The sequence below is a fragment of the Anolis sagrei genome, chromosome 1, assembly GCF_037176765.1.
Source record: "Anolis sagrei isolate rAnoSag1 chromosome 1, rAnoSag1.mat, whole genome shotgun sequence".
In the NCBI taxonomy this organism is placed as follows: Eukaryota; Metazoa; Chordata; class Lepidosauria; order Squamata; family Dactyloidae; genus Anolis; species Anolis sagrei.
Window position 1 is genome coordinate 242,354,099 of NC_090021.1, and position 139,728 is coordinate 242,493,826.

General features: G+C 42.8%; 1 protein-coding gene across 2 annotated transcripts; it reads left to right on the plus strand.

Annotated features, from left to right (window-relative positions):
• The first annotated feature begins 2,654 nt into the window (after nt 1-2,654).
• AP2A2 (adaptor related protein complex 2 subunit alpha 2) lies at nt 2,655-85,366 on the plus strand. 2 transcript variants are annotated; one of them, XM_060769023.2, is made up of 23 exons: nt 2,655-2,902; nt 24,761-24,829; nt 44,058-44,200; nt 46,325-46,518; nt 47,663-47,792; nt 52,556-52,657; nt 56,499-56,607; nt 57,795-57,942; nt 59,224-59,392; nt 60,867-61,004; nt 61,801-61,983; nt 67,131-67,228; nt 67,710-67,941; nt 68,180-68,353; nt 69,607-69,770; nt 71,456-71,536; nt 74,846-74,928; nt 77,482-77,571; nt 78,659-78,782; nt 79,003-79,119; nt 79,800-79,869; nt 81,470-81,604; nt 82,628-85,366. In XM_060769023.2, the coding sequence occupies exons 1-23, from the start codon at nt 2,836-2,838 to the stop codon at nt 82,703-82,705; spliced, it is 2,898 nt and encodes a 965-aa protein (XP_060625006.1). In that variant the 5' UTR covers nt 2,655-2,835; the 3' UTR covers nt 82,706-85,366. The 2 variants fall into 2 exon arrangements, with proteins under 2 accessions (XP_060625006.1, XP_060625015.1); XM_060769032.2 differs by lacking the exon at nt 71,456-71,536.
• The last annotated feature ends 54,362 nt before the right edge of the window (nt 85,367-139,728 follow it).

A 139,728-nucleotide genomic window follows, 5' to 3' on the forward strand; every position in this document is an offset into this window, starting at 1 on the left:
AGTTCTGAAGGGGGCTTGTTTAATTTTTGCTTCTCATAGACTTAGCAGGGGGATTTGGTTAATTTTCATTTTAATTTGGTTAAAATTCATGAGTAAAACAGTTTAAAAAAAACCTGAAAAAATGGGTGTGTGTGAATTCCTCCCCCTCCCCCCCCCCCCCCCCCCCAGCCCTGGAGTGGCATGTCTCAACTCCAAGGCTATGTACATAGGCCGGTTTTTCTCAATCTGGGGATTGTGAGGAGGTGTTAGAGGGGTCTCCAAAGACAATCTGAAAACACACTATTTTCTGTGGTCATGGGGGTTCTGTGTGGGAAGTTTGGCCCAATTCTATCATTGGTGAGGTTCAGAATGCTCTTTGATTGTAGGTGAACTATAAATCACAGCAACTACAACCACCAAATATCAAGGTATATTTCCCCCAAACTCCACTGGTGTTCACATTTGGGCATATTGAGTATTCGTTTCATGTTTGTTCCAGAGGCATCATTGTTTGAGTCCACAGTGCTCTCTGGATGTTGGAGAATAACTGTACAACTCCAAAACTCAAGGTCAGTGCCCATCAAACCCTTCCAGTATTTTCTGTTGGTCATGGGAATTCTGTGTGCCAAGTTTGGTTCAATTCCATCGTTGGTGAAGTTCAGAATGCTCTTTGATTGTAAGTGAACTCTAAATCCCAAGGATTACTTTTACCAAAAAACCCCCACTTTGGATCAACTTGAAGCTGACCAAAGAAGAGAATCTGGTGGAGAATCATGGCCCCCTTACAAAGAAGTCCTAAAGAGACAAAATGGGAACTTTATGATAAAGACGCAAGAGGAATTAAAGGAAAAGTTTAAGCACATTTCATGGTTCCGATATAGACAAATCAGAGAACATTATAATGTGGACAAGAAAAGAGGCTTTATGGCAAAGGAGACGGTCTGGGATAAAATAATGCTCTCTCAAAGCAAAATCATCTCCAAAATTTACAAGAAACTCTCAGAATGGGCACAGGAAAAAAAGACAGACAAAGACTGCATGGCAAAGTGGGCCTCAAACGTTGGACGCACAATAGGACTCAGTGAATGGGAATTAATATGGAATACTAAAATAAAATTCACTTATTCATATGAACTACAGGAAAACTGATATAAAATACAATACCAGTGGTATCACACACCTGAAAATTTACCAAAATGTTATAAGAACTTAGGTGCAAAATGTTGGAAATGCAAAGATGAGATGGGCTCATTCCTACACATGTGGTGGAGCTGTAACAAAGTAAGGAAATATTGGAAAATAATTCACGGTGCAATCCAAAAAATAATTCAAGAACAAATAAATTTTAGTCCAGAACTCTTCTTGTTGGGTATCATGGATTAAAAATTGGAAAAGAATAAAGACATCCTCCTCACCTATTTAACAACTGCTGCAAGAATAGTACTCGCAAGGCGCTATAAAACAGAAGAAATCCCAACAAGACAAGAATGGTTGATAAAAATGATAGAGATCATGAAAATGAATCTACTCACTCAACAACTAGCTCACAACCAAAACAGAACTAGAAAAGCGACAGACTGGTCACAACTAATTTATTTATTTATTTTATTTAAAACATTTATATTCCACCCTTCTCACCCTGAAGGGGACTCAGGGAGGAGCACAGCATATATATGGCAAACATTCAATGCCGGGACATAAATTCATATACACATACATAAACATTAAAAACATTAATCTCAATATTAAAAGGCACCATCTAAAACCATCCTAGTCATCAGTGGCAAATCTAATCGGCCTGGTAATCTTTCCTATTTCCGATTTATTGCCCTGTCCTGAAAGCTTGGTCCCACAGCCAGGTTTTTACCATCCTTCTGTAGGACAGGAGGGAGTGGGCTGACCTGATCTCACCAGGAAGGGAGTTCCATAGCCAGGGAGCAATCACTGAGAAGGCCCTGTCTCTCGTCCCCACCAATCGCGCCCGTGACCACAACTAACCAGCTTTCTGAAACAGGAGAAGATGAAGGTTATGCTATGAACGGAAAAACAAAGAACAGCTTAAGCACTTGAAGCAGATAATCAACCTAGGAAAGAACCAGTAAAGAAGAACCCCCAACAAACTGGCCCACGGTCAAGAGTAAATATCCTGTAACCCCCTTCAATTTTTTTTCTTTTTCTCCCCTTCCTATTCATTTTTTTAACCTGCAAAATAAAATCAATAAAGATATATTTAAAAACAAAACAAAACAAAACAAAACGATAAATCCCAGCAACTACAACTCCGAAATGATCAAATCAACCCCCACCCCACCAGTATTCAAATTTGGGCGTATCCAGTCTGTGTGCCAAATTTGTTGCAGTGAATAAAAATACATCCTGCATGCCAGAGATTTACATGACGATTCAGAACAGTAGCAAAATTACAGTTATGAAGTAGCAACGAAAATAATATTATGGTTGGGGGTCAGCACAACATGAGGAACTGTAGTATTAGGGAGGTTGAGAAACACTGACGTAGGCGGCCTCCCATCCAAGCGCTAACCAGCGCTGACCCTGCAGAGCTGACCGGGTGCCTTGGCTTCTGCCTGTCTCTCCCTCCTTAACTTCCCGGCCGCCTTCTCGCCTCCGCCCGGCAGGGGGCGCGTGTCCCGGGCATCTCTAGCGGGGTCTTGGCGAGGCGAGCGTGGGCAGGAGGAGGAGGAGGAGAGGCGCGCGTGCGTGGCGTGGGCGGCTGCAGGGCTAAAGGTCCTCCTCCTCCTCCTCCTCCTGCTTCTGCTGAGACTGAAACCGAGCGGCGGCCGTGGCTGCTCCGCTGCTGCCGATTGCGGAAAGCTCGGCCAAGGCTTCGCCGCCAAAATGCCGGCTGTGTCCAAAGGCGATGGGATGCGCGGCTTGGCCGTCTTCATCTCCGACATCCGGAACTGTGAGTGGCCCCCCTGGGGGGGGGGATGGGGGCGCCTCCTTTTGCGCGTGGGCAGAGGGGAGAGGAGGCTCGGAGCTGGCTTCCCATCATGGCGTGGGGAGAAAGAAGGCGAAGCTTGGCCGCCTCCTTCCCTCTTGCCTGCTCGGTCTGTCGGGCGGGGCTTTTGCTTCTCTCATGCCTTCCTTAAGGACTGAAGTAACGGGAATGAGCTCACCGTTCCTGGCCTTAGGAAGAAGCTCCGTTGGAAAGAGAGCCTTTCCAACGGAGTGTGTTTGTTCTGCATTCCTAGGGCCTTTTCCCCCTCCTTGAAATGACATGCCCTTCTCTTGCCTCCCCATAAAAGCCTTCCGTCATCTACACTATGGAATGAATGCGTTTGACACCACTTTTAATTGCCCTGGCTCAATGCTATGGGATCCTGGGAGTTGCAGTCTTACAAGACCTTTAGCTGGCTCTTCCAGAGAGGGCTGGGGCCTCACCAAACTACCCATCCCAGGATTGCATAGCACTGAGCCGTGGAAGTCAAGCTGCATTCATTCTACAGTGTAGACCAGGTATGGGCAAACTTGGGCCCTCCAGGTGTTTTGGACTTTAACTCCCACCATTCGGAATGGTGGGAGTTGAAGTCCAAAACACCCGGAAGGCCCAAGTTTGCCCATACCTGGTGTAGATCCATCCATAGATGGAGAAAGCCAAAGATCTTGGGAAACTACAACTTCCAGGATTTAGAAGTTTGCCCATACCTTCTGTAGATACATCTGTAGGTAAAGAAAACCAAAGATCTTGGGAAACTACAACTCCCAGGATTCAGAAGTTTGCTCATACCTCTGTAGATACATCTGGAGGTAAAGAAAGCCAAAGATCTTGAGAAACGACAACTGCCAGGATTCAGAAGTTTGCCCATCCCTGGTGTCGATACATCCGTAGGTAGAGAAAGCCGAACACCTTGGGAAACGACAACTCCCAGGATTAATTACCATTGCGCCATGGCAAAATGGTGTCAAAGTGCATTAATTTTGCAGGTAGATGCACCTTGCAAGTCTTTAGGGACGTATCCTCCTTGATTCACTTCTGTTCCTAAACCATCCTGACTGAGTGGCTTGCAATGTGTGAAGCCCAGGTGATCTGCCCATTCAAAGCCTGACAACTCATCCCAGTGAAACCACTGGGTCTGTTCTGTGAGGAAAACAGATAAATCTGGAAATCCTCTAGGAAAGAAATGCTTTAGTTAGTAGGGAGGAGGAAGAGGGAGAATGTAGCTCCTTTTGAAGAAAGTGACATTTCCCTTTTTCTATGGCCGTGTGAATCAGGACATTTCATGCAATGCTCCAAGTGCATTTATTGTTTATAAGAGGTACAGTATATGTGTGCGATGCTACCACCATAAACACCTCTACAATCCCTTGTTTTCAATTGAAAGAGTAATATGTTGAAAATCTATTACACACAACAGCCGCCCAATGAAATCAACCCCAATTTAGAATAATCCCAATCTCGCAGTTTTGAGCTGTGCTCTCCCTACACATTTGTCCCCTGAATTCAGTTCAGTTTGGAGATACCAACCGTTGGAATGGCTCAGGCTTTGTTGTCTCTATTTAGCAGGCAAGTTAGTCAAATTGGTGCAGGGCTTGTGTGTGAGTGTGTCGATAAGCCTGCAAGTCATCTGAGGTTTTACCATTTCCATGCTGCGTAGCTGACAAAATACTCCTAATCTTCTTTTGGCAGCAGGGCTGCTGCCTCCAGGAGACCTTTTAAAGCTGATCTAGAGATGTCTGTCTGTGTAAAGAGCCATTAGCCAGTGGTCAGTATTAATCTTTGGAATTGGTTGAAGGAGGCCAAGGACTGGATTGGTAGTTATTTCAGCACACACTTTCTCACCACAAATGGACTATCAAAAATCCTCATATTGTGTGGACCTAGAGTTGGAAGAGACCTCGTGGACCATCCAGTCCAACCCCCTTCCAAGAAACAGGAAAATTGCATTCAAAGCATCTCTGACAGATGGCCATCCAGCTTCTACTTAAAAGCCTCCAAAGAAGGAGCCTCCACCACAGTGCAGGGCAGAGAGTTCCATTGCTGAACAGCTCTCACAGTTCTTCCTAATGTTCACGTGGAATCTCCTTTCCTGTAGTTTGAAGCCATAGTCTCTAGGGCAGCAGAAAACCAGCTCCCTGTGACTTTTCCTCATATATTTATATATGACTATCATGTCTCCTCTCAGCCTTCTGTTCTGCAGGCTAAACATGCCCAGCTCTATAAGCCTCTCTTCATAGGTCTTGTTCTCCAGACCCTTGATCATTTTAGTTGCCCTCCTCTGGACACATTCCAGCTTGCCTGGCATGAATAAAAAATCTTCTTGCTGAAAAGAGATATTCTCACCCACCAGATACCATATATGGTTGGTGCATCACATTTGTGAACTTGAATATTTACGGTTTTTATTATAATGTTCTTCCCAGGAATCTCAAGGTCCTCCAGTGCAACTCTGTGGTCAATTTCCACCAGAAGTGGAGGACCTCGAGGTTACTAGAAAGAACACCTCTCTTGGAATCTCTTGGCCTCCAATGTGATTCAGGCAGAAATTAACAATAGAATGGTGCTGGACAACCCAGAAATTCCTAGAGGGGTGTTCTCTTAGGTAAAATAAAGGTTGTTTTTTTAAAAAATGTGGTTGTTCACTTTTGCAGGGATCATGTGCCCCTAAATGAAGATTGAGGGTTGACTAGGCTTCAGAAAAATGAATGACAAGTAGATTTGTTTCTGGAGTGCTCCAGAAATAACCTCTTCTCCACCATCTCATAGTGAAGAAACATAATAGGAAATATCTCCCAGTAGCCATACTATAGGAGTTTGGCACAAAATAACTGGTTAGATATTACCATAGTGATCACTGTGCTTTCTGTGCTGATTCTTGTCTTTCATGTATTCTACCGGAATCAGGTTATGCCCATTGGGGCAGAGATTGACATAACCTCAATTTGATTTAGTATCAAGTAGGTGTTATTTATTTATTTATTTACCATATTTATATCCCACCTTTCTCAAGCCCAGAGGGGACTCAAGGCAGCTTACAACTGGCAGCAATTCCATACCCCTCATTTAAAAAAAATCTCTAGTTGGTGAAGCAAACCATTATTTGGAAGTGGCCTCTCAGAGAGGACTGTTCAGGGATGGATATGCTTAAATCCCTTTGTGCAATAGAAGGCTTTTTAGCTCTTTTTGCCATTTGTAGGGTACGATATGTGTGTGCCTTCAAGTCATCTGTCGACTTACAGCAACCACATGAATTTCATAGGATTTTAAAAGCAAGGAATACACAGAGAAGGCTTTGCAGTTCCTTCCTCAAAAATATAGCCAATGGCATTTAGTGTTCTCTGGCAGTGTCTCATCTATATGTTAACCTGGGCTGACCCTGATTTGCTTCCAGGATCTGATAGGATCTGGTACCTTTAGGGGATTTAAGCCAATGGACTCGGGGAGTCTGGGGTCCAATTCCCCACTAAATCATGAAAACCACTAGATGACCTTGGGAAAGTCACTTTACCTCAGGCGTAAAGGAAGGCCTCCTTTGAATAAGTCCTCGCCCCCGCACCAGAAAAAATAGGGTCACAGTATGTCCAAGTTAACAGCAAACATCACATTTATTATTACAGTTTTTATTCTATAACTGCTTGCATCCATTGTATTTATTCCAGTAATAGGCTAATCAACAGAATGACAGAAATCACAAACAATGTGATACACTGCGGTATATACAAAGCTAAATCCAGCTATTCATGGTTAAAACAATTAAAATGAGCCACGTTTGCAATAACTCATCTTTTGTAATTGTTTCAGTAACAGAGGGAACTGTATTTGTGAAGTACTGTACATAAGTTTTGTGTTTTCCACTGGAAAATCTCAAAAGAAAGAAAGAGGGTAATTAATTTCTTCTCAGATAGTGATAACATTTACAAAGCAGGAGGACATATAGAAGTGTCCCCAAGTCTCCAGACTTCCAGGAAAGAGATCGACAAGAGAACGTAACTTTCCCTTAGGTGGCCAAACAATGTGATAGAAACATCTGTGTGGGAATGTGCTTGGGACTGAGCTATTTAATAAAATTTCTTTTATTTGTATATGTGTCGAGAGAATTGTTGTTCATGTTGCATACCATGTGGTTATCTGGGGGTATCTAATAAAATGATCAGAATGTTTGTGTTCCCTGAGCTAATTTTCCACAGATAGTTCTCTCAGAGGTGGATTAGTTGAAGAAAAAATGTTTCATAATCCTAGAGTAAAGCTAATCTTCTTGGTGTGCTGTATTTTGACAGGCAGAGAGGAGAGGCAGTGTTGAGTCAGACCCCTGAAGAATCTACATAAAACAGAGTGTTATGCAGATCTGGTGGACTGACTAAACACTTCCTCTTCCCCTTTCCCTGTTAAAATACCATACATAAGATATGGATACAGGAAGATTAGCTTTAATATAGTATACATGTAAGCACTTTAGGAATGAGTGAGGATTTCAGTTCATTTTTAATAAGAATTTACCCAAATTGTCAGAATTCAAATAGGAGAATGTGATAGATATGTCCACCTACTAGAGATATGTGAGAGTTTTGTTTCAGTTTTCAATTAGAGCATGACTTAATTAGCAAAATTGAGACATGGAAGAACAGATAGCCCTAATACAACGTACACATATTTAAAACTCACCATCAATTTTTGATGTCACCTGTTAACCAAAATCTTTTAATTAGAGAGAGATGCACCCATGACTTAACAGCAATGAATCCAGGAACTGTGAAAAAAACAAGCACATGCCTTGTTGTCAAATCTGTTTTCATCTTCTGCATTGCTTTAAGATACATTTATGTTTCAAGTGATAAACAAAAGCAGAAGCAGTGTTAAGAGCTTGGAAGCAATGCATGAAAACACCTTCAAAATATAGTAAAAGTAAAGGTAAAGGTTTTCCCCTTGTGTCAGTCTTGTCTGACTCTGGGGGTTGGTGCTCATCTCCATTTCTAAGCTGTAGAAACCTCCAAGGTCATATGGCCGGCATGACTGCATGAAATGTCGTTACCTTCCTGCTGAAGCGGTACCTATTGATCTACTCACATTTGCATGTTTCGAATTGCTAGGTTGGCAGAAGCTGGGGTTGACAGTGGAAGCTCATGCCGCTCCCCGGATTTGAACCTGCGACCTTTTGTTTAGGAACTCATCAGTTTAACCCACTGTGCCACTGGTGTTCAATATTGTAAAGTACAGTATGATCTCTGTATCTGTGGGGAGTGCATTCAAGTCCTTGTGGATAATAGCAAACCCTATATCAACCCTCACTACCTCTGAGGATGCTTGCCATAGATGCAGGCGAAACGTCAGGAGAAAATGCCTCTAGAACATGGCCATATAGCCCAGAAAAACCTACAACAACCTATATCAATGGTTCTCAACCTGGGGGTGGTGATGGCTGACAGGGAGCTCTGGTGTGGGCTGATCCATGAGATCATAAAGAGTCAGAAACTCTTCATGACCAATGACAACCTGTGGGTCATAAACAATGACAACCTGTGGGTCTCCAGATGTTTCGTCCTTCAACTTCCAGAAATCCTAACAGCTGATAAGCTGGCTGAGATTTCTGGGAATTGTAGGCCAAAACACCTGGGTACCCACAGGTTGAGAACCATTACCCTATATTTTGACAGTATTTGGGCTGGAAGTATATGATAGAATTGTACTGAAGGATCTGAGGTCCAAAAATACTTTCAGGCCCCTTCTATACTGCTTTATAATGCAGTTTCATAATGCGGTTTAACTGCATTGAACTGCATTATATTAGTTTAGAATAAAGTTAAACTGCATTATAAAAATTGGCATTATATGGCATCATACATGGGGCCTGAGACTGGAGAGGAATTTCTTTTGAACTGTAGATAAGAGGAACCATGAATATTGAAACCATGCATAAGGGGCCCATACTCTATTAGCATATACTTGTTGAGCCCTGTTGTTCTGCCTTCCCCTTATTACTGACTTGACCTGAACAGTTTTCCTTCTTTGGAAAATCATTTTCTCACCAGCAACTTCAATGTCTTGCTTCCATAGTTTTCTGGAACACTTACCTGTGAGCTAAACATCCTAGCTACAGAGAAAAAGGAAGCAACACATTCTGAATAAAACAATACCAGCTCTCCTTCTAGATTTCATGGGTAGTGTTAAATATGTAGTATGTTGAGATGTGCGGCAACATTTAATCCGGTGGAATAACTACTGGAATTACTAGTTGGATAAAAACTGAGTCTTAAACTGAAAACTCCTGTGGATCAATAGTTAGTTTATTTTGGTTCAGGTAATTTCCTAAAGAAGAGCACATTTTGCTAGTGGAGCAGTGTTAGCTCTCCATGTTCTTGGTGATGTTTGTTTACTTAATCAAAACTTTCACACTACACAATTGTAATGCTGTGTTCCACTTTATAATGGTTGCATCCTGAGATTTGTAGTTTCTTGGAGAAAATTCTAAATCTTTATTTCTAAACTAGAAATCCTGGGACTCAGTGGGATGAAACCATGGCACTTAAAGTGAAAGGGAGCCCCCAGTGGCGCAGTGGATTAAACCCCCGTGCTGGCAGGACTGAAGACCGACAGGTCGCAGGTTCAAATCCGGGGAGAGGCGGATGAGCTCCCTCTATCAGCTCCAGCTCCTCATGGAGGGACATGAGAGAAGCCTCCCACAAGGATGATAAAAACATCAAATCATCCGGGCAACGCCCTGGGCAACATCCTTACAGACGGCCAATTCTCTCACACCAAAAGCGACTTGCAGTTTCTCAACTCCTGACACAACAAAAAAAAAACTTAACGTGAAATCATAGCACTGTAATTATGTAGTATGGGAGGAACTCAGGAGAAAGAATTCCAGAGTGTTTCATATGTACCAATTTGTTCATTTCATAATGAAGCACTTCCAACTGATTTTAGAAAAGGCTAGTTTTGTTTGTTTGTAATATCGGAAGCCTTCCTTTGTGTTTGGTGAACTCTGGACTCTTTTTTGAACTTTACACCGGACAACGCACTATTACTACTGTTTATGGCCAACTTCCACAGGATGCAGAAGATAGAGCCTGGAGTATGGGAAGCTCTTTGGATTACTCTCATGAACAAATAATCAGGTTGTGTCCTTTCTGTAAAAATTATGGCCTTGGAATACTCCTAAAAGGGAAATAACCTAGTTGTTCTAATTTGAAGTTGCTTCTTTATTTGATAAGGCTATTATTAAGGAGGAGGATAGTGACTACCCATAGTAGGAAGTCTGGAAGTCTTGTTTCAGGAAGAAATAATTCTAAACTCAGCCGCTGAAATAAAATTCACAAACCTGATTCATTATTACTATTTTTGTTATGTTTCTCTAGCATCTCCTAGTAAAGATTCCCATAAAATATTCAGCTGATCGTTTTGGGAACCATTTCAGTATATTTGAGAACAATTGCCTCTTCCTGTTACCCTGTGGTATTCTGTATTGGAAAAAAACAGGAGGCAACAGTGCAATGTAGTGATTTTAGTGCTGGTCCAAGGAAACCCACTGGGTGACCTTGGGCAAGGTACACACTCTTAGCCTTAGAGGAATGCAGCAACAGCAATGACATATGGTGCTGATGTGCCTGGTTTTTGCTTTGAAGCAAAGACTACGGTGGTTTATAGAATGACCCAAATTCTGGGCTAAGAATATATGTTATGTCCCTGAATTAACAAATTGACTTTGAATCCATAAATGATTTTAATACCACTTTTCAAGTGCGATTGCTGTGGGTTTAGAGATAGCATTAGCCCACATGGAGACTTGGGAGGCCTGTATCCACTGCTGTAGTCTCTCCCCCCCCCCCCCCCCAGTGAATGTTTCTAATTACAGTAAAGATGGGTTCTCCAATAGATTGCTTGTTCTCATAGGTTTGCCATAAGATGATTTGACAGCACTTAACAACCCTCCTCCCATTGTGAAGTGTGGTTCCTCACCACTTATAAATTGTGGTTTATTTAATTATACAGTATTGAAAATTTTACTTCTTTGTTCTTCAACAGCTGTAGTTATTACGATTAATTATTTATGCTATTATTTGTGAGTCTTAAGAAGGGAAAATGTACAGTTGGCATCCACTGAACTTTGGTACAAGGACCCTGTGTGGAAGCCAAATCTGTAGCATAGTAAAATTGTGTTCCTTTTGGCAGAATCAAAATTTGCTTTTTGGATTTTTTTTCTGAAATAATTTCAGATTGTGAATTGTTGAATTGCAGAATCTGTGGGTGTGAATGACCAATTGTATGTGCTGTCAGTGTCCAGCTAGCCACCTTACCTTCTTAAAGTATGTCTGCTTATGCATTCACCTGATTATATCTGATTATAACATATTTACTCGATTCCAATGCTCACCTTTTTTGACTAAACTACCTTCTCAAAATTAGAGTGTGCATTAGATTAGCGTAATATGCTAAATACTTTTTTGGGTTTCAGGGTGTTGAAAATTGAGGTGCACATTAGATTTGATACCACATTAGACTCGAGTAAATATGGAGTATATCTGTTCTATAATCTCCATAAGAATGTAAAATTACGAACTCTCATTAAAGCATTTTATGTGTGCCTTTAAATCAGACAATCAGATTGATTGGCAGTTGTGTGACATGTTTTTAATAATAAGAGCGGTTGGGTTCTTCAAATATTTCAATAACAGCACACTTAAATAGTCCAGAATGGTGCTTGCTTCTACTCTTTGAAGTTGCCAGAGCCATACGGTTCAATATTTCTGTGGTTTGAATAGTTCCTTTCCCATTGCTAAAAATCGAAAATACCCACTTCATTAAAAGCGGTTTTAATACTCGATTCATTCATTAATCTCCTCCCTCCCCACTCTCTCTATATATAGTGGCTACACACATGAAAAAATAGATCTAAACACTGTTGCTAATCCTAGGGAATGGTATGTATATATGTGCAGGCATGCCCCACTTAACAAAGCAGACAAAGAAGATACCTTTTTCAAAGTTTTTTTGTCTTCTGTCTACCTTAAGGTTTCTCTCTCTCTTTTAGCATTGACACTGGGTGGATGGTGAAGTAAGATTGGAGAAAAATAGATCTTCGGTGTTGGGTCTTTGCAGCATGTCTGCAGTAAACAATGCAATAAAGCTTGACCTGGGAGAGAAGGGGATTCTACCCTGGTGATCCTACTGTAGACCCATTTATTGAGTGGATCTAGCTATAGGATTTATGCCATAGTTATAGCATGAGTGTACTACCATTGACATCTTTATAACAGTATAACAACTAATGAAAGTTTGGTTATACGATTCCAGTTGGTTTTCCAGGGGAAACACTCAGAGACACCATGTGTAACACCTCAAATTCTTAGCATAAATGTGTATAGTTGAACATTCCATATCAAAATAATTGGAAAAAGACATGTTTTGGGTTTAGGACTTTTTGGAATTTGGAATACCTGTATTTGTTCTGTCGCCACTGGACCTGAAATGAAATGCCTTTAAGAGAGGATGTATGGCTTGGATCCAGCGGGAAGCCAGGGCCCCCGAAAAGAAGCCTTTAGAGAAATTTCCCTTATTAAACAGTCTTTATGAGGCTTGAGCTTAAATATAACAGTCTTTTATTGATGAACAAACAGGTATTGTAAAGCTTTTTTAACCGTCTCTTGGCTCTTGCAATCTTGTTCACAGGGAACAGGCACTATCTTTAAAAAAAAACCTTGTTTAAAGGAAAATTCCCCTTTCTAGCTCCTCCCAGGCTGCTGTGAACCTAAACCTTATTGATGTGGATTCACTACCGGGTTGAACTGCATCTCAACGCCGAGCGAACCTATCAAAAGCCTTGTAATCATTTAACTGCTTTGATGATTAGAGCTGTTATTCCCTTCGGAATTCCTCAGGGCTGTAAGGCTGTTTCCTCGGAACCTTTGGGAATCTTTAGAGGCTCTCAAGACTCTTCTCCCCCGGAAAGTCTTAAGGGACGAAGCCTTTGTACAGGAGGACGTCTGTATACATCTTCTTCATTGACTTCCTTTTCTGAGACTAAGTGAAAAATGGCCCCTTCCCTCCAAAAAACCCAGAGAGGGGCGGGACCAGGGATCCGAACTATAAGAGACAGGTGGCTTGCCCTATGATTGCAAACTATAATAGGAAGCTACACTGCTGCAAAATCCCAAGCCTGGGATTGCAAACCAACATTTAATTCAAAGCAAATAAAATTTGAGCTCCTGGAACAGCTGTTCCAGAACAGTATTTGCATATATGTACAGCTTGGAGATGGTCACCAAGTTTAAAAAGAAATTCATTTATGTTTCATATAGACCTTACACTATGTTTGATAGTAATTTTATACACTATTTTTAATATTTTTGTGCATTAAATAACATTTATGTATATTTGACCGTTCAGAAATCAAAGCTGCCACTACTCACCCAGCCATGTGAACAATTTTGGAGTATTTTGGAATTCCAGATAATGAATGCTCAGGCTGTACCAGGTACTATAGGCTCTATTTTGGAGGAAGGTGCTGGCAAAAGTATCACTTGAATATTTATTCATAGAATCAAAGAGTTGGAAGAGACCTCATGGGCCATCCAGTCCAACCCCCTGCCAAGAAGCAGGAATATTGCATTCAAATCACCCCTGACAGATGGCCATCCAGCCTCTGTTTAAAAACTTCCAAAGAAGGAGCCTCCAACACACCCCGGGGCAGTGAGTTCCACTGCTGAACGGCTCTCACAGTCAGGAAGTTCTTCCTCATGTTCAGATGGAATCTCCTCTCTTGTAGTTTGAAGCCATAGTTCCGCGTCCTAGTCTCCAAGGAAGCAGAAAACAAGCTTGCTCCCTCCTCCCTGTGGCTTCCTCTCACATATTTATACATGGCTATCATATCTCCTCTCAGCCTTCTCTTCTTCAGGCTAAACATGCCCAGCTCCTTAAGCCACTCCTCATAGGGCTTGGTCTCCATACCCTTGATCATTTTAGTCGCCCTCCTCTGGACACATTCCAGCTTGTCAATATCTCTCTTGAATTGTGGTGGCCAGAATTGGACACAATATTCCAGATGTGGTCTAACCAAAGCAGAATAGAGGGGTAGCATGACTTCCCTAGATCTAGACACTATGCTCCTATTGATGCAGGCCAAAATCCCATTGGCTTTTTTTGCCGCCACATCACATTGTTGGCTCATGTTTAACTTGTTGTCCACGAGGACTCCAAGATCTTTTTCATACGTACTGCTCTCGAGCCAGGCGTCGCCCATTCTGTATCTTTGCATTTCATTTTTCCTGCCAAAGTGGAGTATCTTGCATTTGTCACTGTTGAACTTCATTTTGTTAGTTTTGGCCCATCTCTCTAATCTGTCAAGATCGTTTTGAATCCTGCTCCTGTCCTCTGGAGTATTGGCTATCCCTCCCAATTTGGTGGGATATTGTCTGAGTAAACCCTATGAAATTTATGAGTCACCATAAATTGGATTTTGGAATATCTCAGATTTTGGAGATCTAGATAAGGGATGCTTAACCTATAATATAAATGGAATTAAAGTACTAGTTCATGAAGGCATTATAATATTTAGCAATTACAGCTCTGGCAGCATTATGGAAGGAGAAAAAACCCTTGTATAAATATATATAAATAAGTGAAATGACACTTACTTAAAATGAAAAATGGAAATTTAAAAACATTGTATAGAATTGTGTATTTTAAATCGGTTATTAGACACAGTGGATTCAAAATAAATATTTCATGTAGAGAAGCCGATTCTGTCTCACCACGTATTGTGTTTTTTCCTTTGATCTTGTTTGGATGGCCCCCTTGACCTGGTACATAGGACAGCAAAAGCAAACATTTCTGTTGGGAAACCATATGCTGGCTCCTTCTTCTCCTACTAGGCTAAAGTTGCTTAACGTGGCTGCTTTACCGCCTAGATTTTGTCAATTCTCCTGTTGCCTTTTGATATTGAATTAGAGGCCAGGGAATGTTGGCACTGGTTTGTGACAAACAAGATGTGCTTTAGCTTAGGTCTGCATACAAGTTAGAATGTGTTTTTATGTTTCTTTGCTATAATTCAGTGGTCCCCAACCTTTTTTAGACCTGGGACCACTTTGACCAGGGACCACTCTCCAACATTAGTACCAAAAGTGTTACCAAATGTGGCGTGGCTGGTCAGCTCTGCGGAAAGGAGCAGAAATAAAATCTATATAAATAAAAATGTAATGTTTGTTTGTGGGATTAACAGAACTCAAAAACCACTGGACGAATTGACACCAAATTTGGACACAAGACACCTAACAACCCAATGCATGTCCTTCACTCAAAAAATTGATTTTGTCATTTGGGAGTTGTAGTTGCTGGGATTTATAGTTAACCTAGAATCAAAGTGCATTCTGAACTCCACCAATGATGGAATTGAATCAAACTTTGCACACAGAACCTCCATGACCAACAGAAAATACTGGAAGAGTTTGGTGGGCAGTGTCCTTTGGTTTTAGAGTTGTAGTTCACCTACATTCAGAGATCACTGTGGACTAAAACAATGATGGATCTGGACCAAACTCTACACGAATACTCAATATGCCCAAATGTGAACACTGGTGGAGTTTGGGGAAAATAGAATCTTGACATTTGGGAGTTGTAGTTGCTGGGATTTATAGTTCACCTACAATCACAGAGCATTCCGAACCCCACCAACGATAGAATTGAGCCAAACTTCCCACACAGAACCCCCATGTGGGCCACAGCAAGGCGTGGCAGGGGATGGCTAGTGAATAAAATAAAAAATAAAAAGGAAGGAGGTTTGCGGACCACATTTTCGTTCTTGGGGCCAGGCCACAGCTGCTGGTTGAGAACCACTGCTATAATTGAAGCTGACAAAGGGAGCAGTAAAAATTGTACATATAAAATCCCCAAAAAGGTAGGACTTTCTGTTGCATTAATTTCATTGTGTTCCAGGTTAGTATTCTGAACCAATGTGGCATTTCATTAACCCAGAACTTAAAGAGAAACCAGTGTGTGATGCCTGTGAATAGCCTTTGCCTCCTCGTGTTGTTTAAAAAAATACATGGCTGAAAATATTATTTGAAGTTAATTGTGCAAAAAGGGAGAAGGAAAAACAAGTGAACAGAGACAGAGAGAAAAGCTGGTTATTGTTGCAAACTGACTAGCTTCTATCCAGCAGCTTGGCTGAGATAGCATTGAACATTGCCTTTCAACTGGTTATGAATTTCTCCACACTTATTAGCTTGTTGTTCAAAGGGGATTGGCCATCTGTAACAAACAGAGGAAGCTCTGTGGTGCACTAATCTGCAGGGAGCACTTGCAAAGATAATTCTCTGCTGTTCAAAACAAATACTGCAGAATGAACCAAAAGGGCATGAAGGAATGAATTATTATTCTGACTCTGAAGGTACAGTTTTGAAAATTTACAAACGAGGTGTGAATAACAAAGTCAGTTATCCCTTGGATGCTTCTTTATGCCTTTGAAAGAAGCAACATACTTAATAGCCTTATTATTTCAAATACTGTATCATGAGTTCATATTGATGGCATGTTACATAGTACATAGTACGCAGTATAAGACTTAGGATATATTAGAGTACATGGCAAATTTTCTCTGAACATCTTTGTTATTAGAAGAAGATGGTCCTCAAGATTATTGTGTGTCTTCAAGTTGTTACCAACTTACGGCAACCCTAAGATTTATTTGGGGGGGGGGGGTGCTTGGGCCTTCTTCTGAGATTTAGAGAATGCACCTTGCCGAAGTTCAGTGCTTTTTCATGACTGAGTGGGAATTCGGACCCAGGTTTCCAGAATTGCAGTCCAGCACTCAAATCACTACAACAATCTTTCCAGCACAAGGGTTTAACCCATTGCACCACTGGGCGTATGTTTAGCCTTCAGAAGAGCGGTCTAAGCAGGCACATGCACATTTGAAATATTTCAATATTTCAAAGGATGTCACACTGAGGAGAGAGTAAGCTTGTTTTTTGCAGCTCCAGAAAATAGAACAGTACAGGGGATTCAAACTATAGGGATAGAGATCCCAGCCAAACATTAGGAAGAACTTTCTGATAATAGCTATTTGACAGTGGAATATGTTTCCTTGGCATGTGGTGGAGTCTCTTTCTCTTGGAGGTTTTTAAACAGAGACTGGGTGTCTATCAGTCAGGAGTGTTTTGATTGTATAGGGTTGGACGGGATGGCTCTTGTAGTGTCTTCCAACTCTTAAGATTTTATAAAGGGAAGCAGTAGCTAATAATAATAATCATCATCATTATCATCTTTATTTGTACCCCGCCACCATCTCCCCAGCAGGGACTCAGGGTGGCTTACATGGGGCCAAGCCCAACAACACAGGAACAAAATAAAATCAGAATATAAGCAACAACATAATCAATTACATAAAACATACACTATAAGAATATTACAACCAATATACAGTAAAATAAAACCATTCAAGACACAGAACAGTGAGCGGGCTGAATGCACAAATTAAAATACTAGGGCTAAAAACAAGGGGTGAGATAGCAGTGGAGTAACTTATTTGTGAGGGGGGAACTCTTCCGAGATGGAGTCAAGAAAAAGGACCTTCGTATAAAGGGTGCACTGAAGACAAAATTGAGGGTAAATGGTAAAACGCGATTAGATAGTTAATCTCCGAAATCTACTGGCTTGTTACTCTTCCCAGGCACCAAACTGGTAGTGTACTGGTAGTGGCCTACTTGAGGCTGTATCACAGTATGCAGGATATCTCTTGGCAGATGTTCAAAAAAGCCCAGAGGTCCATAGAAGCTGCATGTAGGATTATCATTCATTGGGGCTATATCTGCTGTGAGAACCCAACACCAGAACGGATTAATGGGGAAATGTCCTCTCATGCCACTGAATAAAAACATTTTGGATTCTGTATTAAAGGCAGGCAGAGGAGAGAAGAAATTTCTGCTGCTGCACCAATTGTTGGATTTAGACCTTAAAAAACATATTACAAATGCACATACAAAAGCCCCTGGCTTGCACATTCAGATACTTCATATGTTGGAATTACATAAGCTGTGACATAACAAGTAGTTCTTGTTTCGGTACCATTGACACCCCCATTATGTGACAGTGAATACAATGCTTTCTCTCACACATCTGGCTTGGCTAATTCTGGTAACATTGTAGAAAGAGTGTTGCTGGATGTTCCTGTCTATCTGAGTGACCTTTCCAAGGAAGTACAAATGCCTTCTGCTAATCGCAAATATTCAGGGTTTGAAGGTCAGTGTTCTAGTCTATAGAGTTATGGGTGTTAGCATTTTTGTTTGCCTTTTCCTGGTAATGTGGGGAAATGGGGATGGGATGACTCAAATGTTTGAGGAATATGGCACAGAAAGTATGAATCACTTTTTGCATTTAAAAGTGGAAGTATTTAGAGCAATGTCTTGACTAGGGTTGTTAAAGAACCCCCAGTTCTGACGGGTGTGACTTCTTACTGATGACAGAGTAAACTTATATCTTAAAACTATCATTCTAAGGATAGTAATATCTTGAATTGTACCAAATGATCTCATTGTATTAGTATAAAATGCTTATAACCACACAAAGCAGGACACACCAACAAAAGAACTGATTGTGGGGATGCTGCAATGAGATATAATGGGATGAGGGATGGGTACAAAATAGTTTACCCAATCCTCACTCTCAGTAATGCGATCGTCTAGTAGGTGTTCTGTGTCCCTCTTGTTGTTTTGGGCAACAATTCCCATAATTCCTTGACATGAGCCATGATGGTTGGGACTTTTTGGAGTTAAAGTCCAAAACAGTTGGAGGACTAAATGTTCCTTAACATTGCAGTACTACAGATCTACTATTAGAATTTATTGTGTCGTCGTCGTCGTCCGCCCCCCCCCCCCCCCCGCTTTTTTTTAAACCGCACACACCCCTTGGGAAGAAACATCTTGGAAATGGTATACAGTTTGGCCCTTATCTCCATTGATATATCCATGGATTCCATCAGTGATAGCTTGAAATTCCAAAAGGCAAGACTTGATTTTGTCATTTTTATAAAGGACACCATTTTCCACTCCATTGTATATAACAGAACTTCAACATCCATAGATTTTGCTTTTAAAACACACATAATATTTATTTCTTGTTCTTAACATCTCAAAGGGCTCTATGTATGTTTTTGTTCAGCTTTCCAATAGTTTGGTAAAGGAAGCCATTCACTGATGAAGAGGGACTCCAATATTTATTTATTATTTATTTCAGACATTTATATCCCATCCTTCTCACCCCTGGAGGGGAATTCAGGGCGGCTTACAATAGATTGTCTCTGACTGTTATTCAGCCCTAGTTTCTGGACCTCTTAAAGCCTAGCAGGATAACTTGTTTTAAGAGATCCATATTTTCCCCTTCAACAGCACATCCAGATGAGCTTATAAAAACAATGTGATGTAAATAAAATAGAACATGATAAAAGAAAACACATTTCAAAAAGACTGGATTTTTTTTAAAGAAGCACAAGAGAAAAATAGTGAGAAAATTATTTACAGAAATGTTTGCCAATGACAACATTAGTTAGTATACAGATATGGCATCAAGGGTAAGAAACAGAATTTAGCAATGTAATTGGAGAAAAACTAGAAACCATATACTGCTTTCAATGACAACAAGACGCATATCCTACTCATACTACAGCTGTCAAACCAAATAGTTTTCCAAGGCAACTTAATATCCATCACAGCAGTCAAAATACACACCTAATATAAGCCACACCAATTCAACAGGTGGTGGTTGTCATATTTATGTATTTCTCACTTTTTGCCCCACTTTGGGAGTCAAAGATCCCCTCTACACTGCCATATAATGCAGTTTCAGAATGCAGTTTAACTCTCTAAAATACGATAAATCTATATATATAATTTCAAATATGTGAGTCTATACCTCTTCAGCTCTCACTCTCAACACTGGGATGCCACAGGGCTGTGTGTTAAGTCCTCTGTTTTACACTTTGCACACATAAGATTGCATTCCTGTCCACCATAACAATATAATTACCAAATTTGCAGATGATACAACTGTGGTGGGGCTTATCTCTGAAGGGGATAGGGCTGCCTATTGGGATGAGGTAGATTGTCTGCACCTGTGATTCATCTGGTTCTTAATATCATTAAGACAAAGGAGCTTATAATGGACTACAGAAAGAATAGAACAGAAATTCAGCCCTTGGTCATAAATGGGGACCAAGGGGAGTGGGTGGCTAGTTTTAAGTTCCTGGGTGTCACTGTTAAGGAGGATCTGACCTTGGACACCAATGCTGCAGCATTGGTTAAGAGGGCCCAGAAGATGTTGTAATATCTGAGACTTCTAAAGTGCCAACAACTGAATGAAAAACTTGGCGACTTTCTACCGTTTTGCTATAGAGTGTTCTAATCTACTGCATCTGGGCATGGTTTAGTGACTGCACAGTGGCAGATAGGAAGGCGCTCCAAAGGGTCACCACTTCTGCACAGAGAATCATTGGTTGCCCTCTCCCCTCATTGGAAGAACGTTATAGGTCCCACAGCTTTAAGACAGCTCAGAGCATTCTTGGGAATCTATCTCACCCAGCATATGCTTTTTAAAAATTCTTACAATCTAGCAGATAGTACAGGGTGACAAAAGTCCCTTCCACTCTGCTCCTATATCCCAGGATCTGATTCCAGATTATCTGTTTATCCCAGGTTATCTAGCAGCGGGGACTCATATAATGCAGTTTAAATCAGATAATCTGGGATCAGATCCTGGAAGACAAAGCCATGTGGAAGGGGCCAAAGGCAAGGACAAACAGGCTGAGAGACTGCTTTTATCCTAGAGCTGTAACTATATTGAACTCCATGACTTCGCATTGATGTGGCATTGGAGGCTGTGCTGTGGTGGTGTTAGTGTGGAGGGGTAAGCGTGCCTTCTGGTGTGTGCTGGGGAAAACATTCAATTTTATTGTACAACTAGCTTGGGGACCCGGCGTTGCCTGGGTTATTAGAGAAAGTGGGTAATGGCGGTTCTGTATGCCAAGTTTGGTCTTGATCAGTCATTGGATGAGGATCACAGCAGTCTCAGAACATGAGTTAAGGTACTGCAAGTCCCCTCATCCATTGTCCGTCCTCCTCCAAACAGCACCAGGATGTAGAGTCGCTCATGGGGGCTCTGTGTGCCAAGTTTGGTCTTGATTGGTCATTAGATGAGGATTGCACCAGTCTTGGGAAGTGAGTGGAGGTACTTGAAGTCTCATCATCCATAGTCTGTTCTCTCCCAAACCTCACCAGAATGTTGAGTTGGCCATGGGGGCTCTGTGTGCCAAGTTTGGTTTTCATCAGTCATTGGATGAGGGTCTCAGTGGTTTCACTGAGTGAAGGTACTCTTAAGTCCCATCGTCCATGGTGCATCATCCTCCAAACCGTACCAGGATGTAGAGTGCATCATGGAGACCCGGTGTGCCAAGTTTGGTCCTTATCGGAAATTGGATGATGTTTTGCAGTGGTCTCAGGAATTGAGCGAAGGTACTGCAAGTCCCAAAATCCATGCACGATCCACAGTCAAACCTCACCAGGGCATAAAGTGGGTCATGAGAGGTCTATGTGCCAAGTTTGGTGTTGTTCAGTCATTGTTGAGGGTCGCAGCAGTCTCAGAAAGCGAGTAGAGGTACTTCAAGTCCCATCATCCATGGCATGCCCTACTCCAAACCGTATTAGGATGTAGAGTGGGTCATGGGGGCTCTGTGTGCCAAGTTTGGTTTTGTTTGGATATTAGATGAGGGTTGCAGCAGTCTTGGGGAGGGAGTGGAGGTACTTCAAGTCCCATCATCCATGGTCTGTCCTCCTTGAAAGTGCACCAGGATGTAGAATGGGTCATGGGGACTCTGTTTGCCAAGTTTGGTCTTGATCAGTCATTGGCGAGGGTCGCAGTGATCTCAGGAAGTGAGTGAAAAGATTGCAAGTCCCATCATCCATTGCCAAATTCTTCCAAACCGCACCAGGATGTAGAGTGGGTCATGCAGGCTCTCTGTGTAAATTGTGGTCCTGATCCATCATTGTTGGCAGTTGTAATGGTGTTAGGAAGGGAGTGCAGGTATTGCAAGTCCCATCGTCCATGGTGCATCCTCCTTCAAACTGCACCAGGATGTAGAGTGCATCATGGAGACTCAGTGTGCCAAGTTTGGTCTTTATTGGTAATTGGATGAGGGTTGCAGTGGTCTCAGGAATTGAGCAATGGTACTGCAAGTCCCATAATCCACGGTCCATCCCCGGCCAAACCACACCAGGACGTAAAGTGGGTCATGAGAGGTCTCTGTGCGAAGTTTGGTCCTGATCAGTCATTGGATGAGGTTAACAGCGGTCTCAGAATGTGAGTGGTGGTACTGCAAGTCCCATCATCCATGGTTCATCCTCCTCCAAACTGCAGTAGGATGTCGAGTGGGTCTTGCAGGCTCTGTGTGCCAAGTGTAGTCTGTATTGGTAATTGTCTGACCCATCCCCCGGCCTTTCCTTTCCTCTCTTTCTCATCTCGGAATGTTGGAAATGAGGCTGGCCAATCAGAGACCATATGCAAATTTCCTTCTGTCATGCCCCGTTTCTGCCATGAACCCTCTTCTCCACCAGGGGCTCCTATTGAAGCTGGCCAATCAGAGACCATATGCAAATAGCACCACAGCGGCAGCCAATCAGAACGCTGGGACATACACTTCCGCCCTCCCTCCACAATTCCTCTGTCCTATACAAACAAACACTCTTCTTTATTATATACTAGCTTGGGGACCCGGCGTTGCCCGGGTTATTAGAGAAAGTGGGTAATGGTGGTTCTGTATGCCAAGTTTGGTCTTTATTGGTCATTGGATAACGGCTGCATTATTTTAAGGAAGTGAGTGAAGGTACTTGAAGTCCCATCATCCATGGGCCATCCTCCTACAAACAGCAGCAGGATATAGAGTGGGTCATGGGGGCTCTGTATGCCAAGTTTGCTCTTTATCAGTCATTAGATGAGGGTGGCAGTGGTGTCAGTAAGTGAGTGAAGGTATTGCAAGTCCCATCATCCAAAGTCCATCCCCTTTCAAATTGGAGCAGGATGTAGAGTGGATCATGGGGGCTCTGTGTGCCAAGTGTGGTATTGATTGGTCATTAGAAGAGGGTTGCAGCAATCTTTGGAAGGGAGTGGAGGTACTCGAAGTCCCATCATCCATGGTCTGTCCTCCTCCAAACTGCACCAGGATGTAGAGTGGGTCATTGGAGCTCCATGTGTCAAGTTTAGTCTTGATTAGTCATTGGCGAGGGTCTCAGTGGTCTCAGGAAGTGAGCAAAGGTACTGCAAGTCCCATCATCCATCTCCAAAGTTTTCCAAATAACACCAGGACGTAAAGTGGGTCATGAGAGGTCTATGTGCCAAGTTCGGTGTTGATCCGTCATTGGATGAGGTTTGCAGAGGTCTCAGAAAGTGAGTGAAGGTACTGGAAGTTCCATCATCCATGGTCCACCCTTCTCCAAAACTGCAGCAGGATGTAGAGTGGGTCATGGGGGCTCTGTGTGCCAACTTTGGTCTTGATTGGTCATTAGATGAGTTTTGCAGCAGTCTTGGGTAGTGTAGGTACTTGAAGTCCCATCATCTACTCTCTGTCGTCCTCCAAACTGCTCCAGGATGTAGAGTGGGTCATTGAAGCTCCATGTGCCAAGTTTAGTCTTGATGAGTCATTGGCGTGGGTCTCAGTGGTCTCAGGAAGTGAGTGAAGTGACTGCAAGTCCCATCATCCACTGTCAAATTCTTCCAAACCGCACCAGGATGTAGAGTGAGTTATGCAGACTCTCTGTGTAAATTGTGGTCCTGATCCATCATTGTTGGCAGTTATAATGGTCTTAGGAAGGGAGTGCAGGTATTGCAAGTCCCATCGTCCATGGTGCATCCTCCTTCAAACTGCACCTGGATGTAGAGTGCGTCATGGAGACTCAGTGTGCCAAGTTTGGTATTTTTTGGTAATTGGATGAGGGTTGCAGTGGTCTGAAGAATTGAGCAATGGTACTGCAAGTCCCATAATCCACGGTCCATCCCCTGCCAAACCACACCAGTACGTAAAGTGGGTCATGAGAGGTCTCTGTGCGAAGTTTGGTCCTGATCAGTCATTGGATAAGGTTAACAGCGGTTTCAGAATGTGAGTGGTGGTACTGCAAGTCCCATCATCCATGGTTCATAGTCCTCCAAACTGCAGTAGGATGTAGAGTGGGTCATGGGGGCTCTGTGTGCCTATTTCGGTCTGTATTGGGAGTGTTCTGACTCAGCCCCCGGCCTTTCCTTTCCTCTCTTTCTCATCTCGGAATGTTGGATTTGAGGCTGGCCATATGCAAATTTCCTTCTGTCATGCCCCGTTTCTACCATGAACCCTCTTCTCCTCCAGGGGCTCCTATTGAAGCTGGCCAATCAGAGACCATATGCAAATAGCACCACAGCGGCAGCCAATCAGAACGCTGCCACATAAAAATATGATACAACTTGTATCATTTCAAAAATGTAGTTATAATATTAAAATAAAAGCTAGTTAAAGTATAACTGTTAGAGAAAGGAACAACAAGCAGTAGAGCACAATATAATGACTTTTTTCTATCAAATACTATCTCCTACAGTCTTTTTTTCTGCTGTATTTCTTTCCAGAAATGTTTGGGGCACTTGATGAGCAAGAACTGAAATGTTTATGTACTGACTTGGATTCCTTTGTTGTTTCTTTGGTGAATTCCATTGAGATTTGATTTTAGGGTTCATTTAATGACTTGTGCTCAATTTTTATTGGCAAAAATGGAAGCTATGTAAAATACTGTGTTCTGAACTTGATTCCTTCTGTGCTTTCAGGTAAAAGCAAAGAAGCAGAGATAAAACGAATAAATAAAGAACTGGCAAACATTCGATCTAAATTTAAAGGTAAGTAACTAGGATGTTGTTGCAGTGATTACCTCTCTGATGAAGAGAATGTATGTTTCATGAATAAAGTTACTCGGAAGCTAAGAATAGATAACTAGGACACCAAATATAATCAAAAGCACATTTGATGCTTGTTTATGGATCTCATACATCATATCAATTCAGCATTAATCTAATTAACCACAAAGAAGTATCTATTTCAATTAGATGTTAAAGTCTAGTGTATTAGGAATGTGGAAATGCTTCCTATAATCTCAAATAGTTCAAAGAATGCCTACAAAAACAAGCACACAAGTAGAGCAGATGGCAGATTTCCTTCCTTCCTCTTTCGAGGTATACTTGGAGTTATGTGGCATCTGACTATGAGGAAACAGCTAACAGGGTGTATCCATACTCCATGTTTATAGCAGTCAATATCACTTTAATGTTCAAGACTATATTACAATGAATCCTGGGATATGTAGCCTGATGAGGTCCTTTGAATGATCTGCTAAAGACTTCTAGTTCATGCTGCTAAATTACAACACTAGAATTCCCTATCAAAGAATCCCAAATCCCTCCTCAGACTACAAATCCCAGGATTCCAGGCAGTTAGAACAGCATGAGCATGCTACAACTATGTAATATGGGTACTCCCAAGTCCATTCAATATTGTAAGTCTTACATATTAAGTTTAATGCATGACTAATCACTTGTATTTTAAAAGCCAGCAGATTGCTAGATTATGAGTACTGAAAGTGTAGCAGACTGTAGGTGACTCTGGTTTAATGCTCAATTACTGAATTACTGGATTTTCTGGAGCCCCTGGTTGTGCAATGGGTTAAACTCTTGTGACGGTAGGACTGCTGATCGACAGGTCAGTGGTTTGAATCTAGGGGGAGAGCTCCAGCTACCCATGCGGAGACATGACAGAAGCCTCCCACAAGGATGCTAAAATATCAAAATATCCGTGTGTCCCCTGGGCAATGTCCTTGCAGATGGCCAGTTATCTCACACCAGTAGCTACTTGCAGTTTCTCAAGTAGCTCCTGACACGTAAAAAATCCTGAATCTTCTGAATCAATTGCTTTGTGGGGGGATAGGGGCAATAATCTAAGTGCTTCCCAAACCTCCTATTCTGTACTTTGTTAATCACTATTGGAATAGGATAGGATGAGATAGCAAGCATCAAAACATGGGATTTCAGACCTTGGATTATTATTCCAAAAACAAATTGCATACTGTAGGAGCATATACTAAAGAATATGGCTGAAAAACTGTATTCTCATTTGTCTACATTTCCAGTTATGTTATATGAGGTGATTCTAGATGGGTTTCATAGTACATATATGTGAAAGCAGGGCTGTGTATTTTTAAAAACCGAAATAAGCAAGAGACTTCTCTTTTTGTGGTCACACAAAGCAATGTGGATACCATCTTTGGTTTGTTCTTCTGTACAGATCCAGACACCTCTAAGAGCTAATTCAGAATTGAAGGGCAAGGTCATTTCAGTTTAGAACAAGAGGTCTTTGGTTTTCATGTCTGTTTTGAGAGTGAAACTGTCGTGCATCACATTTTCAGAGATTTGAAGGGAATATAAACAGCTCTGTGTGGGATGCTCTCATCACAACATATTCTGTAGGGCCTCTAGTCAAATAGTTTCTTGAACTGGGAGCAGAGTGCAGACTACCTTCTGGCATTTTCCAATGTGTGGACATCTGTCATGTTCAAAAAAAAAAAGATGTGCACTACATTTAAAAGATAAGTGTGGCTTTGCTACTAAAGAACAAGCAACTGCATGTATGGTAAGTAGTTGATTATACCCTTGAAAATTAAAGAAGAGATGTGTTGGAGCAGCTGAATTCACCAAGAGTTTCTTTTACGTACATAATCTGAATATTTAAAAATCATGCAGGAGCACTTCCTAGTACTGAATTTAGATACTTAATAGGCTTTCTTAAAGTTAAATGGAGATGTGACTGCATCCCCCCCCCCCCAATGAATGGGTGTGGGCTTTAAGATCTACCAGGGAGGCCCTCCTCTCGATCCTGTCACCGTCACAAGCGCAGTTGGTGGGGACGAGGGAGAAGGCCTTCTTGGTGGTGCCCCCTGGCTTTGGAACGCCCTCCCCAGGGATATTAGGCAAGCCCCCATACTCTCTTCCTTCCATAGGGACCTGAAGATTTGGCTGTTCAAATAAGCTTTTGAGAATGCCTAGTCCTTAGTTGTTCTACATAATAGTTATGCAGCCTTAGACTTTATCCCATGCCCTCTTTCCATGGTTACAACCCTGCACTTATCCTATTCCTTTGTCCTATTGTTTACAGCCTGGCCATGCTTACAGTACCTTACTGTCATTGGTTGAGGAGTGCAGTTTTAATTTGAGTCTTGAGTTGTTTGTTTTTATGTCTATTTGTTTTATTGCATTGTATTTTATATTGTGTTTTATTTTATGTCCCATTTTTTGACACCTTGTGCCATGTGTAAGCCGCCCTGAGTCCCTTCAGGGAGATGGAGGCAGGATACAAGAATAAAGTTGTTGTTGTTATATGTGTAGGTATAGATGTTTGGATTGACAAGATGCAGTTGTGCCTATCCCATTTGCTACTGTGATACCTGGTAAGGATCAAAATAAACAATTTTCAGTAACTGGAAGCACTACAAAATCTAAGTTAAATGTAGTAAAAAAATTGTATTATCAAAGTATGAGATTATTGCTTGATTCCTGCTGAGATCTCAGCTTGTCTCCCTTTTCAGCGTGTTCATATGTTTTCTCTTCTGACATCAAAAAATGCATTTATTTAGATTACATCATAAAACAAGGAAAGTAAAACATCAGCTTCTATTGCCTTAATTGATCATTTCTGTAGAATAATTTTTCTACCTTGGATAGATAATAGAAGTAAAGGGACTGTGTGACTACAGTAATTTCCTATAATTCTGTGCCATTTTTTTTAAAAAAGAGGGGAGGGGAGAATGGGTTTTGCATCTTCTTACATTTTCCTTGCTTTTTCCAGGTAAAGTTGCTGAAAGTGTTTCTTATTCAAGCAAGAAAAATAATAAGCATTGGTAAAAATAAAGAAAACGTTAGCAGTAATGCTAACGGGTCTTGTTCTCTGCATTCTGTAAAACACGGGGAGATGGAGGCAGTATAGCATATTTCTGTAGTAACATTGTTTAGCAGAGATAGTGGTTTGTCTCCTGATATCATTGGCAACTGAATGTGACATTCTTGGAAAAGTAGGCTGACTTAGGCGGGAACAAGACATGTTATTGCAGACTAGAGTTTGAACAAGTATAGGTGATACTTATCTCTGGCCTTTTTACTTGTGGGATAGTTGTTTTAAACTATCAGCCAACTTGGGTAGGGAATAAAGATCCAGTTGTTTAGAACCGTAACCCCCCCCCCCCACTTTGCACACATGCCATTTTAAATTGTTTTAACCAGTTTTAAATCATATAGTGTTAAGCATTATAAAGATTTAATATATTTTCAGTCTAATATGAGTGATATTGTTATTTGTTACTTATTATCCTAGATTGGATTGTATTCCACTCTGACATGGGCAGGAGATAAATATTGATTTTTTATTTGATTGGCATTTTTTTTCACGTCAGGAGTGACTTGAGAAACTGCCAGTTGCCTCTCGTGTGAAAGAATTGGCTGTCTGCAAGGACGTTACCCAGGGGATGCCCAGATGTTTTACCAAACTATGGGAGGCTTCTCTCATAGATAGCTAGAGCTGACAGACGGGAGCTCACCCCACTCCTCAGATTCGAACCACCTACCTTTCGGTTAGCAGTCCTGCTGGTACAAGGGTTTAACCCATTGCGCCATCGGGGGGGGGGGGGCTGCATTGTGACATTGAATGCTTGCTTTTTTGTAGGTAAATCGCCCTGAATCCCCTCGGGGACAGAGGGCTGTCTATAAATAAAGCTTTATTGTTATTATTGTTATTGTTGTTATTATTATTATTATCTATTTTAATAATTCAAGAAGTACATCCAACAGGAACAATAAACTACTTAAATGAACTTATTACTATTAGTACTGCTCTTTATTCATCCATTCTCACCTTTCTCCCAACACTAGGATTCAGTGCAGCTTACAAGAATGAAAATAAACTGTTTTGTGACACCTATTTCCCCCATTATTCCACAGGAAAGCTCTTGGGGTGGGGGGAGGAATATCTTTCTTAGGGGTTTTCAGAAGTGATGACTCGCCTTTTAAATAGGCTGCACCCAACCTGCACTATACAACTCAAAAATATTGTATTGTTGAAGGCTTTCACGGCTGGAATCACTGGAATGTTGTGTGGTTTCCAGACTGTGTGGTTGTGTTCTAGTGGCATTTTCTCCCGTTTTGCCTGCATTTGTGGGTGGCATCTTCAGAGGATCTGATGGTGGTGAAAGCAAGTAGAGTGTATATATACCTGTGAAATGTCCAGGGTTCTTTCTCCCAAATAAATAACCTATTTGGGTTAGAACAGATGTGATCAAGTTCCTCGCTAAGGCAACGTTTCTGAATATAAGTTTAACCCAATGTAATACTTAAAATGGCCTTGTTGTGGCCTTGATGTATTGAACAAATTACAACCAAGCAACATATTAAAAAGAGTTGAATGGATTCACCAATTATGGAGTTTGATTTCAGCTGTGTTCCTCTATCCCATCTCCAATTTATCCATATAGGTAGGAATAACAAAGAGTAAGGTGAGTCAGATATATTTCTATACTAGCTTGGGGACCCGGCGCTGCCCGGGTTATTAGAGAAAGGAATTGTATATCAAGGTTGGTGTTTATCAGTTATTTATATGGCTCACAGTGGTCTCAGGAGGTTAGTGAAGGTACTGTGAGTCCCATCATCTGTGGTCCATCGTCTTCCAAACTGCACCAGGATGGAGAGAGGGTCATGGGGGCTCTGTGTGCTAAGTTTGGTCTTGATCAGTCATTGGATGAAAGTCACAGCAGTCTCAGAAAGTGAGTTAAGGTACTGCAAGTCCCATCATCCATAGTCTCCCTCAAACATCACCAGAATGTTGAGTTGGCCATGGGGGCTCTCTGTGCCAAGTTTGGTCTTTATTGGTATTTGGATGAATGTCACTGTGGTTTCAGGAAGTGAGTGAAGGTACTGCAAGTCCCATCATCCATGGTGCATCATCCTCCAAACCGCACCAGGATGTAGAGTGCATCATGGAGACCCGGTGTGCCAAGTTTGGTCCTTACCAGAAATTGGATGATGGTTGCAGTGGTCTCGGGAATTGAGCGAAGATACTGCAAGTCCCATAATCCATCCTCGATCCACAGTCAAACCACACCATGGCGTAAAGTGGGTCATGAGAGGTCTATGTGCCAGGTTTGGTGTTGTTCAGTCATTGTTGAGGGTCGCAGCAGTCTCGGAAAGCGAGTAGAGGTACTTCAAGTCCCATCATCCATGGTATGCCCTACTTCAAACCGCAGTAGGATGTAGAGTGGGTCATGGGGGCTCTGTGTGCCAAGTTTGGTTTTGTTCGGACATTAGATGAGGGTTGCAGCAGTCTTGGGAAGAGAGTGGAGTTACTTGAAGTCCTATCATCCATGGTCTGTCCTCCTCGAAAGTACACCAAGATGTAGAGTGGGTCATGGGGACTCTGTGTGCCAGGTTTGGTCTTGATCAGTCATTGGCAAGGGTCTCAGTGGTCTCAGGAAGTGAGTGAAGTGACTGCAAGTCCCATTATCCATTGTCAAATTCTTCCAAACCGCACCAGGATGTAGAGTGGGTTATGCGGGTTCTCTGTGTAAATTGTGTTCCTGATCCATTATTGTTGGCAGTTATAATGGTTTTAGGAAGGGAGTGCAGGTATTGCAAGTCCCATCATCCATGGTGCACCCTCCTCCAAGCCGCACCAGGATGTAGAGTGGGTCATGGAGACTCAGTGTGCCAAGTTTGGTCTTTATCGGTAATTGGATGAGGGTTGCAGTGGTCTCAAGAATTGAGCAAAGGTACTGCAAGTCCCATAATCCATGGTCCATCCCCCGCCAAACCACACCAGGCGTAAAGTGGGTTATGAGAGGCCTATGTGCCAAGTTTGGTCCTGATCAGTCATTGGAAGAGGTTAACAGCGGTCTGAATGTGAGTGATGGTACTGCAAGTCCCATCATCCATGGTTGCAGTAGGATGTCAAGTCGGTCTTGCAGGCTCTGTGTGCCAAGTGTAGTCTGTATTGGTAATTGTCTGACCCAGCCCCTGGCCTTTTCCTTTCCTCTCTTAGTCATCTCAGAATCTTGGAATTGAGGCTGGCCAATCAGAGACCATATGCAAATTTCCTTCTCATGTCCCCGTTTCTGCCATGAACTCTTTTCTCCACCAGGGGCTCCTATTGAAGCTGGCCAATCAGAGACCATATGCAAATAGCACCACTGCGGCAGCCAATCCGAATGTTGGAACTTTCAGGCTGGCCAATCATAATGCTGGCACATACACCGCCACACCGCCACACTTTTGTCCTCCACATACAAACTTTCACCTTTATTATATGTATAGATAGGGTGATGGAACGACAACATTGAATGTTAACTGTATGTTATTGAAAAGCAACACCCTTCTGCCCATATCAATATACAACAGATTTTATTTCCATTCTAGAGAATTCAGTAATTGATATTTACAAAAGATAATTTCAAAACTCAGCTAAAGATAGTTTCCAAAACATCAAGTATGCAAGGTTTGTTTTGATTACAGGAGGCTCTTCACAGTTGTTAAATGGATCAGTTTAAGTAGATGGAATGCTTTAAAGGTTAAATCAAGATAGTAATAAGAAAGCTACTTGTTCTATGGCAGGTAGGTTACCAGAATCTCCTTAAATAAAATTTAAGTTGAAAAGATGCATTTGAAAACAAGAATCCAGTTAATTACAAGTTAGTGCTCTGGATTTTAAGCCAGCAACACTTGTAGCTTCTAAATCTGTGCCTAGGAAAGCAATTTCAGATGCTTGCATTTTGAGATCAACAGTTCTTTAACTTTTATAAGTATTTTTTTAATATTGCAAAATAAGTTCTATTGATATAAAATTATGTTTTGGCGTCTTCCATGTTGATGCAAATAAACTCCAGTAAAATATGCAAAGTAATGGTGGCTTCCCTGCTTATGGGACATTGCAAGTGGCCATATTTGCTAAATAAATTTCCCAAGCTTCATTCAAATGGGATTGTTCCTAATAAATGGTGCTTGAGGTTTATTAAAGTGAATTAAGCTTAGATGAGAGTAAATAATGGGGCAAAGCATCCATATTCTATAATAAATGGATCAAAAAAGAAATTTAGACTGAGAGATGGGATGGATGGTATTAGAGTTCTGTTGTCGGGGAAAATTGGTAAGGAACTACAGAAACTGAATGTCCTTTTTATTTTCGCTAGAAGAATGTGTGTCTTAGAAAGGTATGTCAGCATTTTCTATGCAGTAAATGTTGATGACCTATGGAGTTGAATGTGCAATTTTTGCCATCCTTCAGTAAGTCATAGAAGAGCATAGAAGAGTTTTGTGCAGTTTTCTCCCTTGATACCCCAATACCATTTTGGAAACTAGTGCATTGGAGTTATTTATATATCTGTGTCTCTGGAAACCTATGGTTTGTGGGATAATATTCACAAGATAAAAATTAAATGTGTGTAGGAAATCTGTAGTCATATACCGTGAATAATTGGATTTCTCCCATTGTGCTATGTAATTTGTTTATACAGAACTAACTTGTTAGGCTATGTCATCTTAACTCCCCATACCACACAGGCAGATGAAGTGCAGTGTGTTGGCAGACCTGAATAAGTAAACAGCCTATAGGATTAAGTATAGAAACTTGATGAGTTTACTCTTTAAAACAGAGAGACTAGATGCTATCTTGCAAGTTTAAAAGGTAAAGGTTTCTCCTTGACATTAAGTCTAGTTGTGTCCAACTCTGGGGATTGGTGATCATCTCCATTTCTAAGTCATAGAGCTGGCGTTGTCCGTAGACGCTTTCAAGGTCATGTGGCCTGCATGACTTCATGAAGTACCATTACCTTCCTGCTGGAGTGGTACCTATTGATCTACTCACATTTGCATGTTTTTGAACTGCTAGGTTGGCAGCAGCTGGGGCTAACAGTGGGAGCTCACCCTGCTTCCTGGATTTGAACTGATGACCTTTTGATCAGCAAGTTCAGCAGCGGTTTAACCCACTGTGCCACTGAGGGCAAGTTTAGATAACGACAAAGACCTGATACCTACCAATATACATAATGATTATGAAATGAAATGCTCTAAAATTCGTGATGTACAGAAAGCTTGAAAACGTTCAAACATATTGTCCAGTTTCTGCAAAGAAAATAGCCCTGTTAGAAAACTACATTCATATTCCTGTGTCAGCCTGCCACTTTAATGGGTGTTGTGGGTGCAGGACCCACATGAAAGTGATTTTTTTTTTTAAAAAAAAACCACTAATTGTTTTACATGAGAGAACACTTTTTAGGAATCTTTAGGACTCTGGCAAGAGTCCAATGCCCCATCTCTCTTCACTCTTTTAGTGTGCACAATTCTGAACTTTTGAATAAGGATAATATTCAACTGGTTTGAAGCAACGGTGTGTTGACATGCCTAAATGCTGGAACTTAGCAAAATGTCTGGATTGAAAATGGAGAGTATTACTTTTCTAAAGTCAGATGAAAGGTATTGTAAGTATCCTGACTAGGCATCTTAAATATTTGTATTGTTCATTTATTGGGCCCTCTGCTTCAGCTACCATGGTTATACTCATCTGGATGTGATTTTTCACTTACGCTGACACAGACAAAAAAGAAGTCTTCAAAGACATAGTCAAATAATCTATTTCTGTCCTCATAGAAAGACATCATTTTCATGTTGTAATGATACCCTGTGTAGTACTGCAGCTGTGACATTTGGGGAGATTGCTGTATTGAACAGCTTGCAAGGTCACGCTAGAGTTGCCTACAGTTAAGGATTAGATTCAGCATCTTCAATCATGCAAGCAGATGTTGGCTTTACATATTTGATTCAAAATGTTAATAATGCCCTAAATGCAATTATACTTAAACAACAAATCTAAGACTTGGAAAATAGAGCAATCACTTCCCAAGCCCCTGTTGGCTTTGTAGGCTGACAACGGAACCATTTCACACACTGTTCAGGATCAACCCTGTTTTGTTCAAGTAATACACTCACAGCAGCCAATCATGGAACCCTTTCGCATTTTATAATTATAGTACTCTCTCTGATCCTACTTTAATTGCCCTTCTACCATCCTATGGAACCTTGGAAGTTGCACTTTAAAGAATTCTTCTCTGGAGAACTCTTGTGCCTCATCAAACTAGAAAGTCCAGCATTCTAGAAGTTTAAAGTGGAATCATACTGTTAGAATCATGAGTGGTGAAAGGACCCTTAATCAGTTCTAGGAAATCTGTTTAAACCTTTGTTTGCCACAGGCACAGTGCACAGTTTTTAGTTGTAGACCTAAAATTACAGTGGGTTGCTGTGAGTTTTCCGGGCTGCATGGCCATGTTCCAGAAGCATTCTCTCCTGACGTTTCACCCACATCTATGGCAGCCATCTTCAGAGATTATGAGGTCTGTTGGAAACTAGGCAAGTGAGGTTTATATATTTGTGGAATGTCCAGGGTAGGAGAAGGAACTCTTTGTCTGTTGGAGGTAAGTGTGAATGTTGCAATTGGCCAGCTTGATTAGCATTGAATAGCATGGCAGCTTCAAAGCTTGGCTTCTTCCTGCTCGGGGGAATCCTTTGTTGGGATGTGTTAGCTTGCCCTGATTGTTTCGTGTCTGGAATTCCCCTATTTTCTGAATGTTGTTCTTTATTTACTGTTCTGATTTTAGAGGGTTTTTTTTTAAAAAAAATAGTGATACAATGTTTGGAAAGTCTATGTTGGCTTTTCCTCGTACCTTGTCAACAAAACTCCATCCCTTAAATAAAATAAAAAAACCATTGATCTACCGTTAACTTGGAGAACCTAAGAAGATTTTGAATGAGGATCCCTGAACTAGATTGGGAAGCTGCTTCATATGGGGTTAGACAATTGATTTATTTATAGAGCCAGTGTAGCTGGTATTTATTGAAATGCAGAATACCTTTCTGCCTAAGTGGGTTTCTGAAGCAATGTGGAGTTATTTGGGTATATTGAAGGGGCTTGATTTAAAATGGAACAAACCATTTTCAAATCATCCAGAGAATAAAGTAAAATACTAAAAGCCAATAAAAATAAAAACCCGTTTCAATAAATAACTCCATGGGGACAAATTTAACTTTGCCACATATTAGAATTGACAGCTGGGCTGGGTTTCCAAAAATTGTTGTTGCATTAGGACTTTGTAAAAACGCTGAACAAGTCCACAAGAGAGGCAAACCATACCATGCAACAAGATCATTACATCACATTGTAACTTTGTGCCATCTATTTTGGGTGAATATATCTCAATATAATCTTCAGTTTTTGCTTGTATGATCTGTTTCTTGATGGTTTTGAGTCATTTTATATCCTGTATGCTTTCATTTGAATCTTAAAAGCATGTGGTTTGTCAGTTTTTTGTTATTTGGGGGGTATGTGTCTTTGTTTGTGTGTGTATTAATCTTAAAAAAATGTTGTTGGTTTCCATGTCTCCCTCTCTTATACATGAGAAAAAAATGTTTATTACTGGGTACCTCTAAATATACTTCATAATATTTAAGATCAGGCAAACATATATATGCAAGATTTGTCCTCTTTTGAGTTAAAAGGCATGATTAGTTCAGCTCAGCAAAAGTGTTTCTAAGAAAAGGAAGTCTCTCTGACCCACTCATTGTATCTGGAAAATGCTGAATTGCATTCTTTCTTCCTGTTTCTTTTGAATTGGTCTCTGGCTTCAGAACTAGCAGTATAGAAAAAGATACACTGCTAAATCAAGACAGTGTTTCTTTCTAGTTGTTTTCTGAATGGCAAAGCTCTGACTTCATGAAAAAAGATGGTGATTTTGTACAGTGAGATTTCCTGAATGCATATATCAAGTTTTTCATGTATCAGAAAGACTATTGGAAACTTTGCTTAAAACACTGATGCTTGAGTAGCGAAGTTAAAGCACCTGGGGACAGTAAAGTGGGATTTTGCAAAAGAGCAACTAAAAATCAGGGAATATATAATCATGAAATATATGCAAAATATATAACAATTGAATATATATATATAAATCATTTTATAACTTACACATTGTGGAAAGACTTTACATCCTTCTGTTTTGCCATGTGTTTTCCCTTGATGGATGAGCTTGAAAATAAACTATGTGTTGAGAAGTTGAAGAATATAGTATATACATAGGTATGCATAGGCCCCCTAAGAAATTTAGTACCCTTGAACATGACTTAATGAAAGCAGTAATAGAGAAATATTTTTGGCCCACTGGCCCGTTTGTCTAGGATGTTTTCCAACAGTGATTGGAGCCAAAGGAACAGGGACATTAGCAGTGTGGCTATACTTCTTGCCTGCTTGGATGTTTCCCTGCCATGCAGAAAGAAGTGCAGAACTTGTGAAGTGCACAGCTGTGTTTCATGCAACAGCTTGCAGTAGGTGCACAGCTTCTCTGAAAGATTATTTTACCTTTAAATATCATTTTAAATATCCCGTTGAGTCCAGTTGCTGATCACAGACCAGCTAAAAAAGCTGTGGACTGACAAGGGCCTCCATAGGCCAAATTGAATGTTGAGGGCCAGGAGGGTTCTTTATTTTGCTCCAAAGGATTTCCAAGGTGGGGTTACAACCAAATTTTCAGTTCAGTTAATTAAAAACAGCAGTCAGAGCCAACATGGAAACATAAAGCCACAACGACAACAGGATAAATAGAATCTTAATGGTAACCCCAAATCATTATGGTGACTTTACACCAAGCATTAGAAACAATCTATAAATACCCAAGGTATGTGTTCAGCAGCTTCTAGTCACATTTATGTGCAGGTTTGTGTTTACATGGAGCCCCCGGTGGCGCAGTGGGTTAAAGCACTGAGCTGCTGAGCTTGTTGATCGCAAGGTCGCAGGTTCAATTTCGGGGAGCGGCGTGAGCTTCCGCTGTCAGCCCTAGCTTCTGCCAACCTAGCAGTTCGAAAACATGCAAATACGAGTAGATCAATAGGTACCGCTCCGGCGGGAAGGTAACGGCGCTCCATGCAGTCATGCCGGCCACATGACCTTGGAGGTGTCTACGGACAACGCTGGCTCTTTGGTTTAGAAATGGAGATGAGCACCACACCCCAGAGTCAGACATGACTGGACTTAATGTCGGGGGACTACCTTTACCTTTTGTGTTTACATATACCTATCCTTGTTCAATCCTGCAATCAAAAACAGACATAAGGCTTCTATAGTCACAGTAAGTGTATTTACAATGTAAAATATAATGCTATTGTAAGCTGCTATCTGTGTTGAAAAAAATCATTTTTTCAACATTGATGACAGCTTACCATAATGAGAAGAAATGACCAGGTATCTTAAATGTGGTGCCATAGATGTTAACCAACCTTCTTAAATCATTTACAACTAGATTGTTTACTTTGTAGAATTGCAAATGAGTAATTGCTCTTGTCAAAGTACCTTCCCACGGTCCCTGGACACTTGTTTTTTGGAAGCAGTGTGGGTGCACAAATTAGAAGTTCTAATGATTCATTTGGATCTATGGTATTATCCCATTTGAGCTTTCATTTAAGGATTTAACAACCCAAAGGCATTAGAAGCTGTCTGATCTTGAAAGCTAAGCAGAACATGCATGGGTTAGACCACCAACGAATACCAGGTGCTGTGAGTTATATTGCAGAGGAAGGAACTGCTAAAACCACCTCTGAGCATTCCTCATCTAAGAAAACCCAATAAAATTAATGGAGCTTGGTATAAGTCAACAGACAATGTGAAATCAGAGTGCAGTGATTCTCCATTTGGAAATTTTAGTTGTCAGTGAAGCAGGGTTCTACAAACATCAATTACAGGTGATAAAATTAATAATATTGTATCCTCTTATTACAATTGGTGTCCAGCAGTGCAGCTACAGCAAAATTGGTGGTAGTGCTGAAATCCATCACCTGTGGATAACCAATTTGAATTTTACATGGAAAACGTAAGTACTAGTATTAATTGTAATGCACTTCGGCTGTGAATACTAAACCCCAAAAGCCTTGTCAAGCCAACATCTCCTTAAAAAGGAATGCACAATGCTGTAGAGCAGTGGTTCCCAACCTGTGAGTCTCCAGGTGTTTTGGCCTACAACTCCCAGAAATCCCAGCTGTTAGGATTTCTGGGAGTTGAAGGCCAAAACACCTGGAGAACCACTACTATAGAGGTCAACTGTTAATAGAACAATTGAACAAAGATATTCTTCAGCCTAATGCAGCAGATTCAACCCAGGGAGAACAAGCCTCAAAGTTTCAGTGCTTGAGCCAAACAGCTATTGGCGCAATGGGGCATGAACGGACAGCAGAAGAGAAGTATCACTTAATCACCCATAATTTGCAGGACGTTTTTGGTGAGAATAAATTGAAGAGCAGAAAGACAACAATAATAGCAGCTGGCATTGTGCTTTGAAGACTTCAGTGGTGGTTTTTATCGGACTTTTGTCAGCAGTGTAGATTCTCCTTTCAAAATGTAGCCTTACTCTTATAGTAATGCTCTGAAGAAGTAACTTGTAATAGCTACTCAATGAACACGACTTTCTGGCCATTTGAAGTTCCTGCTCAGTTTATATAACATTTAAATGTTCATGAGATTGCTAAATGCAAAATTGTACAGAAATCCTCTATACCAGTGGTTCTTAACCTGCGGGTCCCTTGGTGTTTTGGCCTACAGCTCCCAGAAATCTCAGCCAATTTAGTAGCTGTTAGAATCTCTGGGAGTTGAAGGCCAAAACATCTGAAGACCCACAGGTTGAGAACCACTGCTCTATACTCTGGATAATGAAGAAGTATTTCACTTAGTTTGTTCCCTATGTATCTTTGTCAGGAGCTGCACTTAACCAATTCTGTGACCATTTTCATTCATAACAATGAAAGACCCAGGAACTTTGCTTTCTTTTACATCTCCTCACATTAGTTATTTTGCTTTGTTTCTCTGTAGTCTTTTAGTTTAGAAAGAAGAACTGTCTTTATTGTTGTCCCTCATAGCCTTAGATGGATTTCAATACTTCAATATTCACAGATTGCAACAGATTGCAAAGGCAGTAATTCTTCTGGAAGGTAGCACCAAGTTAAATGATTTTACATTATAGGAGGGTAGACTTTTACTAAAGATTGACAATAAGGGTGCTGTGACAGTTGAACCAATTACCAGGAGATCCTGTGAGGTCTCTTTTCTCTGGACACCTTCAAAAAGAGTCTGGATAGGTTCCTCCTCGGAAGCTACTAGCTGGAGTTCTTGCAGTGAGCAAGGAGTAGAACTTGATGGACCTTAAGACCTATTCCAAATCTCTGATTTTATGATATGAATATTTAATCATATATGTTTTGTATACATCATATATATGTCTTGTTTTCATACTGAACCCTCAATTTCTGTGAGTTATCTTTTCACCTTCACATCGGCACTTTGTTTTATGTTGCAGAGCTGATATCTCAGATTTTTGTCCTGTTTTCATTGTGTAGTTTTTCCTAGGCAATTAAATTAGGAGGGCTTTATATAAATGTGTGTGTTTATGTGTGCCGCTGTCAGTTAGTGCCAAGTACTGGGTTATTATTATTATATTTATTTATACCCTGCTTTATCTCACCTGAAGGGGACTCAAAGTGGCTTAACATAAAAACATTAGCAAAGTATTTAAAATATATGAGTAGTTTGTTTGTAACTCAGGGACTGCCTGTACTCTGTTTAAAAAAACTAAAAGCTGTATTCTTGTTGAATTGTACTGTAATTAGACTTTATCTTGCTCCTGCATCCAAGATCTTAAATTGACCCTACTCTGAGCCTTTCCTGAAGGCTAGGCATATATGTATTTTTTTCATGCAGAGCCTTCTATTCTGGTCTTTCCTGTGGTCTTGTAAACACAGAGGCATTTGTTAATGGATTATCTATTCTTAGAACTTGGGTTTACTTATCTGAGTTTGAGTTAGATACCTAACTCAACTATGGTTTTACTACTAGAGCACATCAGCTACGACTACACATTTTTACAGAATTATTTTTCTGGAATTTAGCACCCTTGTTTTAATTTCTCTTTGCTTCCTTGCTTGTGTTTAACTACTTGTTATCTACTCAGTTTACTACTTTGAAACGTTGTAGCAGGGGCTGAGATGCTTTGCCAGCATGGATTCCCTCTTTTAAAATATGACTGAAGGGTGGGATTGTTAGCACCATGAGTCCCTACAGGGGAAAGGCAGGGTATAAATAAAATGATAATAATAATTATAGGTATTATAGATATTATTGGATTACAACTCCCAGAAGTCCTATATATTTTGCCCTTCTCCTTGGGGTACTTTTATAGATAGAGTTTCAGATCATAATTCTGGTCAGTTCTAAGTAGCTAGGCAAATGCATCAGTCTATTAATTTTGCCTAATTTAGTATATGTCTTTGGAAGTAATTATCAGCTGTCAATGGCAGAGTCAATGGTGAGGAATACTAGTAGTTACATTGGGAATAATTTTAGCGACACATTGATATTTTGGTCATAAGAATCCTTTGCTATTTCCCTACAACTTCATTTATCTTCTATATGTGCAAGAGGATGGTCTGTATGAAGCCAGCTCCATCTAGAAGGGCTTTTGAATGCATTTTCCAATAAGAAGAAAAATCCCCAAGAGGCAAACATGTTCCTGTTTCTTTACAGTTGAATTAGTGACCTTGTTCTTACATAACATGTTGCTTTTTTGTTGCCATTTTGTACTGGAGACTAGTTTCTGCAGCTGTGTCACCAAGCTATCATTATTGTGCAGCAGAATTATACAATTAGGGAGAAATCTAAGACAGCAGGCTGTGTTGTTGGTCATATTTTACCCTTCTCCCTGGGGTATTTTCACAGATACAGTTTCAAATCATAACTCTGGTCTGTTCTAAGTAACTAGAGGTCTATTAAATTTAATAGCACGGGTCTATTAAATTAGCCTAATATAGTGCATGTCTTGGGAAGTAATTAGGAGCTGTTGCCCCCTATTGATCTGGTTAGGAGTTCTTTGGTATGTTTAGAAGAGCATTGTCTTTGCTTCCATAGTGCTGCAATATTTAATGTTCAAGGGCAGCGACAGCATCGTCAGACATCACTGAGGGAAATAGGAAACACTTTTTCTTGATATCTGGCTAATCCAGTGCAGTGTTTACTTTTGATGCTGTAACATTTGAGATGATGTGTCAGTAGACAACACAAGGAAATATAGTCTAGAGTGGATTAACCAAAATGCATTTTTGAATTGTAATAAAGTTCTAATTATTATAAAATTACTTTGCAAACATTACTGCTCTCAGTCAGATAGATACCAGTATTAAACTCTAAAATCAGGACAGTAAATAAAGAGCAACACTAAAAAAAGCAGGGGAATTCCAGACAAGAATCAATGAGGGCCAGCTAATGCCTCCCAACAAAGGATCCCTGCAGGCAGCAACTAGCTAGCCTTTGAAGCTACAAGGCCATTCAATGCTAATCAAGGTGGCCAATTGCAACATTAACACTTGCCTCAAGCAGAGAAGAGTTCTTTCTCCCACCCTGGACATTCCACAGATATATAAACCTCACTTGCCAAGTTTCCAACTGTGACCTCACAATCTCTGAGGATGACTGCCATAGGTATGAGTGAAACATCAGGAGAGATTGCTTCTGGAACATAGCCATACAGCCTGGAAAACTCACAGCAACCCAGACAGATAGTAGGTTGTAATGACTACTTCCATAATTCAATATCACAGGCCAGGATCACACTGCTCAACGTGGAATTATGAGGTGGCTGGGCCCCTGGACCAGTTCCAAAAACAGAACTTTCTTGGCATGCATATGTGAACTATTGTCAGAGTGGCAGAACAGAAAGTGGATGAATAAACAATGAAGCAGAAGTGTAACAGACACAGCAACCCTTGTATCAGTCCTGCAACTTGAGTGATACTTAGCCTGATCCTATGTGTTATTATTGTTACTCAAGTAACACATAAAGTATTGATTATAGTACAACAGCAACCCATTGCAAAAGATTGCAGTAGAAAACACAACAGCTGGGGGTGGGTATGTTCTCAGTGATGCAGAAAAACTTTTTCTTTCTTTCTTTCTTTTTTTTTTTTTTCGTGGAACAGCAGCAAATTCTGTAACAATCTAAAATTTCATCTTTTTCAAGTTAAGTAGGTTCAACCCACCCATTTCTTTAAAAAAAAATGAAGCAGCACATAGTACAAAAAGCCCTGTTTGTGCTTGTCTGTTTGGAAGTAAGCAAGTCTGTGAGAAGGCATATCAGGAGAAAGCATGGAAAATACAGTAAGTTTGAAAACCTCCACAATCCGGAGATTCAAGATATGAGCAGAGAAGAAGAAAAATGACACTTTCCCAGCCAAATAATTTGATCCGTTTTTTAAAAAGTGACCCAATGAAGGACAAGTGATATTTGCAAAGATGTGCTTATATCAGGAGTTTCATCCTGAGTTTGGGATAGGAACTGGGTGAACCTAGTTCAGATATGAACAGTTCACATGTGAGTCAAAGAGATGGATCAATTTTGAAATCGCTACATCTCTGTGAATGAAACCCTTGCCACTTGAAAGGTATAGAGTTTAACTGATCTCTGCTAGATGTCTCTCCCAAAACACAAACACCCCCTAGCTGCATTCATTCAGAAGGTGGCGACCCCGCAATGTAAAGCCTAAGGAGATTGTCTCCTTTTTTGGAGTTATTTATTAGATTTGTTTCTGCCTCAAAATGGTTAGTAAATATAAAACTTGATAACTCATTAAACCGTTTGTAATTTTGTGTGTAATTGCAACATATTGCCATTGTGAAACATACTACTTTGAAATTGGGTCCATCGTTGTGAAACACCATGTACTTCTAACAGTGGGGCATTTCAGTTTGTGTTAAACAGTGTAGCATAAAATGTACCTTATAACAGAAAAATTCCTTTTCTGATCAGATTTCCTACCTATATAGCCACCTTTAAGGGTAACAAATATTCATATTGCTACTTCACTGAATTATAAAATCCTGAAACAAGCTGTGTAGGTCAATAATTAAGGTCTCCAGAGCTGTCCTCCCATAATCAAATTACTCTTGATGTGAGTCTAGATTCCATATAGGTAGGAGTGTATCTAAAAGGTGCAGCTTAGTTTGTCTTGTCCTTCTATTTCAAGGGATAGGGCAGATTCAGCTATAATGTCTGCAGGCTCTGCACATTTATTTATTTATTTATTTATTATACCTTCTTTCTTCTGATACAGGCTGATTAGATGAAATTTACATGTAGTTGCAGGATCTACTGTTTGTCAGAAGAGGTGGGCTCTGAAATGACATGCCAAAGATTCAAGTCTTGGAAATATTTTGGAGTGTTGTTGGGGAAAATGGTGGGAATCACTGGGTTGTTGTGAGTTTTCCGGGCTGTACGGCCACGTTCCAGAAGTAAGTGAAACATCAGGAGAGCATGCTTCTGGAACATGGCCATACAGCCCGGAAAACTCACAGCAACCCAGTGATTCCAGCCATGAAAGCCTTCGACAATGCTTGTGTTTTGCTTCAACAGGGAGATGCAGAAAATACAAGACCATAAAATACCTATTTTCCGTGTGCTAATATGTGATAAGACAAGTGCCTTATGTGTAGGCTATCTGCTCCAATCTAATTATATCCTTACCTCTGCACACAAGTTTAGATAATTTCTGGGTAACATGTTTTACTTTGAAACATTGGCCTTGTAAAAAACTAATCTTATTATTTTTAGTTTCTTCTCCCTGATTTTGAATCTGAAGGGATTTCCTCCCATCTTGTGCTGTGATCAAAGTGAGGGCAATCACTATTGGAATCCCAAGTACTTCCCTACCTAGATACTGATCAGGGGCAAACCTATTTAGCATTTGCTTTTGTTATCTCCATAACATGTTCTCGAGCAGATTCCATGTAGACGTTAGTAAAGACAGTAACACCTACCTTGTACCTAGCAGTATTTCAGTGATGTTTTATACCAATATGATAATGTGCATAAGCATGGGATTCATATGATAATGTGATTAATAAGCATGGGATAATGATGTTTCTGTTTCAGTTGTGTTAATGCTTTTTGAAATTTTGCTTTTAATTACTTATTAGGCGATAAAGCCCTTGATGGCTACAGTAAGAAAAAATATGTCTGCAAGCTGCTTTTCATCTTCCTCCTGGGACATGATATTGATTTTGGCCACATGGAAGCTGTGAATCTGCTGAGTTCAAACAAATACACAGAGAAACAAATTGTAAGTAATGTCTTACCACTTCATCACATTCATTAAATACTATTGGGCCACTCACTTAAGAAACGGCAACCAACTGTGTTCATCACATGACGTAGGCTTCAAGTGTAGGGTAGAGATATCTTGGTGTTTAAAATGGGTTGCAAAGGGTCATTTCAGATACTGTTTAAGCTAGTTGGCAAGTGATTTTTTTTTTACAATTTTCCAGATAGAGTTGGGCAAAGTGGCCAATTCTGTCATGTGATGGTATTTGTCGTTCTCAGCTTTAAAATGATAGTTATTCGATTTGTGGTAGGAACTGAAATGCCTCTTTGAGAAAAAGCTCCACCATTACCTTTTGCTCATGGAGGAGGGAAGATCGGTAGTACGTCATGTTCCTTTCTATCAATCATTTTCTCCTTTCCTCCCTCCCTCCCTCCCTCCCTCCCTCCTTCCTTCCGTCCGTTGTGTGTTATATATGTTACCTCCTTCCTTTCTTTCCCTCATACATATACTCATGTATACATTTAGACATTATAGTTAAAATTGACCCCAAAAACTGGGTTGATTTATCGGTATTGTATCTTAACTCCTCTTGAAAAAGGAACCTTTCTCTTCTCTGAGTAGCGCAGGTCCATAGCTTGGGGGTCCTCCTGGATTCAACGCTGTCACTTGATGCTCAGGTGTCGGCAGTGGCCGGGAGGACCTTTGCACAACTCAAACTTGTGCATCAGCTGCGACCATACCTCGTGAAGTCTGACTTGGCCAGGGTGGTCCATGCCTTGATTGCATCCAGACTGGACTACTGCAATGCGCTTTATGTGGGGCTGCCCTTGAAGACAGCCCAGAAGTTTCAATTGGTACAACGGGCAGCAGCCAGGCTCCTTACTGGAGCAAACTATAGGGAGCATACAACGCCCCTATTAAAACAGGTTCATTGGCTGCTGATAAGTTGCTGAGCCAAATTCAAGGTGCAGGTCATGACCTATAAAGCCCTAAACGGTTCTGGCCCCGCCTATCTCCATGATCGTATCTCTTTCTGTGAACCGGCGCGAACTCTAAGATCTTCCGGGGAGGCCTTCCTTTCACTCCCAACTCTGGCACAAGTACAGTTGGTGGGGATGAGAGAGAGGGCCTTCTCGGTGGTGCCCCCCCCTCCTCTGGAACGCCCTCCTCAGGGAAATAAGACAGGCGCCATCCCTCCCCTCCTTTCGTAAGAGCTTGAAGACCTGGCGGTTTCAACAAGCCTTTGAGAATGACCAGTTCTAGTCCAGCCCAAACATTGCTGAATGTGGCCTTGCACTCTTACCTATTACCCCGGTCATCCCTCTAATAGGCCCTGGAAATGAGCAGCCACAGACCCATACCTGTTATTACTGTTAGCCTATTATAGCACTGTACTTAATTCCTGGCCCCTCATATCTTGAGCTTGCACTAGCCTTGGCCTGGCTTTTTAATTGCTCTGAATAAGCAGGATCATTTTTAATATACATATTTTATTGTGATAATTTTATGCTTATGTTGTTTTGTTAATTTTATATTCTGCTGTTTACTTTGTATGTTTCTGTTATGTTACTTGGAAATTGTCCTGAGTCCCCCTCGGGGAGATAGAGCGGTATATAAATAAAGTATTATTATTATTATTATTATTATTATTATTATTATTATATTTGTGAAATGTGAGAGCTTAATCCATCTCATGAGAAACTAAATGAAACATCGACCCCTTTTTACTCTTTGTCATGACTCTGCTTCTGGCATTTTTGAATGCTTGGGCAGAAAAATGGCCGTGGTTGCCAGGGGCTAAGGATCCCCTGAGGTGTCACTGGCACTTCCTGTCCCTGCAGAATGGCCCTCAGCTTTGGGCCCCAACCAGTTAAGATTTCCTTAAACTGTATTTTGATTTGCCTATGTCTGAACATGAGGTCATCAATATTCCACCTGTCTCAAATCATTTGATAGTTGGCTTTATTTATACCTAGAGTGAAAACTGGTTTCGTTGGGCATGTGTCCTTTGAAATAAGAATTTAACTATAAATCTTGAGAGATATGATTAAGCTAGCTGAGTTTAAAAAAAACAAACAAGTTGAGTGTTGTTTATCAACCCTTCCCTCTTCTATACACTAATAATTCTTCTCTTAATTCCAGGGCTATCTGTTCATCTCTGTACTTGTGAATTCCAACAGTGAACTGATACGACTGATAAACAATGCAATAAAGAATGACTTAGCCAGCCGCAACCCCACTTTCATGGGACTAGCATTACACTGCATTGCCAATGTGGGTAGCAGAGAGATGGCAGAAGCATTTGCTGGTGAAATTCCAAAGATACTTGTGGCTGGGTAGGTAATGCCTGTAGATTTCTGCTTGGTTCTAGCTGTATTATGGAGCCACTTCTATAGAAGGCACTTCAGTTTGTGTTTTGGATTTTTGAAAGAGTGAAGATGCATCTGTTTCTGAAAGCAATCCTTCTGTGATTAGAATAGGTTGTATTATTGAGTCTCATGATTGGCTTTTGTTTCCTTTGCTATGAATTGCTTGCTTACTTTCAGTGTTTGGGGGTTCACAAGGCTTTGATATTGCTGTGTTTCCTAAATTGCCTGTGCATTTTTATATACAGAAATATATTGATTTATTTAGTCTGGTAGGCAACAACAACATCCATATAATTTGAGCCTTCCAAACAAGTGAGAATGCTAGCTTAAGTGGATATGAAGGCCCTGAACCCTTAGTTTGATTTTGCATTAGGGCATGGACAAGTCATTTTGGACTACAACTCCTATAAATCCCTAGGCATTCAAACCATGTGTATTGGGGTTTCCCTTAAGCTGTAGTCCTTAAAAGTAACTTCTTCTAATTTTTATACAGAACAAGGCTACTAGCACATATGAAATCTAGCCATCTTGCCCTGTAGATTTGAGGAATTGGTCCCCCAAATGATTTCTATCCTGCTACATTTAAATGGTGATACAAATAGTGTTCAGGCCCTAAAATGCCTCGTGTTATAAACAATCTTCAATGAAATTATTCTATGAAATCGAACTTAAATCCTAGTATTCTCAGATACTGAGCGCTAAGATGTCTGAAGCAACAATAATAACCTTTAACAGAAGCTGGTTTCTTTCAGCTTCAGCCTGTGTATTAAGCACCTTATAGATAAAACAAAACTCTCCAGATATGAGTCCACTGCTTAGAGTAACCTAAGGCATGTTTCCCAATCTGATGCCTTCCAGATATGCTAGGTCACAAATCTTACTAGTGTGGAGCACATCTGTCTTCCCCACTCATCTTGCCTATTGGCCATACTGGTTGATGATAGAGAAGCTGTAGTCAAAGATACCTGCAGGGTGATAAGTTTTAGAAAGTTGACTTGAGGAAGGTTTGTACATGTTTATTCATCCTGCTATCATCTGAGTTATACTCACTGGCTAGTTCAGACTAATTCTGGGCATTTGAAATCTACTGACACTGTCACTTGTCTTCCAGAGACACCATGGATAGTGTGAAGCAGAGTGCAGCACTGTGCTTGCTACGATTATATAGAACATCTCCTGACCTAGTTCCCATGGGAGACTGGACATCAAGAGTTGTGCACCTTCTCAATGACCAGCATCTGGTAAGTTGTCTGATTTTTTTCCCCTAACTGAATCTCTCTCTTAAAAGTGTTAATAATTAACCATGTTCAATTAGCATGTAATTATATATTACCATGGTAGGCAATGTTTTGTCAAGTTAGCTAAAAACAACAAAACAGAAATAAAACCTAACTCCAAGAGTCACTTCACTTTATTTCTTCACAAGGAAAGCAAAGAAAGTCAGTAAGATAATTTAAAATTCTGTGTTCATTTTAATAAAGAACACAAAGACCATATAAATAACAAACAGTAGCAAATATTTTAGACATGGCTTTATTACTCTTAATGTTGTGATCTATGCAAAGCTGCTTTTGACTTTGGAGACATTTTTATGCTTCTTGTGTTAACATTCATTTATACACAACATCTGAATCCCCAGCAGTTTATGGTTAGTCTGATTTAATTTACAAAATGTTTCTCTCTCTCCTAGCAGTAAGTGTACAGCAGGGGTTCTCAAACTAAGGCCCGGGGGCCAGATATGGCCCTCCAAGGTCATTTACCCAGCCCTCGCTCAGGGTCAACCTAACTAAGTCTGAATCAACTTGAAAGCACACAACAACAACAATCCTTTCTCATCAGCCAAAAGCAGGCCCACACTTCCCATTGAAATACTAATAAGTTTATATTTGTTAAAATTGATCTTCATTTTAATTATTGTATTGTTTTAAAGTGGGGTTTTTTTTTGCACTACAAATAAGATATGTGCAGTGCGCATTGGAATTCATTCATGTTTTTTTCAAATTATAATCTGGCCCTCCACAACAGTTTGAGGGACTGTGACCTGGCCCTCTGCTTAAAATGTTTGAGGACCCCTGGTGTACAGTATAACTTTAGGCACTCTGACTTACATTGATTTATGTGAAATGATATTTTATTCTTTCTTGACTTATACATAGCATGTAATATTGCTTTCTAGTTAATGTTTTTTGTTGAACGTTTTGTCACAAGTCATGTCCAGTGGAGTGTGCAATGTGCTACTCTTGCCTTGAGGTGAGGATTCAGTCAGAGGGAAAAGAGAGATAGAGAAATGCCTCAAAATGTTCTCATTCAGTAAATTTAGAATTCACCAAGTTTTTTTAAAAAAGCTAAAGAGTTAGAGAAATTGGAGCAATTGGTCCTAGCCAATCCGAGGGTATATCTCATGAACTAGATGGAAAAGAAAAGCTGGTAGAAATAGAGTGCCTTTGAGCAAATCTCTGTTTATAACCTGAAGTGGGCTAGATTTTAGGATCCAATCCATATATCTTGTTGAGTTGAGCAACTGATTTTTGTGGGAGCATAAGGAAAGAAATTATGAGTGAAATTAGGCATTTGAGGTGGAAATAACTATCCACTGTAGGAGGGATAGCCCCCAAATGTTGCTGAAAAGCACATTCAGATAGTAGGAGTAATTATAATAATAACAATAACAATAATTATATCCTTCTTTCCTTTTCTAAAGGAGGTAGGTTAGTGAAACAGAGCCACCCTGTTACCTTGCTTTGAATATTGAGAAAAAACACATCAGGACTTCTCTGTGCTCATATTAGAGAAAGAACGCTCATGCTTGTTCCAGATTTGATTCATTTGAATGCTTAGGCTAGTTCTTCTACTATGTTTATCCTTAGACTTCTAATTCTCAATATTTGGACCTCCATCCATTTTGTCCTACAACCCACCAGGAGTCCAGCAATAATGGCAAAGGGTCAGGGGAAGATTGAGAACCACTGCTCCAGACTGCTCACATGGGAGAAGCTGTCCCATAACAGTTTACTGTACATGTAGGAGCCAGTGCCTTAATATTTTCCTATGATATTTAGCTTTCTAAACACAGTATTGTATCATCTCGCCAGCTGTTTTTACAATTGCCTACACAAGAATACACAGTGGGGTGCCAGAGTTGAAGTTTTGTCATAGTTGGTTTCTTTTGTTCAGAGGAAATGGTTGCTTACACTCATTGCACATTAAGTGTTTTAGACTTAAGGTGTTTAACAAACCTGCATGATGAATAACTACAGTTGGCCCTTCACTTTCACAAAGCTTAGAGGTGTAAGACCCCTGCAAAAATTAAAAACTGTGAACATTTTTTTTAACCTGAGAAAAATCTCTATGAACTTTTAGGTTCTCCAGCATTGTTCTGTGGTCAACGTCTAGTGCACATTGACCATAGAATTACAATAGAGAACCTACAGCATAGAGAAATGTTCTCTTTAAGAATCTTAATCAAATACACAAATAATCAAATCTGCAAATGTTAAACTACAAATGTGAGGTCCGACTCTAGCCTCAGTTTTACTGATCATACTGGACAAGAGTAATTAAGACTGACAGAGGATTCATCCAAGGTCTCCAGTTTTTGAGGAAATTTATTCATTTCCGCCATTAAAATATTATGGGATGAGACTGATGGTTGACTGTCCTAATCAATTTTGAAGACAAATACTTTCCAAACTGTTTCCTTTGTGCCTTTGCATAAGATACATTTAATAATTATTTTAAGGAGGTAATGGCTTTGATTAATACATGTCTGTATACAAGACAGGACATGACCATGTATATATTGCAGTGATCCCTAAATTACTAGAAACATGAGCATAGATTTTTTTTAAACCCTATACTTTTTCATTATTCTCACACCCACAAACATTACCAGAACCAAATAATTAGAGTACTTTGGGTGCAGGAATTATCCAGTCCTTTAGAGGTTTACGTCTGATCATTTGCCCAGAGCTCCCCCATCCTACCACACCCCAAAATTATGGGAAATATGTTTAAAAGGTACTGTTTTTCTGTTATAAAGTGGCTGAAGAGGACTCATTTCAACCCTAAAATATCGACCCCGGCAAAATCCTTTGCCAAAAAGTGTCAGTGACCTGATGTGACTTTTGGTCATCTGAAATATCAGGTCCCCTTAGGCATGCTGTTGCAGCCTGGCAAGGGTTCAGAGAAGCCAAAAGTGGCCCTTTGTCCCTTGGAGGGTTCTCACCCTTGGTGTACACAATCAGCAAAAGAGAGTTGTAGGGGGGGGGGGGGGGACACATGAAATGAAAAGAAATCTTGTATATGGACATCTAGAGAACTAAAAGAAGATTGGACCTTATGAAGCAAACCACACAATAATTTATAGAAGAGTCATTTCACAGTTCTGTGTCCATTAACAATATAGTGTCTCAGTATATTATTATAATTTCTGGAGCCACTGTCAGTTAGCATGTCTGTAACTGGAAAGAGCAGAAAACTTCATTTTGTGCTCTTGACTTGTATAAGACTAATAACGAAACCTGATGTGAAGTGGGAAATCTATGATCATGATCTGGAACAGTTTGCATTTTGTTTCAGTGGAGTAAGACCATGCCACTACGGGTGGAGATAAGCCTTTTCCACTCGCACATTCCTTCACTCTCTTCCTCTGAGCTGCTCTTTGTCCTTTCTGTCATATCAGTACAAACAGTAGCCCTGACCCAAGTCCTCTGCGAGTGCATTGAGGTTTGGGGGGGAAAAGAGCAAATTTGAAGGAGAACCAGTTTCTGGCTCTCCTGTCTAGTGTCTACTTAAGTATCCCGGGAAATGGTTGTTAGGGACTAAGTCTGTTTCTCAGGTTTGCAAATGGAAGGATCCCCAACCCAATGAAAACTTGTATGCTCCACATCCAAAAATATTTCGTTTCAAATTTTGGTTTCTCATAAATGGCTGGCAGAAATTCTTTATGAGCAACTCAGAAGACCTATGGACTGTCAACCTTAGTATACTGGGTTTGCCCAGTATTCTGTCTTTGATACTGTGATCTAGACCCCCTCCACCCGTTAATGATAATTTTAATTGCCATGCTCTTGCCATATTTGGAGAGAGGCACATTTCTGCTTTGTTCAAGCTTTTATTTTATTTCTTAAATATTTAAAACTGTCTTTGTCCTTGTGGATGAAAAAATGGTGTAAAAATTAGTGCAATGAAAAGACAGCATATAAAAGCAAAAACTGCATCAATGACAAGGAAAATTCTTAGGTAAACAATGAAGGTATTGAAGTTACAATGAAACAATTGCATTGTAGGCAATTGTTTCGCCTCCCTAGGCCAGGAGTTCCATTGTTCACTCTGACATGACATACTCCATCTAGTAGGTGAACTAGTAGGCTCTTGGAATTATTATTTCCATCTTCTATATTAGAGTTTCTCAAACTGTGATCCTCCAGATGTTTTGGACTTCAGCTCCCACAATTCCTAACAGCTGCTGACTGGGACACCTGGAGGAGCAGAGTTTGAGAAACACTGATTTAGAGGCTGACATTGGAAGTAACAGTGGTATTGGATATTTTTGAGAAAGGAGACTACACTACAGGCATCTCCCACTTTTTGACAACCTACTCTTTTGACCATTCGGAATCATTCCCCAGACTTGTATAATCAATGCATGGCCAGCTCTTTTATCATTTATTAAAATAAAACCAGATTAAAATTCAACTGATTTAAAATACATCCAAAGTAAAATAATCCAAATTAAGATAAAGCGAAACTACAATGAAAATACAATGTAGGGCTTCACATTTCAACAAGTTCCAGTTGTACGCCCTAATCTGTTGAATAAATGGGTGGGTGACTGTACAGTATTCTCTGAGATATGGCCCTTTTTTGTATCATGAAATGCAAAAAGAAACTTGAACCCCATGACCTAAAAATTGTGATGAATGTGATTATGCTCTTTATGTATATCAAATATGCTTAGTGAATGGAAGGGATTTCAGGGAATTTTCATCTTGTATTCTTCCAGGGCGTGGTTACTGCTGCTACCAGTTTGATCACTACTCTGGCGCAGAAGAATCCAGATGAATTTAAAACCTCAGTATCTTTGGCTGTCTCCAGGCTCAGCAGGGTAAGTCATCTTGCTGTTTGAATACAAACACTGGAGTAAAACTAGTCTAAACTAAGATGGCTGGTTTTGTATTATGGAGAGCTGTGAGTCAATTGCCAGTAAAGTTCTTCTGATGGGTTGGCCTGCAATGTAGCCAAATGGTTACAAAATCTTCTTGTCAGTCAAGATCTGATACATGGTGTAACAATACTGGACTTTTGCCATTCTCTTGTTGACTTTTTGCTTTGTGGGTGAAGGCTGACAGACACACTTACATACAAAACCCAAGCATTGTTTTGTGGGCTAGTACAAGCATGTAACATAGACCCTGTCATTTATACATTCCACAATGCTAGCCTAAATATGCAGTCTTATAAGTCATGGAAGAAAGGGGAAACCTCCTATTTTATTCTGATAACAACACTTTCTACACTTCTGAAGTGATATTTGCCCACATTTTTCTACCATGCCCAGAATACACCCCCCCCCCTTTTTTTTCCTGTACAGAACAACTTTCAAGATGTACATTTCAGTTTATAGCATTGGTGTTCATGTTGTAATATTTTGCATACTCTTAATTTTAGATAAAGATGTTATCCTGCTGATGTTTTGGTTTCGTTTATTCTAATAATCCAGTATTGAAGCATTTTACAAATATTCCAATTCCCTTTACAGTTTTAATTGGGGGGGGGGGCTCTTTCATTGCAAAATCAGGAATTATCTCACTCCCCAGCTCAATTTCTCTTATTAGTTCACACATAATAGACAAGATAGCCAAGTGGCTTTATCACTCGTACCTCATAGTTTCACTGCAGCTTTTGAATGCTAGCTTTCAGTCTCTGCTTCAGGAAGATAGATCTGCAGCCATTGTGCACACTGACTCACTCATGCTGTAGGTGTGTCCTGGGGAAAGTAGCTGGGCAGAATGAGTAGCCTTCTGCTGTCTCTTGTTATTGTGCCAGGGTAGACCTCTTCTTCACCAGAGTGATATACTGTAGGGTCTAGGCTTGGATATCTAAGCCTCAGTAAAGTGTACTCCCCCCCCCCCCAAAGCTACACCCTTTAGGAGTTGTGGTGTGCATTTAAGCATTGCTTACATTGCAATTTTTATTCAGATGTCTCCTAAGAGCATATTAGCAGTGCTGAGGCTTTGCGGATGAAACTACTAGCTTCTTTATTATAAGCTTTACTGTACAGTACAATCCCAGTATCCATAGGATATATGTTCCAAGACTGCCTATAGATACCTGAAACCACAGATAATAGCAAACCTTAAATTTCAGTTGTACTTGGGCTGGAAGCATACTATAGAATCACCCTGGAGGACCTACCAGGCTTAAAACACTTCCAGGGAAAATATATTTTGGAGCATGGATAAGTGAAATCATAGATATTTAATAAGGTGAGTCATATGTGAATAAGGGTGTCATATTGCAGTTTAAAAAGCCATAAATGTGTTTCAGTAGACTACAGTAGCAGGAAGAAGAAAATATAATCTATGGATAGATCTCCATTCTTTTCATTTTAGTACACTTTGCCATTTTTTTTCTTTTGCGTATTGTGGCTCTTCTTGTACTTTTCATCTAAGTTTTAAATCCATTGAACACTTTAATAACTGTTAGATTGTTAATAATTTCTAGTCTCTTAAAATCTTGGAAGGTTTCCTCTTAATAATTACCCCTGTAGGCAGGCACAGAAACATTTCTCAGTGTATTCTGTATTTAGAATAATATTATATTGCCTTTCTGGGCAAAGCTTCCATATCTGTCTGGATGTTATCTCTTTATCTGCTTGAATTGAGCAGATCAGGTTGAATTGACCAGTAAGGCCTTCAAGTTATATGTTTAAGGAATTGTTGCTCACCATGTTTCCAGTTCTGGGGCTGTTAATATTGCAGTTCTTTTAAGATGACATCTGATACTCCATTATCTGTGTAGAAATGTTTTCACACAAGAATTTGATAGTACTCTTGAAAGTCGTGGCTTCTAGTTTTATTTTTCCTAGTTTGGGTAGTGTGGAATCTGATAATGTACAGTTGGTTGTGCTTTATTTGCCAAGAGGGTTTACTGCTAGAAGAGCAGGACTAGAAGTTGCAAACTGGAAGATGAATCTGACTTCAGTGCTGGCTGTAGGACATCCCCCGCTGTGCCAGTGCAAGATTGCTTAGAAGCTGAAGGATGGTACTCAGAGCTCTGTGCTCTATATTGTGTGCCCTAAGCAGAGCACTGTATCAGTATGGGCTATACCTGCTCAAGGGTTTTGTCCTAGGCTGGCTGCCTTTCTGTCTGCTCAGTCAGGATCTTTTTTTTTACTGTTTATGGGACAAAGCGGCCAGATGAGAAAGCCAACCAACTAGGTTACTATCAGATAGATATTGTCATTGCTAAGGCATTAGGGCAGGAGGATAGTAGCAACTACCTACTGTATCCTCCACTTCTCCAATATCTGCCAAATGAGATAGCCAGCTCATACAGTCTACCGGTAGGGTCAGCCTTCTATTTCTGACATAAGAACATGTTCTAGGATAGCTAGTGGTCAGTCTTGAACTTAGTTCAGTACCGTCAGGCTAGATTTAATGATGCAGAACTCCTGAGATAGTAGGAAAAAATGTAAATTAAAACATTTTTAGTTGAGAGAACACCTCTCTATGAATATCTAGGTCCTCCAGCACAATTCTGTGGTTAGCCTCTGGCACATGTTGCCCATTGAGTCTCACTGAAAGACCTAGAAATTTGTAGAGGGGCCATAAATCATCAAGTCTGTAAAGTTAAACCTGCAAATGCAGAGGGCCAACTGCACTGCTAGGCTGTTGTAGGCTGTGTGCTCTTTGTTTTCGCTTCCTAGCCCATTTCTTGTTTCCTCATTTAACACAAAATACTTTAAAAACTAGTCCATTTTGTGCACCATAATTCCATTCTTTTTCCCAGCCTAATCTCAAGGAAAGATTTTTCTACCTCCTGAGCCAGCCACTAGAAAAACATGACGTAATCAAGAAGAATCCACTGTCTCCAAGCAGAAAGTACAAAGGGCACATTGAAATGTTGCACACTGGTTTGATACAGCTGACTTTGCAAATATGTCATGTTGGCTTGTGAACTAAAAAGATGTCATCCTACATTCTTCCTTCCCTTCCCCCGATACTGTGAACAGTTGTATCTGCCTCTGTTAAACTTCCCCCCTCTTATGTTCTCTGTGGTGCTGCTCCCATTCTGGCGGGTAAATTTTCATATTCATGAGAATGATAGAACAGCCTTCCTAAAGGATCCCAGTCAATCGTTCTTCTTACTACAGCCTTTTATAGGCATCACCTAACTATGGGGGTGCAGTGAAAATTTCAAGTCTAGTCTTTTAATTCCTGTTAAAATGCTTGGAAATCATAGTTATTATGTATTCCCCGAATCTATTAGGCTCTTTTCCAGTTCAAATTTTCAGTCTTTTATCAAGAATTTATGGTATATGTGGAGGATAATCTCTGTATTTATGTGCTAATTCCAGTCTGTTTCTTGGTTTCAGTATTGTGTATGAACTAGTAACTAGGAATTTCATGTTCATTTTCTTTGCGTTAACTCATTCTTTTACATGCCTGCAACATAGTCTCCTTGTGTCGTCCCCCCCCCCCCTCCCCTTGTACATCTCTGAAGGCCTGGCAAACCTATTTCACCCAACATATTCAAGCATTTCCCAGGCAAATATTCGCAGGTCAAGTCACCAAATGTACACATTTTACAATAGTCTCCTTTCTATCCTCGGAGTTTTCTTTTTGTCTGCTCTAAGACTTCTTCAGGTTTCATAATCCACACTCTGTGTATCCTAACCTTGATGAATACCACGGGCAAATAAAATAAAAAATCTTCTCTTCCAGATTGTGACATCAGCATCAACTGATCTCCAGGATTATACCTATTACTTTGTGCCTGCTCCTTGGCTGTCTGTGAAACTGCTTAGACTGCTGCAGTGCTATCCACCCCCAGGTGAAGTAACAAAGGATCATGGTGATGTTTATAATTTGCTTATACAGCACAGAGAAATGCCTCTTTGATTAAGGAGTTTGGTGTGTTGGGAGTCAAAACAGTCATTACTGCTCTGTTGGTATCAAACGTTTGTAAAGCTTCCCATGAAGCAATGGCTGAACATAATATGCAGTCATTGCTCTTATCCTAACAGACTCATATCCTAATAGCAGCATTAATAATTTTAAAGCAGGTTTTATCTGAGATATGTATAAAAATTGGAAAGAACACTTGTATATATAATAAACCTAATGGACTGCTTTGTTAAACACAATGGGCTGCCCATGAGTCTGTAATCTTTGCCTACTTTTTGCACAGTCCCAGAAAGCAGAAGTGTGTCACCTTTTGATTTTTAGTGACCCCATGAGTTTCGTGCAGTTTTCTTAGGCAGGGAATGCTCAGACATGGTGTGCCATTTCTATGCTTTGATATATAGCTTACAGCACCTAATGTTTATTAGTGGTCTCCCACCCAGGTACTAAACTGAGCTGACTCTGCATAGCTTCCAAGATCAGACAGAATTATTGAAATATGGGAAGGTTTGGCCCTTTCTCTAGATTGCTTTACTCTGACCATGCCTCCTTGAGGAATATGCTGTCGTAACATTCTCAGCCTATTGACCAGGAGATGAGAACCCCCATCTAGCTTATTTCTGTCCAATTCTACTTTTACATCTTTCTGCAATTGCCACTCTGAAATTCATATTTTCAAAGCTATGTTATACTGATAATTTGAATAGGTCCAATGTTGAGCATATCTTAATATGAGCATATCTACATATGCTCAACTATGCTTAGCATGTAGTCCTCTCATTCCTAGAAAGCATCTCCCATCATTCTTTACTCCTTAGCTCTTCTTGCTAAAGTAGGTGGAGTTCTACTTCAAGAACATATAGAGATTCAAAGTTTCCCTCTGCTTACCCTGTTTTTAGAAAAAAAATGTTGATATTGGTTCTTCCATAGCAAGGGTTCTGCAGTCGCTGTTTTAAGATGATTGAAGGACAAACTGCTAGGGCTGGAGAACTGGCATGCTAATATGACATTGTTTTTTAAAACTGGAAAAGCAATGCCATTTAATATGAACCTTGTGTATAGGTAAGAGGCACTCACAGTTGCCCAGTAACTGTCTCAACCTTCTTTTTCTCCTAGACCCCTCAGCACGAGGCCGTCTCACAGAGTGTCTGGAAACTATTCTTAACAAAGCTCAAGAACCTCCAAAATCCAAGAAAGTACAGCATTCAAATGCAAAGAATGCCGTACTCTTTGAAGCCATTAGTTTAATTATCCATCATGATAGGTAAGTTCATAATACATGACTTTTGGGCTGTGGTGACTCAACATGGTGAATTTTGAATCCTCTCTGCTTGGTAATGGCACAGACCTGTCACATGCTTCTTCTTTTTTAGTTTTATTCTTGTCTTTTGTTGAAACCTGAATTATCTGCTTAAATTATAATATCAGTCATTTATCCTTACTGAGCATAGCCACCATTATATTAAATGCATATTGTACAGAATCCTGTTAGTAAAAAAATTACAATTTTACTGATACTAGTATATCTGACGTGAATAGAATGCAACACATGCACAAGTCAGCCACTGGTCTTACTTGCCTGGAATATCACATTTTAGTACTTTTCTGTTCAGAGTTGTATGTTGTGCATCTTGACACTTTTTACTTTCTATTTCCATTCTTTAAGCAAACAGCAAATGCACTTGACTACTGATAAAAAATTGTTCAGTAATGTTTAATAAGATATGTTCCGTGGTGTAAGGTTGTAGTAGACCAAAATATACTTTGCCTTTTTTAAAAAAAAATCCTGTTTTTTTTAAAAAAAGAACACGGTATTTTATAGTTCACATTTCATTTAACATCTTTCATTTGAGAGGATATAACTTGGAATTTGGTCAAGAATTATCTCTTCTGCTTTTAATCATCTGCTTAACATGCTTAAAATTTCTATCATTGGAATGGCACAGCTAAGAACAATTTTTAATTTAATGAGAAGTTACCAGAATTGATTAAACTCATTTTTCTTGCTTTTAAAAGTGTTGATAAGACTATACAGCTGATTCTAACTGGCAGATTGTTATTTGGATAGCTCTATTCTAGTTGTTATATAATTGGAATGACTCAGTGGTTACTTCATATACTGGTGTAGGAAGTGTGATCATATAGGTGGGACCTACACACTTCTTTTGCCATAGTAATAGTGTTAACACTTTCCACACTGCTGCAATGTTATGTATTACTGGAACAACGTGAAAGATAAACATGTATTTCACACAACACACGAGAACTATATCTCTGGAAAACATCAGTAGCACATGCAGACCTTATGAGATGTTCTGTTGCAAAGCAAATTATTAAGCTTTTGGCTTCTGATGTGGAATTTTAATTACTTTCTGCAATATACAGCTGTATCGTTACTAACTCCCCAGAAGATATTAGCTGCCATTTTAAAACTCCTGTATTAAAAGGTACTTCTCAATTCTCACTCTAATTAATGGTCTTCCAAACACTTTCCCCACAAATAGTTTTTGCCTTTTTACCTTTTCACGCTCTCTCTTCTGCCTAGTGAGCCAAACCTGCTTGTTCGTGCCTGTAATCAGTTAGGCCAGTTCTTGCAGCACCGGGAAACTAATCTTCGTTACCTAGCATTGGAAAGCATGTGCACGCTTGCCAGCTCTGAGTTTTCACACGAGGCCGTGAAAACACACATAGAAACTGTTATCAATGCACTGAAGGTAACTATTGATTCTGGTTATTGCCTAAGATCCAAATTCCTACATGCATTCAGCTATATTTACTGTTCCTTGAAAGTAATGCAGCTTGGTAATTCTTGGTTGTAGTCAAACAATAAAAGGCTTCAGATGGTCTTTGCCTTGGAAAATCTTCAAAATGTCAAAACAGGGTTCACAGTTCACCAGGGTGTGTGTTCTTGTAATGCAGCCTGGATCGGGGATGAAAGATTATCAAATTGAAGGACAAGTTGGTAGAACTAGAAAGGACTCCTACAGATGAAGTGGCTAATTCACCATGTCCTTCCTTCCTTATTTCACATGCTATTGATTGCACAGTGTATTCTTGTCTAATCTAGGATGCTCTATAGCTGGTTTATGAAGGCACCTTAGATTAAGTTAGCATATTAGTCATTCATCTCTAGGTTTTATGTCCCCATTATGAAGGTTTTGTATGTGAATTCTAAAACTGTCTTGGCTTTATGTAATAACGGTTTGCCCATCATAATACAAGGGCATTCGATTTCAACTCCACTTATTTATTTATTTATTTATTTATTTATTTATTTGCTGCATTTGTTAACCGCCGCTCTCAGCCCTAGGGCGACTCGCGGCGGTGTACAACATATAAAAAACACATTTTACAATAACTACAACGACAAAAAAACAACATATCACTAATACACTATCATCTAATTACACTAAAATAATCCGCTTCGTCTTATCATAGAATCATAATCAATCTCGTAGTCTATATTCCGTTCCAGTTGTCATTTCCAGTTACTGTAGCATTTAGTTAAATGCCTTCTCGAATAGCCATGTCTTCAGGCTCTTCCGGAAGGACATAAGGGAGGGCGCCTGTCTGATGTCAACAGGGAGGGTGTTCCACAGCCGGGGGGGCAGTTAAATTGTGTGGGCATGCATGACCAGAGCCTCCCACCCGCAAACCCAATTATGAGACAAACACTGTGTTGTGATAACAAAGGCCACTGCTTGTTTATTGCTTACAGAAGAGACCCAGAGTTTGCAACCATGCATGTGCCCTGGATCTCTGGATTGGGCAGTCTGCTGCTGTCCGATACCATTTAACCACTCCAGGGGTTGCTGCTGTTATTGATCAGCACAATACTGGGATCCCAACACCGTGTACCCCTGGAGAACCTTTCCCTCCCCTGCCCTGCTCCAATGGGGGGATAAGCTGACGTGAGGGTGCCCCGCGACCACAACATCTCTGCCCAATAAATCTGATGGAGTATTTCCTGCTTCTGACCCAGTTTGTGATACTAAAGTGATACTTTTACCATTAGCCAGAGTTTTTAAATGTTTTATTTCAAAACTAATCTGTCTTATATTCTCTCTGATGTGATTCAAACTCTAGTCCTTGACAACTTAATGTGGTCATTGACAAATACACTTTAAACATTGGGAATTGTTTCTATCTTATGCTGGCCCTTATAATGTGTGATGTCATTATTCATAGACAGAGCGAGATGTAAGCGTGAGACAGAGGGCAGTCGATCTTTTGTATGCTATGTGTGACCGAAGCAATGCCCAGCAAATCGTGGCTGAAATGCTGAATTATCTGGAAACTGCTGATTATTCAATTAGAGAAGAAATAGTAAGTTTTAAAAAACCAAAATGAGTGAAATGAGCAATTTTGTATTACTGTGAATTTGTAGCTACAAAGGCCTTCATGATTTTTGCAGGCTAAATAAGTGTGACTTTAATGTGACTGCTGCTTACAAACAGCTAGCTTGAATGTCTTGTCATGTCTCAACTTCTTTGGCTGTTAAGATTATATGAAGAGGGGTACCTGATAAGAGGATAAAGCTAATGAAGATGAGAATAGAGGATTTTTCTGCCTTTGAAAAACTTTAAAACAGCATGCTCTGGCTTGTAACTGAAACTGTTCAAAGGAGCAGATGAATTGTGTATGCTCTTCACAAATGACTATAGAAGAAAAGATCTGAATGTAATTGTAGTAGAGGATAAAATGTGAAGTTATACCAGCCATTCTTTTCTCTTAAAGTGGCTACCATTTCTATTATTAATGTTTATTAAATTGCATGTTAATAGTAATATAATAAAACTTTTTTTTCTCACCCTATCTCCCCAAGGGGACTCATTGAAAATGAGCAATGTAAAATATGGTTTATTTTTATTTTAGAAGTTTTTAAACTTGTGTTTACCCCTCTTTTATTACTGAAGACTACTAAAGATCAGATTGAAATGATTGAAAGAGGATACCTCTCTTATATTAGCTAGCAGTAATGAAGGAAAATATTTAAGCATTTCGTTGTATTTTAACATTTAATTTAACTGTTCTTTTTCTGGCTGGATGTTAGATGTTTTGGAAGCCCATTGTCTAAATCAGAATATCTGCTAATTAATCCTACTTTTTTTTTTTTGGTCAGGTACTGAAAGTTGCAATTCTAGCTGAGAAATATGCTGTGGATTACACATGGTATGTGGATACCATCTTAAATTTAATTCGCATTGCTGGAGACTATGTCAGTGAAGAAGTGTGGTACAGAGTTATTCAGATTGTAATTAACAGAGATGATGTTCAAGGATATGCAGCAAAGACTGTTTTTGAGGTAAGAATTCTGATATATATATATATTGATATATCAGAATGTGGAAGTTGAGCCACCATGTTTTCTTTCCTGTTAAAGAAGCCCAACATCAGAGCAAGTTGTATCAAAATAGTGTTCTAACTGGCTTGGGGGAGTTTTCTGTTACCTTTGTCACAATTCTGCACAACAGAGAATAACCCAGCTAACTGACTCAAATGCTCCCAAGCATCCTCACCCTACTGATAGTCAAGCTCTGGCTTTCAAGAGACAGCTTGTGAACAGTGCAGCAACAGGAGCAAGAAGTAAAATGATGTTAGAGAAAGGTTCAAATTGAGTCTCAATAGACACACGTTGGGGCCCCACATTCTTCCCTGGCTTTTACATTGAACACAGGCAATACATTGTATGTTTCTACCACCGCTGCATTAGTTGATGGCATTTCAACTCTTGGATGATACACTTTGTCTATACCCATTTCAGCTGTTCTGTTTTGAGACAACAATCTTTTTAGACCATCCATACCACTAGCTAGGAAGAAGGAGAGCGTTGTTAGTGACTTTGCTGGTGAGTACTTATGAAAGATGCAGTACATCATTTTGAGGGCTGTACTTGCCAATACCTGCTCTATGGAGTCCAAGATAATTGAGGGATTGTCTCCCATTCTACCAGCCTGCCCACATATAAAGATTGAGTGAAGAGTCCCTTTTATGTTCCAGCTGTAGTGGAAGCACAGCTGTTTTTAATATGGAGAGGGCCTTCCTGGAACCAGATCATAGCACAGCTTGCTCCATGATGTTTGGGTGACCCATCACTGGTTATTTTCCAGTGATTCATTCTTTCTGTAGTTCAACAGGCTTTCTGCTTGCTGAATGGGTTTTTCTGCTGTGCCTACTTTTGTTGCTTGCTTGATGCTACTGTTCTTTTGTGACATTGTTCTAATTTTTCAGTGTTTCTTTGAGGAATGCATGTTTATTAGAAAGATGGGGGTTAACATTTTAATATAAACATGTTTGTATTTTATAAATGTGCATGACAGTACAGACGGCAACAGTTGGTATCAGGGACAACAGTTGCCTAGGGAAAATATGGTTTCAATTAGTGGTGCCAACTGGCTGTTTCTTGTGCCTTATCAGCCAGCAGTAGATCTGCAGTGTTGCACCAGAAAGTCTATTTTTATACTGCCTAAAGATGCTAAGCATGAAGTCATGTTATTAAAACTTGAGTATAGAAGAAGGACGGAAGGACTTCTATACTCCAAGAAATCATTACTGTGCTTTGGGAAACAACTCACATAATCTGAAAGAGTACTTGGGTAAAAATAAAGTGGACTCTGTTGAATGAATGAAATTGCCATATAATACCAGGAGAAGTGTTATAGAGTTGGCCCTCTGTAGCCATGTATTTTGCATCCATGTTTTCAACCATTAATGGCTTGAACATTATCTATCTATTTCCTAAAAGCAAACCTTGATGTTGCCATTTTATATAAGGGGCATTATTGTAGTATGCCATTGTATGCATCCATAGATAGGACATTAGCATCCATAGATTTTGGTATCTATAGAGAAGGCTGCAGCCAAACCTCAGCAAATACCAAAGGTCAATTGTAACTAGAAATTCATGCAATTAAGAGTGGAGGATGCGTTATCTGTCCTTGGAGGATGCGTTATCTGTAATAGCTGATGATCATTTCAGGTTTTTTGCCTAGCCCTTAGCATTCTCCCAGGAAGTCATCAGCCCTTCTTTTTTAGTACCCAGGTTTCTATGACAGGACTCTGCAGTCTTTCTTGCAAACTGGCCTCATTGGATCCCAGTATCGCCTCCAAACACCTCTTCCCCAATCGCAACTCAGATGAAACTTCCCTTTGCTTTTAAGTCAAGATTAACTAGCCATGTCTCTAGAGTCATGTGTTTGGAACTGATCCTCATTCTGTAGGTGCATGATAAGACTTCTGTTTCTGAGGAAGCTTTCTAGAATGCACTGTGCTACTCCTAACACAATGAGATAAGCCGGTTTTGCTGCTAACAACTAATCTTCCATCTGTCCCTCTTAATCCACTGTGCTGTGATCAAGTAAGCAGAAGGATGTTTTTAAGGCTGAAGACTCTTTCCCAACCCCTTATTTTTCGCTTTCTTAAGGATAAGGGAGGAGTGAAGTGGCAGTTTTTGCTCAGGAATAGGTGGTGAATGTGATCTCCTCAAAATGTTAATTTATGCTCATCAGAATATGCATATTTGAGAGTTTTTGTGAACTAGTTTTGAGAGTTTTGGCCGAGGAATGACTAATAAGCATCTTAATGTGTGTGTTTTTTAAAACTTGAAGGTTGTTGTGTACCTTCAAGTCATTATGGTGATCTTAAGGCAAACCTATTGTGGGGTTTTCTTGGCAAGATTTGTTCAGAAGAGTTTTGTCTTTGACTTCCTCTGAGCTTGAGAGAATATGGTTTGTCCAAAGTCATTGAGTAGGTCATCTAAGTGGGGATTTGAACCCTAATCACCAGAATTGTGGACCAGTTCTGAAGATATTACACCACACTGGCACTTGACAATTAGCTTCTGTTAACTTCTGGATTTTTTCCTTGAAAGATGTTTTTCCTTCTCATCACTCCTCCCAAAAATTCTACTTATGGATCTATTTCCTTTTTATTAATGTTGATGGCTTATGTTTTTTCAATATTGTTATTTATGATAGTCAAAAAACAAAATAGAAGGGTAAAATAAATAATAAATAAGAAACACGTTGTGTGACAAAAGCACTAAGTGGCCTTTTTTGTGTTTTGCAATGTTTGTTCTGGTATCTTTGCAGAATGCAAGCAGTTCATTCTACAGAATTAGCCATATGTTTCCTGCCAGAGTGTCAATGTTATTTTTATAATTCTCTATGTGAAAACATGGTGATGATGTAGCAGTTCCTGTACTCTTTTCAGTTCCAAGAATATCTTGCCAGATGTAGTTTAAGATCCTCTGAATTATACCAATGATTAGAGAAATGCTGGCTTGTAAGAAACCTAAACATGAATACTCAGATGCACATCTTGCACTTTTGCACTGTGAATCTTTGTGTGTGTGTGTGTTACATATGCATACACACACACACACACACACAGAGTCATAAGCAGAGAGGAACAACATAGTTTAGTGACAGGAAATTGTGAAATACTAAAATGAATGTGCTAAAATGCATGATTCTAAAAGAATCAAAAGCCAAGATCCAAACTATAGATCACTATTCAGTCCTATTGATAAGAAAACCAATAGTTAACAATAATAAATAAACTTAAACTATCAATAAATAAAACTTTATTTCTGTTCTGCCCTGTCTCCCCAGTGGAGACTCAGGGTGGTTAAGAATGTGTACTAGCAAACGTTCAATGCCATAAAATGTAAACAACAAACAGATAAATGACCATAAAACAAATAATAACACAGTAAACATTGACACTGAGCAATAATAGAACATAGCAACAAATTAGACATCACACAACTAAAAATTACATTTTAACTAATAAACTATTTAAAAAAGAGACTTAAAATTGACATTAATAAAAGTTTTAAAAAGCATTAAAATTTAAAAGCCAGAGTAACAGCCATTTCCATATTTCATTCCATTTTGTTTTTGCCAAATGTTTTATAAAATTCCAGCCAATTCCAGATATGGAGTTCAACCACACTAAATTCCTACACTGGCATTCTCATTTTAGGGGTCCTAAAGGTACAAGATCTTGTTTGATCTTGGAAACTAAGCAAGGTAAGTTGTGGTTAGTACTTGGATGAGGGGTTGCCGGTGAACACCAGGTGCTGTTGGCTGTATTTCAGAGGAAGGACCTGGTGAATATCTCTTGCGTAAGAGAACCCTGTGAAATGCACCAGAAGTCAACAAATGACTTTAAGATACACACACACACACACACACACATACACATATAGTTTAGATATCCACAGTTTTATTTTTCTATACTCCAACCCATGCCACCCAAGAAGTGTTTGTAGTCCTCTCTACTTCTTTTGATTGTAATTCAGTGAAATTGGCAGGTCCAAGCATAGACAAAATATAGGGTTTGCTATTATCCACAGGTTCATGTATCTATGGAGGGGTCTTGGAACATATCACCTTTTGTAAAGTATGATCTTCCTAAGAAGAATTAAATACTCATTTGAGTGAATCTTCTCCTTAGTGGTAAATATCCATCAGTATTCATGCAAGGCAAATTATGTTTCTCAGTTATTTATTTATTTATTTATTTATCTTTCTGAACTGTTAGGAACAAAGATATGCCAATGCACAAAATATATAGCAGATCTTCAGAAGTGTTATTGCAGTTGCCCAAAATCATCTACTCTCCCATAAAATATATTTGGTCTCTCAAGAGACCAAAAATAGGTAGTCTTCATTGATTTACTTACAAACTTCATGTATTCAGCACACAGGTACTTTTCTTATTGGTTGAGAGTTTAAACAGTAAGTTCCCTAAAACATCATGTTTTAGTCTCTTGTTTGTTGCATACAAACTAACACTCTCTTCAGCCTAATACATTACAGAAATTGACTCAATAAAGACTGACTATACACTACAGCATACTGACACTACCAACTGCATACTAACACTGCTGACTTCATAAACTGTGCTACTAAAATGGAGTCTCAGTCTGAATAGTCCCAGATCTGATCACATGATCTACAGTGCCTCACACAACCTCAAACAACATAGAGTTAAGAGAAAATTGCATATCAATATATAAATACAATATAATAAGCAATCACAATTATATACATAGTGAATAACTTGTAGAAGGTTGCTATTTCCAACATCAATTGTTGATACAGTGGCTGTACAGTACACCAATGGTCTCATTTTACACACAATCTCATTTCTAAGTGTTGTTCTGATGCTCTAGACCACTGCTACTTAAATTCTGGGTCTTGACTTCAAATGGGGTCTCCTTAGCTCAATGTTGGGGTTTGAGAAAATTTGGCAACAGTATATACATTTTCTTAACTAGTGGCTCTGAATTGTAAACATATTGATGATAGTAAAACACTTTCCTGAGTCTGAGGAGAGAATACAGTTAGAAATAAAATATCACGTTGTTTCAATAATACTACTTTTTTTGTTCACACTTTGGATCTTGCCACTCTTTTGATGGATTCTAAACGGTTCTTTCAACAGGCCCTTCAAGCACCAGCCTGTCATGAGAACTTAGTAAAAGTAGGTGGCTATATCTTGGGAGAATTTGGAAATCTGATTGCCGGGGATCCAAGATCAAGGTAAAAGCATACTCTTTAAGGAGGGATAAATAAGGGACTGGTCACAATAGGGTCATTTACAGTAACAATATGTACACATTCACACACATTTGCCAGCATGCACATTTACAAATAGTTCAAAAGCATTCATTCCACGTAATGTACATCCAAGTCCTTCACACATATATACAATTTTTGATTTTCAGAAATACTCATTGGTAGCATTAGTTCTCTTCCTCTGCAATGGAGTGGAAATTTGGAGTGAAAGTTACATGGAAAGAAGAGACCTTGATCAAGCAGGTGGGCCTTCAGTTGCCCTTCCCTGTATTAAAATTAATACTGCTGAACCCTTCCGAATACAGAATCCTAAAGCAGCAGAAAAATAATTTTGTCAATATTTAAGCTTGGGGTTTTAATACTGAACTCATGATTTGATTTCTCCCTCATCACATCATTGAGTAATAATACTTGCGTTGTGCTGTTTTTTCCTGTTGCTCCCCAGTCCTCTGATCCAATTCAACCTGCTGCACTCAAAGTTTCACCTGTGTAGTGTTCCAACAAGAGCACTGCTTCTATCAACCTACATCAAATTTGTAAATCTGTTTCCTGAGATAAAAACTACAATTCAAGATGTACTACGAAGTGACAGTCAGCTAAAAAATGCTGATGTAGAGCTACAGCAGAGGGCTGTTGAATACTTGAGGCTCAGTACAATTGCAAGTACTGATATCCTGGTATGTATGCATGACAGAACATGAAAACAGTACTTTGTAGTTATAAATCTTGCAGCCAAGAAATAACATAAAATTTAACTCTTAAAAATAGCCATAATTTGTTTGAGTGGTGGTTCAGAGAGTGCCGCATTCTTGACTGCAGCACATAAATGAATTAATTTAAACCATACTTTAATGTTCCTCTTTTCTTTCTCAAGTGGACGTGCCTTGGTTTTATATAGATTGTTTCTCTTATAAGGCAACAGTACTAGAAGAGATGCCTCCATTTCCAGAGAGAGAGTCATCCATTCTGGCCAAGCTCAAGAAGAAGAAAGGTCCCAACACAGTTACTGATTTGGAAGAGACAAAAAAGGAGAGAAACTCTGATATGAATGGCAGCACGGAAGCTACACTTGTAAATGCCAGCACTGCGGTATGTATCTTTGAGCAGCAGACCAATATTTCTTCTGCAGTCTAAATATCTAGTAAAAGGAAGAATTGAACAGCATCCAGTTAATGGCATAAGCAGGCAGAATACAGTCTGTGTGTGTTTTATTTTGATCATTGAAGATATTGAGGGTGCTGTGGTTTTAACTAAGTATAGGTTTTTAATCGCTTTTAAGGGTTTTACTGTGTATTTTTTAATATTGTTAATGTTTAATTCTATTTTAGTGTTTGTATATTTTTAGGTTTTAGATTGTGTATTGTATTTGTTTTATTGTAAGCTGCTTTGAGCCTTTTTTAGAGAGAAAAGGTGAGTTACAAAGTTGTGTTCCTTTGTATATATTTCAAAAGATCTTTTGTTTTAAAAATCCTAGCTGCCCTGCAATCTTGAAAATAATCTGATTATTTTATTCGACTTTTAAATGTTTTGTGATGGGGTGTCTTCTTCTGTTTTTAAATATCCTCCCTTCCCTCTATGTTTTTTCCCCATTTTTTTCTAAATGTCTTGTGATATCCTGTCTATGCCTGATATATGGGGTGTGTGTGTGTGTGTGTTTGTTTGTTTGTTTGTGTGTGTGTGTGTGTAAAAAGTTAAGAATAAGTATCAAATGTTTTTGAAACTATTTTGCATTGGATCCTGTTGTGCGGAAGACATTTTTGTAATAACTTTGCTTGGTGGGTCTTATATTGACAAAATATTGAACAGGTTTATATTAAAGAAAAAGCAAGATTGAGCAGACTTTTTTCAGCATGCTTGATTTGTATTATATCAATTCAGTTTTATTTAAGGGAATTCCTTATTTTAGATTTAAAGTTAATTTTAGTGGATGTTTGTTGTTTTTATTTAAATATAGAGGATGCAGGTAGGTGTGCATGCATATAGATACACACTGTCCAGAGGAGATCTGTTAATAGACACCGCAGTCCATAGTCTTCCACATTGTAATTTAAATGGCATTGGACTGACATAAACTCAACCATCTCAGTAGAATTTTCTTCCCCAGGCTACTCTCTTCAAATAACTGCTTTTCTTTGATTTTAGTTTTCTGTTGCTGTTTGTGTTTGTTGTGATATCTTGCACTAGAGTTTGTTGGAACTGGCTGCCAAGAAGCCAACTTGTTGGGTGGGTTGTTAGCACTTAATTCAAAAATGAAAGTGCCAGATCAATGCTACTCTACTTAATGAACATCATTTTGAACCTCTTAATAGTACTGTAAAATATTTATTTATTGTGTTTTACAGTCAACACCATCTCCTTCCGCAGACCTTCTAGGCCTGGGTGCAGCCCCAGTTACAAATTCAGTTCCAGCCCCATCGTCTAGTGGCAGCTTGTTGGTCGACGTGTTTTCAGATACTTCTGCTAATCCTGCATCTCTCGCTCCCGGTTCTGAAGACAACTTTGCAAGGTGCGTAGGAAGTCTTTCAGTTATATTTGAGGTAATTTTTCTCCTCACCCCATCCACCTTCCCCTTTTTCTTAGCCACTTCCTGATGTAATCCTTGCACATTTCACTGAATCTGTCATTTGAAATACTATCTACTTGATGGTTCCCTGTAATAGGACTGGTTGCTTGCTGTTGTCTTGGTAGCCTGAGTACTGGAATGATATGATATGGGAGAGTCCAGTTCCACAATAAAGGCAGCACCATCTGCCTATAGCTGTAACTTCCCCATTAAAGAGTATGCGCATTTGGCCAGGACTATATATACATAGTTGTGCTTCCTATATTGCATTCATGTCATATATGAAATTCCACATCAAAGATTTGGCATATTGTTTTTATGTGTAAAAAGCCTTCTATCTGTGTATGAAACTGGGTGACTAAGTCTCTATGTCATATCTTGGTGCTTAAGATTTATAGGGTTATAAAGCAGATAAAAATGCCTGGAGGGTTCAGGCTGACTCACCAGGCATTAGTTGACTACCTTGTCCTAGGATAACTTTATGTACAAAAATGAAGCTAACTCACTGTTTAATCAGAATTCGAGTTAATGAAAACTTCAAAATTGCAAATGTGAGGATAATCAAAACAGCAGTATTTTTTCTTGTCATTTTATTATTTCAATTTTTGGGTGGATGGGGGAACACTCTTTACACTCATACAGCAAAAGTAACAAAGAGTTTTGTGGCATCTTAAATGCTACTCAAAATAATTTGGTTAAGATTGCCACTCAATTTATCAGATACATGGTTTGACACTTGAGTAGGCAGATACTCAAGCAAATGGTTTGGGATGTGTAAATAGAAATACAAAAGGAGCAACTATTGGTGATGATTGTAACAGTGGTTATTTAAGAAACAGTCGTATAGGGAGGTGAGATGGGCATTCTAACACAGATAAGTGGATAATGGTAATGAAAGGCCACAAGATTCTTGGCTTTTAATATGTTACATTTCTTTTAGGTTTCAATGTAGTTTTTAAGATATTAGTATTATCTTGAGTAGGGATGTCGTTGTTCGAAAGTTCTAGGTTTATGAGATAACTTTGGAAGCTAGATTTGGAAGTCTTAGTCAGGCACATGTTTTCTTCGGAGAATAGCCCAAGGAAATCCTGTTTAACTTCTCTTATTAGACACAGCATGGCATCACCTTCTTTTCTTTCTATTATGGTACCTGAGTAACTGGAAGGGTTTGTAAAATATTCTTTAATTTACTTGTATTCTAGATGGTTGTAATTTTTTAGGATTACAGCACTCCTTTGAATTGTATCTTCAAAGCAAGGGTACATTAAAATTATAGCCATAATTAAATTGAATACCATAGTGTTGAAACACAATGAATAGGCAAACCGTAAAGAAAAAGCCTGTTCAATACATGTATGAAACACTTATACATAATATCCACCAAAGAGGATTTGGGGTCAAGAAAACAGATCACTTGTAAATGTCTTTTCAGCGTCTTTGTGCTACAACATTTTGGAGGATATTGTGAATGGTGATAGATGAAAGCTAAATGCTGCATATAGGTTCTTATAATTTACATCTGAAAATGCTTTAATTGAGTAGGCATAGGGTTAACCCTAAATTTTCTGCTAACACCTCCCAACTCTTTCTCTCTTTCTGTGCCGCTTTCTTCTGCTGCTTGCATTTAGTCCTGACCTGACTTCCAGTGAGCAGGTAGTTTCTGAGGAACCAGCTGATGCTGTGCATGATGCTGATGAGCATTTTCACAAGTAAGCAATACTAAAACCTTGCAGGAGTCAGCAGTTGCTTACAGCATTTACTTTTTTAACAAAACCCACAGGATCTCAAATGAGTAAACAGTATCTGTATCAGAGCAGGTATGATGAAGTAGTATATACCAAGCAACTGACCCATATATAAGGTGTTGATGCAGTTCTTTAATTCAATCAGAAAAATGTACGCTGCTTAAAGATGGGAAAATATTGAAGGAACAACCCAGTTTTATAAGATTGTTGAAAATTATGGAAATTGTTTTTAAGATAATACGTATTTATAAGGACTACATGGAAGTTCCTGCAAGAGGAATATGTTACTGGGATTAGTTGGACACTCGGACTTCAAGGAACAGATACTTAGATTACTGGGAAACTGTTGGGTCTCCTGAAATGCATTCTGATTTCAGTCATCATAGAATCAAAGTTGTTTATATTTATATGTAGCTGCTCTCAAAACGCACTGCAATATCCAGCATCAGCTTACAAATATGAATGAGCCATCACAGCTCAAATATTATAGAAGACACCCACATGCAGTTATTTTGAACTTTCCTGGAAAGGTTCTTTCAGTTCACATAACCATCTCAAAATGAATCAGGTGTAATATTATGGTCATAGAATCATAGAGTTGGAAGAGACCTCCTGGGCCATCCAGTTAACCATGCAGTATTTTGGAGATGTGGTCTGCCTCTTTGAAAAACTTTGCACTGTTGAAGTGATTTTGGTTTTTACAAGGCGAAGGTATTCTGTTGAACACTTTCTTCAAAGAAAGGTAGTAACTAAATAACTTAAGAAGTATTAATGATCACTTACCAATTCTCCCTAACATACTGATTTTACCAACTATTGTTTATATCTATAAAAATAAAAATGTAATGTTCGTTTGTGGGATTAACATTACACAAAAACCACTGGATGAATTGATATCAAATTTGGACACAATACACATATTAGGCCAACAAGTGTCCTTTACTTATAAAAAAACACTGAAAAACACAGTGGAAGGGACTTTAAAAGCCAAAAAATAAAACATACATTACAACGCATGTGCAAAACCACACACATATATACATATACACACATATACACACACAAAGCACATATACACAGACTGGGCCACAGTAACGCATGGCAAGGGATGGCTAGTAACAAATGAAAAAAAAGTAGTGTATGCTGTCTGCCCTTAGAAGAGTCATGGGAGCTAGGCCACCACATTTCCCATGCTCCAGTCACCTAGGAACGAGAAGCTGAGGCTGTTTGCCTTGTCCAAGGACATATCATTAGTCTTCCAGATCCACAGACTATATTCTATCTACTAATTCATATTGCTTATATCATTTTGTATTCCCTGTTGTCAGAACCCAGATGCCTTAAAGAGCCAGACACAGGAGTATATTCAAAACAACAGTTTATTAAATCAAAGTAAACAGGACTCAGAGACACTTGCTTCAGTGCCTCTGGTCAAAACTCAAAGTTTGCAGCAATTTGCAGCTTGAAAAATTAACTTGGAAAATAAACCAGATTAAACGGGCAAAAAATCCGGATTAAACAAGAGTTCCTTCAAAACACACCAAAATCACACAGTTCAAAGATAATGGTCAAACAAAGAGCTGTGAAGAGAAACCGTCGTCCAAAAGCAGTCCAAAGTCGAAGAAGTCCCACATGAAGATTCCAAAGTCCAAAAGGCAGTGTCGTCGTCAGAAGGTCAAGGAGAGGGGAAATCCACACTTACGAGAATCCAAGCTGGTTGGTACACGAAGAAAACAGCAACCTTCAGTTCCAGGACCCAAGCCCAACAAGAGAAGCGGCAGTGACAAGACCCAAGGCAAGAATCCAACACTTTGCCTACTGCAAAGTTCTATCACAACAGTGCCTTCATTTATCTTACAACTCATCATCCGTTGATGAGTTCCCCTCCACCCCATCCTCATCGCTGTCAGCTGGCTTAGCCTCTACAGCTGAACGCCAACGCCCATCCCTCCAACTCTTCCACCTTTTGTCAAGACTTAGATCTCCCCACGATTCCATGGTATCACCAGATTGCCAATCCCCACCAGAAAATCCCTCAAAGGTGTCACTGGACGTGGGTTGCGTACACACATTCCTGATCTCCTGAACTTGTGTCAAATCCAATGGTTCCTCTTCATCCCCACTACTCCCAAACCCATTTCTTCCAGTAAAGCCCATGAAATCCTCTTCCTCAGTGGGAGCAGTAAGTATATCCCGGATCCTCTTTCTCTGACGCTCCTCGTCTGACTCTTGCTCCCGAGTAACCCTTTTAATACCTCTACTCCCATCTCCTTCCTCCTCCTCACTCATTTCACTCTCAGAGAAACCTTTGAAGGATTCTTCATCTGTGGGTGACATAAGTATCTCCCAGATTCTCTTCCTTTGCTGCTCTTCATCTAACACCTGGGCACCTCGTTTCCCTCCTCTATTACTCCTACTATCAGTTGTAATGTTGCCAGCAGACTCTACTACAATACCTGTATTCAACTTACCTAGTATATTTGGATGTACAAATTTTCTGCCTTTTGCGTTGTTCAATCACAATATGAAATGCATTGGACTCCTGTCTTCTAATCAAGTGTGTCTTTTGATTAGTAATGCTTTTGAACTAGTGTGAAATAGTTCTTTAGGACAGTAAAACACACTGTGCCAATAAGATAGATATTTAGGAAGACAATATTTAATCGCAGACAAGTGACATGTTACTCAGATGTGGTTAATAAATATTGCAGAACACTTTATCATGTCCTATATATTTAATAGAACTATTGGGATTTAGTGGGATGGGTATTTATTTATGTTTGCTGTATGGCATTGAATGTTTGCTGATTTTGTTGTTCACTGCCCTGAGTCCCTTTGAGGAGATAGGACAGTATATAAATCAAGTGTTGTTGTTATTGTTAAAGTGTATTATTATTATTATTATTATTATTATTACAATACCATTTTTTCTGTTATCAGTTGCTTCTTTGAAGATCTAACCAGCTGCCTGATCATTATAAGATACATATAAAATGTATTGTGTGGTTTCTTAAAGTGCTTTTGAAGCATCGCATTACTAAAACAGCTTGAATAGTTCAAAAAGAAGGCTTATATTTGAAAGAACATTTGAACTACAGCTAAAACATTTGTTTTGATTTGTTCTGCAGTCTCTCTTTGTTCTTTTTTCATATATTCTAATATTCCTGGATGTATGTCTGTTATTTCACCCTAAGGCAGTAATGACAAGTTTACTCACAAAACATAGTATGTCCAAACATAATTCTTATAGTGTAATTACTCTTTTCTCTCTAGGTTCGTCTGCAAAAATAATGGAGTCTTGTTTGAGAATCAATTGCTACAAATAGGTCTGAAATCTGAGTTTCGACAGAACTTGGGTAAGAATAGCACCAGGAATAAACTGTGTTCTATTTGTTTCTTTAGGCCTGTTTTTAAGAAGAGTGTTATTAGGATCTCCAAGGATGTATATCCAGTAATTTCTCATTCCAAAATAAAGCTTCATGGATTCCTAATATTTTCCTTTATCCTTCTTCTGAAGATTCAAAAAGCTTTAGAGATTTCAGAAGGGCCATTGGGTTATTAAATGGAAATGTAAGCTCTTCCCTTTTGTACTCCTCTCTTCCTCCTTCCACTTGTTGCTTAAGATGTTTGGTGCTGGAGTACACCTTCTTCTCTCCTCAGCATGCTTCATATGCAGCCAGGATGTCTTGGGCAACTTCCATACATAATATATGTTTAACTGGGCTTCTAAAGAATGTTTTCCATATTTGATAATGATGGGTTCTGCTCTTGGCAGTAGATTTGAGGGGGAGGCACTGTTCTTTGAGTTGTGGATCCTGCTGGAACCCTGCTACAATTGTCCTCTTTCTCCTACTAATACTTTCAAGCCAGTATTATGCCTTTAGCTCTCTTACTGGTTTGCAACTCTACAGGAGCTGCAAACCAGTGATTTGCTAATGCCCATTTGTCACATTGTATGCGAATGATATACTAAGGTGCACATGACTATACTTTCAAAGAACCAGGAGGGACAATTATTCCACTTTCTCCTTTAAATAAACAACACTGACAGGTATAAAGAGGCAGAATGTACACAAAATGTTTTTTACCAAACTAGAAAAATGTTTTCCCAAACTTAATTTTGTCTCTTCTCCTTTTTGCAAAAACAAGATATAATCTAGCAAAATTGTTTACTTTCATTCAATTTTATCAGGAAAATTCACAAATCAGTGGCTTTCAGCCCTTTCATCCCTGAAGGCTTGCTTAAACAGGAAGGTTCTGACTTGTTTTTTAAAGGATGACAAGGAAGGGGCTGTTTTCATCTCCTTGGGGAGGGAGTTCCAACGGGTCGGGTGGCCACCGAGAAGGCCCTCTCTCTTGCCACCGCCAACTGCATTTGAGATAGTGGCAGTAGTGAGAGTAGGGCTTCTCCAGATGATCTTAGCGATCGGGCAGGTAGGTATGAGGAGATGCGGTCAGATAGATAATTTAGACCTGAACCGTTTAGGGCATTAAAGGTAAAAACCAGCACCTTGAATCGGGTTCAGAAACATATTGGCAGCCAGTGCTGTAGCAGGGGGTGGTATGCTCTCTGGGTCCAGCACCTGTGAGTAGCCTGGCTGCAGCTCTTTGAACTAATTTAAGTTTCCAGGCACTCTTCAGGAGCAGCCCCACGTAGAGCCCGTTATAGTAGTCTAGGTGGGATGTAACTAATGTGTGGACCACCATGGCCAAGTCTGACTTCTCAAGGTACAGTCGCAGTTTTAATTGTGCAGAGGCCCACTTGACCACTGCCGACACGTGGGCCTCCAGGCTTAATAATGAGTCCAGGTAGATCCCCAAGCTGTGGACCTGTGTTTTCAGGGGGAGTGTAACCCCATCTAACACAGGTTGCCACCCCATACCCTGATCTGCCTCACGACAAACCTGGCGGGCCTCTTTCTGCCAGAGCTTCAAGCAAATCACCTTTCATAGTGGCAGAAAAATCCCCACAAGCCATCAGGAATCCATCTGGATCCATAAGCCTCCTGAGGGAACCATTTTAATTGGTCCCCCACGCCTGTGGAGGTTCAGAGCTGCAGTTAGTCTATACCTGATCAGATAATGGTCGGTCCATGACATGGAACTATAGATAATTTGTCCACTCCACCACCAACATCATTCCCTCCCATACAGAAGATCAAGTCCAATGTGTGTCCAGCCACATGGGTGAGGCCAGATATGACCTGGTACAGCCCCATGGTTATCATGGCAGCCATGAAATCCTGAGCCACTCCCGACAAGTTGATCTTGGCATGGACATTGAAATCCCCCAGCTGGTGGGACTCCAACACATAGACCAGCCCAGCTAACTTAAGTAGGGAGACTGCTGAACACCGGTGTGGGTGGTACACCAACAGAATCCCTATTATGTCCCATCTGCCCACCTTTAAATCAACACACCTAAACTCAGCCAACTGCAAGACGGGGCATCTGGTCATAAAGATGGAATCCCAATAGACCACTAAAACCCCTCTTCCCCACCTCCCAGGCCTAGCATGCTGCTTTACTGTGAAATCAGGTGGACAAAGCTGGGAGAGATTAACCTCCCCCTCCCCAGCTTCGTCCAACCAGGTCTTGGTAATACACACCAGGTCAGCTTGTTTATCCAGGATCAATCCCTGAGTCCAGGTAGATCCCTGGCATTTAACAGCAGCAGTTTCAGTCTGGGGGATGGGGGTACCACTATGGATATCCAGATTACCTACCAGAGGAGACAATCTGTGGGCAGCAAGAAATCTCCTGCGCAACTCATGATGTTAATAAAACTGTCTCCTCCCCCCGAGCTAATGCATGCAACACTTGTATTAAAACTCATGTTTCCTCTTTTAGGAATGGGCTTTGGTGGTAAGCTGAATTGCTTGATCAAATTATTGTCTCTTTCTTTCCAGGTCGGATGTTCATATTTTATGGTAACAAGACATCAACACAATTTTTAAATTTTTCTCCCACCCTAATCTGTTCAGAAGATCTTCAGTCATATATCCTTTGCTATTTAATTTTCCCAATAGGAGAGCTGTTTTGTTGTTGTTTAGTCATTCAGTCACTTCCAACTCTTCATGACCTCATGGACCAGCTCATGCCAGAAGTCCCTGTTGGAGAGCTGTATTTTGTTCTTGAGTATGAAAACAAATGTACAGGAACATTGGGGTAGAAGAAAAATGGGAGGTCATTGGGCCAAGATGTTTACTATGTGTCTGAGATGAGCATAGTGAAGAAAGTTGTGAATCACAGTTAATCTTGAAAAGAAGATCCACAATGTGTCTGTGTGCTCATTTTTGTCTTGTTTTGTTTTAGTTCTGTGTTAAGCCTTTAGAAAGAATGTGTTCCTACTTTGCTTGGAAACCATTGCAAAGATGAGAGTCCTAATTTAAATATATAAAAATAAAAAATTGATTTATTCTTCAAATAGCTTGCATTTTACCAGATTGGGGAAGTGATGTTTGAAATTATATAGGAATATTTACACGTAAATAGTCCCATCTGGAATTTGAATGATTGAATCAATGACACAAACATAAGTCCTCATCTGCCATGTTTCCATTGATTCTACTCTAGCTGGGATTAACAATTGGAGTTGGCCACATAATTGTTTTAAGAAATCTGTTATGCCACTAGTGTTAAATCATATATCTTATAATGAATATGTTGTAAAATTCTTAAGAGTGCAAGGAAAATCAAAATGTGGAATTAAGTGCATGCATCTGATATTCATTTGTGCTTTATAAATAGCCAGCACAAGGGAACCAAAGGAGGTGCAAAGGGAATATTTAACCTCTCCCCATTTTTGTAGTGAGGGCCTCTGATGAAAATGGATGTTATCTCCATCAAAAGAAACAGTACTTCTGATTAGGAAAGGCATAATAGTTTTTGGGTGGATCAGAGAAGATGCAAGGAAGAGTTAAATTTTCCTTCCTTCTCCCTAATAATCTCTGTTTACACAAATGGCATGAATCCTGCATCTAGTTTATCTTTCATATGTTGATGCACTTGCTTTCATTCTGTAAGCTGACTAAATCTGACATACTTTGCAACCTGCTGAAAATGCTTGTTTCCTTAATATGTCACGCCTGAATCTGCAAACAAAACCAGTTGATCCCACTGTGGAAGGAGGTGCTCAAGTGCAGCAAATAGTAAACATTGAATGCATATCAGACTTCATGGAAGCCCCTGTCCTGAATATTCAGTTCAGGTATCACTCTTAATTTGGTCCTGTGTGTGTTTGTATTTCAGTAGGGTTATCTTTCTAGGGGAGTGTGAAAGCAAAAAGGATGGGAGAACTGTAATATTTAGATGATGAATTGGTTTGGATTCAGCATACTTCTGCCTAAATAAAAGAGAGAGAAAGGTGCTATCTGATGATGGCCAAAATTCCATTATTTTAAATTGTGGTCATTTGCTGTCATTTTCAGATATGGTGGGGCATTGCAAAATGTCTCTGTGAAGCTACCTATCACACTGAACAAGTTTTTCCAGCCTACAGAAATGGGCTCTCAAGACTTTTTCCAACGGTGGAAACAGCTGAGCAGGTCAGATGACTCAAATCCTGTACAATCTTTATTTGTATATACCATGTTCCTTTGCCAAGAGTAAGGATGGGAATCATGCAGATCTCTAGATATTATCAAACTATAACTGATAGCCTCTTAGGCAGCGGTGGAGAAAGCTGGGAGTTACAGTCCACTGTCATCTATGGGACTGCATACTTCCTTCTCTTGTACTAGAGTCGGCCTTTTATTTGTATTTCCAGCCTCAAAACTAATATGTGCAGTCATTACACCTTGGTATATTTAGCACCTTTCACACAAATGCACATTTCTGGAGAACTTAATTTCATATTGTTCAAAGAAGCTTGATGAGATCCAATGCCACTATTAAAAACTCGGACTAATATGATCAGTAAAGCAGTGGGCTGGGTGGCAAAAAATAGTAGCATCAACATTGTGTTTGTTTCCCAGTGAATTACATTATGAATATAAGGGGGAACTTCGGGAACTCCTTAGTCCTCCAGATATTTGCACTACAATTCCCATGATTATGTGATGGCCATGCTTTTTGGAGATGTGAAAGTGTTCCAAGTCTGTATTGGTACATTTGCACATGCTACACCTGTCTGCCTCCATGTAAAATCTCTCCTACCTCATCTTTTTCTAAATACTATAAAAGAACCATAAAGATTAACTGTTTCAACCTTGATATTACACCACAGCCCTCAACAAGAAATGCAGAACATCTTCAAAGCAAACCATCCATTGGATACAGAAATTACAAAGGCAAAGGTAGGCACAGCTTTCTCTTTTTTCTCTTAAGCAGTTGTATCCTACCCATAATTGGCATAGCAGTTAAATGTTAGATGAATCAGAATAAAACATTCACAGTTACATACAATATGTCCAAACTAATGTTGGACTTGAAGTTCCAAAATGAAGTTTTCAACAAATTTTCAGGAGTCAGATGGAAGACAGAAATAAGGATGAAGAAACCAGTAGTTTTGGACTGACGGCTAAACCTTTTAACTTTCGGAATGGGGATGGGGTGTGTGTGTGTACTGTATTTGCAATGGCTTTCTAGCAAAGGTTTCTTCTCTCTCCACTTTCTTTTAAAACTAATTTTGTTACTGCTTGCCATAGTGACCTAGGGATCTCTGGAATAAATTTGCACTAGAGCACTTCTCCAAAGAAGGATATTATATCAAAACATATTACAAGCAGCCCCCAAGTTACAAACAAGATCAGTTCTGTGGTTTTTTTCTTAAGTTGAATTTGTATGTAAGTCAGAACAGGGACATTTTTGAAGTGAAACTCTCTCTCTCTCTCTCTCTCTCTCTCTCTAGATAGATAGATAGATAGATAGATAGATAGATAGATAGATATGCATGCTTTGGATAGCATAGGGAAGAGTTCACACTCCTGTGGTGTTTGCTTTGCTTTCTTTGCCCCTGTTCGGAACATTTCACCTCACTTTCTGTCCTTACTTTTGGGATTTGGAAAATTTGGCTTGTTGTGGAAACAAGGATTGGGGATAAAATTTCAGAGGGTAACCCTTTTCCCCATGATAACTAAGGAGTGGATTCCGAGAGGTAGATTTCTCTCACTTCCTGTTGTGTCACCCGTGTTCTTAACTATGAGTGAGTTAAAAGTTGGATGTTGGTAATTCGGGCACTGCCTGTATTCTTGCAAGGGCAATGCTGCGGGAAGGGGGCGGGGAGGAAGATAGTCAAGACACTGTGTGTTGAGAAGTAAAAATGGACAGAAAAGGCCCTGATACTGACCACTGTATGTGGAAGTTTTCCTGCCCTTAAAATATTAAAGATTCTAACAGTCCCCCATTTCCCCAAAGGCAAAGGTTCCTTTCACAGCAAAGAATGTCATTGGAAAAGTTAAAAACCACCATAAACCTAGCTAATAATGAAAACAGGAACTTCTAAGACAAGAACCATTAAATTCAATATATATGACTTGGAAACTTTGAGAGTTCTGGGGACTCCACATACCTTCCTCTGGACAGCAGTAGATAGCCACATATCCCCCCCCCCCCATCCATCCACCTTCCTACCTACCTACCTACCTACCTACCTATCCATATATATAGAGAGAGAGAAAGAGAGAATTTAGGCTACACTTTGCCAACCGTTGCTCTAAGATGTGGAACAGTGCCTCACACAGACACTTGGTCACTCTTACTACAGAAATCCCCACTGAGATATATATTGAGGTAGTCCAGTGAGGAAGAGTACGGAAATACATTTATCTGTGTTTCCTTATGGTGTGTTTCAAGCCTATCACTGAGTTTTTGTCTGGTCCACTTTCTTCCTGTTCCCCATCAGCATTTTGTTGTTTGGTCTCCAGTTGAAATATTATATTGGATCTTGTGTTATAGATCATTGGCTTTGGCACAGCTTTACTTGAAGATGTGGATCCCAATCCTGCTAATTTTGTAGGAGCTGGTATAATACATACAAAATCAAGCCAGATTGGATGTTTGATGCGACTTGAGCCCAACCTACAGGCACAGGTATTGGCTTCTAGTTTAATTACTAAGCGCTTACAGGTGTGAAAATGCTACATTTTCCTATTTTTTTAAAAATTCTTCCATGTTATTTTATGCAGACAGAACTCTTCTGTGGTGTTAGCATGTAGCAACTAATGTTATACTAGGAATATATAATGGTTTATATAAAGGAATATATAATGCTTTCTTGCAACACTAAATTAAAATAGAATTACATTTTCAGCTATTTTGTTTTGTGGCTCTAGAATAGAACTTGGAACATTAAATTTGAATGTTCATTTGATAAACGAACAAATTGGAAAATCAATTCACTGCCATAAATTAGTAATAATCAAGATTGTTCAAGTCGTTATCATTAATTGACTCATTGGTAAAAATATCAATGTTAGGGCAGATAATGGTTCATAGAATGGCATGGGTGGGAGCCTTTCAGTCCTTTTCTGAAAATTACATTAGAAATGTCTAATGAAACCCTTTTTAAAATATATAAATTATACAGATTATGTTTTTAAAGTATCCTTAATGTTCTTTAAAAATATATTCTAGCTGTCTTAAATACTTTTCTACTACTAATGACTCTTACTACCAAAACAGAGTTCTATCACAAAGCTGTACATTTTTCCTTACATCAAATTTCCAGGCTGTTTTTAGAGGAAGAGGAAGCAGAATTAGGTTGATAAAGAAATCCACATTAAGCACATAAAGAAATTTATCAATATCTTTAACTGATTGTTTTTTCCCTCCAATTTAAGAAGTGGAAAAATATTTCTTAAGTTGCTTCGAAGAAATAGCCTTTGTTCTGCTAACCTCCTCTCAAGACTTGATCCTGTTCTCCCAGTCGTCCTAACTTTTTAAAAGAAAATCGCAACGGCCTGAAAGCAAACTTTTAACAATTCTGCATACTTACTGTGTGCCAAAAGACACTGTTGACTTCCATCCAAATCTGAACCTGTATAAATGTGTTATTTTTTTTGTTATAAACAGACTTTATAGCAGTCCTTGAAAAGTTGTCCTCTTTTCTTTCAGATGTACAGATTAACGTTACGAACAAGTAAAGAAACTGTTTCCCGAAGGTTATGTGAACTTCTCTCAGAACAGTTCTGAACAGTTCACAATTCAGGATGGTTCTCAGTGTTACGTTGTCCTTGTCCTGCTCAAGAAACATTTGATACACCCGTGTCTGTAAAATTAACTCCCACCACATTCACATCCCTGCCTTGAATGACCCCCTTGATGTGAAATAAAAGATAATCTGTGTCATAAACTCGCATAAACACAGGGGGAGAAATGGTCTTGTATTTCTGGTGGAAAGAGGCTGGCAGGTCTTGAGTATGTCAGATCAGTTGTACTCTGTACATTTTGGCAAATGTTTTTGTTTTGTTTTACTTTTTTTAAAAAAACACAATTGTTTCAGCAATTCTGTTCAGCGGATGTGTATTTGGTCACCTTGTCATGCTGGTGTGTTTGTCCGCTTTACCTGGCTCCAAAAGGTGTATAAGGGAAATTTTCAGAATATTTGCAGGACTGTCTCTATCACTACTCTGTTTAGTTGTCACTAAAGTCCCTTTTTCTGGAGAGGCGTGTGAGCACTTGCTTTCTGAAGAACATAAATAGGCACATATTATGATGCATAGTTTAATATCTTCAAACCTATTGCTTTAAAAGCTTGAAATTCCACCACTTCCAAGTTCTGAACTACCAAAGAGTACTTAATTGTTTTGTTAAATTCTTAAGTTTTAAATTCAGGTTGGTTCTTTGGATATTATGAGTTTTTCCAAAACTCTCGTTGATCCATCTAAACATCTATTCACTTGGGTTGCAAATAATAAAAGAATCACTTGACACATTCTGGCACACTAACACTTTCCAAGGGAACCTATGCATCTGTAAATCTTACACACCTGCCCCTCCCAGCTTTTGGCACTACTTTGGGTTCCCCATTTATTACTTTCTTGATCACATTAGCCAGCTTCAATTCTGGGGACTCTAGCAGTATTCAGAAAAAAATGTGGGCTTCAGCAAGTGTGATTATTGTTAGTGATGTCATTATTGGAGCAACTGTGTTATGTCACTAATGCACTTTTTGTATTAGGAATTCACTGCTCTGTTTTAAGAAAGCCTAGTAATGGTGCACTGCATTTGTTGCTTGACCGGATATATCCATTTGTAACATATCATGTAATAGAATATAAGTAGAATTGTTATTTGACTGACATCAGTCACATGTCTCTGAACAGCATCTAAGCAATAAGCAGTCAGTATGCACAGAGGCCATGGGGGATGCTCAAATGGGCTAGAATATTACATTAGAAACTGTGTTGGGCTGATCATAAATTCATTTGATATTTGAATTAGCAGGTTTTTAAAAAGCAAACACAGATCAAGACCTCTCCAGGCAGTCTAGAGTTGTCAGCATTAGCTGGTTTTCTTTAATATGGGTATTGGATTAGAATTACAACCCAGGGGACTTGTTGTTGGTTTTGGCCAACTTCTCTAGCCAGATTTACAGTATCAACACATTCCCTGGCACATAATGATAAAGTAGTAAGGCCAAGATGGTTTTCCTACAAGATCACTGGGGAAACTGAGCTGCCATAAGTTCTCCCAGGGTTAAGAGTAGTTAAAAACATGAGATCATCTGAAGCTTGTTTTGTCACATAGCAGGTGCTGTTGAGATGATTTGCCATCTTTCTCCTTAACATTGGTCTGATCCTCTGAAGCATGAGGGAGTTGCTCTCCTGTCATGTCATCTGACAACACTGTTTCTGTGGACTCCTCACTGGTACATTTTTGTGTCTGTGTGAAAAAATGTGATTTATCCATAAAGAGACATGGGACTCTAAATATATAGCTGAATGATTAACTGTATATATGGGTAATTGTACTTTATGCAAAGGACTTTGTCTCCAAAATGCCATATAGGCATTATTTTGAGAGAGAGAAAACACAGAAGATTCTGTCTTAATTCGGATAAATGACTTGATTACCAAAGTTGTGTATCTTTCTCCATCTTAAAGTGAAGTAACAGTTTCTGTGGCTAAAGCAGTATTAGTAATCCAAGTACAGTATTTGTTATGTTGATGTGAAAAATACCAGAACAAGAAGACGAAATATTCTGTACTTTAGGCCTACACTCCAATATGTAATGTGTAGTCATTTCACTTGTAAAACCAAGAAGAAAGAAACACAAGCTTATATGATGAAATTTCATTATTATAACTGTAATTTTTTTAAAATATATATAAATCTAATCATGTTATCTTTAATGGAAAAATAAAAGGCTAGAAGAGCAAAATCATTCCTCCCTTCCATTCTTGGCTTCAGAACCATCATTGTACCTTAATTTCACAAATCAACCCTAGTGTAAGAATATCGTAAGAATATAGCAAACTGTCTTAAACTGAATCAGTCTGTTCCTCCATCAAGTCCAGGGCTGTCAACTCTGACTGACACTGATTTTCAGGGATTTCCTTAACCTTGAAAGTCCCAAGTGTTTTCTGATCCAAGTTCAAGCCAAGTATGTTTCTGCTTAGTTTTGAAATTAGATGAAATCAGGGTGTTCTCAGGGTGGGATGGTAGTCTCAGAAGCTCTTGATTTGCAATATAAAGTATACTTTGATCAAAATTCAATCCCTAAAGAATTTCTGATGCCGATGAGTGCAGTATAAATTTCAGTGGCTTTGAAGAAGCAAAAGGAATGGAGGCTTATTTCTAAGGTAGGAAACTACTACATATGTCCTTGAAATAAAAACAGTGATGTTTTAACATTTGGTTTACCAATATTTTTGCATACAGACATGCAGAATATTAGTGCAACGGAACAGGAAATGAGATTATTTTATTTTGACATTATTCTATCCTCTAGTAATTAGTATTTTTAGTGTCAGGATATTATTTCTGTTTCGGTCCCAACTTTTCCAAAATACTTCAGTCAAGGTGGAAAACTGGCCCAATTTCAACACCCTATAAATTATCAGTTCAGAACTTTGATGAGAGTTATCTCAGCCCACTCCAGCACCCCACCAAGAAAGAAGATGTGACAGAAATAGGTATCAGAAAGTGTGGTAGCCTCAGCTCTGCCTATTCCTGAGATGCCAAACAACTCGTTTCCCAAGCAGATTGTCAGATGAAGTGAGCTGAAATATCAAGAACATGAGATCGGATTTGGTTTAGTATTCTATATAAAAGTGTGAGATGTTGACTGCGTCGAAGTGTTTATTCACATAATGTGAAGCTGAATTATAATACATTTGTTTGTGTAGGGAAACAACATTATAAACTGGGTAAGAAAACACCTTACACAAGATAATAGTCCGCCCGCCCCCCCCCCCCCCCCATATTGCCTTCTCTTGTACGTTTTAGGGCATCCTGGTTTGGGTTAGCTAATGAAAGAGAGGTGTCATTTTGACATATGTTAATGTCTCTGGTTTTGTTGGTTGGTGTGACTTTGCTGAAAGTGGCATAGACCCGGTGTCAAAGGTAAAATCGCTCCAGGAGTAGAATCAGAGTTGGAAGAGACCTCGTGGGCCATCCAGTCCAACCCCCTGCCAAGAAGAAGGAAAATCACATTCAAAGCACCCCCAATAGATGGCCATCCAGCCTCTGTTTAAAAGCCTCCAAAGAAGGAGCCTCCACCACACTCGGGGCCAGAGAGTTCCACAGCTGAACAGCTCTCACAGTTAAGAAGTTCTTCCTAGTGTTCAGGTACTGATGTTGACTGAGGGAAATGGCAGAAAAAGCTGCTGGATTAGCTTCTGGCAATATGAAAGGCTTTCCCTGCCATTCTCCCAACAACTGCTCCAAAAATACCTTGTACTTGGGAATACATTCCTGGTTAGATTCCTTTCCTTCTCAGCGATGTACTGATCACACTCTTCTTGAATCCTTTTCCTAATGCATTGAAAGCTGTGAGAAATGGGGTAGAAGACATTCAGCAATGGTGGTCTTTGACAAACATGAAACACTTTCTTATAAGGAGCAGAAGTCAAATGCACCACTCCATCTGAAGTTTAGATTCCAAACCAATCTCCTCTTAAAGCCAAAGCCCTTTAAAAAGTGGGGCAAGCATCTTAGCTTAATCTGTTTATCTGTTGTGTGCAGCATGATATAAGCCATGTTCCTCCACTTAATTCTTTAGCTCCTTTTTAAAATATGTTCTCAGCCTGTTATAGCTGACCATGATATAAGACTTTCAAACACAATATTTCACAGTAATATCTTTGAAAGTGGTTATTTCCATCTCCCAACCTTCCTTAATTCCATCGCTTAGCCTGATACAGTTGTCTGATACAGTTATATAATTGTCTAGCTTCAAAATACCAATTGTTTTATCACTTTGGACTTTTCCCTTTTCCTCCCTCCATGCTCACCACTCCTGCCATACATTGAAACCTATATAATACTTTGGCATTCAGTTCTACCAGGAAAATGAGCATGTAAACCCAGTGAATGAGCCTTGAAGCTTGCTGTGTGTTCTCATTCTGGATTCTAGCTGGTCAAGTCCTATTCCAGGATACTCCATGCTGTTCTTCCCTCCCTATAATTGTTATATGTTGTATGGAACCACTGCTGTTTCTACTGTTTTTACTGTTTGTGAACCGCCGTGAGTCGCCTTCGGGCTTGAGATACAGCGGTATATAAGCAAAGTAAATAATAATAATAATAATAATAATAATAATAATAATAATAATATAACTTTCTGATTGTCCACCACATTCCCACAAACATCAGTCAGTGCTCCATGCCTATCAAGAATATTCTGTCCCCGTTGCACTGTTGTGGGACTAATCACGTTTTTGCTACATTTTTGGAGTTGTGAAGGTCATCTTCCAACAATCCTGGGGGATATGCCACACACACACACCCCATGCCTTTTGATACCACTTGTGTGGGGGGTGTACTGCTTTAGCCATAGAACATGAATATCAGATTGCTGAGAACCAGCCTCCTTTAATGGTTTAGATATTGGGCTAAGACTCTCTGCTGAACCATGGAAACCATGGGCAATGACATCCTCTCAGCCTCAGAACAGGAGCTCCCAGTGGTGTTCAACCTGTGGGTTCAACCTGTGGGTTACCAGTGGTGTTCAACCTGTGGGTCCCCAGATGTTTTGGCCTTCAACTCCCAGAAATCCTAACAGCTGGCAAACTAGCTGGAATTTCTGGGAATTGTTGGCCAAAACAGGACTGCTGACCAAAAGATCGGCATTTCAAATCTGGGAAGTGAGCTCACATCTGTCAGCTCCAGCTTCTCGTGGGGGGACATGAGAGAAGCCTCCCACAGTATGGTAAAACATCTGGGCGTCCCCCGGGCAACAACGGCCAATTCTCCCACACCAGAAGCGACTTGCAGTTTCTTTCATCACTCCTGACACCAAAAAAACCTCAGAACAAATCCCACGGGGAGGTTTCCCAAGCAGAAAACAGCTTGAAGGCACATAACTAACAATGAATTACTCAGGACTAGAAATCAGAATGACTAGCTAATCTCTTTATTAAGCCTATTAACTATTTTACAATATAAAAGTTGACGTTACTTTGACAAAAAACATCTGAAGATATCAGTCATTTCCTTCATCTTCGCACTCCCAAAATAACGAATAAGTTAACATAGCAAGTTATCTGTATCAGTCTTCTGGAGAGTATGCCCTGCTTGCCTTCCCAGAGTTTGGATATTTATGCTGCTGGTAGCATAAGTCATAACTGGATTGTTGTTGGTTTCCTTTCAAAAAATCCTTTCATGATCAGCATAATGAGGCATGGCTAGTGTTTACATCTATCGAAGTTGCAGACACAGTCACCAAATATGATGATTTCTTTAACAAGTGGCTTCTGTGGGTCGTCTGGGTCTGGGCAAGGCATCTGGAATTCCTTCTTGTAGAATGTTTGTGGCATGCAGCACCCACATTCCATGTCTACTGTCATTGTGGCAATATTCGGCCTGCAAAAGCAAAAAGCTTTGATTCAGAAATCCCAAACTGTATATGCATATGCTTATTTGTCATTATTTTAAAAAGAGATTGTTTCCCTGAGAGTAATGAAATCCCCAAATCCCAATATACTACTTGTACTACTTGACATATTTGAATGCTCATGCCTGAGGCTAAAAATATTATGTGTAGAAGCATACTACTGAAAACACAATGGGAGTTTTAGATGGAGCATCCCCTATCAAAAATGCTTGGGACCAGAAGAGTTTGGTTTTGGGGGGATATTGAAATATCTGTACTGACGTAAACATGCATCATCATCATAACTGTGTTGAAGATGGGACCCAAATCAAAACACTTAGATTTTTCATAAATACCTTAGACACATCTCCCAAAGGTAATTGCATACAAACTATTTTTTAATTTTGCATATTAAACAAAAGTCAGAATGCAAAGGGGTCACTATCAGCCATCAATGTGGATAGTGTTGGATTTTGGAAAATTTTGAGATAAGAACATTAAATCTGTATATCTATATTCAAAGTATTGTCGTAGGCTTTGACAGCCAGAATCACTGGGGTGTTGTGTGGTTTTCGGGTAGTATGACTGTAATTTTAATGTTTATATAAGTGATTTTAATGTTTGTATAGATTTATGGTTTTATGTCCCGGCATTGAATGTTTGCTGCATATATGTTGTGCTCCGCAGAGTCCCCTGCGGGGTGAGGAGGGCGAAATATAAATGTTTTAAATAAATAAATAAATAAAATATTTTGATGTTTTGCCTGCACCTGTGGCTGGCATCCTCAGAGGTTTCTCTGAAGATGCCAGGTACAGATGCAGGCAAAATGTCAGGAGAAAATGTTGCTAGAACATGGTCATACTGCCCGGAAACCACACAACATCCCAGTATACTCAGAGTAAATTACGAGATTGAATTGTGGCATATGACACCACTTGGTTTCAAACAATTTTACTCTGTCTTGGTGATACAGGAATATGGCATTTTACACTGTGTAGACCAGAGTTAACCCAAAGTGCTCCTCCAGATGTTTTGGACTTCAGTTCCCACAATTCCTATCAGCAGGTAAGCTGGCTAGGTTTTCTGAGCGGTGAAATCCAAAACACTTGGAGGAGCACAGTTTGAGAAACACTGGTGTAGACACATCACCCATCTGCATCAGCATGATGCAGATCCTTAAGGAATCCTACTGTTTTCCTTAATGTTGAGAACTATATATTTTATAATACATACAGGTAAAGGTTTTCCCTTGACACTAAGTCTAGTCATGTTCGACTCTGGGAGATGGTGTTCATCTCCATTTCTAAGCCGAAGAGCCGGCATTGCCACTACCTTCCCGCAGAAGTGGCACCTATTGATCTCACATTTGCATGTTTTTGAACTGCTAGGTTGGCAGAAGCTGGGGCTAACAGCAGGAGCTCACCCCCGCTCCCCGGATTCGAACTACTGACATTTCAGTCAACAAGTTCATCAGCTCATCAGTTTAACCTGTTGCACCACTGGGGGCTCCTTCATATTACATAATGACACAAATATAACTGGATTGAACAATTAGTCACAGAGTCTTTCTTACGTGGCAGATGATGGGCACATTCCTGCGCAGCGTGTCAATGTGGCATTTGCAACACAGCCCTTGTAGACTACTTGGTCATCATACTCAATAGCATGGCATGGCCCTGTGAAATAAAAAAAAATATAAAACCAACACTGGCAATGTGGTGAATTGTCTTCCAGCAATTTAGATGATATATTTTCTCATTCTTAATAGCTTATACTAATCACTACATGTAATAATTATCAGGGGGATGAAAGAGGGGTGGCAAATTTCTGTATCATGTACAGTGACTGTTTCCAGCTCTATACTCCCCCTCCCCAGTCCCCATCATAAACATTTTAATACAAATACAGCTCATGCCAGTTCTCTTGTTTTTAAAGGTAAAGGTTTCCCCTTGACATTAAATTTAGTGTCTGTCCCTTTGAGGGGGGGGGGTCATCTCCATTTCTAAGCTGAAGAGCAGGCGTCCATAGACGCCTCCAAGGTCATGTGGCTGGCATGACTGTATGGAGTGCCATTACCTCCCCGCCGGAGCGGAACCTATTGATCTACTCACATTTGCATGTTTTCAAACTGCTGGGTTGGCAAAAGCTGGGCCTAACAGTGGGAGCTCACCCCGCTCCCCGGATTCTTTTGGTCAGCAAGTTCAGCAGCTCAGCGGTTTAACCCACTGTGCCACTGGAGGCTCTTTTATCCATTATATATAGTTCTTACGATATGTTTTCCTAATAGTTCATACATAATTTTTTCTTGGTCATTTGGTGGTTTACATTTTAAAACATTATTTTTTTACATGTATTGAATAAATGTAATAGCATCAATATTTTTTCAGCCATTGGTCTTTCCTCTTCCAACCTATTTTCCAGTAAGTACATTTTACTGGAGATGTATGGAAAGTAATTTGGGCCATCTACTAGAAACGGCAGATATTTTTCATTATTAAAGAATACCAGGAATATTTTTGCATGACATATAGGGGCAACAGAATTATCTAAACTAACAGAATGTTTGAGAAAAATACAGCAGACAGCTCTTCTCTTGAGGCTAACTTCCTCAAGTTGAGATCCTAAATGGGTTGGCAGAAAATTAAGATCTGCTAAATGACATTCCAGTCCCTTTCTAAGCAGTTAAGCAGTCTCTGACTTTACTATAAATGGATGCAAGACAAAGCGTGCATCTTCCAACATCTAGCTGGAGTCCTTTGGAAATGTGGAACAATTATATTCTTTATCAAGATATAGAGACTGACTGCTTCATGTTCCCTTGTCCATTAAATTACTGTGTCTAAATCAGAGATGGTGGGAGACAGGCATATTACATGGGACTGGGGGTGGGGGGGGGGGGAGAGGGGGTGGCATGGAAGAGATGGTGAAATATTTCTTCTGTAATGGCCATTATCTCATCCTATTTGATGTGGGAGACTGATATTTCCTCCCTTATGGAGCAGGACTGGCACCATGTTTGTGCCAGGATCAGAAGCCCGTGGATTGGGGACCAGCACTGGTCATGAACTACATTGATTCCAGAATGCAGGTTTGACATTATGCCTGTTGCTGTCAGATTTCTGGATCTTTTTGTAAACATTGCTGCTCAGACAATGAAAAGATAATTTTTAAATAGAACAAGAGCTTCAAAGTGTGTTTCAGTATTACATCTAGTTTCATTTCACTTGCTTAAATGTAAAATATAAATCTGTCAGCCAAAGAGCCAAGGAACAGGTAGATGGTGTGTCACTGCTGCGACTGCCATGGCATGAGTGGGGACGACGACCCTTAGGGTGGTTGTCCATGTTTGGCATAGCTGGGTAGAAGGGACTCCTCCCGCCTCTGAGGCAGTTAAGGGAATCCCAATGAGGACACCATGCAGGTCATATCTGGTGTCTTGGATGCCAGATAGGGGCTGCATTTTGAGTCAGCAAGAAAGGCCAATAGAAAACCAAACATTTTAAATCAAATTTTGCCATTTAGCCAGTAAATATTATGTAAGCTCTATGTTTATTGAGTGGAAACTAACCTGATGGTGATGTTGAGCGTGGAGCAACAGTGCTTTGAGCTGTAGTTGTTGGAGCAGTAGATGTGGTAGTGCTGACAGATGGAGGAACTGACAAAATAAAAGGAAAGGTGTAAATGGGAGGGGGGGCGGGAAACCCTGTAACTATAAATGAATTAAAGTAATGAGCTTTCTGGTTAAAATGCAACTCAGTGAGGAAACAGCAACATAATGAAAATGAGAGAAGAGAGGAAATGAACAAGAAAAAAGATCATTATTACAGAGAAGGAAAGGAGGTATCGTGTAAAGGCAAGAGTTACTGTAACTGGATGAAGAAGCCTTCTTAGCTCCCCCTTAAAAAGCAAATTAAGCAACAGAGCATGCTCGGAAATATCATTCATTGCCAAGGATTTAATACTGTATTTGCTTTGACTCCCGAACTGAATTTTGTGATGCAGGAAATTAGACATCACAAACTACAGAAGGAAAAGAACAGATGCTTATAGAATTTCCTAATGCTCAAATCAAATTTAGTTTTGAACTTGAACCAGAGACACTCATCATACTAGAATATGTAACTTTCTCCATTTTTTTTTTACAAAAATGTACACGTGCAGCAAGGTAGCATTTGAGTGGTCTCAAGAGAATAGAAATGTTTTCTCCTCGTAGGAAGTGGGACTTATTTTCATTTTTGTGGTGGTAGTCCTCTCCAGCAAAAGTAAATAATACTGTAGTTGCTGTTGTTCTCATTGGTGTCATCATTACATTTAAAAATGCAAAGGGACCTCCTTCCCTAGAGCTCTATTGCTTCACAAAACTACAAACTCCAGAATTCCATGGATGTTGCCAAGGCAGTCCAAGTGCTCTAATATGAAGGGGCTCTTTGTTGTTAGAGACTAAAAATGGCAAGTTGAGGCAGAAAAGAGCTCCCTTTTGAAGTAGGTTGCTCAGAAAGAAAATAAAGGTAAACGGGAATGGGGAGGAGCATTATACTTTAGAATCAGTTAGGCTATTTGGAATGCTGATTCAGAAAACTGTATTGGATAGACGACAACAGCTCTAGTTACAGGACATATGCCATCAGTAGTTGCCATCTGTTCACCTATAGAAAACCATATTTAATAATCTAGAACGGATATCGTAATAATAATCTTTTGTGGGTAGTCAGCCTCTTCTCTCCTGAAACCTTGTGGTTTCGAGGCAATGGTGTAGCAATGGTGAGGCCACAGACCATATTATCATTCTTGCAGACCACTGGTTATCCACCAACCACAGGTTGGGAACCACTGCTCTAAGTAATGGCCAGGGGGTTCCAGTCTGAAGACTTTCCTTCTGGAGTGAAGGTGGGTATTTTACCTGCACTTTGTCTTTTGCAGTAGATGGGATGTGTCTGGGAATGATTGCCTATTTATTTTCTGGGGATAATGGGTAATGTATGTCCTGTGGAACCATATTACTAAAATTGTGAAAAGTCCTTAGCTGGGACAGGGCCCTTAGTTGTGTTGTATACACCAGAATAGCACAGCAGTTGTGGCAAATTGTTAGTTATGTCTTATTACTGTATTTCAGTTCCAAGAAGAAGAAGCTGCATAATCATCTGTCTATGGTTTCAAATATAATAATAATAATAATAATAATAATAATAATAATAATAATAATATAATAATCATGTAGGTTTCTATTTTTCATTGGAGCACAGTCCAGGGAGGTTGATTTGCTGCACTGTTGGTTGGACTTTCTAAAAGCAAAGCTGTACTATTAATTCCTGAATGTGACTTAAAAATAATTCTAAACATAATTGTGAATATTGATTTTTTTAACTCTTTTTGTGCAATGGACTTTAAGTAGGAGAACCACCAGAAGAAGTTCATCATCCAGCACACCAATCCTTTTGCCAAGCTGTGTTCTCTTCCCATACAATCTCAGCTCCATTTAACCACAAAAGGGCTGCCTTCATGGAGTTCTGAACTGGAAATTCCTTTCCTCTTTGATTACCGAATGTTCGCCAACTCAGGTCTGTCTCAGGGCAGGCAGTGCTAGCATTAATGTCTGTTCTACTATCAAAAACCATATTTCATGAGTGAGGTAAAAAAGGAATATGATAAAAGAGAAGCCAAGTGACAATGGAGGGGTTTACCTGTAGAGGATTGTGTTTGAACTGTCTCGGTAGTTTTCGTAATTGCTGTTCCACAAGAGCAGAGAAAAAGAATATTGGTACTTAAGACAAATAAATAAAAAACCATTCACACTAAAACTAAATCCTATTTTGAGAAAAGTATAAACTGGGCAAATATGCGGAAGTCCCCAGGATTATTCAATGTACAGGGATTTATCTTCTGTAAGCATTGTAATGTTTAGGTAAGACAGCTAGGAATCCAGAAGACCATTTGGAATCAGTTTGAAGTGAGGGACAGCCAACTTGGCTTAGTCATTTGAGCATTGGATTACGATTCTGATAATTCTGAACTCAGCTGCAGTTGTGGAACACTCTGCCTCAGAGTGTGATGAAAACTCATTCCTTTGAGGCTTTTAAACAGAGGTTGGGTGGCCATCTATCAGGGGCACTTTGATTATTCTTTTCTTATATTGTTGGAGGTTGGACTAGATGACCCATGTGGTTTCTTCCAACTCTATGATTCTAACTGGTCTATATTGCCCAATGCTTCACACTGCTTCCTCTCAATAGTTTTAAATTCCATGGGAGGTGATTAATTAATAAACATTTCTACCATTAAGGTGCATATGATTAAGACCTCAAAGAGTCAAGAGAGATTATTATTCCACTCCCTCCTTTAAACAAATATGTTCAATAGGCATAAAGAGACAGAATGTAGGAAAATCATTTGCTCTCTTCTTGTTTACACTCTCTCTCGCAGAAAACAAGGAAAAAGAAAAACGTAACAAAATTAATCACTTTCCCCCCAAAATAATTCGGTTCTCAATATTTGGCCCATCAGTTATAGCAAAATCAAATATCATCTAGAAAAATTGTTTACTTTCATCAATTTTTATTAGAAAAATATCACTAAGGCAATGTTTTTCAGCCTTTGTACCTCTAGTCATTTTGGACTTCAGCTGCAGGGACCTTTTGCAATTCAATGTTATGGCAGAAGAATCTGGAAGCTGAAGTCCAAAAATTCTAGCAAAGCAAATATCGAGAACCACTACAAATAATATCATGGTGGCATAGTGGTTTCAGATTTGGACTTTGACTCTGGAAACCAGAATTAAAATCCCTCAGTTCTTGTGGGTTTTTTCGGGCTATATGGCCATGTTCTAGAGGCATTTCTCCTGACGTTTCGCCTGCATCTATGGCAGGCATCCTCAGAGGGTGAGGTCTGGAGCTGGGAAAAAAGGGGGTTTATATATCTGTGGAAAGACCAGGGTCTTTCCACAGAAAGACCCTGTGGAAAAACTCAGGCCCAAAAAACTGGTGATAGCATTATGCCATCAAAAGTCACAAAACATACCCCTGCTAAAAAGCAGGAAGCCTTACCATTAGTAGTTTGAATGGTTGTAGTAGCCATAGTAGTAGAAGATGGAGCAGAGGTAGTAGGAGCAGTAGATGTAGTAGTTATGGAGGTGAGCGTACTTAATGGAGTGCTGGTGAGTGTAGAGGTGACAGTTATAGGCACTGAAAAGGTAGTGATATTCATGGTTGTCTTAAGGGTACTGAAACTAGTAGGGAAATTTGAGGAACTGGAACCGCTAGTGGTGGTTGTAGTGTGAGTCCCGAATGAAGTGGACTCAACAGAGGTAGATACAGGTGTAGTGGTAGGAAGATGAATGGGCTGAGGAGGAAAGGTTGTATGTTTAGAAATGGTGATGGTGGAAGGAGACCAAGTGGATGTAGAAGTGGCCTTTGAGGTACTTGCAGATAAAGTGACTTTTGAAGTGGAAGACACAGGAGTACTTGAAACAACGATTGTACTGCGGGTGGGGGTAGTTGGAGTGGTGGGGTAAGAGGTAGATGTGGTTGAGGGCAAAGTGGTACTGCTGGTGGGTTTGGGTGTTGTGGGCGTGGGGCTGGTCTTTGGCGTGCTGGCCGTGGACGACTCTGTGGACACAGTGGTTCTAGTGGTCGTTGAGGGTGATGTGGTTGGTGTTGTTCTGGGTGTCCTAGTGGGAGGTGGCTTTGTTCTGGGGGCTGGAAATTAAAAGAAAGGGAAACAGAGGTGAAGGCTTTGTGATAAGAAGGCAGAAGAAAAGTAAATAGTAATAACAATAATAATAATGTAAATAACAACAACAATAATAATAATAAAATGTTATTTACATACTGTCCTATCTCCTCAAAAGGACTCACAGACTTGAACAACAAAGGCAGCAAACATTGAAAGTTAGCAAACGTTCAAAATAGAGACAAATCAGGCAAAGGAGACATCCCTTATGTCAGAGGTCCTTACCTGGCGGGGTGTGTGTTGTGACGGTGCTGGGCGTTGTTTCTATAAAGGAAGGGGGCAGAGGAAAGGAACATTAAATACTTGTATGGATGGGAATTAAGAAGAGCCAGGTGTGGGCCCACTGCATTTCTGAGATTTGGGAGTCTCGGGCCAGTTACGTGAAGGCTGAGGTCCTGTCCGGCTTCCCCATTTGGGAGGAGCCATCCAGACGGCCCTCCATTTTTTAGAGGGAGTCCAAGCAGCTTAGAAAACATCATGAGTGGGGAAAGAACGTGTTACCCATCTTGGCGTTTTGAGTCGGTGGGAAAAACATACCTGTCTTGGTGACGGGGTGAGTTGTAGTCGAAGTGGTTGTTGTGGTTGGAGGCGTGGTCGTTTCCGTGGTGGTGGGTGTAGTGGTAGTGGGAGTGGTGGTGCTTAGCGGAGTGGTAGAGGTGACTGTCGGCGTTGGTGTTGGGGGGACGGGTGTGGGTGTCAATGGCATTGGAGTGATAGGCGGAATGTGGGTGATGGGTGATGTTGTGGTGGTTGGGGTGTGCGTGCTTGTTGGAGTAGATTTGGTGGAGGTCATGGTGGGGGTAGTTGGAGTGGTGGGGTGAGAGGTAGATGTGGTTGAGGGCGAAGTGGTACTGGTGGTGGGTTTTGGTGTTGTGGGTGTGGGGGTGGTCTTTGGCGTGCTGGCCGTGGACGACTCTGTGGACACACTGGTTCTAGTGGTCGTTGAGGGTGATGTGGTTGGTGTTGTTCTGGGTGTCCTAGTGGGAGGTGTCTTTGTTCTGGGGGCTGGAAATTAAAAGAAAGGGAAACAGAGGTGAAGGCTTTGTGATAAGAAGGCAGAAGAAAAGTAAATAGTAATAGTAATAATAATAATAATGTAAATAACAACAACAACAATAATAAAATGTTATTTACATACTGTCCTATCTCCTCAAAAGGACTCACAGACTTGAACAACAAAAGCAGCAAACATTGAAAGTTAGCAAACGTTCAAAATAGGGACAAATCAGGCAAAGGAGACATCCCTTATGTTAGAGGTCCTTACCTGGCGGGGTCTGTGTCGTGCCGGTGCTGGGCGTTGTTTCTATAAAAGAAGGGGGCAGAGGAAAGGAACATTAAATACTTGTATGGATGGGAATTAAGAAGAGCCAAGTGTGGGCCCACTGCATTTCTGAGATTTGGGAGTCTCGGGCCAGTTACGTGAAAGCTGAGGTCCTGTCCGGCTTCCCCATTTGGGAGGAGCCGTCCAGACGGCCCTCCATTTTTTAGAGGGAGTCCAAGCAGCTTAGAAAACATCATGAGTGGAGAAAGAACGTGTTACCCATCTTGGCGTTTTGAGTCGGTGGGAAAAACATACCTGTCTTGGTGACTGGGTGAGTTGTAGTTGAAGTGGTTGTTGTGGTTGGAGGCGTGGTCGTTTCCGTGGTGGTGGGAGTGGTGGTGCTTAGCGGAGTGGTAGAGGTTACTGTCGGCGTTGGTGTTGGGGGGACGGGTGTGGGTGTCAATGGCATTGGAGTGATAGGCGGAATGTGGGTGATGGGTGATGTTGTGGTGGTTGGGGTGTGCGTGCTTGTTGGAGTAGATTTGGTGGAGGTCGTGGTGGGGGTAGTTGGAGTGGTGGGGTGAGAGGTAGATGTGGTTGAGGGCGAAGTGGTACTGGTGGTGGGTTTTGGTGTTGTGGGTGTGGGGGTGGTCTTTGGCGTGCTGGCCGTGGACGACTCTGTGGACACACTGGTTCTAGTGGTCGTTGAGGGTGATGTGGTTGGTGTTGTTCTGGGTGTCCTAGTGGGAGGTGGCTTTGTTCTGGGGGCTGGAAATTAAAAGAAAGGGAAACAGAGGTGAAGGCTTTGTGATAAGAAGGCAGAAGAAAAGTAAATAGTAAGAAGAATAGTAATAAAAATAATAATGTAAATAACAAGAACAACAATAATAATAAAATGTTATTTACATACTGTCCTATCTCCTCAAAAGGATTCACAGACTTGAACAACAAAGGCAGCAAACATTGAAAGTTAGCAAACATTCAAAATAGAGACAAATCAGGCAAAGGAGAAATCCCTTATGTCAGAGGTTCTTACCTGGCGGGGTGTGTGTCGTGCCGGTGCTGGGCGTTGTTTCTATAAAAGAAGGGGGCAGAGGAAAGGAACATTAATTACTTGTATGGATGGGAATTAAGAAGAGCCAGGTGTGGGCCCACTGCATTTCTGAGATTTGGGAGTCTCGGGCCAGTTACGTGAAAGCTGAGGTTCTGTCCGGCTTCCCCATTTGGGAGGAGCCGTCCAGACGGCCCTCCATGTTTTAGAGGGAATCCAAGCAGCTTAGAAAACATCATGAGTGGGGATAGAACGTGTTACACATCTTGGCGTTTTGAGTCGGTGGGAAAAACATACCTGTCTTGGTGACTGGGTGAGTTGTAGTTGAAGTGGTTGTTGTGGTTGGAGGCGTGGTCGTTTCCGTGGTGGTGGGTGTAGTGGTGGTGGGAGTGGTGGTGCTTAGCGGAGTGGTAGAGGTGACTGTCGGCGTTGGTGTTGGGGGGACGGGTGTGGGTGTCAATGGCATTGGAGTGATAGGAGGAATATGGGTGATGGGTGATGTTGTGGTGGTTGGGGTGTGCGTGCTTGTTGGAATAGATTTGGTGGAGGTCATGGTGGGGGTAGTTGGAGTGGTGGGGTGAGAGGTAGATGTGGTTGAGGGCGAAGTGGTACTGGTGGTGGGTTTGGGTGTTGTGGGCGTGGGAGTGGTCTTTGGCGTGCTGGCCGTGGACGACTCTGTGGACACAGTGGTTGTAGTGGTCGTTGAGGGTGATGTGGTTGGTGTTGTTCTGGGTGTCCTAGTGGGAGGTGGCTTTGTTCTGGGGGCTGGAAATTAAAAGAAAGGGAAACAGAGGTGAAGGCTTTGTGATAAGAAGGCAGAAGAAAAGTAAATAGTAATAGTAATAATAATAATAATAATGTAAATAACAACAAGAACAATAATAATAAAATGTTATTTACATACTGTCCTATCTCCTCAAAAGGACTCACAGACTTGAACAACAAAGGCAGCAAACATTGAAAGTTAGCAAACGTTCAAAATAGGGACAAATCAGGCAAAGGAGACATCCCTTATGTCAGAAGTCCTTACCTGGCGGGGTCTGTGTCGTGCCGGTGCTGGGCGTTGTTTCTATAAAGGAAGGGGGCAGAGGAAAGGAACATTAATTACTTGTATGGATGGGAATTAAGAACAGCCAGGTGTGGGCCCACTGCATTTCTGAGATTTGGGAGTCTCGGGCCAGTTACGTGAAAGCTGAGGTCCTGTCCGGCTTCCCCATTTGGGAGGAGCCGTCCAGACGGCCCTCCAGGTTTTAGAGGGAGTCCAAGCAGCTTAGAAAACATCATGAGTGGGGAAGGCACATGTTCCCCATCTTGGCGTTTTGAGTCGGTGGGGAAAACATACCTGTCTTGGTGACGGGGTGAGTTGTAGTCAAAGTGGTTGTTGTGGTTGGAGGTGTGGTCGTTTCCGTGGTGGTGGGTGTAGTGGTGGTGGGAGTGGTGGTGCTTAGCGGAGTGGTAGAGGTGACTGTCGGCGTTGGTGTTGGGGGGACAGGTGTGGGTGTCAATGGCATTGGAGTGATAGGCGGAATGTGGGTGATGGGTGATGTTGTGGTGGTTGGGGTGTGTGTGCTTGTTGGAGTAGATTTGGTGGAGGTCGTGGTGGGGGTAGTTGGAGCGGTGGGGTGAGAGGTAGATGTGGTTGAGGGCGAAGTGGTACTGGTGGTGGGTTTGGGTGTTGTGGGCGTGGGGGTGGTCTTTGGCGTGCTGGCCGTGGACGACTCTGTGGACACAGTGGTTCTAGTGGTCGTTGAGGGTGATGTGGTTGGTGTTGTTCTGGGTGTCCTAGTGGGAGGTGGCTTTGTTCTGGGGGCTGGAAATTAAAAGAAAGGGAAACAGAGGTGAAGGCTTTGTGATAAGAAGGCAGAAGAAAAGTAAATAGTAAGAAGAATAGTAATAAAAATAATAATGTAAATAACAAGAACAACAATAATAATAAAATGTTATTTACATACTGTCCTATCTCCTCAAAAGGACTCACAGACTTGAACAACAAAGGCAGCAAACATTGAAAGTTAGCAAACGTTCAAAATAGGGACAAATCAGGCAAAGGAGACATCCCTTATGTCAGAGGTCCTTACCTGGCGGGGTCTGTGTCGTGCTGGTGCTGGGCGTTGTTTCTATAAAGGAAGGGGGCAGAGGAAAGGAACTTTAAATACTTGTATGGATGGGAATTAAGAAGAGCCAGGTGTGGGCCCACTGCATTTCTGAGATTTGGGAGTCTCGGGCCAGTTACGTGAAGGCTGAGGTTCCTTCCGGCTTCCCCATTTGGGAGGAGCCGTCCAGACGGCCCTCCAGGTTTTAGAGGGAGTCCAAGCAGCTTAGAAAACATCATGAGTGGGGAAGGCACGTGTTCCCCATCTTGGTGTTTTGAGTCGGTGGGGAAAACATACCTGTCTTAGTGACGGGGTGAGTTGTAGTCGAAGTGGTTGTTGTGGTTGGAGGCGTGGTCGTTTCCGTGGTGGTGGGTGTAGTGGTGGTGGGAGTGGTGGTGCTTAGCGGAGTGGTAGAGGTGACTGTCGGCGTTGGTGTTGGGGGGACGGGTGTGGGTGTCAATGGCATTGGAGTGATAGGCGGAATGTGGGTGATGGGTGATGTTGTGGTGGTTGGGGTGTGTGTGCTTGTTGGAGTAGATTTGGTGGAGGTCGTGGTGGGGGTAGTTGGAGTGGTGGGGTGAGAGGTAGATGTGGTTGAGGGCGAAGTGGTACTGGTGGTGGGTTTGGGTGTTGTGGGCGTGGGGGTGGTCTTTGGCGTGCTGGCTGTGGACGACTCTGTGGACACACTGGTTCTAGTGGTCGTTGAGGGTGATGTGGCTGGTGTTGTTCTGGGTGTCCTAGTGGGAGGTGGCTTTGTTCTGGGGGCTGGAAATTAAAAGAAAGGGAAACAGAGGTGAAGGCTTTGTGATAAGAAGGCAGAAGAAAAGTAAATAGTAATAGTAATAATAATAATAATAATAATGTAAATAACAACAACAACAATAATAAAATGTTATTTACATACTGTCCTATCTCCTCAAAAGGAGTCACAGACTTGGACAACACAGGCAGCTAACATTGAAAGTTAGCAAACGTTCAAAATAGGGACAAATCAGGCAAAGGAGACATCCCTTATGTCAGAGGTCCTTACCTGGCGGGGTCTGTGTCGTGCCGGTGCTGGGCGTTGTTTCTATAAAGGAAGGGGGCAGAGGAAAGGAACTTTAAATACTTGTATGGATGGGAATTAAGAAGAGCCAGGTGTGGGCCCACTGCATTTCTGAGATTTGGGAGTCTCGGGCCAGTTACGTGAAGGCTGAGGTCCTGTCCGGCTGCCCCATTTGGGAGGAGCTGTCCAGACGGCCCTCCAGGTTTTAGAGGGAGTCCAAGCAGCTTAGAAAACATCATGAGTGGGGAGGGAACGTGTTACCCATCTTGGCGTTTTGAGTCGGTGGGGAAAACATACCTGTCTTGGTGACGGGGTGAGTTGTAGTCAAAGTGGTTGTTGTGGTTGGAGGCGTGGTCGTTTCCGTGGTGGTGGGTGTAGTGGTGGTGGGAGTGGTGGTGCTTAGCGGAGTGGTAGAGGTGACTGTCGGCGTTGGTGTTGGGGGGACGGGTGTGGGTGTCAATGGCATTGGAGTGATAGGCGGAATGTGGGTGATGGGTGATGTTGTGGTGGTTGGGGTGTGCGTGCTTGTTGGAGTAGATTTGGTGGAGGTCGTGGTGGGGGTAGTTGGAGTGGTGGGGTGAGAGGTAGATGTGGTTGAGGGCGAAGTGGTACTGGTGGTGGGTTTTGGTGTTGTGGGCGTGGGGGTGGTCTTTGGCGTGCTGGCCGTGGACGACTCTGTGGACACACTGGTTCTAGTGGTCGTTGAGGGTGATGTGGCTGGTGTTGTTCTGGGTGTCCTAGTGGGAGGTGGCTTTGTTCTGGGGGCTGGAAATTAAAAGAAAGGGAAACAGAGGTGAAGGCTTTGTGATAAGAAGGCAGAAGAAAAGTAAATAGTAAGAAGAATAGTAATAAAAATAATAATGTAAATAACAAGAACAACAATAATAATAAAATGTTATTTACATACTGTCCTATCTCCTCAAAAGGAGTCACAGACTTGAACAACAAAGGCAGCAAACATTGAAAGTTAGCAAACGTTCAAAATAGGGACAAATCAGGCAAAGGAGACATCCCTTATGTCAGAGGTCCTTACCTGGCGGGGTCTGTGTCGTGCCGGTGCTGGGCGTTGTTTCTATAAAGGAAGGGGGCAGAGGAAAGGAACTTTAAATACTTGTATGGATGGGAATTAAGAAGAGCCAGGTGTGGGCCCACTGCATTTCTGAGATTTGGGAGTCTCGGGCCAGTTACGTGAAGGCTGAGGTCCTGTCCGGCTTCCCCATTTGGGAGGAGCTGTCCAGACGGCCCTCCAGGTTTTAGAGGGAGTCCAAGCAGCTTAGAAAACATCATGAGTGGGGAGGGAACGTGTTACCCATCTTGGCGTTTTGAGTCGGTGGGGAAAACATACCTGTCTTGGTGACGGGGTGAGTTGTAGTCAAAGTGGTTGTTGTGGTTGGAGGCGTGGTCGTTTCCGTGGTGGTGGGTGTAGTGGTGGTGGGAGTGGTGGTGCTTAGCGGAGTGGTAGAGGTGACTGTCGGCGTTGGTGTTGGGGGGACGGGTGTGGGTGTCAATGGCATTGGAGTGATAGGCGGAATGTGGGTGATGGGTGATGTTGTGGTGGTTGGGGTGTGCGTGCTTGTTGGAGTAGATTTGGTGGAGGTCGTGGTGGGGGTAGTTGGAGTGGTGGGGTGAGAGGTAGATGTGGTTGAGGGCGAAGTGGTACTGGTGGTGGGTTTGGGTGTTGTGGGCGTGGGGGTGGTCTTTGGCGTGCTGGCTGTGGACGACTCTGTGGACACACTGGTTCTAGTGGTCGTTGAGGGTGATGTGGCTGGTGTTGTTCTGGGTGTCCTAGTGGGAGGTGGCTTTGTTCTGGGGGCTGGAAATTAAAAGAAAGGGAAACAGAGGTGAAGGCTTTGTGATAAGAAGGCAGAAGAAAAGTAAATAGTAATAGTAATAATAATAATAATAATAATGTAAATAACAACAACAACAATAATAAAATGTTATTTACATACTGTCCTATCTCCTCAAAAGGAGTCACAGACTTGGACAACACAGGCAGCTAACATTGAAAGTTAGCAAACGTTCAAAATAGGGACAAATCAGGCAAAGGAGACATCCCTTATGTCAGAGGTCCTTACCTGGCGGGGTCTGTGTCGTGCCGGTGCTGGGCGTTGTTTCTATAAAGGAAGGGGGCAGAGGAAAGGAACTTTAAATACTTGTATGGATGGGAATTAAGAAGAGCCAGGTGTGGGCCCACTGCATTTCTGAGATTTGGGAGTCTCGGGCCAGTTACGTGAAGGCTGAGGTCCTGTCCGGCTGCCCCATTTGGGAGGAGCTGTCCAGACGGCCCTCCAGGTTTTAGAGGGAGTCCAAGCAGCTTAGAAAACATCATGAGTGGGGAGGGAACGTGTTACCCATCTTGGCGTTTTGAGTCGGTGGGGAAAACATACCTGTCTTGGTGACGGGGTGAGTTGTAGTCAAAGTGGTTGTTGTGGTTGGAGGCGTGGTCGTTTCCGTGGTGGTGGGTGTAGTGGTGGTGGGAGTGGTGGTGCTTAGCGGAGTGGTAGAGGTGACTGTCGGCGTTGGTGTTGGGGGGACGGGTGTGGGTGTCAATGGCATTGGAGTGATAGGCGGAATGTGGGTGATGGGTGATGTTGTGGTGGTTGGGGTGTGCGTGCTTGTTGGAGTAGATTTGGTGGAGGTCGTGGTGGGGGTAGTTGGAGTGGTGGGGTGAGAGGTAGATGTGGTTGAGGGCGAAGTGGTACTGGTGGTGGGTTTTGGTGTTGTGGGCGTGGGGGTGGTCTTTGGCGTGCTGGCCGTGGACGACTCTGTGGACACACTGGTTCTAGTGGTCGTTGAGGGTGATGTGGCTGGTGTTGTTCTGGGTGTCCTAGTGGGAGGTGGCTTTGTTCTGGGGGCTGGAAATTAAAAGAAAGGGAAACAGAGGTGAAGGCTTTGTGATAAGAAGGCAGAAGAAAAGTAAATAGTAAGAAGAATAGTAATAAAAATAATAATGTAAATAACAAGAACAACAATAATAATAAAATGTTATTTACATACTGTCCTATCTCCTCAAAAGGAGTCACAGACTTGAACAACAAAGGCAGCAAACATTGAAAGTTAGCAAACGTTCAAAATAGGGACAAATCAGGCAAAGGAGACATCCCTTATGTCAGAGGTCCTTACCTGGCGGGGTCTGTGTCGTGCCGGTGCTGGGCGTTGTTTCTATAAAGGAAGGGGGCAGAGGAAAGGAACTTTAAATACTTGTATGGATGGGAATTAAGAAGAGCCAGGTGTGGGCCCACTGCATTTCTGAGATTTGGGAGTCTCGGGCCAGTTACGTGAAGGCTGAGGTCCTGTCCGGCTTCCCCATTTGGGAGGAGCTGTCCAGACGGCCCTCCAGGTTTTAGAGGGAGTCCAAGCAGCTTAGAAAACATCATGAGTGGGGAGGGAACGTGTTACCCATCTTGGCGTTTTGAGTCGGTGGGGAAAACATACCTGTCTTGGTGACGGGGTGAGTTGTAGTCAAAGTGGTTGTTGTGGTTGGAGGCGTGGTCGTTTCCGTGGTGGTGGGTGTAGTGGTGGTGGGAGTGGTGGTGCTTAGCGGAGTGGTAGAGGTGACTGTCGGCGTTGGTGTTGGGGGGACGGGTGTGGGTGTCAATGGCATTGGAGTGATAGGCGGAATGTGGGTGATGGGTGATGTTGTGGTGGTTGGGGTGTGCGTGCTTGTTGGAGTAGATTTGGTGGAGGTCGTGGTGGGGGTAGTTGGAGTGGTGGGGTGAGAGGTAGATGTGGTTGAGGGCGAAGTGGTACTGGTGGTGGGTTTGGGTGTTGTGGGCGTGGGGGTGGTCTTTGGCGTGCTGGCCGTGGACGACTCTGTGGACACACTGGTTCTAGTGGTCGTTGAGGGTGATGTGGCTGGTGTTGTTCTGGGTGTCCTAGTGGGAGGTGGCTTTGTTCTGGGGGCTGGAAATTAAAAGAAAGGGAAACAGAGGTGAAGGCTTTGTGATAAGAAGGCAGAAGAAAAGTAAATAGTAAGAAGAATAGTAATAAAAATAATAATGTAAATAACAAGAACAACAATAATAATAAAATGTTATTTACATACTGTCCTATCTCCTCAAAAGGAGTCACAGACTTGAACAACAAAGGCAGCAAACATTGAAAGTTAGCAAACGTTCAAAATAGGGACAAATCAGGCAAAGGAGACATCCCTTATGTCAGAGGTCCTTACCTGGCGGGGTCTGTGTCGTGCCGGTGCTGGGCGTTGTTTCTATAAAGGAAGGGGGCAGAGGAAAGGAACTTTAAATACTTGTATGCATGGGAATTAAGAAGAGCCAGGTGTGGGCCCACTGCATTTCTGAGATTTGGGAGTCTCGGGCCAGTTACGTGAAGGCTGAGGTTCCTTCCGGCTTCCCCATTTGGGAGGAGCCGTCCAGACGGCCCTTCAGGTTTTAGAGGGAGTCCAAGCAGCTTAGAAAACATCATGAGTGGGGAAGGCACGTGTTCCCCATCTTGGCGTTTTGAGTCGGTGGGGAAAACATACCTGTCTTGGTGACGGGGTGAGTTGTAGTCGAAGTGGTTGTTGTGGTTGGAGGCGTGGTCGTTTCCGTGGTGGTGGGTGTAGTGGTGGTGGGAGTGGTGGTGCTTAGCGGAGTGGTAGAGGTGACTGTCGGCGTTGGTGTTGGGGGGACGGGTGTGGGTGTCAATGGCATTGGAGTGATAGGCGGAATGTGGGTGATGGGTGATGTTGTGGTGGTTGGGGTGTGTGTGCTTGTTGGAGTAGATTTGGTGGAGGTCGTGGTGGGGGTAGTTGGAGTGGTGGGGTGAGAGGTAGATGTGGTTGAGTGCGAAGTGGTACTGGTGGTGGGTTTGGGTGTTGTGGGCGTGGGGGTGGTCTTTGGCGTGCTGGCCGTGGACGACTCTGTGGACACACTGGTTCTAGTGGTCGTTGAGGGTGATGTGGCTGGTGTTGTTCTGGGTGTCCTAGTGGGAGGTGGCTTTGTTCTGGGGGCTGGAAATTAAAAGAAAGGGAAACAGAGGTGAAGGCTTTGTGATAAGAAGGCAGAAGAAAAGTAAATAGTAATAGTAATAATAATAATAATAATAATAATAATAATAATAATGTAAATAACAACAACAACAATAATAAAATGTTATTTACATACTGTCCTATCTCCTCAAAAGGAGTCACAGACTTGAACAACAAAGGCAGCAAACATTGAAAGTTAGCAAACGTTCAAAATAGGGACAAATCAGGCAAAGGAGACATCCCTTATGTCAGAGGTCCTTACCTGGCGGGGTCTGTGTCGTGCCGGTGCTGGGCGTTGTTTCTATAAAGGAAGGGGGCAGAGGAAAGGAACTTTAAATACTTGTATGGATGGGAATTAAGAAGAGCCAGGTGTGGGCCCACTGCATTTCTGAGATTTGGGAGTCTCGAGCCAGTTACGTGAAGGCTGAGGTCCTGTCCGGCTTCCCCATTTGGGAGGAGCTGTCCAGACGGCCCTCCAGGTTTTAGAGGGAGTCCAAGCAGCTTAGAAAACATCATGAGTGGGGAGGGAACGTGTTACCCATCTTGGCGTTTTGAGTCGGTGGGGAAAACATACCTGTCTTGGTGACGGGGTGAGTTGTAGTCAAAGTGGTTGTTGTGGTTGGAGGCGTGGTCGTTTCCGTGGTGGTGGGTGTAGTGGTGGTGGGAGTGGTGGTGCTTAGCGGAGTGGTAGAGGTGACTGTCGGCGTTGGTGTTGGGGGGACGGGTGTGGGTGTCAATGAAATTGGAGTGATAGGCGGAATGTGGGTGATGGGTGATGTTGTGGTGGTTGGGGTGTGCGTGCTTGTTGGAGTAGATTTGGTGGAGGTCGTGGTGGGGGTAGTTGGAGTGGTGGGGTGAGAGGTAGATGTGGTTGAGGGCGAAGTGGTACTGGTGGTGGGTTTGGGTGTTGTGGGCGTGGGGGTGGTCTTTGGCGTGCTGGCCGTGGACGACTCTGTGGACACACTGGTTCTAGTGGTCGTTGAGGGTGATGTGGCTGGTGTTGTTCTGGGTGTCCTAGTGGGAGGTGGCTTTGTTCTGGGGGCTGGAAATTAAAAGAAAGGGAAACAGAGGTGAAGGCTTTGTGATAAGAAGGCAGAAGAAAAGTAAATAGTAATAGTAATAATAATAATAATAATAATAATAATAATAATAATAATAATGTAAATAACAACAACAACAATAATAAAATGTTATTTACATACTGTCCTATCTCCTCAAAAGGAGTCACAGACTTGAACAACAAAGGCAGCAAACATTGAAAGTTAGCAAACGTTCAAAATAGGGACAAATCAGGCAAAGGAGACATCCCTTATGTCAGAGGTCCTTACCTGGCGGGGTCTGTGTCGTGCCGGTGCTGGGCGTTGTTTCTATAAAGGAAGGGGGCAGAGGAAAGGAACTTTAAATACTTGTATGGATGGGAATTAAGAAGAGCCAGGTGTGGGCCCACTGCATTTCTGAGATTTGGGAGTCTCGGGCCAGTTACGTGAAGGCTGAGGTTCCTTCCGGCTTCCCCATTTGGGAGGAGCCGTCCAGACGGCCCTTCAGGTTTTAGAGGGAGTCCAAGCAGCTTAGAAAACATCATGAGTGGGGAAGGCACGTGTTCCCCATCTTGGCGTTTTGAGTCGGTGGGGAAAACATACCTGTCTTGGTGACGGGGTGAGTTGTAGTCGAAGTGGTTGTTGTGGTTGGAGGCGTGGTCGTTTCCGTGGTGGTGGGTGTAGTGGTGGTGGGAGTGGTGGTGCTTAGCGGAGTGGTAGAGGTGACTGTCGGCGTTGGTGTTGGGGGGACGGGTGTGGGTGTCAATGGCATTGGAGTGATAGGCGGAATGTGGGTGATGGGTGATGTTGTGGTGGTTGGGGTGTGCGTGCTTGTTGGAGTAGATTTGGTGGAGGTCGTGGTGGGGGTAGTTGGAGTGGTGGGGTGAGAGGTAGATGTGGTTGAGGGCGAAGTGGTACTGGTGGTGGGTTTGGGTGTTGTGGGCGTGGGGGTGGTCTTTGGCGTGCTGGCCGTGGACGACTCTGTGGACACACTGGTTCTAGTGGTCGTTGAGGGTGATGTGGCTGGTGTTGTTCTGGGTGTCCTAGTGGGAGGTGGCTTTGTTCTGGGGGCTGGAAATTAAAAGAAAGGGAAACAGAGGTGAAGGCTTTGTGATAAGAAGGCAGAAGAAAAGTAAATAGTAATAGTAATAATAATAATAATAATAATAATAATAATAATAATGTAAATAACCACAACAACAATAATAAAATGTTATTTACATACTGTCCTATCTCCTCAAAAGGAGTCACAGACTTGAACAACAAAGGCAGCAAACATTGAAAGTTAGCAAACGTTCAAAATAGGGACAAATCAGGCAAAGGAGACATCCCTTATGTCAGAGGTCCTTACCTGGCGGGGTCTGTGTCGTGCCGGTGCTGGGCGTTGTTTCTATAAAGGAAGGGGGCAGAGGAAAGGAACTTTAAATACTTGTATGGATGGGAATTAAGAAGAGCCAGGTGTGGGCCCACTGCATTTCTGAGATTTGGGAGTCTCGGGCCAGTTACATGAAGGCTGAGGTTCCTTCCGGCTTCCCCATTTGGGAGGAGCCGTCCAGACGGCCCTTCAGGTTTTAGAGGGAGTCCAAGCAGCTTAGAAAACATCATGAGTGGGGAAGGCACGTGTTCCCAATCTTGGCGTTTTGAGTCGGTGGGGAAAACATACCTGTCTTGGTGACGGGGTGAGTTGTAGTCGAAGTGGTTGTTGTGGTTGGAGGCGTGGTCGTTTCCGTGGTGGTGGGTGTAGTGGTGGTGGGAGTGGTGGTGCTTAGCGGAGTGGTAGAGGTGACTGTCGGCGTTGGTGTTGGGGGGACGGGTGTGGGTGTCAATGGCATTGGAGTGATAGGCGGAATGTGGGTGATGGGTGATGTTGTGGTGGTTGGGGTGTGTGTGCTTGTTGGAGTAGATTTGGTGGAGGTCGTGGTGGGGGTAGTTGGAGTGGTGGGGTGAGAGGTAGATGTGGTTGAGGGCGAAGTGGTACTGGTGGTGGGTTTGGGTGTTGTGGGCGTGGGGGTGGTCTTTGGCGTGCTGGCCGTGGACGACTCTGTGGACACACTGGTTCTAGTGGTCGTTGAGGGTGATGTGGCTGGTGTTGTTCTGGGTGTCCTAGTGGGAGGTGGCTTTGTTCTGGGGGCTGGAAATTAAAAGAAAGGGAAACAGAGGTGAAGGCTTTGTGATAAGAAGGCAGAAGAAAAGTAAATAGTAAGAAGAATAGTAATAAAAATAATAATGTAAATAACAAGAACAACAATAATAATAAAATGTTATTTACATATTGTCCTATCTCCTCAAAAGGACTCACAGACTTGAACAACAAAGGCAGCAAACATTGAAAGTTAGCAAACGTTCAAAATAGGGACAAATCAGGCAAAGGAGACATCCCTTATGTCAGAGGTCCTTACCTGGCGGGGTCTGTGTCGTGCTGGTGCTGGGCGTTGTTTCTATAAAGGAAGGGGGCAGAGGAAAGGAACTTTAAATACTTGTATGGATGGGAATTAAGAAGAGCCAGGTGTGGGCCCACTGCATTTCTGAGATTTGGGAGTCTCGGGCCAGTTACGTGAAGGCTGAGGTTCCTTCCGGCTTCCCCATTTGGGAGGAGCCGTCCAGACGGCCCTCCAGGTTTTAGAGGGAGTCCAAGCAGCTTAGAAAACATCATGAGTGGGGAAGGCACGTGTTCCCCATCTTGGCGTTTTGAGTCGGTGGGGAAAACATACCTGTCTTGGTGACGGGGTGAGTTGTAGTCGAAGTGGTTGTTGTGGTTGGAGGCGTGGTCGTTTCCGTGGTGGTGGGTGTAGTGGTGGTGGGAGTGGTGGTGCTTAGCGGAGTGGTAGAGGTGACTGTCGGCGTTGGTGTTGGGGGGACGGGTGTGGGTGTCAATGGCATTGGAGTGATAGGCGGAATGTGGGTGATGGGTGATGTTGTGGTGGTTGGGGTGTGCGTGCTTGTTGGAGTAGATTTGGTGGAGGTCGTGGTGGGGGTAGTTGGAGTGGTGGGGTGAGAGGTAGATGTGGTTGAGGGCGAAGTGGTACTGGTGGTGGGTTTGGGTGTTGTGGGCGTGGGGGTGGTCTTTGGCGTGCTGGCCGTGGACGACTCTGTGGACACACTGGTTCTAGTGGTCGTTGAGGGTGATGTGGCTGGTGTTGTTCTGGGTGTCCTAGTGGGAGGTGGCTTTGTTCTGGGGGCTGGAAATTAAAAGAAAGGGAAACAGAGGTGAAGGCTTTGTGATAAGAAGGCAGAAGAAAAGTAAATAGTAATAGTAATAATAATAATAATAATAATAATAATAATAATGTAAATAACAACAACAACAATAATAAAATGTTATTTACATACTGTCCTATCTCCTCAAAAGGAGTCACAGACTTGAACAACAAAGGCAGCAAACATTGAAAGTTAGCAAACGTTCAAAATAGGGACAAATCAGGCAAAGGAGACATCCCTTATGTCAGAGGTCCTTACCTGGCGGGGTCTGTGTCGTGCCGGTGCTGGGCGTTGTTTCTATAAAGGAAGGGGGCAGAGGAAAGGAACTTTAAATACTTGTATGGATGGGAATTAAGAAGAGCCAGGTGTGGGCCCACTGCATTTCTGAGATTTGGGAGTCTCGAGCCAGTTACGTGAAGGCTGAGGTCCTGTCCGGCTTCCCCATTTGGGAGGAGCTGTCCAGACGGCCCTCCAGGTTTTAGAGGGAGTCCAAGCAGCTTAGAAAACATCATGAGTGGGGAGGGAACGTGTTACCCATCTTGGCGTTTTGAGTCGGTGGGGAAAACATACCTGTCTTGGTGACGGGGTGAGTTGTAGTCGAAGTGGTTGTTGTGGTTGGAGGCGTGGTCGTTTCCGTGGTGGTGGGTGTAGTGGTGGTGGGAGTGGTGGTGCTTAGCGGAGTGGTAGAGGTGACTGTCGGCGTTGGTGTTGGGGGGACGGGTGTGGGTGTCAATGGCATTGGAGTGATAGGCGGAATGTGGGTGATGGGTGATGTTGTGGTGGTTGGGGTGTGCGTGCTTGTTGGAGTAGATTTGGTGGAGGTCGTGGTGGGGGTAGTTGGAGTGGTGGGGTGAGAGGTAGATGTGGTTGAGGGCGAAGTGGTACTGGTGGTGGGTTTGGGTGTTGTGGGCGTGGGGGTGGTCTTTGGCGTGCTGGCCGTGGACGACTCTGTGGACACACTGGTTCTAGTGGTCGTTGAGGGTGATGTGGCTGGTGTTGTTCTGGGTGTCCTAGTGGGAGGTGGCTTTGTTCTGGGGGCTGGAAATTAAAAGAAAGGGAAACAGAGGTGAAGGCTTTGTGATAAGAAGGCAGAAGAAAAGTAAATAGTAATAGTAATAATAATAATAATAATAATAATAATAATAATAATAATGTAAATAACAACAACAACAATAATAAAATGTTATTTACATACTGTCCTATCTCCTCAAAAGGAGTCACAGACTTGAACAACAAAGGCAGCAAACATTGAAAGTTAGCAAACGTTCAAAATAGGGACAAATCAGGCAAAGGAGACATCCCTTATGTCAGAGGTCCTTACCTGGCGGGGTCTGTGTCGTGCCGGTGCTGGGCGTTGTTTCTATAAAGGAAGGGGGCAGAGGAAAGGAACTTTAAATACTTGTATGCATGGGAATTAAGAAGAGCCAGGTGTGGGCCCACTGCATTTCTGAGATTTGGGAGTCTCGGGCCAGTTACGTGAAGGCTGAGGTTCCTTCCGGCTTCCCCATTTGGGAGGAGCCGTCCAGACGGCCCTTCAGGTTTTAGAGGGAGTCCAAGCAGCTTAGAAAACATCATGAGTGGGGAAGGCACGTGTTCCCCATCTTGGCGTTTTGAGTCGGTGGGGAAAACATACCTGTCTTGGTGACGGGGTGAGTTGTAGTCGAAGTGGTTGTTGTGGTTGGAGGCGTGGTCGTTTCCGTGGTGGTGGGTGTAGTGGTGGTGGGAGTGGTGGTGCTTAGCGGAGTGGTAGAGGTGACTGTCGGCGTTGGTGTTGGGGGGACGGGTGTGGGTGTCAATGGCATTGGAGTGATAGGCGGAATGTGGGTGATGGGTGATGTTGTGGTGGTTGGGGTGTGCGTGCTTGTTGGAGTAGATTTGGTGGAGGTCGTGGTGGGGGTAGTTGGAGTGGTGGGGTGAGAGGTAGATGTGGTTGAGGGCGAAGTGGTACTGGTGGTGGGTTTGGGTGTTGTGGGCGTGGGGGTGGTCTTTGGCGTGCTGGCCGTGGACGACTCTGTGGACACACTGGTTCTAGTGGTCGTTGAGGGTGATGTGGCTGGTGTTGTTCTGGGTGTCCTAGTGGGAGGTGGCTTTGTTCTGGGGGCTGGAAATTAAAAGAAAGGGAAACAGAGGTGAAGGCTTTGTGATAAGAAGGCAGAAGAAAAGTAAATAGTAATAGTAATAGTAATAATAATAATAATAATAATAATAATAATGTAAATAACCACAACAACAATAATAAAATGTTATTTACATACTGTCCTATCTCCTCAAAAGGAGTCACAGACTTGAACAACAAAGGCAGCAAACATTGAAAGTTAGCAAACGTTCAAAATAGGGACAAATCAGGCAAAGGAGACATCCCTTATGTCAGAGGTCCTTACCTGGCGGGGTCTGTGTCGTGCCGGTGCTGGGCGTTGTTTCTATAAAGGAAGGGGGCAGAGGAAAGGAACTTTAAATACTTGTATGGATGGGAATTAAGAAGAGCCAGGTGTGGGCCCACTGCATTTCTGAGATTTGGGAGTCTCGGGCCAGTTACGTGAAGGCTGAGGTTCCTTCCGGCTTCCCCATTTGGGAGGAGCCGTCCAGACGGCCCTTCAGGTTTTAGAGGGAGTCCAAGCAGCTTAGAAAACATCATGAGTGGGGAAGGCACGTGTTCCCAATCTTGGAGTTTTGAGTCGGTGGGGAAAACATACCTGTCTTGGTGACGGGGTGAGTTGTAGTCGAAGTGGTTGTTGTGGTTGGAGGCGTGGTCGTTTCCGTGGTGGTGGGTGTAGTGGTGGTGGGAGTGGTGGTGCTTAGCGGAGTGGTAGAGGTGACTGTCGGCGTTGGTGTTGGGGGGACGGGTGTGGGTGTCAATGGCATTGGAGTGATAGGCGGAATGTGGGTGATGGGTGATGTTGTGGTGGTTGGGGTGTGCGTGCTTGTTGGAGTAGATTTGGTGGAGGTCGTGGTGGGGGTAGTTGGAGTGGTGGGGTGAGAGGTAGATGTGGTTGAGGGCGAAGTGGTACTGGTGGTGGGTTTTGGTGTTGTGGGCGTGGGGGTGGTCTTTGGCGTGCTGGCCGTGGACGACTCTGTGGACACACTGGTTCTAGTGGTCGTTGAGGGTGATGTGGTTGGTGTTGTTCTGGGTGTCCTAGTGGGAGGTGGCTTTGTTCTGGGGGCTGGAAATTAAAAGAAAGGGAAACAGAGGTGAAGGCTTTGTGATAAGAAGGCAGAAGAAAAGTAAATAGTAAGAAGAATAGTAATAAAAATAATAATGTAAATAACAAGAACAACAATAATAATAAAATGTTATTTACATACTGTCCTATCTCCTCAAAAGGAGTCACAGACTTGAACAACAAAGGCAGCAAACATTGAAAGTTAGCAAACGTTCAAAATAGGGACAAATCAGGCAAAGGAGACATCCCTTATGTCAGAGGTCCTTACCTGGCGGGGTCTGTGTCATGCTGGTGCTGGGCGTTGTTTCTATAAAGGAAGGGGGCAGAGGAAAGGAACTTTAAATACTTGTATGGATGGGAATTAAGAAGAGCCAGGTGTGGGCCCACTGCATTTCTGAGATTTGGGAGTCTCGGGCCAGTTACGTGAAGGCTGAGGTTCCTTCCGGCTTCCCCATTTGGGAGGAGCCGTCCAGACGGCCCTCCAGGTTTTAGAGGGAGTCCAAGCAGCTTAGAAAACATCATGAGTGGGGAAGGCACGTGTTCCCCATCTTGGCGTTTTGAGTCGGTGGGGAAAACATACCTGTCTTGGTGACGGGGTGAGTTGTAGTCGAAGTGGTTGTTGTGGTTGGAGGCGTGGTCGTTTCCGTGGTGGTGGGTGTAGTGGTGGTGGGAGTGGTGGTGCTTAGCGGAGTGGTAGAGGTGACTGTCGGCGTTGGTGTTGGGGGGACGGGTGTGGGTGTCAATGGCATTGGAGTGATAGGCGGAATGTGGGTGATGGGTGATGTTGTGGTGGTTGGGGTGTGTGTGCTTGTTGGAGTAGATTTGGTGGAGGTCGTGGTGGGGGTAGTTGGAGTGGTGGGGTGAGAGGTAGATGTGGTTGAGGGCGAAGTGGTACTGGTGGTGGGTTTGGGTGTTGTGGGCGTGGGGGTGGTCTTTGGCGTGCTGGCCGTGGACGACTCTGTGGACACACTGGTTCTAGTGGTCGTTGAGGGTGATGTGGCTGGTGTTGTTCTGGGTGTCCTAGTGGGAGGTGGCTTTGTTCTGGGGGCTGGAAATTAAAAGAAAGGGAAACAGAGGTGAAGGCTTTGTGATAAGAAGGCAGAAGAAAAGTAAATAGTAATAGTAATAATAATAATAATAATAATAATAATGTAAATAACAACAACAACAATAATAAAATGTTATTTACATACTGTCCTATCTCCTCAAAAGGAGTCACAGACTTGGACAACAAAGGCAGCAAACATTGAAAGTTAGCAAACGTTCAAAATAGGGACAAATCAGGCAAAGGAGACATCCCTTATGTCAGAGGTCCTTACCTGGCGGGGTATGTGTCGTGCCGGTGCTGGGCGTTGTTTCTATAAAGGAAGGGGGCAGAGGAAAGGAACTTTAAATACTTGTATGGATGGGAATTAAGAAGAGCCAGGTGTGGGCCCACTGCATTTCTGAGATTTGGGAGTCTCGGGCCAGTTACGTGAAGGCTGAGGTCCTGTCCGGCTTCCCCATTTGGGAGGAGCTGTCCAGACGGCCCTCCAGGTTTTAGAGGGAGTCCAAGCAGCTTAGAAAACATCATGAGTGGGGAGGGAACGTGTTACCCATCTTGGCGTTTTGAGTCGGTGGGGAAAACATACCTGTCTTGGTGACGGGGTGAGTTGTAGTCAAAGTGATTGTTGTGGTTGGAGGCGTGGTCGTTTCCGTGGTGGTGGGTGTAGTGGTGGTGGGAGTGGTGGTGCTTAGCGGAGTGGTAGAGGTGACTGTCGGCGTTGGTGTTGGGGGGACGGGTGTGGGTGTCAATGGCATTGGAGTGATAGGCGGAATGTGGGTGATGGGTGATGTTGTGGTGGTTGGGGTGTGCGTGCTTGTTGGAGTAGATTTGGTGGAGGTCGTGGTGGGGGTAGTTGGAGTGGTGGGGTGAGAGGTAGATGTGGTTGAGGGCGAAGTGGTACTGGTGGTGGGTTTTGGTGTTGTGGGCGTGGGGGTGGTCTTTGGCGTGCTGGCCGTGGACGACTCTGTGGACACACTGGTTCTAGTGGTCGTTGAGGGTGATGTGGTTGGTGTTGTTCTGGGTGTCCTAGTGGGAGGTGGCTTTGTTCTGGGGGCTGGAAATTAAAAGAAAGGGAAACAGAGGTGAAGGCTTTGTGATAAGAAGGCAGAAGAAAAGTAAATAGTAAGAAGAATAGTAATAAAAATAATAATGTAAATAACAAGAACAACAATAATAATAAAATGTTATTTACATACTGTCCTATCTCCTCAAAAGGAGTCACAGACTTGAACAACAAAGGCAGCAAACATTGAAAGTTAGCAAACGTTCAAAATAGGGACAAATCAGGCAAAGGAGACATCCCTTATGTCAGAGGTCCTTACCTGGCGGGGTCTGTGTCGTGCCGGTGCTGGGCGTTGTTTCTATAAAGGAAGGGGGCAGAGGAAAGGAACTTTAAATACTTGTATGCATGGGAATTAAGAAGAGCCAGGTGTGGGCCCACTGCATTTCTGAGATTTGGGAGTCTCGGGCCAGTTACGTGAAGGCTGAGGTTCCTTCCGGCTTCCCCATTTGGGAGGAGCCGTCCAGACGGCCCTTCAGGTTTTAGAGGGAGTCCAAGCAGCTTAGAAAACATCATGAGTGGGGAAGGCACGTGTTCCCCATCTTGGCGTTTTGAGTCGGTGGGGAAAACATACCTGTCTTGGTGACGGGTTGAGTTGTAGTCGAAGTGGTTGTTGTGGTTGGAGGCGTGGTCGTTTCCGTGGTGGTGGGTGTAGTGGTGGTGGGAGTGGTGGTGCTTAGCGGAGTGGTAGAGGTGACTGTCGGCGTTGGTGTTGGGGGGACGGGTGTGGGTGTCAATGGCATTGGAGTGATAGGCGGAATGTGGGTGATGGGTGATGTTGTGGTGGTTGGGGTGTGTGTGCTTGTTGGAGTAGATTTGGTGGAGGTCGTGGTGGGGGTAGTTGGAGTGGTGGGGTGAGAGGTAGATGTGGTTGAGTGCGAAGTGGTACTGGTGGTGGGTTTGGGTGTTGTGGGCGTGGGGGTGGTCTTTGGCGTGCTGGCCGTGGACGACTCTGTGGACACACTGGTTCTAGTGGTCGTTGAGGGTGATGTGGCTGGTGTTGTTCTGGGTGTCCTAGTGGGAGGTGGCTTTGTTCTGGGGGCTGGAAATTAAAAGAAAGGGAAACAGAGGTGAAGGCTTTGTGATACGAAGGCAGAAGAAAAGTAAATAGTAATAGTAATAATAATAATAATAATAATGTAAATAACAACAACAACAATAATAAAATGTTATTTACATACTGTCCTATCTCCTCAAAAGGAGTCACAGACTTGAACAACAAAGGCAGCAAACATTGAAAGTTAGCAAACGTTCAAAATAGGGACAAATCAGGCAAAGGAGACATCCCTTATGTCAGAGGTCCTTACCTGGCGGGGTCTGTGTCGTGCCGGTGCTGGGCGTTGTTTCTATAAAGGAAGGGGGCAGAGGAAAGGAACTTTAAATACTTGTATGGATGGGAATTAAGAAGAGCCAGGTGTGGGCCCACTGCATTTCTGAGATTTGGGAGTCTCGGGCCAGTTACGTGAAGGCTGAGGTCCTGTCCGGCTTCCCCATTTGGGAGGAGCTGTCCAGACGGCCCTCCAGGTTTTAGAGGGAGTCCAAGCAGCTTAGAAAACATCATGAGTGGGGAGGGAACGTGTTACCCATCTTGGCGTTTTGAGTCGGTGGGGAAAACATACCTGTCTTGGTGACGGGGTGAGTTGTAGTCGAAGTCGTTGTTGTGGTTGGAGGCGTGGTCGTTTCCGTGGTGGTGGGTGTAGTGGTGGTGGGAGTGGTGGTGCTTAGCGGAGTGGTAGAGGTGACTGTCGGCGTTGGTGTTGGGGGGACGGGTGTGGGTGTCAATGGCATTGGAGTGATAGGCGGAATGTGGGTGATGGGTGATGTTGTGGTGGTTGGGGTGTGCGTGCTTGTTGGAGTAGATTTGGTGGAGGTCGTGGTGGGGGTAGTTGGAGTGGTGGGGTGAGAGGTAGATGTGGTTGAGGGCGAAGTGGTACTGGTGGTGGGTTTTGGTGTTGTGGGCGTGGGGGTGGTCTTTGGCGTGCTGGCCGTGGACGACTCTGTGGACACAGTGGTTCTAGTGGTCGTTGAGGGTGATGTGGTTGGTGTTGTTCTGGGTGTCCTAGTGGGAGGTGGCTTTGTTCTGGGGGCTGGAAATTAAAAGAAAGGGAAACAGAGGTGAAGGCTTTGTGATAAGAAGGCAGAAGAAAAGTAAATAGTAAGAAGAATAGTAATAAAAATAATAATGTAAATAACAAGAACAACAATAATAATAAAATGTTATTTACATACTGTCCTATCTCCTCAAAAGGAGTCACAGACTTGAACAACAAAGGCAGCAAACATTGAAAGTTAGCAAACGTTCAAAATAGGGACAAATCAGGCAAAGGAGACATCCCTTATGTCAGAGGTCCTTACCTGGCGGGGTCTGTGTCGTGCCGGTGCTGGGCGTTGTTTCTATAAAGGAAGGGGGCAGAGGAAAGGAACTTTAAATACTTGTATGGATGGGAATTAAGAAGAGCCAGGTGTGGGCCCACTGCATTTCTGAGATTTGGGAGTCTCGGGCCAGTTACGTGAAGGCTGAGGTTCCTTCCGGCTTCCCCATTTGGGAGGAGCCGTCCAGACGGCCCTTCAGGTTTTAGAGGGAGTCCAAGCAGCTTAGAAAACATCATGAGTGGGGAAGGCACGTGTTCCCAATCTTGGCGTTTTGAGTCGGTGGGGAAAACATACCTGTCTTGGTGACGGGGTGAGTTGTAGTCGAAGTGGTTGTTGTGGTTGGAGGCGTGGTCGTTTCCGTGGTGGTGGGTGTAGTGGTGGTGGGAGTGGTGGTGCTTAGCGGAGTGGTAGAGGTGACTGTCGGCGTTGGTGTTGGGGGGACGGGTGTGGGTGTCAATGGCATTGGAGTGATAGGCGGAATGTGGGTGATGGGTGATGTTGTGGTGGTTGGGGTGTGTGTGCTTGTTGGAGTAGATTTGGTGGAGGTCGTGGTGGGGGTAGTTGGAGTGGTGGGGTGAGAGGTAGATGTGGTTGAGTGCGAAGTGGTACTGGTGGTGGGTTTGGGTGTTGTGGGCGTGGGGGTGGTCTTTGGCGTGCTGGCCGTGGACGACTCTGTGGACACACTGGTTCTAGTGGTCGTTGAGGGTGATGTGGCTGGTGTTGTTCTGGGTGTCCTAGTGGGAGGTGGCTTTGTTCTGGGGGCTGGAAATTAAAAGAAAGGGAAACAGAGGTGAAGGCTTTGTGATAAGAAGGCAGAAGAAAAGTAAATAGTAATAGTAATAATAATAATAATAATAATAATAATAATAATAATGTAAATAACAACAACAACAATAATAAAATGTTATTTACATACTGTCCTATCTCCTCAAAAGGAGTCACAGACTTGAACAACAAAGGCAGCAAACATTGAAAGTTAGCAAACGTTCAAAACAGGGACAAATCAGGCAAAGGAGACATCCCTTATGTCAGAGGTCCTTACCTGGCGGGGTCTGTGTCGTGCCGGTGCTGGGCGTTGTTTCTATAAAGGAAGGGGGCAGAGGAAAGGAACTTTAAATACTTGTATGGATGGGAATTAAGAAGAGCCAGGTGTGGGCCCACTGCATTTCTGAGATTTGGGAGTCTCGAGCCAGTTACGTGAAGGCTGAGGTCCTGTCCGGCTTCCCCATTTGGGAGGAGCTGTCCAGACGGCCCTCCAGGTTTTAGAGGGAGTCCAAGCAGCTTAGAAAACATCATGAGTGGGGAGGGAACGTGTTACCCATCTTGGCGTTTTGAGTCGGTGGGGAAAACATACCTGTCTTGGTGACGGGGTGAGTTGTAGTCGAAGTGGTTGTTGTGGTTGGAGGCGTGGTCGTTTCCGTGGTGGTGGGTGTAGTGGTGGTGGGAGTGGTGGTGCTTAGCGGAGTGGTAGAGGTGACTGTCGGCGTTGGTGTTGGGGGGACGGGTGTGGGTGTCAATGGCATTGGAGTGATAGGCGGAATGTGGGTGATGGGTGATGTTGTGGTGGTTGGGGTGTGCGTGCTTGTTGGAGTAGATTTGGTGGAGGTCGTGGTGGGGGTAGTTGGAGTGGTGGGGTGAGAGGTAGATGTGGTTGAGGGCGAAGTGGTACTGGTGGTGGGTTTGGGTGTTGTGGGCGTGGGGGTGGTCTTTGGCGTGCTGGCCGTGGACGACTCTGTGGACACACTGGTTCTAGTGGTCGTTGAGGGTGATGTGGCTGGTGTTGTTCTGGGTGTCCTAGTGGGAGGTGGCTTTGTTCTGGGGGCTGGAAATTAAAAGAAAGGGAAACAGAGGTGAAGGCTTTGTGATAAGAAGGCAGAAGAAAAGTAAATAGTAATAATAATAATAATAATAATAATAATAATAATAATAATAATGTAAATAACAACAACAACAATAATAAAATGTTATTTACATACTGTCCTATCTCCTCAAAAGGAGTCACAGACTTGAACAACAAAGGCAGCAAACATTGAAAGTTAGCAAACGTTCAAAATAGGGACAAATCAGGCAAAGGAGACATCCCTTATGTCAGAGGTCCTTACCTGGCGGGGTCTGTGTCGTGCCGGTGCTGGGCGTTGTTTCTATAAAGGAAGGGGGCAGAGGAAAGGAACTTTAAATACTTGTATGGATGGGAATTAAGAAGAGCCAGGTGTGGGCCCACTGCATTTCTGAGATTTGGGAGTCTCGGGCCAGTTACGTGAAGGCTGAGGTTCCTTCCGGCTTCCCCATTTGGGAGGAGCCGTCCAGACGGCCCTTCAGGTTTTAGAGGGAGTCCAAGCAGCTTAGAAAACATCATGAGTGGGGAGGGAACGTGTTACCCATCTTGGCGTTTTGAGTCGGTGGGGAAAACATACCTGTCTTGGTGACGGGGTGAGTTGTAGTCGAAGTGGTTGTTGTGGTTGGAGGCGTGGTCGTTTCCGTGGTGGTGGGTGTAGTGGTGGTGGGAGTGGTGGTGCTTAGCGGAGTGGTAGAGGTGACTGTCGGCGTTGGTGTTGGGGGGACGGGTGTGGGTGTCAATGGCATTGGAGTGATAGGCGGAATGTGGGTGATGGGTGATGTTGTGGTGGTTGGGGTGTGCGTGCTTGTTGGAGTAGATTTGGTGGAGGTCGTGGTGGGGGTAGTTGGAGTGGTGGGGTGAGAGGTAGATGTGGTTGAGGGCGAAGTGGTACTGGTGGTGGGTTTGGGTGTTGTGGGCGTGGGGGTGGTCTTTGGCGTGCTGGCCGTGGACGACTCTGTGGACACACTGGTTCTAGTGGTCGTTGAGGGTGATGTGGCTGGTGTTGTTCTGGGTGTCCTAGTGGGAGGTGGCTTTGTTCTGGGGGCTGGAAATTAAAAGAAAGGGAAACAGAGGTGAAGGCTTTGTGATAAGAAGGCAGAAGAAAAGTAAATAGTAATAGTAATAATAATAATAATAATAATAATAATAATAATAATGTAAATAACAACAACAACAATAATAAAATGTTATTTACATACTGTCCTATCTCCTCAAAAGGAGTCACAGACTTGAACAACAAAGGCAGCAAACATTGAAAGTTAGCAAACGTTCAAAATAGGGACAAATCAGGCAAAGGAGACATCCCTTATGTCAGAGGTCCTTACCTGGCGGGGTCTGTGTCGTGCCGGTGCTGGGCGTTGTTTCTATAAAGGAAGGGGGCAGAGGAAAGGAACTTTAAATACTTGTATGGATGGGAATTAAGAAGAGCCAGGTGTGGGCCCACTGCATTTCTGAGATTTGGGAGTCTCGGGCCAGTTACGTGAAGGCTGAGGTTCCTTCCGGCTTCCCCATTTGGGAGGAGCCGTCCAGACGGCCCTTCAGGTTTTAGAGGGAGTCCAAGCAGCTTAGAAAACATCATGAGTGGGGAAGGCACGTGTTCCCCATCTTGGCGTTTTGAGTCGGTGGGGAAAACATACCTGTCTTGGTGACGGGGTGAGTTGTAGTCGAAGTGGTTGTTGTGGTTGGAGGCGTGGTCGTTTCCGTGGTGGTGGGTGTAGTGGTGGTGGGAGTGGTGGTGCTTAGCGGAGTGGTAGAGGTGACTGTCGGCGTTGGTGTTGGGGGGACGGGTGTGGGTGTCAATGGCATTGGAGTGATAGGCGGAATGTGGGTGATGGGTGATGTTGTGGTGGTTGGGGTGTGCGTGCTTGTTGGAGTAGATTTGGTGGAGGTCGTGGTGGGGGTAGTTGGAGTGGTGGGGTGAGAGGTAGATGTGGTTGAGGGCGAAGTGGTACTGGTGGTGGGTTTGGGTGTTGTGGGCGTGGGGGTGGTCTTTGGCGTGCTGGCCGTGGACGACTCTGTGGACACACTGGTTCTAGTGGTCGTTGAGGGTGATGTGGCTGGTGTTGTTCTGGGTGTCCTAGTGGGAGGTGGCTTTGTTCTGGGGGCTGGAAATTAAAAGAAAGGGAAACAGAGGTGAAGGCTTTGTGATAAGAAGGCAGAAGAAAAGTAAATAGTAATAGTAATAATAATAATAATAATAATAATAATGTAAATAACAACAACAACAATCATAAAATGTTATTTACATACTGTCCTATCTCCTCAAAAGGAGTCACAGACTTGAACAACAAAGGCAGCAAACATTGAAAGTTAGCAAACGTTCAAAATAGGGACAAATCAGGCAAAGGAGACATCCCTTATGTCAGAGGTCCTTACCTGGCGGGGTCTGTGTCGTGCCGGTGCTGGGCGTTGTTTCTATAAAGGAAGGGGGCAGAGGAAAGGAACTTTAAATACTTGTATGGATGGGAATTAAGAAGAGCCAGGTGTGGGCCCACTGCATTTCTGAGATTTGGGAGTCTCGGGCCAGTTACGTGAAGGCTGAGGTCCTGTCCGGCTTCCCCATTTGGGAGGAGCTGTCCAGACGGCCCTCCAGGTTTTAGAGGGAGTCCAAGCAGCTTAGAAAACATCATGAGTGGGGAGGGAACGTGTTACCCATCTTGGCGTTTTGAGTCGGTGGGGAAAACATACCTGTCTTGGTGACGGGGTGAGTTGTAGTCAAAGTGGTTGTTGTGGTTGGAGGCGTGGTCGTTTCCGTGGTGGTGGGTGTAGTGGTGGTGGGAGTGGTGGTGCTTAGCGGAGTGGTAGAGGTGACTGTCGGCGTTGGTGTTGGGGGGACGGGTGTGGGTGTCAATGGCATTGGAGTGATAGGCGGAATGTGGGTGATGGGTGATGTTGTGGTGGTTGGGGTGTGCGTGCTTGTTGGAGTAGATTTGGTGGAGGTCGTGGTGGGGGTAGTTGGAGTGGTGGGGTGAGAGGTAGATGTGGTTGAGGGCGAAGTGGTACTGGTGGTGGGTTTTGGTGTTGTGGGCGTGGGGGTGGTCTTTGGCGTGCTGGCCGTGGACGACTCTGTGGACACACTGGTTCTAGTGGTCGTTGAGGGTGATGTGGTTGGTGTTGTTCTGGGTGTCCTAGTGGGAGGTGGCTTTGTTCTGGGGGCTGGAAATTAAAAGAAAGGGAAACAGAGGTGAAGGCTTTGTGATAAGAAGGCAGAAGAAAAGTAAATAGTAAGAAGAATAGTAATAAAAATAATAATGTAAATAACAAGAACAACAATAATAATAAAATGTTATTTACATACTGTCCTATCTCCTCAAAAGGATTCACAGACTTGAACAACAAAGGCAGCAAACATTGAAAGTTAGCAAACGTTCAAAATAGGGACAAATCAGGCAAAGGAGACATCCCTTATGTCAGAGGTCCTTACCTGGCGGGGTCTGTGTCGTGCCGGTGCTGGGCGTTGTTTCTATAAAGGAAGGGGGCAGAGGAAAGGAACTTTAAATACTTGTATGGATGGGAATTAAGAAGAGCCAGGTGTGGGCCCACTGCATTTCTGAGATTTGGGAGTCTCGGGCCAGTTACGTGAAGGCTGAGGTTCCTTCCGGCTTCCCCATTTGGGAGGAGCCGTCCAGACGGCCCTTCAGGTTTTAGAGGGAGTCCAAGCAGCTTAGAAAACATCATGAGTGGGGAAGGCACGTGTTCCCAATCTTGGCGTTTTGAGTCGGTGGGGAAAACATACCTGTCTTGGTGACGGGGTGAGTTGTAGTCGAAGTGGTTGTTGTGGTTGGAGGCGTGGTCGTTTCCGTGGTGGTGGGTGTAGTGGTGGTGGGAGTGGTGGTGCTTAGCGGAGTGGTAGAGGTGACTGTCGGCGTTGGTGTTGGGGGGACGGGTGTGGGTGTCAATGGCATTGGAGTGATAGGCGGAATGTGGGTGATGGGTGATGTTGTGGTGGTTGGGGTGTGCGTGCTTGTTGGAGTAGATTTGGTGGAGGTCGTGGTGGGGGTAGTTGGAGTGGTGGGGTGAGAGGTAGATGTGGTTGAGGGCGAAGTGGTACTGGTGGTGGGTTTGGGTGTTGTGGGCGTGGGGGTGGTCTTTGGCGTGCTGGCCGTGGACGACTCTGTGGACACACTGGTTCTAGTGGTCGTTGAGGGTGATGTGGCTGGTGTTGTTCTGGGTGTCCTAGTGGGAGGTGGCTTTGTTCTGGGGGCTGGAAATTAAAAGAAAGGGAAACAGAGGTGAAGGCTTTGTGATAAGAAGGCAGAAGAAAAGTAAATAGTAAGAAGAATAGTAATAAAAATAATAATGTAAATAACAAGAACAACAATAATAATAAAATGTTATTTACATACTGTCCTATCTCCTCAAAAGGATTCACAGACTTGAACAACAAAGGCAGCAAACATTGAAAGTTAGCAAACGTTCAAAATAGGGACAAATCAGGCAAAGGAGACATCCCTTATGTCAGAGGTCCTTACCTGGCGGGGTCTGTGTCGTGCCGGTGCTGGGCGTTGTTTCTATAAAGGAAGGGGGCAGAGGAAAGGAACTTTAAATACTTGTATGGATGGGAATTAAGAAGAGCCAGGTGTGGGCCCACTGCATTTCTGAGATTTGGGAGTCTCGGGCCAGTTACGTGAAGGCTGAGGTTCCTTCCGGCTTCCCCATTTGGGAGGAGCCGTCCAGACGGCCCTTCAGGTTTTAGAGGGAGTCCAAGCAGCTTAGAAAACATCATGAGTGGGGAAGGCACGTGTTCCCAATCTTGGCGTTTTGAGTCGGTGGGGAAAACATACCTGTCTTGGTGACGGGGTGAGTTGTAGTCGAAGTGGTTGTTGTGGTTGGAGGCGTGGTCGTTTCCGTGGTGGTGGGTGTAGTGGTGGTGGGAGTGGTGGTGCTTAGCGGAGTGGTAGAGGTGACTGTCGGCGTTGGTGTTGGGGGGACGGGTGTGGGTGTCAATGGCATTGGAGTGATAGGCGGAATGTGGGTGATGGGTGATGTTGTGGTGGTTGGGGTGTGCGTGCTTGTTGGAGTAGATTTGGTGGAGGTCGTGGTGGGGGTAGTTGGAGTGGTGGGGTGAGAGGTAGATGTGGTTGAGGGCGAAGTGGTACTGGTGGTGGGTTTGGGTGTTGTGGGCGTGGGGGTGGTCTTTGGCGTGCTGGCCGTGGACGACTCTGTGGACACACTGGTTCTAGTGGTCGTTGAGGGTGATGTGGCTGGTGTTGTTCTGGGTGTCCTAGTGGGAGGTGGCTTTGTTCTGGGGGCTGGAAATTAAAAGAAAGGGAAACAGAGGTGAAGGCTTTGTGATAAGAAGGCAGAAGAAAAGTAAATAGTAATAGTAATACTAATAATAATAATAATAATAATGTAAATAACCACAACAACAATAATAAAATGTTATTTACATACTGTCCTATCTCCTCAAAAGGAGTCACAGACTTGAACAACAAAGGCAGCAAACATTGAAAGTTAGCAAACGTTCAAAATAGGGACAAATCAGGCAAAGGAGACATCCCTTATGTCAGAGGTCCTTACCTGGCGGGGTCTGTGTCGTGCCGGTGCTGGGCGTTGTTTCTATAAAGGAAGGGGGCAGAGGAAAGGAACTTTAAATACTTGTATGGATGGGAATTAAGAAGAGCCAGGTGTGGGCCCACTGCATTTCTGAGATTTGGGAGTCTCGGGCCAGTTACATGAAGGCTGAGGTTCCTTCCGGCTTCCCCATTTGGGAGGAGCCGTCCAGACGGCCCTTCAGGTTTTAGAGGGAGTCCAAGCAGCTTAGAAAACATCATGAGTGGGGAAGGCACGTGTTCCCAATCTTGGCGTTTTGAGTCGGTGGGGAAAACATACCTGTCTTGGTGACGGGGTGAGTTGTAGTCGAAGTGGTTGTTGTGGTTGGAGGCGTGGTCGTTTCCGTGGTGGTGGGTGTAGTGGTGGTGGGAGTGGTGGTGCTTAGCGGAGTGGTAGAGGTGACTGTCGGCGTTGGTGTTGGGGGGACGGGTGTGGGTGTCAATGGCATTGGAGTGATAGGCGGAATGTGGGTGATGGGTGATGTTGTGGTGGTTGGGGTGTGTGTGCTTGTTGGAGTAGATTTGGTGGAGGTCGTGGTGGGGGTAGTTGGAGTGGTGGGGTGAGAGGTAGATGTGGTTGAGGGCGAAGTGGTACTGGTGGTGGGTTTGGGTGTTGTGGGCGTGGGGGTGGTCTTTGGCGTGCTGGCCGTGGACGACTCTGTGGACACACTGGTTCTAGTGGTCGTTGAGGGTGATGTGGCTGGTGTTGTTCTGGGTGTCCTAGTGGGAGGTGGCTTTGTTCTGGGGGCTGGAAATTAAAAGAAAGGGAAACAGAGGTGAAGGCTTTGTGATAAGAAGGCAGAAGAAAAGTAAATAGTAAGAAGAATAGTAATAAAAATAATAATGTAAATAACAAGAACAACAATAATAATAAAATGTTATTTACATATTGTCCTATCTCCTCAAAAGGACTCACAGACTTGAACAACAAAGGCAGCAAACATTGAAAGTTAGCAAACGTTCAAAATAGGGACAAATCAGGCAAAGGAGACATCCCTTATGTCAGAGGTCCTTACCTGGCGGGGTCTGTGTCGTGCTGGTGCTGGGCGTTGTTTCTATAAAGGAAGGGGGCAGAGGAAAGGAACTTTAAATACTTGTATGGATGGGAATTAAGAAGAGCCAGGTGTGGGCCCACTGCATTTCTGAGATTTGGGAGTCTCGGGCCAGTTACGTGAAGGCTGAGGTTCCTTCCGGCTTCCCCATTTGGGAGGAGCCGTCCAGACGGCCCTCCAGGTTTTAGAGGGAGTCCAAGCAGCTTAGAAAACATCATGAGTGGGGAAGGCACGTGTTCCCCATCTTGGCGTTTTGAGTCGGTGGGGAAAACATACCTGTCTTGGTGACGGGGTGAGTTGTAGTCGAAGTGGTTGTTGTGGTTGGAGGCGTGGTCGTTTCCGTGGTGGTGGGTGTAGTGGTGGTGGGAGTGGTGGTGCTTAGCGGAGTGGTAGAGGTGACTGTCGGCGTTGGTGTTGGGGGGACGGGTGTGGGTGTCAATGGCATTGGAGTGATAGGCGGAATGTGGGTGATGGGTGATGTTGTGGTGGTTGGGGTGTGCGTGCTTGTTGGAGTAGATTTGGTGGAGGTCGTGGTGGGGGTAGTTGGAGTGGTGGGGTGAGAGGTAGATGTGGTTGAGGGCGAAGTGGTACTGGTGGTGGGTTTGGGTGTTGTGGGCGTGGGGGTGGTCTTTGGCGTGCTGGCCGTGGACGACTCTGTGGACACACTGGTTCTAGTGGTCGTTGAGGGTGATGTGGCTGGTGTTGTTCTGGGTGTCCTAGTGGGAGGTGGCTTTGTTCTGGGGGCTGGAAATTAAAAGAAAGGGAAACAGAGGTGAAGGCTTTGTGATAAGAAGGCAGAAGAAAAGTAAATAGTAATAGTAATAATAATAATAATAATAATAATAATAATAATAATGTAAATAACAACAACAACAATAATAAAATGTTATTTACATACTGTCCTATCTCCTCAAAAGGAGTCACAGACTTGAACAACAAAGGCAGCAAACATTGAAAGTTAGCAAACGTTCAAAATAGGGACAAATCAGGCAAAGGAGACATCCCTTATGTCAGAGGTCCTTACCTGGCGGGGTCTGTGTCGTGCCGGTGCTGGGCGTTGTTTCTATAAAGGAAGGGGGCAGAGGAAAGGAACTTTAAATACTTGTATGGATGGGAATTAAGAAGAGCCAGGTGTGGGCCCACTGCATTTCTGAGATTTGGGAGTCTCGAGCCAGTTACGTGAAGGCTGAGGTCCTGTCCGGCTTCCCCATTTGGGAGGAGCTGTCCAGACGGCCCTCCAGGTTTTAGAGGGAGTCCAAGCAGCTTAGAAAACATCATGAGTGGGGAGGGAACGTGTTACCCATCTTGGCGTTTTGAGTCGGTGGGGAAAACATACCTGTCTTGGTGACGGGGTGAGTTGTAGTCGAAGTGGTTGTTGTGGTTGGAGGCGTGGTCGTTTCCGTGGTGGTGGGTGTAGTGGTGGTGGGAGTGGTGGTGCTTAGCGGAGTGGTAGAGGTGACTGTCGGCGTTGGTGTTGGGGGGACGGGTGTGGGTGTCAATGGCATTGGAGTGATAGGCGGAATGTGGGTGATGGGTGATGTTGTGGTGGTTGGGGTGTGCGTGCTTGTTGGAGTAGATTTGGTGGAGGTCGTGGTGGGGGTAGTTGGAGTGGTGGGGTGAGAGGTAGATGTGGTTGAGGGCGAAGTGGTACTGGTGGTGGGTTTGGGTGTTGTGGGCGTGGGGGTGGTCTTTGGCGTGCTGGCCGTGGACGACTCTGTGGACACACTGGTTCTAGTGGTCGTTGAGGGTGATGTGGCTGGTGTTGTTCTGGGTGTCCTAGTGGGAGGTGGCTTTGTTCTGGGGGCTGGAAATTAAAAGAAAGGGAAACAGAGGTGAAGGCTTTGTGATAAGAAGGCAGAAGAAAAGTAAATAGTAATAGTAATAATAATAATAATAATAATAATAATAATGTAAATAACAACAACAACAATAATAAAATGTTATTTACATACTGTCCTATCTCCTCAAAAGGAGTCACAGACTTGAACAACAAAGGCAGCAAACATTGAAAGTTAGCAAACGTTCAAAATAGGGACAAATCAGGCAAAGGAGACATCCCTTATGTCAGAGGTCCTTACCTGGCGGGGTCTGTGTCGTGCCGGTGCTGGGCGTTGTTTCTATAAAGGAAGGGGGCAGAGGAAAGGAACTTTAAATACTTGTATGCATGGGAATTAAGAAGAGCCAGGTGTGGGCCCACTGCATTTCTGAGATTTGGGAGTCTCGGGCCAGTTACGTGAAGGCTGAGGTTCCTTCCGGCTTCCCCATTTGGGAGGAGCCGTCCAGACGGCCCTTCAGGTTTTAGAGGGAGTCCAAGCAGCTTAGAAAACATCATGAGTGGGGAAGGCACGTGTTCCCCATCTTGGCGTTTTGAGTCGGTGGGGAAAACATACCTGTCTTGGTGACGGGGTGAGTTGTAGTCGAAGTGGTTGTTGTGGTTGGAGGCGTGGTCGTTTCCGTGGTGGTGGGTGTAGTGGTGGTGGGAGTGGTGGTGCTTAGCGGAGTGGTAGAGGTGACTGTCGGCGTTGGTGTTGGGGGGACGGGTGTGGGTGTCAATGGCATTGGAGTGATAGGCGGAATGTGGGTGATGGGTGATGTTGTGGTGGTTGGGGTGTGCGTGCTTGTTGGAGTAGATTTGGTGGAGGTCGTGGTGGGGGTAGTTGGAGTGGTGGGGTGAGAGGTAGATGTGGTTGAGGGCGAAGTGGTACTGGTGGTGGGTTTGGGTGTTGTGGGCGTGGGGGTGGTCTTTGGCGTGCTGGCCGTGGACGACTCTGTGGACACACTGGTTCTAGTGGTCGTTGAGGGTGATGTGGCTGGTGTTGTTCTGGGTGTCCTAGTGGGAGGTGGCTTTGTTCTGGGGGCTGGAAATTAAAAGAAAGGGAAACAGAGGTGAAGGCTTTGTGATAAGAAGGCAGAAGAAAAGTAAATAGTAATAGTAATAGTAATAATAATAATAATAATAATAATAATGTAAATAACCACAACAACAATAATAAAATGTTATTTACATACTGTCCTATCTCCTCAAAAGGAGTCACAGACTTGAACAACAAAGGCAGCAAACATTGAAAGTTAGCAAACGTTCAAAATAGGGACAAATCAGGCAAAGGAGACATCCCTTATGTCAGAGGTCCTTACCTGGCGGGGTCTGTGTCGTGCCGGTGCTGGGCGTTGTTTCTATAAAGGAAGGGGGCAGAGGAAAGGAACTTTAAATACTTGTATGGATGGGAATTAAGAAGAGCCAGGTGTGGGCCCACTGCATTTCTGAGATTTGGGAGTCTCGGGCCAGTTACGTGAAGGCTGAGGTTCCTTCCGGCTTCCCCATTTGGGAGGAGCCGTCCAGACGGCCCTTCAGGTTTTAGAGGGAGTCCAAGCAGCTTAGAAAACATCATGAGTGGGGAAGGCACGTGTTCCCAATCTTGGAGTTTTGAGTCGGTGGGGAAAACATACCTGTCTTGGTGACGGGGTGAGTTGTAGTCGAAGTGGTTGTTGTGGTTGGAGGCGTGGTCGTTTCCGTGGTGGTGGGTGTAGTGGTGGTGGGAGTGGTGGTGCTTAGCGGAGTGGTAGAGGTGACTGTCGGCGTTGGTGTTGGGGGGACGGGTGTGGGTGTCAATGGCATTGGAGTGATAGGCGGAATGTGGGTGATGGGTGATGTTGTGGTGGTTGGGGTGTGCGTGCTTGTTGGAGTAGATTTGGTGGAGGTCGTGGTGGGGGTAGTTGGAGTGGTGGGGTGAGAGGTAGATGTGGTTGAGGGCGAAGTGGTACTGGTGGTGGGTTTTGGTGTTGTGGGCGTGGGGGTGGTCTTTGGCGTGCTGGCCGTGGACGACTCTGTGGACACACTGGTTCTAGTGGTCGTTGAGGGTGATGTGGTTGGTGTTGTTCTGGGTGTCCTAGTGGGAGGTGGCTTTGTTCTGGGGGCTGGAAATTAAAAGAAAGGGAAACAGAGGTGAAGGCTTTGTGATAAGAAGGCAGAAGAAAAGTAAATAGTAAGAAGAATAGTAATAAAAATAATAATGTAAATAACAAGAACAACAATAATAATAAAATGTTATTTACATACTGTCCTATCTCCTCAAAAGGAGTCACAGACTTGAACAACAAAGGCAGCAAACATTGAAAGTTAGCAAACGTTCAAAATAGGGACAAATCAGGCAAAGGAGACATCCCTTATGTCAGAGGTCCTTACCTGGCGGGGTCTGTGTCGTGCTGGTGCTGGGCGTTGTTTCTATAAAGGAAGGGGGCAGAGGAAAGGAACTTTAAATACTTGTATGGATGGGAATTAAGAAGAGCCAGGTGTGGGCCCACTGCATTTCTGAGATTTGGGAGTCTCGGGCCAGTTACGTGAAGGCTGAGGTTCCTTCCGGCTTCCCCATTTGGGAGGAGCCGTCCAGACGGCCCTCCAGGTTTTAGAGGGAGTCCAAGCAGCTTAGAAAACATCATGAGTGGGGAAGGCACGTGTTCCCCATCTTGGCGTTTTGAGTCGGTGGGGAAAACATACCTGTCTTGGTGACGGGGTGAGTTGTAGTTGAAGTGGTTGTTGTGGTTGGAGGCGTGGTCGTTTCCGTGGTGGTGGGTGTAGTGGTGGTGGGAGTGGTGGTGCTTAGCGGAGTGGTAGAGGTGACTGTCGGCGTTGGTGTTGGGGGGACGGGTGTGGGTGTCAATGGCATTGGAGTGATAGGCGGAATGTGGGTGATGGGTGATGTTGTGGTGGTTGGGGTGTGTGTGCTTGTTGGAGTAGATTTGGTGGAGGTCGTGGTGGGGGTAGTTGGAGTGGTGGGGTGAGAGGTAGATGTGGTTGAGGGCGAAGTGGTACTGGTGGTGGGTTTGGGTGTTGTGGGCGTGGGGGTGGTCTTTGGCGTGCTGGCCGTGGACGACTCTGTGGACACACTGGTTCTAGTGGTCGTTGAGGGTGATGTGGCTGGTGTTGTTCTGGGTGTCCTAGTGGGAGGTGGCTTTGTTCTGGGGGCTGGAAATTAAAAGAAAGGGAAACAGAGGTGAAGGCTTTGTGATAAGAAGGCAGAAGAAAAGTAAATAGTAATAGTAATAATAATAATAATAATAATAATAATAATGTAAATAACAACAACAACAATAATAAAATGTTATTTACATACTGTCCTATCTCCTCAAAAGGAGTCACAGACTTGGACAACAAAGGCAGCAAACATTGAAAGTTAGCAAACGTTCAAAATAGGGACAAATCAGGCAAAGGAGACATCCCTTATGTCAGAGGTCCTTACCTGGCGGGGTATGTGTCGTGCCGGTGCTGGGCGTTGTTTCTATAAAGGAAGGGGGCAGAGGAAAGGAACTTTAAATACTTGTATGGATGGGAATTAAGAAGAGCCAGGTGTGGGCCCACTGCATTTCTGAGATTTGGGAGTCTCGGGCCAGTTACGTGAAGGCTGAGGTCCTGTCCGGCTTCCCCATTTGGGAGGAGCTGTCCAGACGGCCCTCCAGGTTTTAGAGGGAGTCCAAGCAGCTTAGAAAACATCATGAGTGGGGAGGGAACGTGTTACCCATCTTGGCGTTTTGAGTCGGTGGGGAAAACATACCTGTCTTGGTGACGGGGTGAGTTGTAGTCAAAGTGGTTGTTGTGGTTGGAGGCGTGGTCGTTTCCGTGGTGGTGGGTGTAGTGGTGGTGGGAGTGGTGGTGCTTAGCGGAGTGGTAGAGGTGACTGTCGGCGTTGGTGTTGGGGGGACGGGTGTGGGTGTCAATGGCATTGGAGTGATAGGCGGAATGTGGGTGATGGGTGATGTTGTGGTGGTTGGGGTGTGCGTGCTTGTTGGAGTAGATTTGGTGGAGGTCGTGGTGGGGGTAGTTGGAGTGGTGGGGTGAGAGGTAGATGTGGTTGAGGGCGAAGTGGTACTGGTGGTGGGTTTTGGTGTTGTGGGCGTGGGGGTGGTCTTTGGCGTGCTGGCCGTGGACGACTCTGTGGACACACTGGTTCTAGTGGTCGTTGAGGGTGATGTGGTTGGTGTTGTTCTGGGTGTCCTAGTGGGAGGTGGCTTTGTTCTGGGGGCTGGAAATTAAAAGAAAGGGAAACAGAGGTGAAGGCTTTGTGATAAGAAGGCAGAAGAAAAGTAAATAGTAAGAAGAATAGTAATAAAAATAATAATGTAAATAACAAGAACAACAATAATAATAAAATGTTATTTACATACTGTCCTATCTCCTCAAAAGGAGTCACAGACTTGAACAACAAAGGCAGCAAACATTGAAAGTTAGCAAACGTTCAAAATAGGGACAAATCAGGCAAAGGAGACATCCCTTATGTCAGAGGTCCTTACCTGGCGGGGTCTGTGTCGTGCCGGTGCTGGGCGTTGTTTCTATAAAGGAAGGGGGCAGAGGAAAGGAACTTTAAATACTTGTATGCATGGGAATTAAGAAGAGCCAGGTGTGGGCCCACTGCATTTCTGAGATTTGGGAGTCTCGGGCCAGTTACGTGAAGGCTGAGGTTCCTTCCGGCTTCCCCATTTGGGAGGAGCCGTCCAGACGGCCCTTCAGGTTTTAGAGGGAGTCCAAGCAGCTTAGAAAACATCATGAGTGGGGAAGGCACGTGTTCCCCATCTTGGCGTTTTGAGTCGGTGGGGAAAACATACCTGTCTTGGTGACGGGTTGAGTTGTAGTCGAAGTGGTTGTTGTGGTTGGAGGCGTGGTCGTTTCCGTGGTGGTGGGTGTAGTGGTGGTGGGAGTGGTGGTGCTTAGCGGAGTGGTAGAGGTGACTGTCGGCGTTGGTGTTGGGGGGACGGGTGTGGGTGTCAATGGCATTGGAGTGATAGGCGGAATGTGGGTGATGGGTGATGTTGTGGTGGTTGGGGTGTGTGTGCTTGTTGGAGTAGATTTGGTGGAGGTCGTGGTGGGGGTAGTTGGAGTGGTGGGGTGAGAGGTAGATGTGGTTGAGTGCGAAGTGGTACTGGTGGTGGGTTTGGGTGTTGTGGGCGTGGGGGTGGTCTTTGGCGTGCTGGCCGTGGACGACTCTGTGGACACACTGGTTCTAGTGGTCGTTGAGGGTGATGTGGCTGGTGTTGTTCTGGGTGTCCTAGTGGGAGGTGGCTTTGTTCTGGGGGCTGGAAATTAAAAGAAAGGGAAACAGAGGTGAAGGCTTTGTGATACGAAGGCAGAAGAAAAGTAAATAGTAATAGTAATAATAATAATAATAATAATGTAAATAACAACAACAACAATAATAAAATGTTATTTACATACTGTCCTATCTCCTCAAAAGGAGTCACAGACTTGAACAACAAAGGCAGCAAACATTGAAAGTTAGCAAACGTTCAAAATAGGGACAAATCAGGCAAAGGAGACATCCCTTATGTCAGAGGTCCTTACCTGGCGGGGTCTGTGTCGTGCCGGTGCTGGGCGTTGTTTCTATAAAGGAAGGGGGCAGAGGAAAGGAACTTTAAATACTTGTATGGATGGGAATTAAGAAGAGCCAGGTGTGGGCCCACTGCATTTCTGAGATTTGGGAGTCTCGGGCCAGTTACGTGAAGGCTGAGGTCCTGTCCGGCTTCCCCATTTGGGAGGAGCTGTCCAGACGGCCCTCCAGGTTTTAGAGGGAGTCCAAGCAGCTTAGAAAACATCATGAGTGGGGAGGGAACGTGTTACCCATCTTGGCGTTTTGAGTCGGTGGGGAAAACATACCTGTCTTGGTGACGGGGTGAGTTGTAGTCGAAGTCGTTGTTGTGGTTGGAGGCGTGGTCGTTTCCGTGGTGGTGGGTGTAGTGGTGGTGGGAGTGGTGGTGCTTAGCGGAGTGGTAGAGGTGACTGTCGGCGTTGGTGTTGGGGGGACGGGTGTGGGTGTCAATGGCATTGGAGTGATAGGCGGAATGTGGGTGATGGGTGATGTTGTGGTGGTTGGGGTGTGCGTGCTTGTTGGAGTAGATTTGGTGGAGGTCGTGGTGGGGGTAGTTGGAGTGGTGGGGTGAGAGGTAGATGTGGTTGAGGGCGAAGTGGTACTGGTGGTGGGTTTTGGTGTTGTGGGCGTGGGGGTGGTCTTTGGCGTGCTGGCCGTGGACGACTCTGTGGACACAGTGGTTCTAGTGGTCGTTGAGGGTGATGTGGTTGGTGTTGTTCTGGGTGTCCTAGTGGGAGGTGGCTTTGTTCTGGGGGCTGGAAATTAAAAGAAAGGGAAACAGAGGTGAAGGCTTTGTGATAAGAAGGCAGAAGAAAAGTAAATAGTAAGAAGAATAGTAATAAAAATAATAATGTAAATAACAAGAACAACAATAATAATAAAATGTTATTTACATACTGTCCTATCTCCTCAAAAGGAGTCACAGACTTGAACAACAAAGGCAGCAAACATTGAAAGTTAGCAAACGTTCAAAATAGGGACAAATCAGGCAAAGGAGACATCCCTTATGTCAGAGGTCCTTACCTGGCGGGGTCTGTGTCGTGCCGGTGCTGGGCGTTGTTTCTATAAAGGAAGGGGGCAGAGGAAAGGAACTTTAAATACTTGTATGGATGGGAATTAAGAAGAGCCAGGTGTGGGCCCACTGCATTTCTGAGATTTGGGAGTCTCGGGCCAGTTACGTGAAGGCTGAGGTTCCTTCCGGCTTCCCCATTTGGGAGGAGCCGTCCAGACGGCCCTTCAGGTTTTAGAGGGAGTCCAAGCAGCTTAGAAAACATCATGAGTGGGGAAGGCACGTGTTCCCAATCTTGGCGTTTTGAGTCGGTGGGGAAAACATACCTGTCTTGGTGACGGGGTGAGTTGTAGTCGAAGTGGTTGTTGTGGTTGGAGGCGTGGTCGTTTCCGTGGTGGTGGGTGTAGTGGTGGTGGGAGTGGTGGTGCTTAGCGGAGTGGTAGAGGTGACTGTCGGCGTTGGTGTTGGGGGGACGGGTGTGGGTGTCAATGGCATTGGAGTGATAGGCGGAATGTGGGTGATGGGTGATGTTGTGGTGGTTGGGGTGTGTGTGCTTGTTGGAGTAGATTTGGTGGAGGTCGTGGTGGGGGTAGTTGGAGTGGTGGGGTGAGAGGTAGATGTGGTTGAGTGCGAAGTGGTACTGGTGGTGGGTTTGGGTGTTGTGGGCGTGGGGGTGGTCTTTGGCGTGCTGGCCGTGGACGACTCTGTGGACACACTGGTTCTAGTGGTCGTTGAGGGTGATGTGGCTGGTGTTGTTCTGGGTGTCCTAGTGGGAGGTGGCTTTGTTCTGGGGGCTGGAAATTAAAAGAAAGGGAAACAGAGGTGAAGGCTTTGTGATAAGAAGGCAGAAGAAAAGTAAATAGTAATAGTAATAATAATAATAATAATAATAATAATAATAATAATGTAAATAACAACAACAACAATAATAAAATGTTATTTACATACTGTCCTATCTCCTCAAAAGGAGTCACAGACTTGAACAACAAAGGCAGCAAACATTGAAAGTTAGCAAACGTTCAAAACAGGGACAAATCAGGCAAAGGAGACATCCCTTATGTCAGAGGTCCTTACCTGGCGGGGTCTGTGTCGTGCCGGTGCTGGGCGTTGTTTCTATAAAGGAAGGGGGCAGAGGAAAGGAACTTTAAATACTTGTATGGATGGGAATTAAGAAGAGCCAGGTGTGGGCCCACTGCATTTCTGAGATTTGGGAGTCTCGAGCCAGTTACGTGAAGGCTGAGGTCCTGTCCGGCTTCCCCATTTGGGAGGAGCTGTCCAGACGGCCCTCCAGGTTTTAGAGGGAGTCCAAGCAGCTTAGAAAACATCATGAGTGGGGAGGGAACGTGTTACCCATCTTGGCGTTTTGAGTCGGTGGGGAAAACATACCTGTCTTGGTGACGGGGTGAGTTGTAGTCGAAGTGGTTGTTGTGGTTGGAGGCGTGGTCGTTTCCGTGGTGGTGGGTGTAGTGGTGGTGGGAGTGGTGGTGCTTAGCGGAGTGGTAGAGGTGACTGTCGGCGTTGGTGTTGGGGGGACGGGTGTGGGTGTCAATGGCATTGGAGTGATAGGCGGAATGTGGGTGATGGGTGATGTTGTGGTGGTTGGGGTGTGCGTGCTTGTTGGAGTAGATTTGGTGGAGGTCGTGGTGGGGGTAGTTGGAGTGGTGGGGTGAGAGGTAGATGTGGTTGAGGGCGAAGTGGTACTGGTGGTGGGTTTGGGTGTTGTGGGCGTGGGGGTGGTCTTTGGCGTGCTGGCCGTGGACGACTCTGTGGACACACTGGTTCTAGTGGTCGTTGAGGGTGATGTGGCTGGTGTTGTTCTGGGTGTCCTAGTGGGAGGTGGCTTTGTTCTGGGGGCTGGAAATTAAAAGAAAGGGAAACAGAGGTGAAGGCTTTGTGATAAGAAGGCAGAAGAAAAGTAAATAGTAATAATAATAATAATAATAATAATAATAATAATAATGTAAATAACAACAACAACAATAATAAAATGTTATTTACATACTGTCCTATCTCCTCAAAAGGAGTCACAGACTTGAACAACAAAGGCAGCAAACATTGAAAGTTAGCAAACGTTCAAAATAGGGACAAATCAGGCAAAGGAGACATCCCTTATGTCAGAGGTCCTTACCTGGCGGGGTCTGTGTCGTGCCGGTGCTGGGCGTTGTTTCTATAAAGGAAGGGGGCAGAGGAAAGGAACTTTAAATACTTGTATGGATGGGAATTAAGAAGAGCCAGGTGTGGGCCCACTGCATTTCTGAGATTTGGGAGTCTCGGGCCAGTTACGTGAAGGCTGAGGTTCCTTCCGGCTTCCCCATTTGGGAGGAGCCGTCCAGACGGCCCTTCAGGTTTTAGAGGGAGTCCAAGCAGCTTAGAAAACATCATGAGTGGGGAGGGAACGTGTTACCCATCTTGGCGTTTTGAGTCGGTGGGGAAAACATACCTGTCTTGGTGACGGGGTGAGTTGTAGTCGAAGTGGTTGTTGTGGTTGGAGGCGTGGTCGTTTCCGTGGTGGTGGGTGTAGTGGTGGTGGGAGTGGTGGTGCTTAGCGGAGTGGTAGAGGTGACTGTCGGCGTTGGTGTTGGGGGGACGGGTGTGGGTGTCAATGGCATTGGAGTGATAGGCGGAATGTGGGTGATGGGTGATGTTGTGGTGGTTGGGGTGTGCGTGCTTGTTGGAGTAGATTTGGTGGAGGTCGTGGTGGGGGTAGTTGGAGTGGTGGGGTGAGAGGTAGATGTGGTTGAGGGCGAAGTGGTACTGGTGGTGGGTTTGGGTGTTGTGGGCGTGGGGGTGGTCTTTGGCGTGCTGGCCGTGGACGACTCTGTGGACACACTGGTTCTAGTGGTCGTTGAGGGTGATGTGGCTGGTGTTGTTCTGGGTGTCCTAGTGGGAGGTGGCTTTGTTCTGGGGGCTGGAAATTAAAAGAAAGGGAAACAGAGGTGAAGGCTTTGTGATAAGAAGGCAGAAGAAAAGTAAATAGTAATAGTAATAATAATAATAATAATAATAATAATAATAATAATGTAAATAACAACAACAACAATAATAAAATGTTATTTACATACTGTCCTATCTCCTCAAAAGGAGTCACAGACTTGAACAACAAAGGCAGCAAACATTGAAAGTTAGCAAACGTTCAAAATAGGGACAAATCAGGCAAAGGAGACATCCCTTATGTCAGAGGTCCTTACCTGGCGGGGTCTGTGTCGTGCCGGTGCTGGGCGTTGTTTCTATAAAGGAAGGGGGCAGAGGAAAGGAACTTTAAATACTTGTATGGATGGGAATTAAGAAGAGCCAGGTGTGGGCCCACTGCATTTCTGAGATTTGGGAGTCTCGGGCCAGTTACGTGAAGGCTGAGGTTCCTTCCGGCTTCCCCATTTGGGAGGAGCCGTCCAGACGGCCCTTCAGGTTTTAGAGGGAGTCCAAGCAGCTTAGAAAACATCATGAGTGGGGAAGGCACGTGTTCCCCATCTTGGCGTTTTGAGTCGGTGGGGAAAACATACCTGTCTTGGTGACGGGGTGAGTTGTAGTCGAAGTGGTTGTTGTGGTTGGAGGCGTGGTCGTTTCCGTGGTGGTGGGTGTAGTGGTGGTGGGAGTGGTGGTGCTTAGCGGAGTGGTAGAGGTGACTGTCGGCGTTGGTGTTGGGGGGACGGGTGTGGGTGTCAATGGCATTGGAGTGATAGGCGGAATGTGGGTGATGGGTGATGTTGTGGTGGTTGGGGTGTGCGTGCTTGTTGGAGTAGATTTGGTGGAGGTCGTGGTGGGGGTAGTTGGAGTGGTGGGGTGAGAGGTAGATGTGGTTGAGGGCGAAGTGGTACTGGTGGTGGGTTTGGGTGTTGTGGGCGTGGGGGTGGTCTTTGGCGTGCTGGCCGTGGACGACTCTGTGGACACACTGGTTCTAGTGGTCGTTGAGGGTGATGTGGCTGGTGTTGTTCTGGGTGTCCTAGTGGGAGGTGGCTTTGTTCTGGGGGCTGGAAATTAAAAGAAAGGGAAACAGAGGTGAAGGCTTTGTGATAAGAAGGCAGAAGAAAAGTAAATAGTAATAGTAATAATAATAATAATAATAATAATAATGTAAATAACAACAACAACAATCATAAAATGTTATTTACATACTGTCCTATCTCCTCAAAAGGAGTCACAGACTTGAACAACAAAGGCAGCAAACATTGAAAGTTAGCAAACGTTCAAAATAGGGACAAATCAGGCAAAGGAGACATCCCTTATGTCAGAGGTCCTTACCTGGCGGGGTCTGTGTCGTGCCGGTGCTGGGCGTTGTTTCTATAAAGGAAGGGGGCAGAGGAAAGGAACTTTAAATACTTGTATGGATGGGAATTAAGAAGAGCCAGGTG

Coding starts and splice junctions, on each gene's coding strand:
- AP2A2 (XM_060769023.2), top strand. CDS start 2,836: ATGCCGGCTGTGTCCAAAGGCGATGGGATGCGCGGCTTGGCCGTCTTC. Junction 46,519..47,662: donor CCAAAGATACTTGTGGCTGG/GTAGGTAATGCC, acceptor CTTGTCTTCCAG/AGACACCATGGATAGTGTGA. Junction 71,537..74,845: donor GCTGATGAGCATTTTCACAA/GTAAGCAATACT, acceptor TTTTCTCTCTAG/GTTCGTCTGCAAAAATAATG.